Here is a 121,896-nt window from a genome sequence, read left to right on the forward strand (position 1 = left end):
TCACTTCACTGTTAAAAGTAAAGAAAGCAAACCCACTGCCAGTTGCAGTGTCTTATTTTGATTTGCAGACTTTGTTCATTTTGTGTCTCAATGATTGTCATTATTAGTACTTAAATTAATATGAATCACTGAATATAAAAACGATTAATCAAAATCAGTTCAATGTAAACGTTAATGCTTTTTATTCAGAAAACCCACAGTTTTAACATCTACTTGTATTTGTTTACAGGGCAGACCTGCCACATCTAGTAGTGCAGTGATGTCGACATATGATCCAGTGAGTCAATGCAGCATCCATGTATGTCTCTGGGTCGAAGTGTGTATAAGTGCCCAAATCACGCCCCTTCAGGTGAGTCCCCATGGGACCTTATTTCGGAAAAACTATGCATGGTAGTGAATGGAGAAAGACAAATATTTTTTTTAAACCGCTTGAATTTTACCATGAATAACAAATATGATGTGTGTCAATCTAAAAGATAATTTTTCAAGTCAAGAAAGTTGCAGTTTGTGGTAAATAAAGCAAAATATCATCTAGCTTTGTGTTGAACCGCTCAGTGATCTACAGCACATTGTCTCGCTGAACACTCGTCACCATCACCAAAATGGCCACTGCCTTGGCACAGAAAAGATACTAAAAAAGATGAAAATCATAATAAAACTGGCCATATTGACAACTGTCATGTAAAACAGTAGTTTGTCAGTTCTGCGAGCTGCTAATATACAGGACCAGCTCTACAAAGTTATGGGTTTCATTGACCGTTCAACAAAACAACATGTTTGACTGTTGGCTGCAGTTTTTATGATTACGTATTTTCACAGTCTTATATTTCATTAGTTTTATGACTAACTGCGACTTTCTCAAGTTGAAAAATGATCCTTTAAATTGACAAATACATGACATAATTCAAACAAGATCAAAAAATATTTTTTCTGAAATAAGTCCCATGGGGCAAACTGGTGGTTTATGGTAGTGAATGGAGAGAGACAATAATTGTTTGATCCTGCTTTAGTTGTGCCATGAATTACACATATGATGTTTGTCAATTTAAAAGATAATTTTCAAAGCTAAGAAAGTCACAGCTTGTCATTAAATTAATGAAATATAAGACTGTGAAAATATGTAATTTTAAAGACTACACAACCAACAGTCGTGTTAGTGACATCATCTTCTTGAACAGTCACCAAATCCCATAACTTAAATATTGTAGAGTTGGTTCTGTATATTAGCTTGCTCTCATAACTGATGAACGACCCTTTTACATAACTGCAGTTGTCAGTATGGACAGATTTATTGTGATGTGCATCTTTTTCTGTGCCGAGGCGGCAGCCATGTTAGCGTAAGTGATGTATGTTGGGCGAGACAATGGTTTGGTAGATTATTTCTTTGTTGTAACAATGCTTCTAAGCAATAAATCTTATACCGTTGGAAAGCCTGTTTATTTCCCTTTTAAGTGGTGCCACATTTGTAAGGAACATGCATTTGTGGGATGAGCAGGAGAGCTGAATATGTGGATTGCGCCCATGAACAATTTGCCAAATCTTCTCTGCCAAACAGCATATTCTGCTGTTGACTCTTGTTGGGTGTTGCTTGGTGGATTGGATGATTGAAGTCTGAAGAAACAAGACATATTGCCAATTTAACAATTTATCAATTAACTTTTTGGTGGTTTTTTTGTTGACTATTGACCATCCTGACCAATTTTCCCAGCAGCAGGCAATAGTTGGCATTGTCTTCTTGATTTTGGTAGTGACACAACTGTGCCATGCACTTTATACTTACAAACAGTTGTTTGCACAGTTGATCTTGGGACCTGTAACATCTTTGAAATGACTCCAAGTGACTTTTGCTGACTTGTTCAAATCAATAATGTGCTCTTTCAGATCAATGCTGAGCTACTTAGACTTCCCCATTGTATGGGCCCAGAACAGTCACCAGCTGTTATCAATCATAATCACTCAGAGGAAGTTAAGAGGCCATGCTACAAAGAAAATTTGTTTATGACACAACTTCCTACATCACCACAATTGGTCATTCAATTTTTTTGTATGTTTATTTTTGGCCCAGCAGATTTGGTTTCAGACAAGCCATAATAAATGATTTGATTGACTGAACTACACTTCATCAATGTTTTTTGTGACAAAGAAGTATGTGTTCCACTCTTCCATCACATAAGAATTTAAATTGTAGAAATTATTTGAACACATGACTTCCATGATATACAGTATATGTTCTTTACAAGTGTAAGTACATTTTTGACCGGGACTGTATATAGAAGAACAAGATAGTAGACGCAAAGATGGTGCCCAATCAATCTAGTGAGAATTGCTCACCTATAGTGTATACTTCAAGGTTTACTCTAAGTTTACTTCTTGGTTATGCGGCCCACTGAATATGTTTCTCCCACTGGCCCCTGACCACGAGTTCCCTCCCGGCCCCTAGACTTTACATTTTGATGACGTCAAAAGCCTTTCTCAGCCTGAGGACAGTTTTACAGAGATAAAACCTCCGTCTATCAAAAATTCATAATAGAAAGATTCATAATTGACCTTTTTGGCAATTTGAGGTGTCCTGTCAATAGTTTTACAGACAGCAGCCCACAGCAGTCCACTGCATCTCACTCCTATAACACTGTTGGACTTAATCATTATGGATCATTTAAAAACAAATGATGAAAATCGATGCAGCAGAACCAGCAATATCACCTTTTTTAATTCCATACATTCTTTGTCCTTTTTCAAACCTGGTGCCTACATTACCCACAATGAGACTTAGCCACTGAGTAACACTACTGAGGGCAATTTATCAGGTTGCATGCAGCTCCCTCAGGAGCTACAAAAAGCTTTATACTACATTTTTTCATGTATGCAGTACTATTCCAGTACCTGTAAACAGACTTTAATGTGTAAAATTGGTGTAGTTACCCTTTAAAGGGTTATGCATGTTGATAAAAATTCAAAACCATGAGTAATCTCTGCTTAATGTTTTTTTATATTTGAGATATTGATGTTTAAATGAAAAAATAACTGAATATTTATGTTATTTAATATACCAAATAATCTCTTAAATGGTCACATAGTGACCATTTAGGAGATGCAAAATATATACAAAACTGACCACATGGTGGCACAATTGTTTGACTCAATTGTTTCAATCCACTGGCCAGGGGGAATGCAAGCAAGGTTGACTTAATATGGGAAGTCGGAGGGAGTCAATGAACGCGTCGTAACGCTGGTCAAACTGGCCCAACACGGCCAGGTGAGTTTCACCACGGCACCTGGCATACCACCGGAATCTGAGATCAGTTTTCTCTCCCGATAATTCAGCCAGGTAACCCGGAGTTCATCTTAATGTCTGACCTGAGATCGGCGTGAGTGCGTCGGAGAACAAAAGGAGGGTGACGCACAGGATGTTGCTACCTGTTTGACTGAGAAAAACAGACGTAGTTATCAGCAGGTAAGTCAGCCTCCAAATATCGAATTCGATGTGCCATTTTCGCTTTGAATGAATTAGATTTTAACTTGTAAGACAGACGAAAGAGGTAGGCCTAGGTTGCCTTAGTTGTGATCCTCAAAATTAAATAAGTGGCTACATGCAGACACCTGTTTTGTACCAGTCATCTAACATCAGTAAATGGGTAGACATGATTTTTAAGTGAGCCAACTTGGGCGATGGGCAAGCCTACCGGTGTAACATAATTATTTTTTCTTTCTTTCTTATCCCTTGAATAATCTTGTCATTAAATCGCTCATAAATCGTAGAGTACCTTTACAATTAGGGGGTCCAAAACTGAGTAGGCTACTAACTACAAAATTCTATACAGCAAAATCTCCATTTTAATCACTCATTTAGCAGTAGTAGTAGTAGTAGTAGTAATATCCTTATTCAGTCATCCCACATAATAGGCTGCAATTAATATAAACAGTGTAGACAGCATTACCAAAGTCAACAGTCTATGTATTTGGTAGAGACTGAACAGACGTAGGCAGAAACAAAATGCTTATACACCTATCCTACATTCTTATCAGCAACAACAGCAAAAGTCATTCACACTTGTAATCTTAAAAATAAGCTTTGTGAGAAATTATTTTAAAAACAAAAAACAAATTACACATGTTTACATTTATATTTGCACTGGTCCATAATTTAACCCCAACAATATAAGTATTTCCTTTTTATACCTTTTTAAGCTTTTTGTACAGATCATATTTGCTCTCCTGTATTGAGAAAAACGTTTGAACAGTCTGGGAGTAACACTGATTTTTGTTTTAACATTATTTGCATTATTTTATTTTAAAGCAAGTCATTAACTTGACTATTTGATTTATATTGAATATTGTAGAGGTAAAATTGTATATCTCAACTGTTCAAACTGAGGCTACATGAAATTATAAATTGTATGAGGTTAACCATTTCACCAATATTTTCAGTCATTGTCATATTGTCAAGAAAAGATGTATTTGGGACCTTAGGAAGTTAACGACCTCTTGTATATAATTGACATGACTTCGATTTTCCTCCATGCTCTGATGAATGCCGCAAGGCCGAAACGTTAAGATGTTGTTTGACATGGCCAGAATAATTGGTGAACTTTGTCCTTTAGATTTATGTGTGTGTTCTACCTTTGTACCATTTAGATAATTGATGATTGCAGCCCAAGTACTGTACGTATTGTAAGTAAGTCCATTTGTTACAATTCTTCACAGTTTAAAATAAAAACACAATTGGCCTATCACTAAACTACTCTAATAAATCCAAAAACTGGAGAGGAAACAGGTGAGCAAAGCCATCCAGAGTGGGCAGTCACAACACTTAAGTGTCTGAAGGAGCAATGTGTTGAAGTATTCTGAGGTCAGACATCTGCCACCAGGCTAGTCAAAGACAGGCAAGACAGGCAGGTTCACCCAGATCGTTTAAAGGTCTGTAATAGAGGTGAATGGGATTTTATCTGTGGGGCTAAAAGCAGAGGAGACATCAGCAGAGACTGGAGAGGGACTCCAAAACACCAACAGCACTAAAGACATGTCACAGGCTACATGCACACTACTAAACCAGTCATTATCTGTTTTATGGAGTTGCCAGATTATTCAAGTGGTCATGTAAACAGCAAAATGCGATATGCTTTATCAGATAAACTGAGTTTCTTTCATTCTTTTACATCTGCGCATGTGTAAAAACATAAAAGAAACATGAGCGGATGCGTTTTCTGCTCATATGCATAATGCGAAGAAGGAGGCGTTATTTTGCACGTTTTGCAAACCTAACAAATCCCACATAAGGACAGCCCTGACCAGCTGAGATGCCATGATAAGCGACGTCATGTTGACAGGATGTTTTGAAAAAAAAAAAAAAAGTTTTACGTCATGTACTTGGAAAGAAATCTTACTAACTGACTAATTGAATCATGTGAACTGTTTTTACATGATTCAACCTGCATGTAACCACGTCAAATCAGATTATTTTCATAACCTGATTATTCACAGTTTTTGGATTATCTTGCTCAGTGTTCCTTTACCTAAAAAGTCTGCTGTGTCTAGTCTTAATGACTACCGCTCTGTGGCACCTCCATCCTGATGAAGTGCTTTGAGAAACTGGTTCTCCAGCACATCAAAGACAACATCCCGGCCAGCCTGTACCCTCACCAGAATGCTTTCAGAACCAACAGATCCACAGAGGATGCTGCCCATATCTACTGCCCTTCACTCAGTCTTCACACACCTGGTGAATAAGTACAGCTACATCAGGATGCTGTTTGTTGACTTCAGCTCGGCATACAACACAATCTCACCCATGAAGCTGACAGGAAGACTCTAGAGTAAAACACTCTGCAACTGGATATTGGACTTCCTTACAAGCAGACCCAGTAGAGTACAGATTGGCAGTCATACCTCCTCTACGTTACTGCGCAACACCAGAGCCCCCCAGGAGTGTGTGCTCAGCTCATTGGCTGTATTATAAACAACGATGAGAGCTAATTTTGGGAGGAAATCAACAATCTTCCTGAGTGGTGCACAGAGAACAATCTACTGCTCACTATAAGCAAAATCAAGGTACTGATTGTTGATTTTAGAAAAAAGTAATCAAAAGACACAGACCCCTGTCTACATCAGTGGAGCTGAGGTGTAGCAGGTGAACAGTTATAGGTTCTTTGGAATTACCATCACTGAAAACATATCTTGTTCATCACACATCACCATCCTGGTTAAAAAAGCGCAGAAAACTTCTTCCTACGGAAACATAGGATATTCCGGAGCAAAATTCCGGTCAGATTTTACAGAAGAGCATTAAAGCATCCTGACTGGAAACATCACAAACTAGAATGGTTTGTGCACGGCCCAGGACGGGTGATTAAAACCATCCAGAACATCACTGGTACCCATCTACAGAGCATCAGCGACATCTGTGAAGTGAGATGTCTGCACAGAGCCCAAAGGATACTAAACGACGACACCCACCGCAGCCACAGTCTGTTCACCCTGCTGCAAACTGGCAAAAGACACAGAAGACTGTAAGACTCGCCCTCATCTCATCCTCAACACTCCATTATCTAAAATAGATGTAGCAGGTCTCAAGGACTCAATCATTATTTAATTTTTTAAACCCTTGTTTAAAAAATTACGATAAATTTACCTTGTACCTTGTATACAAAAATTCCGTGTCAATTACTCTAAAGTTTACATCTCCATTATTTCTCTTGCATCATTAGTCCTACTAAGAAAGGTCAAAAATGAAGACATGACAAATTTTTCTGAAGCAAGAACTCCTTCTGTCCTCTCCAGAGTCGGACTTCCATCTACACAACAAGAATATTTCATTTTTACTTTGTCTGAACTGAACAGTGCACTTAGTGAATGTCACTGTGGCTAAGAGTCAGTCCTTCAACATTCCAACTGACTCATGCTAGCCATACTAAAAATGATTCAACTCTACTGTGAAGCCAGGGCTTCTATGTGTCTGCTGAATGACAGAGATTGTTTACTGGTTCTAGTTTACCAATTCTTTGTGTTGAGAGTTTTGCAGGTTGATGGGCAGGATGTCTTGACTTTTGTGGTGGTCTGTTCATCTTTTTTGATTCAATATTGACCCATTTCTTTCTGAAATCCTGAACCACAGAAATTTAATCTGGATGTTAATGCTGCATCTTGTTACATCAATTAAAGAAAACATATTTATTCACCAACCTCACTGTTCATGGCATGGGACAATATGAAAGTTTGGTGTCGTAATTATCCTGACCAAAATAATTGCGATTCACGATATTATCCCTTTATTCATCAAAATATGCTTAACACTCTTAAAATAGCACTAAAATCAATGTGTGTTTGTTAGGACACAAATATTTTTATTAAAGAAAAGGATAAATAAATGGTGGTAACCTTATCTCCTGATTTAACTTTTTTTTTTTTTTTGTGGGGATCAAATGAGCAAGCCATGCCTTACCATTGTGACAGGCTTAGACAATTCAAAATAAATCAGAAAACCAATAAAGGACAGTGTCAGTGAGCTAGACAGCTTTTTCAAGTCAGTCATGTGAGGATATTCATGATTATCTCAATTTACATTCATCCTAAGAATGAAAATTCAGCACAATCATCTTATTGTTAGTGATAGTGTTCTGCCTAGTTCATGCAGATAATTTTTGTTTTCTTTTATCATTTATTTAATATTGTTTTGTTTCTGACACTAGAAGCTATACCAGGCTGATATTGTGTCATCTGATCATGAAAAGCTTTGTGATTGTCTGACTGCTTGTGTTTGTTGGTCCATTGGACTTTGTTGTAGTGATGTAGCCTTGTTCCTAGATCTCAGCAATTGCTTTGGCGAGTATAATGTTATCATAAGAGAAATTATGTCCAAAGCTTTTTAAAAAACACACATTTTATTAAACCAGAATGATCCTTTAAAGCCACTGTAGCTCTACACTTATACTATTTTCCCTTTCTCTCTGTAGCGAGCAAAGAGTCCAGGTCCCGATGTCTTCAGGAGGAGTTGGGTCTGTCACCAGGTTTGACCGGGTACGGGAGATCCCACACTATGACCAGGTCCCTGTGGGCTCCTTAGGGTGGGACCCAAATTTCCCTCCGCCCCCAGCATCTTCACAAGGAACAGTGCCGGCTATCAGCTTAGACCCCCTCCCCCCTCCTCCTCTACCTGAACAGCCAGCTGTGGGGCCTGAATCCTTCTACCCCCCCAACGATGTTAAGCCAATGGAGGACGACTGTGATGCCATGGACATTAAGCCGGTGCACCGCTTCATCCCCAACTCTGTCAAGAACTTCTTCCGTGGCAACAGCGGTAAGCGAATGAGCAAGGGTTGGTCCTCCCCCAGTCCTTTACCTTCCCCTCACTCCCCTGCCCCCTCATCCACGAAAAGTGCCAACTGCAACACCACAGCGGGAGTCCCCTGCTCACCTCCCCACTCTGCCCCTCCATCCCCATCCCTTCCAGGCTCCTATCGTGACCCCTATGGCAGCTACACTACTGAGAAGGAGCAAGACATGCTGCTGCTGGGTGCTGAAGCCTTCGACTCTGCATCTGCAGTGCCCACTAATCTCTCAGCCCAGACCTACCAGGAGCGGGTGGAGGAGTACCACCTACGCTATGCCTACATGAAATCATGGGCTGGCCTGCTGAGGATCTTGGGCTGCGTGCAGCTGCTGCTGGGGGCTGCTGTGTTCGCCTGTGTCTGCGCTTATGTTCATAAGGACAATGAGTGGTTCAACATGTATGGCTACTCTCAGCCACAGCTGTTTGGGGGACTTGGTGGAGGTGCCAGTGCGTATGGATCTGGGGGCGGTTACTACACAGGCCCCAAGACACCTTTTGTTCTGGTGGTAGCTGGTCTTGTGTGGATTGTGACAGTTATTCTGGTCGTTCTTGGGATGACCCTATACTACAGAGCCATCCTTCTAGACTCTTCTTGGTGGCCGCTTACAGAGTGTTCCATCAACCTGGTCTTGGCAGTGCTCTACATGGCAGCAGGGATTGTGTATGTGAGGGACACCACTCGAGGAGGGCTGTGTAACATCCCGGTCTTCAACAATGGAATAAACGGAGCATTCTGTCGCACCGAGGCCGGCCAGACAGCAGCCATCATCTTCCTCTTCATCACCATGGTGCTCTACTTCATCAGTGCAGGAGTGTGTCTGAAACTGTGGAGGCATGAAGCAGCCAGGATGAGGGAGGAGGCGCTGTCACAGGAGGTCTGGCACGCACACACACACACACACACACACACACGCATTTCGGACCCTTATTGACATAATGCATTCCCTAGCCCCTAACTCTAACCTGATCCATCACAACTAAATGTTTAACTCCAACCTTTACTCTACTCTACTTTACTCTTGACCAATCACTTTTGCTTCGGTTGGATGCAGGAAAAAATTCCATGTAGAGAGCAAAAGAGGCGTAATGCATTAGTCAAAATGCAATCTCGTGTATCAAGTTACTAATCCAACTGTAAACAATTACCAGCACACAGAAGAGGAGGTCCTGGCCTGGATATCCACTGACTAAACTGGAAGCCCTTAAACATTTGCTGTTGTTCTGGATTTTTTTCCCAGTTTCTACTAGTCCTGCACTACTATGCTGTGATTAGCTAGAACTACTATTCTGTGATTCACTAGTACTTGTTGCCTCTACATGAGCATCGTGAAAGACTCTGTTTTCACCCAGAGCTCTTCTCTATGATTGCACCCAAACCATGATCTTTTCCTAAACCCGTAGTTTTGTTGCAACCAAACTTTGACTGAAAACTGAAAGTTTTAGAATAAAAGAGTAATAATGAGTAAATAATAAGTAAACTACCATCTGGCCCCATTTCTTTTTATGTACATTTTGGTTTTCCACTAGTCTTAAATGAAAGTGCAAGGCAGTTTTATTAATATAGTACTTTTCATTACAAGGAGGTTCAAAGTGCTTTAAATAAAAAGTACATGTAGCCACAAGTTATATATAGCAAATACATGTAATTAAACTACCAGAAGCCACCCAGCTCAGGACAGAATCCACATGTACCTCATAGACATAAAAATGCTAAATGTGTTTTTCTACCTTCCACTCAGCTATTACTTTCTGTTAACTTCAGTATGATCATTAAATTGCAGAAAGTTGAAAAGCATAATAATGACTTGCAGTAAATGGTCTTTAACATTCAAAAGCACTTGAATAGTTGATTAAAATAAGCCATTGAATAATGAATCACTCCCCACCTCTTTTACCCATCACAATCAACCTAGATGAAGACTATTGGATCATCGGTCCCTTTGTCTATAGTAAGTATCTATCAAGGATAACTTTTAAAATGATTATTGCACACAGTGTACATGAACTGAACATATGGCTATCTACTGTAGCTGGGTCCATCCTCCAGGGCCTCGGAGCAGACCCCTCTCCCCACCATTCAGCCAGACATCATGGACGCTTCAAACCATTATGCAGCTGCTGTTCCGGTGGTGCTGGAGCCAGAGATCCTCCGAGGTCACATACCAGCTGGACACATCCCCAAACCTGTTGTTATAGCCGACTATGTGGCGTGAGTATTACCTTGCTAGTCACAACTTTTTTTTTTAATGAAAAGTGATGATTATCAGGTCTGCTATAGGCTTCAATGTTTGTGACAGAAATAAAGAAGTGATAGTCCAATAGCCCCCGTAGTTTCAGCTGGGAGATGTAAATGCGTTAACTACTTAGTCTAAGTCTAAGTTACAAAATGAACTCACTAAATGTAAAGAAAGGAAATATTTTTACGCCCCAGAGGGTCCAAGGTCACCCCACCATAGTCTCAGTGGAAGAAAATTGGAATATAGTAAATAACGTGAGTTGTATGTCAGTCTCACGTTTTTAGGCACAAAGTCACAGAACTGCGCTGGAAGTCGCTGGTAAACAAAACACAGAAAGAGAGATGTAGGATATGTACTGCCCTCCTAGGTTAACAAGACAGACAAACGAGAGAGATTGACTACAAGCTAGCATATCAACTTAACATTACTGTTATTAGAGACCACAAGTTTACCTTACAGCTGTTCCTGTAAGTTTCTTGTTATATATTTTTTTCTTTTCATGACCAGAAGATATAGCTAGTTCCACCTCACTGAAGTTGTAAACACGGGCACCGCTTCGATATGAGGGGAGGCGGCGTACTTTGCAGGGCCTCAGACCTGAGCTGTGTGTGTGGGTGTGTGTATATGTAAGAGAGAGCACATGTGCACGTACAGAAGGGGACATTAACGATCTTCAGCGCTATTCTGAGAGGTGAAAAACTTTTTTCGATCAATATTAAACTATGGCACCAATTTCACATCTTCAGACATGGCCCAGAGTTCACAAATGAGTGTGAACTGATCCCATAGAACCACAAGACCTCGGTCCACAGGGTACCGTGGCCTGTGTAAATGTTGTAAAGTTATGTTCTGTCACTGAACGAATTCAACGCATTTAATTACAATTAATTATTTCCCCTAAATTAATGTGTTTGTTAGTAGGCCTATTCTTGACACAACAAGAGTAGTTTATATATCAATACTAATGATTTTGAGCTATGATATAATCTTAAATCAGGTTTACGTCAGGCTTCAACAGTATGAGTTAGTCTAATCAAGCGGATATGTCTAAAATTAGAACCTTTTTGGTACCAAGTTCCCTATTTGATTTACTGTTCTTTCATTGCAGCTCTTGTTTACACAAAACAGGAATTTAGTACTAAAAAGATGTTCTTTCCTTTACATTGTAAGCACATCATGAAGGAATTTCTCAATGTCCAGTATGAACAGGGCAACTGGTTACAGTAAATAGTGGAAAAGGTACTCAGATCTTAAAGTAAAAGTAGTCATACCACAGTGAAGAAACACTGTTACAAGTAAAAGTCCTGCTTTCAAATCTTCACTTAAGTAAAAGTATTTGCATCAAAATATACTTAAAATACCAAAGGTAAAAGTATTTATTGTACAGAATGGCACATTTCAGAATGATATACTGTATATTATTCTAATAATAATTATAATTATTAATTATTATTGATCACTAAGCATCACTAATGTTGCAGCTGGTGGTGCTAATTTTAACTTCCTCATGGAGGCTTCGTCTATAATAGTACATCATAATTTGGTAGTTGATTATATTTTGCATTAATAATCAGAATCTGTAAAGTAACAAGTAATTTAAGCTATCAGTCAAATGCAGGTGGAGTAAAACGTACAGTATTTCCATTTAAAATGTAGTGGAGTGTGCTTTGAGTGTACTTGTTTATATTGCACCACTGATTACAGCAAGCAAAAACCATTTCAATATGTTTGAAAGGCACCCAACAATTGTTTTAGGAGACTTGAAAACAAGTGAAGATTTCTGATAATCTTTATTCAGGAAACTCAGTGAAACACAATTATCCACAGCAGATTTGGTGGTGATCTATCCCAAAGTAGTGTTGGACAGATGGATTGATATCGTCATTCAGACCCATTTTGCAGTTTCACATTCACTGTAGTCTGAATGTAGCCTGTAGGCCAAGAAAATGTGTCACCTCCTGTCCTGTTTCCACAGGAAGTACCCAAGCATTCGCTCAGAGGAGGAGAGGGACCAGTACAAGGCTGTGTTCAATGACCAGTACGCTGAGTACAAGGAACTACATGCTGAGGTTCAGGCAATGGCAAAGAAGTTTGAAGAAATGGATGAGATGATGCAGAACCTTCCCTCCCGGCCCTCTAGCCAAATGGTAGACACACACGCACACATACACATACACACTCACACACAGGAACACAGATGGATACACACTCTATAACTATGTCCAATAACATGCTAATTTTTTTTCAGGAGAAGGAGCGGATTGGTAGCATTTTAATGGAATATCAGAGAAAGAAAGCTGTAAGTATGATCCATTCAAGGTCACTCACTGTAGCTGTACAGTCCATGCCCTGGTTAAAGTCTGCTTATATTAACCCTAATTACCCCGGTGTAACTAAAGAATCTATGAAAGATATTCCCCCTGTACATTTCGCATACTAAGAGCTTGCTTTTAAATTTACTTGTACACTAAAGGGGTGCTGCAGTGATTTTGTATTTCATTTCCATACATTTCAGGAAACAGGAATGGACAAAGAAAGGATCTGAATCAAAGTAGCAGAGGCCAGGATATTCTACTTTTTAGTTCCTAGCACAGGTTAACTCATTAACATCTGTTGAAAACCTGTTAAACACCAACATAGTAACCTCCATTTACAAAAATGACAAAGCAATTATGATGGCAATTTTCTGTCTGTCTCTCTCTAGACCAACTTTTATTTGGCTTAATTTTACATACTTCTTTTAGTTTTTTGGAGGTATTCTTTATTATGTGATTAATTTAGGTACTTGATTAAAATATTTATATTTTGTATGTTGAGTGAGCTGTTAACTCATACATATATGGTATGAAGAGTCTAAATGGAGTATTAAAAGACAGTCCAACACAGAATATTAAGCAGTCTAGACCAGTGGCTCTCAAAGTTTGGTCCAGGGACCCCTAGGGACCCTTGAGGGTCTGCAAATGCCATCCATAAGTATCACAATAGCAGAATTTATTATATTGTACTATTTTAGTGATGGTTTTCACACACTCCCAGTGATAAAACCCCCTACCCTATAGCAAAATCTGATCAAATTGGGTCCAGTTTTACTACATCGATGGTTTGCTTCGATACCACTTGGTCACATCCAGAATGCTGTTTAATATTGAAGTTCTTTGGCTGGTCAAGTCCCATATTTTTGACTGTAACCTTTTTGATAAAGTCTTCCAATTGAATGATTTTTGAGCAATGAATCAATACTTCACACCTCTGGTGGTTGAACAGCCTGGTACACTTCTAGTTAGGCCTTCTTGTGTTGCCAGGTTCATTCAAAATGTCATCATTAGCCAGAAAAGAATATAGACATTTAAAAAAGTAAGAAAAACCGGTGCACTATGACGAGCACAGCCAAAATTTTGTCAACCCATGTCGCCAATTTTTACCAACTTAATCCATCCTAAAGATGCCCCACTTGGCAGAAAATGGAGCAATCTGGCAACATTTGGGTGGAACATTTTCTGCCCTGGATGCTGTTACTTTTGGTGTGCTGTATCAACCACAGGTACCACCAGGGAAAGCCAGATTTGATACACACATACCACCAGCGCACAGGAAAAGTATGCCCTTCAGCACACAGACAATGAATGGCAGCAATTTTTCTTCAATCATTGCAGGTTGTAATGATGTATATACACCGATCAGGCATAACATTATGACCACCTGCCTAATATTGTTGAAGGATCCCCTTGTGCAGCCAAAACAGCTCTGACCCGTCAAGAGATGGACTTAAGACCTCTGAGGGTGTCCTGTGGTGTCTGGCACCAGGGCGTTTTATAGTGGATCCTCTGGGTCCTGTATGTTGGGGGTGGGGCCTCCATGGATCAGAGCTGCTCCAGCACATCTTACAGACAGTCCTGCTAGGGGGCCACTGCCATCGGGTAGTGTTGTTGTGATGAGGGGGTGTACTTGGTCCACAACAGTGTTTGGATGGGTGGTGCGTGTCAAGTGGCATTCACATGAATGCCAGCACCCAAGGTTTCCCAGCAGAACATCGCATTGTGATGAGATGATCAATGTTATTGTGGTCACCTGTCAGTGGTTTTAATGTTGTGGCTGATCGGTGTATGTTGCAGCTGAAATGTATACGCATACAAAGCACAAAAATAACGAAATAGTTTTTCACTAAATGTGTATTTCACAATTGGAATTGCCCAGGAGGGGCCCAGTCCCAGCGTCCTTAGTGGGCCACATGCTATTGGCACATGTAATATGCGTCAGTTTAGGGGTCCTTGACGTGAATAAGTTTGATGGGCACCAATTACTGGTGTATATATCCAAAAACAGATATTCTTGTTAAACATGTACAGATATAGCTTTGCGTAACCACATATAGTATAAACTGTAATTTTGGGTGCACACACCAGGCTTTGTAAGGAACTCTTGCATGATGGCAGGACGGTGTCAGGGCACAGTAAGAAATGGCACTCATAAGAAATGTGGCCTTCATTTTTTTTTTAAAAAGTAGAACTTGTACTACTAATTACATGAGATTGACAGGAACAACACCGTTGCATTTGTATATTTATATCAAGGTATAACATGTTTTTTTTTGTTTAAACAAGTCATTATGATATGTAAGATGTTTGCATGATGTAGTAACCACTTTGTCATCCTACCAAAACTTCAGGTCATTCTGTCCCAGTTGCATCAACCAAAACCCGGTTACACTACTTTAGTCTTAAGACAGGAATTCTCCATGTTGTTATCATAACCAGTGAGTCACACCAGGGGAATGTGACCATGGTCACCTGTTTCAACCTGCTGAAACTATTATGAGGCATTTTAGTTGTTCATTCATTGTGTGTTATGAGAAAGGGAAATGGAATGTAACACCTCACTAGCTTTATGTAATACTCCCTATAACGAATAATTTAGAGGCACAAGTGAATACAATAAGCTCAAGAAAATTATGCTAAACCTTGTTTAAAAGAGCAAATTTGGAAACTTTAGAAAGTTAGAAATAATAACCCTAGTGAGGTCATCATTGGTATTTCATTTATGGTTTGAAGACCCAAACCCATTGTAGCAAAAGTAGCAAACAAAAGCCAAAACAAAGAACCAACTAAGAAGAGTAAAGTACAACAAAAACACGAGGAATAAAGCAGAAAACATAAAGCCAGGAACAAAAACCAGCTCAGGGGAATGACACAGGTGAATGACACAGGACGAACTGACAAGACATCAGGGAGCACACAGACTATATACACAACAGGGCTAAGTACAAACAAGAAACAGATGAACACAGAAAAATGCAGGAAATTACACAAAAGGAAGAACTGAAAAGCCATACGTGACACATGAGGGCAAAACTTCAAAATAAAACAGGAAATAACAAAAATACAAACAGAATCATGACAGGGGTATAAAGAGATGCAATCAGTTTGCATTATTGGAATTGTAGGAGCCAGTCTTTTTGGTTCTTGACTCGTACTTTAATTACATTTTTTTTTTAATTTGTCCCAACTTCATGGGAGCACACTAAATCAATGGAATGTGCCTTTTAATTACATTTTTATTTACATAATTACTCGGCTTTCTGTAATTAAATTTGAGTGCCCGATCTGCACTGGCTGCCCGTTCCATTCTGCACAATGTGCCCTGTCATTTAATGATGATTTTGATGTTCAAAATTACTTTCTTATTAAGATAACAAAATGTTTTTTAGTCACTGTGAATATAATAGTTATCTGTTTGGGGGACACTACTGGACATGTGTAGTTTAACTGCAGGAGTATTGAAAATTGCTTAAAAACAAAACATATAATTCCCCATACAATAACCCACCAGTGAAATTCCTTATTATTCTCTGACTACCACAGAGACTGTCCCTGGCATACTGTATGAATTCTATAACTGGGAAAGAAAGCACCACATTTAATGTTTTTCCTATTTTTCTTGTATTCAGGACCCAACATATCTGGAAAAAAGGGAGAGGTGTGAGTACCTGAAGAGCAAGCTCTCTCATATCAAACAGAAGATTCAAGAGTACAACAACACCACAAACTGAAACAAAAGCAACTAAACACTGCAGCTTAACACTGCCATCAACTCACCTGGAATTAATATGCAGTCCATGCCAGCATCATATTAAAACAGGAAGACATGCCATCACTGTTGTTTGTAATGTGACATGACAGACAGAAAAAATCATTGTCACAGGTAGAAACTTCATCAGTAGGGAGAAATGTCATAGAGAGTATTAAAAAGGAAGGGGGAAGCATGGTTTACCAAAAATAGGTTGGGGTGCAAACAGCTTGAGTGGATCACACATAACCTGAATAAATTGCTTAAAATTGTGTTCATTTTATGTACATGCAGCATGCCCAATCACATTTTAATGGAATCTTTAGGGAGGTTTTTTTTTTTTTGTTGTTGTTGTTTGTAACCATTTGAGATAAATAGCTGATGAGAGTTGAACAGTTTTTATTTGTGTTCAGTCTGGTGTTTAGCCTGACTGGAAGCAGAGACAAACTATAAGAGTACTGTAGCTACATCACAAGAGACAGAAGCCCCCACACTCAAAAAAAAAATATGCCAGAAACGTTGACTTGAAGTATTTTATTTACATGTAAATTTTCCATCTAATTTGATTACATTAGTTCACTGTAAAGTTGTTTTTTTTATCATGTTGAGACAGTATTAAAAAATCAAATAAAGTCCAATTTAAAGGGTAACCCAATTTTACACAATAAAGTGTGTTTATAGGTCTTGTGGAGTACTACTGCGTACATGGAAAAAGTAGTATAAAGCCTTTTGTGGCTCCAGAGGAAGCCGCATGTAATCTGATAAATTGCATCCAGTGATGTCAATCAATGTCAAGTGACTAAGTTGCATTGTGGGTATAAGCCGCAGGTTGTCTTTGGTTCTGTATAGATTTCGATCATTTGTTTTTAAACTATCCATAATGACACCAACTGATTTACAGTAGTGCAATGCTAGACCAATGGACTGCTTTTCAAAAACTGCTACTTCACCACTGAGCGATATCACTGGAGGCAATTTATCAGATCACATGCAGCTTCCTCTGGAGCCACAAAGGGCTAAATACTAGTTTTTCACATATGCTGTAGTACTCTCCAAGACCCTGTAAACACATTTTAATGTGTAAATTGGTGGAGTTAACCTTCAAATTAAATGTCTACATACGTAAACCTTGTATTTTATTTCAGCTATCACAAATAAAGTTCACATCAACGGAATTTGTTTTTCAAGAGAGTTTATTATTAAAGTGTTATACATAAAAGTAGTGCAATTCAAATTGGTTATTCTGTCTCCTGTAATAAATCATACATATTTTATTTATACACATTGGCTGATGGTAGAAACTCTTTGAACTAAATGTGCCCTGTTTACATTGAACTTATGTAATACCTAGAATCAGATGAAAAATGTACATGTAATTAAGAAACTAAATCAATGTTTTATGTGCTTCATTTCATATTCACTTTGCTGTGATTATGAAATACACAATGACCAATCAGACAACAAATGAACAGATCTTTTCATCTGAGTGTGAGTAAGATCAAGAACATATAATGAAGAACATTTCTGAAAATGTGTGAAAGGAACTGTAGCAGACAGAAAGTGGAGGTTTGGTGCTTGTCAGAATGCTCACTGTTATTACTGGCTTTTACATTTAATTTCTTCTGTCCTGAACTGTGACACACAATGTGAACTTGTGAATTTACTCAAAGTTTTATATAGCAGAATGTATGAATTGTCTCAGATGATGTTACAGAAATCAAAATGTTAAATATGACAGATGGGTGATCTTAATTTAGTTTTAGTCTCTCCTTTCATTAACTCTTTTTACATTCATATGTTTGATATGAGTATGTTATTTTTTTAATCACATCTATATGTCCTGCTTTATGCTAATGAAGCACCTTTTTTTATAGAAGTATTTTTCCTTTTTTAAGACTTTTATCACAAAATAAATGCACCTTTCAACTGCCTCCTGTTGAAGTGTGTTTACAGGTATTGGGAAGTACAACTGCATTAGTGAAAAACATTGTATAAAGCCTTTCGTGGCTCCATGCTGCATGTAATCTAATAAATTGCCTCCACTGATGTCACTCAGTGGGTAAGTTGCATTGTGGGTAATGTAGGCTTCAGGTTTTGAAAGGAAGACGAATGTTTGGAATTAAATGGTGATGTCTCTGGTTCTGCAGTATCAATTTTGATCCTTTGTTTTCAAACTGTCCATCAGTGTTATAGGAAAGCAATGCAGACCACTGGACCTGCATTACCCACAATGCAACTTAGCCACAGAATGACATCACTATTCGTAGGCCTCATGAAATCTTGTATGTCTATGGCCAAGACTTTCAGTGCTTCTTGTCACTTAATTGGAATCAAAGTTTTCCATGGTAATAAGACAGCGATCTAGAGTGATTGTTCCGCCAAGCACTGGAATTATCTCCTATAATTGTTTCCCCGCTAGCCTCCTCAGTGACCTCCCCAGGAAACTCGTGGATACTCCTTTTTTCATATATGCAGTTCCAGTAGTACTCCCAAGACCTTTAAACACGCTTTAAATAATAATACAGCTGTGGTCAAAAGTTCACATACACTTTTAAAGAACATGGCAGCCTTGAGTTCCAATAATTTCTATAGCTCGAATAAGTGGAACACATACTACTTTGTCACAAAAACATTCATGAAGTTTGGTTCAGTAATGAATTTATTATAGGTCCTCTGAAAATGTGACCAAATCTGCTGGATCAAAAATATACATACAGTAATCCTAATAGTTGGTTAAATGTCCCTTGGCCATTTTCACTTCAATTAAGTGCTTTTGATAGCATCCACACACTTCTGGTAGTCCTCTGGCTGAATTTTTACCACTTGAACAGAATCAGTGAAGTTCAACTTAATTTGTTGGCTTCCTGGCATGGACTTGTTTCTTCAGCACAGTCCACATGTTCTTGTTTGGGTTCAAGTCAGGACTTTGGGAAGACCATTCCAAAACCACAATTCTAGCCTGATTTAGCCATTCTTTACCACTTTTGTTGTTTGTTTGGGATCATTGTCCTATTGGAACACCCAACTGCACCCAAAACCCAATCTTCTGGCTGATGATTTTAAGTTTTCCTGAAGAAAAAATTTGGAGATAATCCTCCTTCTTCATTGTTCCATTTACTTTCTTTACAGCACCAGATCCACTGGCAGCAAAACAGCCCCAATGCATAAGACTACCAGCACCATGCTTGACCATAGGTATGATGTTCTTGGGGTTAAAGGCCTCACCTTCTAATCTCCAAACATATTGCTGCTCATAGATAGATAGATAGATAGATAGATAGATAGATAGATAGAGATAGAATAAAATACAAGGGCAAATATAGGAACGATTAGAAACAATAAAATGATTTAGTAGTTATAAAATAAAATGCTGAGGTAAATAAAATAAAATGCTGAGGTATCAAGGAGTAAAGGTAAGTGGAACATAAGGTGCAAAGGATAAGGTGCAGTTTATTGACCGTAATAATAATTTAAAGCGCAAAACATTTTTTGGGGCCAAACAACTCAATTTTTATTTCATCTGACCACAGAGTTTTCCTTCAGAGGTTTTTTCTTTGTCCATGTGATCCGCAGCAAACTTCCTTCGAGCTTTAAGGCAAGGGCTTCTTTCTTGCATGGCAGCCTCTCAGCCCATAGCAATGCAAAACAGGCTTGACTGGGGACACCTGTTACTTACAGTTGTTTGCACAGTTGATCTTGGGACCTGTAACTGCTTTGAAATGGTTCCAAATGACTTTCCTGACTTGTTCAAATCAATAATGGACTCTTTGAGATCAATGCTGAGCTCTTTAGATTTTTTGATTGCAGTATTTGTGGCTGTTTCTAGTGGGTGTATCAAACAAGCCCTATTAAAATGGGCCCAGACAAGTCATCAGCTGTTATCAATTATAATCACTCAGAGGATGTTAAAAGGCCATGCTACAAAGAAAATTTGATTCACACATCTTTATGTAATTACCAAAATGTATCATTCAATTTGCTGTATGTATATTTTTGATCCAGCAGATTTGGTCACATTTTCAGAGGACCTATAACAAATTCATTATCGAACCAAACTTCATGAATGTTTTTGTCACAAAGTAGTTTGTGTTCCACTTATTCCATCACAGAAAAATGAGAGCTATAGAAATCATTTGAACTGAAAACTGCCATGATATACATTTTCTTTACAAGTGTATGTAAACTTTGCACCATGACTGTATATGATATTTTAAAATGGCTTTAAATGTATAACTTCTGTCTCTTTTTTTGTTTTTAGTGTGTTGTTTTTATTATTCTGTTTTTTAACATGTTAAGTGTCTTTGAGTATACCTTAAAAAAGGCTATATAAAATAAATGTATTATTATTGTTATAAAAATAATTCAAATAATTTAAATTAAATTGAAAGTAAAAGTTTGATCTATACTAAGTATATAAGGATGATATACAGTACGTGAGTATGATAGAACAACCTGATTCTTACAGACCATGGTTTCTCAAGGAAATGAATACAGCAAAATCTTTCTGTAAAGCTAATGTTTTGTGTCTTGCTTATTTAAAAAAAATGTGGTCCAAATGTTCCTCTGTAAATATTGAGACAAAATTGTTAAAATAATTATTCTAATGAGAAAAACAAGTGTAAAACTGTCAAACTAAGGGACACTGAATCCATTCGATGAAGAACGACCTGGGAGAACTTAACTACAAGTACAGTACATGTCAATGGCATCTCGTAAAATGGCTGCGGTTGTGGCTCCTTAGGTAAACAGCTAGGAGGACAGGTTGTTCTGAGCTGAGGTGTCAGGTTTTGTAACACTGGAGGCATTTTACTCAGCAGGAAGGCTGAATCAGCATGTCAGCCTGCCATGCCTCAGGTTACATTATCATGACAAAAGCAACATTTGTTTTTACTCTACTTCTACTCTACTCTTTTTTTTTTTTTCAAATAAGTTGTGAGGATTTCTTACACTGATTGTAAAACAAAGTTGGTGATACAGAAAAATATTATATGTATAGCCTATAAAATTGTTTAGGATTTAATAATAACACGAAAAACATTGTCATGTGCTGTAAGCTCTGTTTTCAATCATATTAATGAATGACAACACTTAAATTCATTCCAAATCTGCCCCACAACTGAAACTGGAACGTAAGTCTTGGCCTCTGGAAACAAGGGACAGTAACCTGTGCGGCTGCCTCGTGTCGAGCAGACAGGTTAGTCCTGTATGACCTGGGGAGGAGCCCACCTGATGAGCACACACCTGTGGGCGCGTCTCTTTGTCCTCTGTGAACGCGCGCTGTGCACCTCGCGGGGATGCGGCCGTGTGTGTTTTGTTGTGTTCATCAACTGAGCGTTTCTGCTGTCTTCACTTCGATCAGTCGTTTCGTCAGACTAGGTGAGTCAATTTAAACATGATAACCGAAGTTTGAGGGCAAAATGTAATCAGAGTTCAATTGACTACCCACTGTGGAGAGAATTTTAACGTTAAAGCAGGTTTAATTGTGCTGTTTTAAAAGATAGTTTGTCAGGAATAAGCTCTTAATTGTTGCTGCGTTTGTTGAGTTAGCCTTTATTTAGTTTTGGCTTAACCTACAGCCTAAGATGGTTATTTTCAAAGACTTCCTTTCATTTCGAATAATTTCTATTTGTTTGGCTTTATTTTATTTTTTCTTTTGCTGTTGTGTAGCATTCCTCTCATATTTTAAACTTGCCAGTCTCAGCTGGTGTGCCAGCATATCTACACCCACTTACTGCTGCTTTGTTTCACAACAAACAATGTCCAAGCAGAAGACTTGCCTCCTGTTCGGGAGCTGAACAGCAGCTCATTGATGGATATTTGAATTAAGAGAGCTAGCCATCATGCTCTATTTGAAAAGTATATGACATACTATGCTAGTTTACTGCCAACTGTAACATCAACTAAATATTACCAGATTAACACAAGCACATTGGTTTACATGTTTAATGTTTTCCTATAACACCCAGGCAGCCGCTGGTTTCCATTCAGATTGGTAGGGCTGGGTATGGAACCTCAGCACTGGTTTTGGTAACATGTCCATAGCACGAAAACTGTCAAGCACTGAGGTTCTGTTTTCACCGATTTCTGTTTGTTGGTTGGTTAGTTGGTTGGTTGGTTGGTTTGTTTGTAGCAGGATTACACAAAAACTACTGCTTCTACAAAACTTGGATGGAGGATTGGTCTTGGCCCAGAGTAGACCCCATTAACTATTGGTGCAGATCTACATCAAGGGATGGATCCAGGAATTTTTTAGCGGCTTCCTTAACATTACAAGATTTTGACATTTTCATTCATTTGAATGGGTCGAAAAAAATCCATGCAGATCCCCCCCCCCCCCCCCCCCCCCCCCCCAAAAAAAAAATCTGGCACTCCAATCAGTCCCATTCTTCTTCTTTAATAAGATATTCACATTTTTTGACAATTGAATTAAAATGATTGTGTATTGAGTTTGGAGGGAAATCTGATGGCTAACACTGCTGCTAAGATGGTTGATTGAACAATGACACTGACATTTCCCATTAGATAAAAATCTCATTTTTTATGTACTTCTAAAATCAGTTGCTGTATTTATTTTTTTAATTAATCTTTTTTTTTCTTTTTTTTTAGCAGGGTAATTTCCAGTTGCAGTTCAATATGCCGAGGGACAAACACAGCCCCCCTCCCTACCAGCCAGGTAGCAAACAGTAAGTTGACTTATATTAATCCCTTATTACTACACTGTCATCATCATGTTTCTGTTACACACACAGGTATATAGATTAAGTCCTAACATCTGCAGACATACTTTTTCCTCCTGTTTTAATCAGTGATTTATTGATTTGTTCACCTTTGCTGGAGTATTTACTTTCTGTATACACCCCTCTGTAACAGCGGAATGGTTCTAACATTAGCAGCATAATTGTTCAAAAGAACAGTTGAATTTTTGGGAAATATGCCTCTTTTCTTGCAAGGAGCTGCAAGGATTAGTGGATTAGTTGATGACAGAAAACTGATCTGCGACTGTTTTGCATTACATTTTTTTTTTTACATTTCCAGTCTAAGCTAGGGAAAACGTGCCTGTACACACAAACATGAAAACAGATATCAATCTAAAGTTGGACTGGATTCTTACTGGTCATTGTGTGTGTCTTTTCTGTACACCAGATTTAATTACTATAATTACTACAGTGGCAGTATAACTTCTGTTTTTGTTTAAAACAGGTTAGGGGTTGGTTGTTTTTTTGTTTGTTTGTTTTAAATGTATTTTCTGTTCAGACAACTGAACAAGTCAGAAACTTGAACATGTCTTGTAAAAAGTTTACCAGCACTCAACAGCTATGCTGTGAGATTGTCAAGATTGATGTTTAAAGTGATGACAGAGAAGGTTAGAAGCAACATATGGTTGTCATATTTACTTGATCTAAATATTCTGGCTGTAAATGAGTATTTATGCTTATAAAACATGCAGTTAGTGGGTAAAATCACTTTATATTAATAATGTGTCTGCTGATCAACAGACACTCCACATCTGAAATGTTGATGTTTGTTATGAGCCTTGACATCATATTCAGGAGATCATGTCAATTTGAATAAAATTTAGATTTCCCATATCAACTGCAAATACGCTACATGAAACACAGATGTGAGGGTAATTTCTAAATAACATTAGGTCCCCTGCTAATACTAGTCCTGTGCAAAATAGAGCATAAGACAACAAGAGGATTTCACAAAATGTTGAACTGCTCCTTTTTAATGAACAATCAACCAAAAATAGACTGCCCTAAAATGAAAAGTTGTGTTTGTGTAATTGTGTCAGCTTCATGTTATTTTTGTCCAGTATCACTGGCATATCTGAGTTATGTCTATATCAGTGTGGTTTAGTGTGTGTTTACCGTGCCATACGTGAAATGCAGCCTCAGTCAGGAGCTTGCAGATCACTCCACAGTCTGTTCTGTTCCAGCATACTTTGACAAAGCCCCTTTGTCCTCTTATGTTGCAGCCATAGCAGCAGACACAAGCACAGTGAGCCCATGTCCAATCCAGCCTTTTCATACTACCCAGGAGACTCGATGCTTCACTTCTACCGCTGGACTTCACCACCGGGTGTGATGAAGATACTGTCTATCATCATCATTGTCATGTGTGTGGCTGTGTTTGCCTGTGTGGCCTCCACGCTAGCCTGGGACTATGATATGAGCCTCATGGGTTTGGGTGGTGGAGCTGGCTTGCTGCCAGGTGTTGGTTATGGAGGTTCATACGGCAGCACATATGGTGGCTCCTTTGGCGGCAGTTATGGCGGCTCATATGGAGGAGGCATTGGAGGAGGCATTGGAAGTGGCAGCAGCAGCTATGGCTACGGAGGGACACAAATGAATCCCAAAGCTGGCAAGGGCTTCATCATCGCCATTGCCGCCATTACCTTCATAGCTGTGCTCATCATATTTGTGTTGGTTATTTCGAGGCAAAATGCTGCCAAATCAGCAAAGTTCTACCTCACAACCATCATCGTCTGTGCCATCTTGGCATTTCTGATGATCATCGCCACCATTGTGTATCTGGTAGCAGTGAACCCAACAGCCCAGTCCACAGGGTCTGTGTACTACAGCCAGGTCCGCCAGCTGTGTGCTCAGTATCAGAACCAGAACCAGGCTCAGGGTATCTTCCTCAACCAGTACCTGTACCATTACTGTGTGGTGGAGCCCCAAGAGGTGTGATATGTTATTTCTTTTTTTCCCTATGGAGCACAATGAGTGTACTGTCTCCTTTACTAACAGGAATCCAGTGATGAGTCCAGTCATTTTTATACAAAGATATCACAGATATATGATTCAGTTTTAGCCATATGATTTTCACTAATTTTTCACTAATTTTCCACCGGCAACTAAAAACGACTCCAATAACAATGTTGCTTCACAACATTTTGACACAACAGTCATTGGTTCCATTGTGTTCATTCTTGGCAATCAATAAAAGTATCCACAATATGCTTCACAACATTTAGAGAAAACAATTTAGGGAGTTTGTGTAGTGCCAAAATCTTAATTGTAGTTTTCTGTGTATGAATTTAAAGTATGAATTTATTTTATTAAATCACAAGCACATATATATATATATATATTAATATAATATGATTTTATTAGATTGAAAACAAGGGAAATAGCCTTTTTGTAGTTTTGAGAGGAATAATTATTAAGACTGAAATTGACATTATATGATAACCTATTGATCAAAAACAATTACAGTTTCACAGAGGTGTAGTCAGCCTTTTGATTTCTATCTGGTGCAGATTCACAGACAAACAAGTTAAGTGCATTTCCATTGTAACAGAGTTACTATTTAAAACTCTAATTACATATAATTCAGGTCCTTAATTCCAGAAAAAAATCCATACCATAGCATACCAGTGTTTTACATACTGCTGTTTGAATGTTACTATGGTACTATCCAAAAGTGTCTTTGTAATTTTTTTAAATTTATTTTGGAACTGAACCTTTGTCATAGTGCAGTAATGGCTCGGGGCTATTCTGTTTGCTTTGTAGACTCAGACCAAATATTGATCAGTCGGAGGCTTGTGTCGTGCCCACGTTCAAGCCTCCCTCTTACTTATGATCCATGTTAGTGGATGTAATTTCAGCCCACTGATGTTGAGTCCTGTGCTTCCTGCAGGCCATCGCTATTGTCCTGGGATTCCTGGTGTTTGTTGCCCTCATCATCCTGCTGGTGTTTGCATTCAAGTCTCGCTCCCAGATCAGGCGCTGGGGCCGGGACCGCATTCTCTGGGAGGAAGTGAAGGTCCTTAATGATGTTCACCACAACAGCATTGGGGAGTGGGTGAGTATGTGTGTGTATGTGTTTGTGTGGCAAAATCTGTGTAGCATAGATCAACTAAGTATTTATTCGTTAGCACATCAGGTAATTTCAACATTTTACAGGACTATAGTATAGTAGTTTAAAAAATTGTACACAAAATCAAACACAGTTGTGTCTGTACACAAGTGTCTGTACGTATTTTTTAAGTGGGAAGGGTACATGCTCAGTTAGACGATAAGCATTCAATCCACTGAAGTCCAGTTCTTAAACCCCCATCAACCACCATCAGTCATTGTAAACAGTTGCTGCTAAGCTAAGCACTGTTCAAAACCCTGCAACATTATTCATTTTCTAGTCTAGAGATGACAAAAAAATGTCCCAAGATACCAAATAGATAAGTCTATTTCCAGGAATTTTTTCTCACTGTCTTTAACATGAGAGATAGGGTACTTTTCAAATTTGGTTAATTTCTCAAGGAATATTGCATGGATCTTGTTGAAAAAACAGGTGTATATAGGTGGCTGGTATCTATGAGTGAGTACATTTCGATGCAGATTAATGATCCGGTGATCTTAAATTACGGTTAAGCAGTTATGGTTGGTTTAAAATTTAGAGTGATACAGGGCTATCCAGTTTGCATATTGAATTATGCTTAAAATCGTTGGGCCATGTTGGAGTTACGTGCTCTACTGAGTGCCTAAGTAGTTCTGTTTTTAAAGTTTGGTGAATACTGGAGTACAAACTTGTGTTTGATCAGTGTCTTACTTTTTTGCTGCTGTTTTTGTTTTTTGCAAAGATGTTCATACAGTGGAGGAAATAATTATTTGATCCCTCACTGATTTTGTAAGTTTGCCCACTGACAAAGAAATTAACGGTCTATACTTTTAATGGTAGATTTATTATTATAACAGTGAGAGACAGAATATCAAAAAGAAAATCCAGAAAATCACATTAAAAAAAAGATAAAAATTGATTTGCATTTCATTGAGTGAAATAAGTATTTGATCCCCTACCAACCATAAAGAATTAGTCCTCTCGCTTTAAGAAAGTACTCCTAATCTCAACTCGCTACCTGTATAAAAGACACCTGTCCACAGAATCAATCAATCAGACACCAACCTCTCCATCATAGGCAAGACCGAAGAGCTGTCTAAGGACATCAGGGACAAGACTGTAGACCTGCACAAGGCTGAAAACCATTGGTAACACACTACGCCATAATAGATAAAAATCTTGCAGACTATGACTATGACCCCAAGAACACCATCCCCACCATCAAGCATGGAGGTGGAAGCATTATGCTTTGGGATGTTTCTCTGCTAAGGGGACAGGTCAGCTTCACTGCATCGAGGGAAAGATGGATGGGGCCTTAACACTTGAAATCCTGGGTGACAACCTCCTTCTCTCAGCCAGGACACTTAAAATGGGTCGTGGATGGGTCTTCCAGCACGACAATGACCCAAAACATACAGCCAAGGTAACAAAGGAGTGGCTCAAAAAGAAGCACATTAAGGTCATGGAGTGGCCTAGCCAGTCTCCGGACATTAATCCTATAGAAAATCTGTGGAGGGAGCTGAAGCTTTGAGTTGCCAAGCGACAGCCTCGGAACCTTAAGGATTTGGAGAGGATCTGCAAAGAGGAGTTGTCCAAAATTCCTCCTGAGATGTGTGCAAACCTGGTTATCAACTACAAGAAACGTCTGACCTCTGTACTTGCCAACAAGGGTTTCTCCACCAAGTACTAACTAATGTTTTGATAGGGGATCAAATACTTATTTCACTCAATGAATTGCGAAATGATTTATATCTTTTATTTAATGTGATTTTCTGGATTTTCTTTTTGATATTCTGTCTCTCACTGTTAAAATAAACCTACCATTAAAATTATAGACTGTTCATTTCTTTGTCAGTGGGCGGACTTACAAAATCAGTGAGGGATCAAATAATTATTTCCTCCACTGTATAAGCTGTTAACATACTTAAGCAACTTCCACAAGAGTCTTTTAAGTCTAGGGAACTTGGAGATCCTGAAACCATGACATAATTCTACTTAATGTTCAACTGTCATTTTTTAGAACGGAAATGGCTACATAGGAAAATACTTAATGTTAAGGAACCAAGCATAGAGTCTAAACTGTTCTTCTGTGAGACATTCTTAAAGAAAATGCAGCTAAGACGTATTTAGGCTATATGTATATATAGGTCCACACAGAATCTGCTGTTTGGTAAACAAAATATAATATTGACTGCTGAGGAACTAAGTAATAACTATTTATTTCAACCTGCTTGAGATATATTAAGGTTGTTTTAATGAATTGTGTTTGCTCAAAAACAGTCTTGATGAAAACAGTTAATCTCTTTAAGAAACATTCCTCTGAATTCTGCTAATTTTCATTCTGGATCACTACTGAAGAGTCTGAAAAAAATCTGCTGATTCCGTTTGGGTCTGTATTAGTTAAGACAGTTGAGAACTGATAAAGGTGTGTGCGTGCGTGCGTGCGTGCGTGCGTGCGTGCGTGCGTGCGTGCGTGCGTGCGTGTGTGAGAGAGAGAGAGAGAGAGACAGACAAGGATCGGTTTCATTTGCAGTTTCTGGGTGTGGTCTGTTAAACCACTCTTAGTTGCAGCTTGATGTGCTCTGTTGGGAGGAGGATGTGCTCTAAAAATAAAAACCTATCCAACAACTAATAGCACATACAACATCTGAATAACACTGAAATCCTGAGGAGTGGGTGTACAAAAGAACATAGTTACAAATCCAAGGGTTCCTTCATGACCTTCAAAGTAATAACCTGAAAATTACTTTCATGCCGTGTGTGACATTTCCCAGAAATGCCTACAGACCTGATAATTCAGCCATTGTCCTGGCTGAAAAAATTGTCTCAAGCTTCCTGTTGATGGCAGTGATGGTTTCGGTGGTATTCAGGCATGGAGGGAGAAGTAGAGGAACCGGTTAGTCCTGGTCAATGCTATGTACAACCAGAATGTTTATCATATGAAGAGAACAGGTTGGTGTAAACTAGGGCAAGTATGAGAGGAGCCTCAGAAGACCTGACTGAAACCCCATGCAAGCAAACCTTTCCAGGAGAAGAATGGATAAAAAATAAATGGCTACAGAAGCCATAATAGCTATTGTAAATGGTTAATACTTTAATAAAGGTGTGCACGTGCAGATTTTTTACTTATGTAGCAAGCACCAATATGTCAGGTTTACCCTGGTTTAAAAAAATAAATAAATAAAAAAAAGTTTATCACATGACAGAGGGGGACTTACGGGGTAATCTAGTTCTAACATTGCACTTTCATAGGGTTGAGGGTCTTGTGAGAGACAATATAAAATAAAATATAGTCAATATTCAAGTAAGATATCTTGACGTTTAGTTATTAGTTTTGCCAAAGTTCCAAACTACTACACTTCCCACACTAACAAAAAGTTAGACCATCTTCTTTAGGCTCTTCATGGTCTGTCTCAGAGGATGTAGACTGGTGGTATACACCTGCCTTTGGCCGACTATTTCAGGCAGCATTCTCCTTGCTTCTGCTATCTGCATGTTACTGTTTTTAAAATCCTCATTGCAGCAACCTCCGAGTGTCAATCTACATGATGAAAATGTTGCCAATAACCTGTGGCATCATTTATAAAACTCTGCGTAGAATCCACACTAAATGTTTGTGTACGTACGAATGAGGAAATGTATGTACTCAAAAAAATATTCTGATTCATAAAACATGTCATATGCCTGCCGGTGCACAATTTCCTTTTACAAATCTCAGATCAACTTGGAAATGTGTGCACATATCAGCCCCATATCCCACCCTCTCCACACCCAATGGTAGGCATTGATAGTCAATGCAAAGTTTCTTATGAATGTTGATGCATGCAATGAGCCTGCTGATGGGATGGATTTTCTTTTGGGAAACAGAATACACGGTATTTGTGGTTTAGTTGGAGGTTATAAAACAATGATGGATGCATAGACCGTGCTACAGTTGTTAAAGCTGACTGACAGCTGATCCAGCTGTGATCAGCTGCAGCCATCATCAGAGACGGACGTCACTTCACGTGACGCTGCAGAGGACAGGACGTCTCATTTGTCTTAAAACATATTTTCTCGGTCCTCTCTCCTACCTTGGTTTCCTTGTGTCTCTCCCCGAATCCTCGGTGGGCAGGACTAGGACAAAAGGAAAGGACGCAAATGAGGGTGTTGGAAACAATTTAGGTGAAATAACAAGCACCTTTAGTGCTAAACTCTGCTGAACCCTTGTCTCTTGTTCCAGGTGAATAATGTGTCTGGTGCCCCAGAGGTGTTGTTGAATGACCCCAATCCCCATGTTGGGGGATCCAGAGACTATCTGGACCAGCTGGACCACAAGAAGCCTCTTTATCTGCCAGGGTGAGATATGAATCATACAGTACACCATACTAACCCTAACCCTAACCTCAGAAGAGCCTGTTGTTCATTCAAAGATTTCCCTCAGTTTGAATGATGAGTTTACTGTAGGCCTGTGTTAGCTCAATCTTTGGGCGCTGCTCTGGGGTCCCATTTATAAAACTAATGGAGAATCCACACATTTTTGCGTATGTACAAATGAGGAAATGTATATACACCAAAAAATGTTCTTCTTTATAAAACCTGCGGTATGCCAAACTGCACAGTTTTCTTTTTAAATCCAAAATCAACTTGGAAATGAGTGCACATGGATCAGAAGCCTCATTTATAAATCTGTGCATAGGTTTCACGTCAAAAGGTGGCGTACGCACAAAACGCTTTCTTGAAGACAACGTCAAAGTCCAGTTGCCAACGTTACAGCACTGAGAATGACCTTGATGACTGAGAACCTACATCAACACCCCTAATTAATATTCACTCATACTGACGGCATGAAGATGATCACAGAAAACGCAGAGAAAAGAGGTAAAAAAGGAATTTTTCACACACTTAAATCAAAGGTCGTGCTTTGGAGGTTGAGACGAGATAAAAAGTAGGCCACTTTTACCAAATTCTTCCACCTTACACATCCTGCATTTCAACAGCTGTGGGGCTCCACAACTGTCCAATAGCGTCAGCACAGTCTGGCCAGTACTAGTCAGTAACTGAACCTCCATAGTTATGGTATCGGTTCAGATAATATACTTAATTCCAGAGCTATTACAATAAAGACACAAAAAATTGTTGCTGTCTGTATACTTCCACACTGCGCTGATGTTTTATGGAATATAACATTTGAAAAATAGCAAGTTAGTGGCCTCATATATTGTCTGACAGCACAGAGAATCCATGTATAAAAGAAAAAAGAAAAAAACAAGGCTGGTCTATAGAGACACTTGTAGCCCCATGAGGCTTGGATAACTTGTTATATACCAGGAAGCCAAATTGTTGGAGTGAAAGAAAAAGGGCAGTTTACCATCGAGCTTATAGTTACTTAGAACTTTTATTTACAGTATTGGTTAATTTGCCTGAACCCACACTATAGCTATCTTTTGGTATCTGTCTTTTTGGTTGTTTTATATTACCACACTATTTTTAACACTGATTGTCCTCCAGTGAGCTAGCTTTGCTGTCAGCAAAGATTCACTAGATAAATATCAGAATCAGAAAACAGATATTTTGCCATGTAAGTTTTGACATAAAAGGAGTTTAGTAAAAAAAAAGCTGTGCAGTGCTTAACATGATGAGAAAGGAAGGTAGAGAATAATGACGTAGGAATGTGCAAATGTTTATTATATAAGGAATATATGCAAGGTTCAAATTATAATGCATAAATTAGCATTACCGTAACGTAAAAGTAAATGTGGAAGCTTTAACCTTGGTCTGGATGGATCATAGCCTACCACTGGAGGGGAGTGTTTTAAAGAATTTATGACCAGGTTGGGAGGAGTGCAGCTTTATGAAATTCACAACAATCTGTCTGTAGCAATGTCTGTAGACTACTGAGTGTTTAGTTTGCACAGTCACAAGGTGGTCCCCCCACCTCCACCCCTCTGCTCCGATCGCCAACACCTGTCTGCTCTTAGCAAAGCCACTGTCACCCTCTCTCTCACCCAAACACACACTCTATGCACTCCCCTTTACTTTAGAGGAGCAACTCTACTCTTGTAACCCATATAAACTAAGCTTGAAAGGCAATGTATGACTCCCAGACTCCACTATAGTCCTACGTCATTGTTCCATTTTAGCTACGGCTTAATTCAGTTGACAAAAAATATGTGACAAACAGTGTGGCTCATCAACAATAGTCTGAAAATGACACAGAAAAATTAGAAATATAAAAATGCCAAAATATACTGGAGTGGGCCTGGACTGCTGACTAGAGGTGCAGCTGTTTGTGTACAGAGAGATGTTTTCCCAGCTTCCATGATCTGCTACAGAGGATGCCACAAAAATGTATAGAAATGTGTATATCGGTATTTGCAGAGACTCGGACATCAGCAGCTCTGTGGGAGGCCTGAAGCCCAGGCTGAAGGACAATGACACTGATGTGTATTCTGGAGATGACCTGGACGAGGAGGACTTCAGCGTGTGAGTGGATGTTAAGGCGACTATAACATTATGTACTATATCATATACATCATATACATATAACATATACTATAACTATATATCTCGTCTGCAGTATGTTTCCTTCAATTGTGGATGAGCAAGAGCGTCTGAACTACAAACGGGAATTTGACCGAGATCACCAGGAGTACAAGAGCCTGCAGGCTGAGCTGGATGGCATAAACCAGGACCTGGCTGACCTGGACAGAGAACTGGACCGACACCCTGAGGGCAGTCCACAGTTCCTTGTGAGTGTAGCAGTGCCAGTTTGAGTTGTGGCTCATTCTACCCTTTTTCAAAGGAATAAGGAGATCTAAAATCTGTGGTTATGATAACAAATAGAATTCTGTTTGGATAAAAATGAGAACGTGGCCAAGTGTTGAGAAAGTAGAGAGGAAAATTTAATTGGAATAAAATTATGGTGAGAATGTAATTGGGTCAGAAAAGACATTGTTTTAGCATAGAACTAATCTGTGTGTGACTCTGGGATGTTGCTTTCTTATGAGTGGTCACTTCAGGTCATTGACTATTATGTTTCTATCCTTAGCATGCCATGGATGAATTCACCCGACTGAAGAACCTCAAGAAGGTAAGGCATATACAGTAATTTCCACCAATGTTGTTCTTTACAGTGAAATGCAGTTATTTTGTGAATAAAATGCAATAGTTTGAATTATTTTCTATCATTTGCAGTCTCCAAACTATGAAATTAAGAAGAAAAGGTGTAAATATCTCCGGTCCAAACTGTCACACATCAAGAGGAAGATCAGTGAATATGACCGCCGACCTTGAGCCTTCACCTCTCTCCCCCCCCCACTGTATTTGAGTTTGTCACAAACCAATGTGGGAATACTACTATATAATGAGCCTGTTGCTTTTATATTACATATATATCAAGCCAATCAAATGAGCTGTTCTCCAGAAGAGCGGGTGTGAAGGAAATGTGCATTTTTTTTTGCTGTTGTCTTTGATTAATTCTTCGACCTCAGTGAGCTTTATTGAAGAACTATCTTGGTGTATTAAATGTATTCTGTCTGTTTCTCCCTGAACTTATAAAGTGAGAAATGTGATATGACATGTTTTTGTTTCACCATTACAAACTTTTTCAGGGATTTATTGTAATTCATTTATAGGCTTTTTAAAGAAACATGTTATATGTTCTATGAAGGCAAAGCTAAGATGAGACATACATTTGCTTGGCACAGAGCATCCCTTGTAAATAAAGTTTATTTTTACTCTTTAAAAAACATTGAATTGTTCTATATCAATCTTCGTTGTACCTTCTTGTGTTATCTGCAAATGATAAAAACCTCTCTGTCTCTATAACTGTAACCTTTTTGATAACGGATATTAAAAGGGGAGAGTTGAATAATGCTAATAATTTTGTTTCTCATTTCAACGTTATTCAAAAGCAAATTAACAATTCCTCCAGCATGGCAGTAGGCCTATATATATTTATTCTGCAGATTTTCCATTGATGGAAAAATGGTCTGTTTCTCTCAACTGATGTATCCAACGTGTGTAATTTGGTGTGCAATCACAAAGTTATATCCGTTTGCATACGGCCCGGAGAAAGCAGGGATGTAAGCTTTCAATGATAATAATAATAAAGTTATGTCATTAATGAGATCGTTTTACCGTGTATCCAAGCATCTAACATTGATTCCACAGACAGGTGAAAATAAAACCTGCCTTGGTAACTGTGCTGCTCTTAATTTTAGTAGCAGTAGAAGCAGTAGTATTATTATTAGTAGTGAATGTAAGTTTATGCGCAGTTACTGAGTGGATACTTTTCTCTGAAGCGCATGTTTCCTACCGGACATAATACTGCGTGGCACCAGCTGGCGTTGCACGACACGGTATTGTAGATACGACTTGTGGTTAAAACTAACATACATTATTTGTATCAGACATAATAATAATTTAAAAAATAATATGATGTGAACTAGATGATACGAATCATAACTTGGTTCACGTTAGTACCTTGAATTAGCCTACTTTACCCCAAATAGCGCTCGTTAACAGAGGTGTTAGCTAGCAAGCATCATTAAAAGTTGTTGACTTCGTTTTAATAACTTACAATTATTTAATCCAACTGCGAGGTTTAATTTGCTATAACGAGATGTGCATAATGCTGTTGAAAAACTGTAAGGTCAACAAATAATTTGCCTCAAACAATCAGCGTCAGCTCTTGTTTATAATATAATCGTCTGTTTCGCCACAGGGACATGCCAAACTGTCTTATAGTTTCTTCTGAAATTCAATTATCGGCACAAATAATGATGTATACATAAAGTTAATGATCAAGTCTAAGCTCAGCAAATAATTCGGCTTAGTTTTTGGTAACGTAACGCTAGTATCTCCGATAATATGCGTTTCACACAGCGTCATCCCATTCAGAATACTTGCTACTGAACAATGCGTTCTTTAGTTGTCTTTACTGTGTACTTTGTAGAGTACAGCCCTTAAAGGTGCACTATGTAGTTTTGGGGAAGAAGGTTTAATCAGAAGAGAAAGATTTTCATTGCCTTTTAGTTTTTAATGCCTAAACAAACCAAATAAACTCTGTTCGTTTTCATCTCTGAATAAACTGAATAAACAAACTGACCTTAAAGGACAACACAGTTTCATACTGTTATACTTTGTTTATATCTGCTGGGCCCTGCCAACTTTGTAGCTTCAAACTGTCTTCTGGGGACCTTATTTTCCTCTGAGAACAGCTTGTTTATTCAGTTAAAGAAAAAATAAATATTTCTTAGTTTGTATATTTACCTCATTAATATTGTAAATATTAAAATGCTGAGTTTGAATTTCTCCTCCAAAACTACATAGCGCCCTTTTAAGGATTCATTAGTACCTTCTGATGTACAGCATTTGGCACATTTTCAAACCAGTTTGAGATATAATGTTGTGGTAAAATCAGCATGATTTTGCTCATTAATGCAGTTTTGACACCATGTGCAGAAGACTAATGTGAAGCTGATATTTACTATTTCTTTGACTGTTGCGTGATTAGTTTAATTTCTGCCTGTTAGATATAATGGATGAAGAACCAGAGAGAGCCAAGCGGTGGGAAGGGGGATATGAGAGGACATGGTAAGACTGTGAAACTATGGAGATTTCAAACTTGAGATGTGTGTTGTCATTTGATGCAACATTGTGGGGTGTATGCATTTTCCTACAGGGAGGTGTTGAAGGAGGATGAATCTGGCTCACTCAAAGCCACAGTGGAGGAGATCCTGTTCCAGTCCAAAAGGAAAAGGTGCGTGTGGTCAGTCCCAAGAAGAAATCTGTTAATTCTCATAAAAGTTATTACTGTTGTTGATACAAACTTAACTGCCACATTGTTTATCTCGTAGGGTGATAGAGAGCCATGGACAAGTGAGGCTTGGAATGGTGAGTGAGTTCTGTCTCCTTCCTACACGGTTCTAAACCCCAAGGTCACTAAGATTTCATGGCAACATTATGTCAATTGCTACACAGCATTACTTTTCAATATAAGGACATGTTGTGGAAAAATAAAAAAAAAGTCTCATGCAGAAATTTCCCGCACAGAGCAACTTTATACTACAACTCATACTTTTAATTATTATATATACATATTGTGTGCATAACTGTTATGATGGATTTGAGATCATGTCATCATCATCAGGCGCACAATTCATTTTTATCTCTTGTTCTATAACATACTGTAACGTAATATAGCATAGATAGCACAGCAGCAAGTAGCTTGTAATGACTCTTCTTATGAATATGGCAAACACAGCCCAGTTTGACTGCCTGATTACAATAAATAGGTTACTCATTATATCTTTCATTAGCTTACAGCTTCAGCTGATCAGTGTTGAACTGTTACGTTTGAAGCAGTGCACAGGAATGATCTACAAACTACTTTGGACACCCAGCATTAATATTACATTAAATGCTGTGTAGGGATTAGTGTATTTTGCTATTAGGGAAATAAAATCTTCTGTTTAGAATGTATCATTACAAAACACCTCAAGAAACTATGGGATGTCTTGTGCTCTAGATGCGTCACCTCTATGTGGTGATTGACTGTTCGAGGAGTATGGAAGACCAGGACTTGAAACCAAACCGCCTCACCTCCACTCTAAAGGTAGATTCAGTGGCAGACCCGTTACACTGTGCACCAGCAGCCATATGGTATGATTAGCTGTAAAGCACTGTCTCCTTTCTCCTTTCCTGTTCAGCTAATGGAAGCTTTTGTTGATGAATATTTCGACCAAAACCCCATCAGTCAGGTATGTCTATACAGTACAATCATGAGTTTTACACTGAGCTGTATGGAGACTTTTAAGGAATAGTTCACTCTAAAACAAAATTCAGTCATTATCGACTCACCCACATGCTGATGAGAAGTCTGGTGTAGTTTTTTATTCCTCGAAGTGCAGCTGGAGACCCGCGGTGCTTCCCTCCGGCAGGAATAATCCATATAATGAGCATAAGTGTCGACCCAGGGGAAAAGGTCCATAAAACTACACAAAAACTTTGTAATATTCCTCCATACTGCTCGTCCACTGCAATCCAAGTGTCCTGAAGTGGCGACATCCAGAGTTTACTCGAAACGACGTCGTTTAGTAAATTTTTCTAGCCTAAACAGTCACTATGCTATATCTGCCTGGAGGCACGCTCCGCGTTCACGTGAGTCTCCCTCACAGCCGATTGCACTACTGAAGCCGCGCCAGACAAGATGAACGAGACTCGCGATAGATACACACTGGTATTTACATCCTGCTGTGAGTGTCAATGTTTCAAATCACTAGTGCAGGCAGATCCCTCTTGTGTTTGTGTGTCGCGTGGTCACTCAAAGCAGGAAGTAAATACCGGTGTGTATCTATCGCGAGTAGGGTTGGGCGGTAATACGGTAATAAGGTATACCGCAGGGTCTTAAAAATAGCAACGGTATCAGTTTCAATACCGTCATTAAAAAAAAAATACGATGTACTTATATAGGAGATAAAGATTTAATATTGAATATAATTTATTTAGTGGCAGTATTTCGGGTTCCGAGCTAACGAGAAGGGAGAGGCGGTAAATACTGATATTTGTAAATGTAAATTGTGCAATAAGGACGCATCTCCGAAACAACAACGCACCCCCTTTTCACACATAGATGCCACATTATCGCTACAGCGGCGGTTCTCCAATTCTCCGCCGTTGGTTGTTCACACAGAGCCGAGCAGCTCCGGAGTAAAAGATGAACCAGAGTATAATTCACACAGCAAGCCGGCGCTGCGGCTCCAAAAGAGGCGTGACGGTACACGAATGGTGATGACGTGTGTTTTTTTCAAGGTGTTTCCCCGGTGTCCACCTGTTAATCTAAACATGTACCTGCTGACTGTTTATAATCATTTGGATGCTGTTATAATGTGTTGTGATGAGATCCTGACCCATCAAACATCCTGGAAAGTGACAAAGTTACGTTCTTCTCTAAATTACATAATTACATAATCGCCATCAGTCAACAGGACACTGTCTGACTCTGTCACTCGGGGAGAGAGGCTGTTTTCTGGGGGAAAGTTCACTGAAAAATCACCGCGACAAACAGTTGGTGAGTTAAAGTTTTTTGCGGGGGACAGACGCTGTTTTTCGGGCAGAAATGTGACGAAGAGTCGGTCGGACCGACAGGCTGACAGACACTTCTCCACGTATAACTGCGGTATTTTTTTCCTCATATAAATCAAATCAAATCAAATCAAATCAAATTTTATTTGTATAGCCCAAATTCACAAATCACAGTTTGCCTCAGAGGGCTTTACAATCTGTACAGAGACGACACCCTCTGTCCTTCGACCCTCGATTCGAGTGAGGAAAAACTTTCCCCAAAAAAAAGCCCTTTTAACAGGGGAAAAAAAATGCGGAAGAAACCTCAGGGAGAGCCACAGAGGAGGGATCCCTCTCCCAGGACGGACAGACGTGCAATAGATGTCGCATGTACAGAGCAGATCAACGAGATCACAATGTATACAATTATAATGGATGGTTGACAGGAATGAAAGCACATAAAGAGGCATCACAGCAACAACGATGAAATGCACATGGAAATGTGATTACGAGTGATAACAGTAGTAGTGGTTAACGGTAAGGATAGTATGTAGTAGTGCATTACAATAATAGTAGTGGAACGTATGTAACAGAGATATGACTAATATTAGCGACAGTAGTGGTGGGTGTCAGGCAGGGCCATGGCAGTAGGCGCATCCATGATCAGGCAGGGCCATGGCAGTAGGCGCATCCACGATCCACGACCTGGGCGCGGCCAGGATCCATGGGAGCCTGTAGGACTAGAAAGCACAAGGACTCCGGGGAAGAAGTGAAGTCAGTGACATGCAGAGATGGGGCATGTATACAGGCATAATGTATACAGATGGAGAGGAGAGGAGGAGAGAGAAGCTCAGTGTGTCATTTGTCCCCCGGACTGGGCCTATAGCAGCATAACTAAGAGCTGGTCCAAGACAGGCCTGGGCCAGCCCTAACTATAAGCTCTATCGAAGAGGAAGGTCTTAAGTCTACTCTTAAAGGTAGAGAGGGTGTCCGCCTCCCGGACCAAAACAGGAAGATGGTTCCACAGAAGAGGAGCTTGATAGCTGAAGGCTCTGGCTCCCATTCTGCTTTTGGAGACTTTAGGAACTACAAGTAATCCTGCGTTCTGGGAGCGTAATGCTCTAGTTGGGTGATAGGGTAGTATGAGCTCCTGGAGATATGATGGTGCCTGACCATTAACAGCTTTGTAAGTGAAGAGAAGGATTTTAAACTCTATTCTTGATTTCACAGGGAGCCAGTGCAGAGAGGCCAATACAGGAGTAATATGATCTCTTTTCTTAGTTCCTGTCAGTACACGTGCTGCAGCATTCTGGACCAGCTGGAGACTCTTTAGAGACTTGTTAGGGCAGCCTGATAATAGAGAATTACAATAGTCCAGCCTGGAAGTAACAAATGCATGGACTAGCTTTTCTGTGTCTTTTTGAGACAGGATGGGCCTGATTTTTGCAATGCTACGTAGATGAAAAAATGCAGACCTTGAAATTTGTTTTATGTGGGAGTTGAAGGACATATCTTGATCAAAGATAACTCCCAGATTCCTGACGGTGGTGCTGGAGGCCAAGTTAATGCCATCCAAACTAGCTATATCATTAGATAATGCATCTCTAAGGTGTTTAGGACCAAGTACTATAACTTCGGTTTTATCTGAATTTAACAGCAGAAAATTGCAGGTCATCCAGGTCTTAATGTCCTTGAGACATGCATGGAGTTTAGTAAGCTGATAAGTTTCATCTGGCTTTATTGATAGGTATAACTGGGTATCATCTGCGTAACAATGAAAGTTTATGGAGTGTTTCCGAATTATATTTCCTAGAGGGAGCATATATAAGGTGAATAGTATGGGTCCAAGCACGGAGCCTTGAGGAACACCATGACTAACCTTGGTATACAGGGATGACTCATCATTAACATGTACAAACTGAAATCGATCCGATAAATAGGACTTAAACCAGTTTAATGCGGGTCCTTTAATGCCAATTAAGTGTTCCAGTCTCTGTAGTAGAATGTGATGATCAATGGTATCAAATGCAGCACTAAGATCTAGTTAGACCAGGACAGAGATACGTCCTTTGTCAGAAGCGATTAGGAGGTCATTTGTAACTTTCACCAGTGCCGTCTCTGTGCTATGATGTGTTCTAAAACCTGATTGAAAATCCTCATATAAACTATTGTTATGAAGAAAGTCACATAGCTGGTTGGCGACTGCTTTCTCAAGGATCTTGGAGAGGAAAGGGAGGTTGGATATAGGTCTATAGTTGGCTAAAGCTTCTGGATCAAGATTAGGCTTTTTAAGGAGCGGTCTAATTACAGCTAGTTTAAAGGACTGTGGTACGTATCCTGTTAATAGAGACACGTTGATCATTTCTAGTAGAGATGTGCTAATTAAAGGTAAAGTTTCTTTCAGCAACCTAGTTGGGATGGGGTCTAGGAGACAAGTTGTTGGTCTAGATGAAGAAACCATCGAAGTTAGTTGGTGGAGGTCAATGGGAGAGAAGCAGTCTAAATATAAGTCAGAATTTACAACTGTTTCTGAGGTTCCTTTGTTTAAAGATACAATAGTGCCAGTTGAGGGCAAGCGATGATGGATTTTGTCTCTAATAGTTAAAATTTTATCATTAAAGAAGCTCATGAAGTCATTACTACTGAGCGTTGTAGGAATACATGGTTCAGTAGAGTTGTGACTTTCTGTCAGCCTGGCTACAGTGCTGAAAAGAAACCTGGTGTTGTTTTTGTTTTCCTCTATTAATGACGAGTAATAGCTTGCTCTGGCATTGCGGAGGGCCTTCCTATATATTTTAAGGCTATCTTTCCAGGCTAAGCGGGACTCTTCCAAATTAGTGGAACGCCATTTCCTTTCAAATTTCCGTGATGTTTGCTTCAATTTGCGGGTATCCGAGTTATACCAGGGTGCTAACCTCCTGTGCTTTATAGGTTTCTTTTTCAGAGGGGCAATAGAGTCCAGTGTTGTTCGCAATGAGCCTGCAGTGCTATCAACAAGATGATCAATTTGTGAGGAACTGAGGTTAGCGGAGGAGTCCTCTATTATATTAAGACATGGCATTGAATTTAGTGCCAGCGGTATAATTTCCTTAAATTTAGCTACAGCACTATCAGATAGACATCTAGTGAAGGAGTTTTTGCCTAATGGTGTGTAGTCCAGTAATAGAACTTCAAAAGTTATTAAGTGATGGTCTGATAAAAGAGGATTCTGTGGAGAAACTGTTAGATTTTCAATCTCGATACCATAAGCTAGAACAAGGTCAAGGGTGTGGTCAAAACAGTGAGTTGGTTTATGTACACACTGAGAGAAGTCAATAGAGTCTAATAATGTGATAAATGCACTACTAAGGCTATCATTAACGACATCCACATGAATATTAAAATCACCTACAATAATTACTTTATCTGATTTGAGGACTAGACTTGATAAAAACTCAGAGAATTCAGATAAAAATTCTGAGTAAGGACCAGGTTCTCGATACACTACAACAAATAGAACTGGCTGTAAAGTTTCCCACGTTGGATGTGAAAGACTAAGAACAAGGCTTTCAAATGAGTTATAATTTAATTTAGGTTTAGGATTGATTGACAGACTTAAGTCATAAATAGCTGCAACACCACCTCCTCGGCCGGAGCCTCGAGGAATGTACGTTGCCAAAGACACGACCAGTTACTACGTTACTGTTGTTTGGTCCTGTAACGTTGCTTTGTGGGACATTTCTCTATATTTTGTTGAGTGAAGGACCTGTACAGTTATCAGACAGTGAACACCATCAGACCGACACATCCTCGCTCCGCGCCGCCGGCATATCCGTTCACACTGGTTCGGTTCGCCAATACTGCGCACCATCGGAGTGGGTTTTCAGCACCGCAGGTAAAGTTGTCAGTCCACAACGTGCCCTGTTAAAGCCGGAAAAAGTGCTGCTCTTTGTTGTTATTAAAAGTTGTTTGGGCTGTGATTTAATTTAAATGATTTGTGTACGTGAAAACTGTTCTGGATGTTAATGTTGATTTATACTGTTTGACTGTTGTATTTGCACTTTTTTATAAGCTGCTATTTGTTGCTAATAAAAGTTGTTAATATTGTGCATGTTATGTTGTTATTGTTTCAGTATCAGTGTTTGGTATTCAGTTTCTGAACGGTGTAGGCACAAGCCAAAAGTTTGGTGACGCCGTCTGAGCCTTACGTCATAATTTTTAATTAGTCACGGTAATAACTTATACCCTGGTAAAATAGGGAGGAGGTTTGACGGTATCAAAATTTGGATACTGCCCAACTCTAATCGCGAGTCTCATTCATCTTGTCCGGCGCGGCTTCCGTACTGCAATCGGCTGTGAGGGAGACTCCCGTGAGCGCAGAGCATGCCTCCAGGCAGATGTAGCATAGTGACTGTTCAGGCTGTAAAAATTTACTAAATGACGTCATTTCGAGTAAACTCTGGATGTCGCCACTTCAGGACACTTGGATTGCAGTGGACGAGCAGTATGGAGGAATATTACAAAGTTTTTGTGTAGTTTTATGGACCTTTTCCCCTGGGTCGCCACTTACGCTTGTTATATGGATTGTTCCTGCCGGAGGGAAGCACCGTGGGTCTCCAGCTGCACTTTGAGGAATAAAAAATTACACCAGACTTTTCATCAGCATGTGGGTGAGTCGATAATGACTGAATTTTGTTTTAGAGTGAACTATTCCTTTAAGTTTAATCCTTTTCAGCTCTTGTTTTAACATGGCAGGTTCAGAAGAGGTTATTGAAGAAAAAGTTACATCCTTGTATAGGATAGTAGGTAGCAGGTGTAGCTCTGCACTATCATGTTGTAAGTACACAGCAATTATAGATTTCACACCCCTGTCTATGCACTGGCCACCACAGAGAAATTATTGTGATGGGGAAGCTGTAAGTTTAAACATAGCTCTGTGCTGGACCTTCAACATATTGCCAGTGGGTGTTATGTGACATTCCAACATATGTTATGTGTCTTCAGGTGGGTATTATCACCACAAAGAATAAAAGGGCTGAGAAGCTGACTGACCTGGCAGGTGAGGATCAAATGAATTGCTGATGTTATACTCTACCCCTCAGTGGAATGCTTAAAGGTCCAGTTAATAATATTTTTTTATATAATTTATGAATATTTATAGAAAGATTCTTTTTGGATACAGGTTTCAAATTCTGAAAAGAAAAAATGTAAAGTTTTAAGAAATCTAATCTAAGTTAGATGTTGATAGAACAAGGTCTCAGCAATCGTGCAATATTATTGGGCAACCTCCCAAGTTTTAGCTTTTTCCGATATGCTTTTATCCTATTTAGTTTTTGTCAACACCGTCAGACAACATATAAAGCTAATTAGCCTTAATTTCCCAGCTTGGGATCAATAACGTATATCTATTCTATTCTATCTATTCTATTCTATTCTATTCTATTATTCCTATTTATTTAGTCTTACATGGATTCAGTGGTTATAAAGTATTATGCCTACACCATAAGTACACATATATTCTGTTAAATATTAAATATTCACTTTTGTTAACTTTTTATACTACTTTATATGTACTTTGTCATCATGCAACTTTTATAATTAACATAAAATATGCAAAATAAAAACTTTTGGACGTATAAACAACATTTTTAATTTTTAAAGCGATAATTACTTTAATAAATCAGATGCACTGGAGGAACAGACTGTAAACAAATTCATTTTAAAACCAAAAAAATGTCGGTATTGACTCAGACCTGACATTGTTGACATGGAGCTGATGGTGGTGACTAAAGCTTGATTTATGCTTCTGCGTCGCGGCGACGGCGTAGCTACGTCGTCGACGCAGACCCCTACGCAGACCCTGCGCCGTAGCCTGACGTGCGCCTCCAAAAAATCCTGACTACGCGTCACGTCGACGCGTCGAGACGCGAACGGCAAGGACTGGGATTGGTCCGCTCAGACCGTCATTCCGGCAGTTGCTTTTCCGGTCAACAGTATAACAACACCGCCAGTTACTTCTGCTGCTTGCATGCTTGTCTCCTATTGCTTGTGAACTCCATGCTTTGTGAGATCCCAGCAGGGCAGGAGGAGTATTGGTGTTGTGTAGCATGTAGCTTGTAGCCCCACACTGTGACCAGAATGCTACACAGCATATCCGCTCTGACCGCAACTGCAGTGCAAGAGAGCAAGAACCCCCCGAAACCAATCCCCCCCCCCGGCTTGGCAGTGAATTGAACGCGTTCCCTCGACGCAGAACTTCGAATGCTCAATGACGGCGTAGGGTCGACGACGTAGCTCCGCCGTCGCCGCGACGCAGAAGCATAAACTAGGCTTAAGGCCTGATTACAACAAACAATTCCAACAATTTCACCACTAAAGTCAAAGTTGGATTGATTAACAACTTTATATAACAATCTGGTCATACAAATAACAATTTTCATGCACATTTTATCCTTCTGTAAATATTAAAAACATTTGTTGTATCAGGATGCCCTGAATCCATTAATGCCCTTCATCAGGGCACTGATGGCATTGTGGCTGATGTGAGCCCATCGTAAGATGGTCTCGAGTTTTATTTCTAGTTTTCAAGCCACAAGAAGGCTGGTTGGGTCAACAACCCACAAGTGGCCCTAATGACTGTGAAACTCAGAGCTCACACATGTGCTTAACGACTCTGTAAGGACACGCCCACACAGAGTTTAAAAGCCTGCAACTCCCCTCCAGTTAGTTAGAACTGAGGAAGCCTCTGGGATGGGAGGTGAAATGTCTTCAAGAAACTGAAACAAGTCCAGTTGCCTACGATACAGCACTTAGTATTACCATCACCTGGATGACTGAGAACCTTCATCACCATGTTTCTAGTTTGCTCTTTTTGCCAATGTTTTTTTCAGTTTGTTTCTCTCTTATTATTAAGTTTCTTTTTCAAAACTTTGATCTTTTCAATCTTTGAGCATCTTGCTTTTTTTGTGGTATTCTCCTTCATTTACATCACCCATCTACAGACAGCAGCCATCTTGTTTTCTTTCTGTTGCTTGCTGCCTCTGGCTTCTCCTTAAAATGCATACATTTATATCATAATTTGAAATAATTATTTCTATACAAAAGAGTGTTGAAATGTTATGGTTGTGACAGTATAGACACATACATACATAAATATGGGGGGCTTGCTTTTTCATAAATATCTGATGATGTTGACAAAAACTTGAGACACATTTTGACTAACCACAAAATGAGAATACATTTTGTTGAAAATTAAAAGATTGTTTTACATTTTACTCTTTCATCTGAAATATGTGGTATACATTATTATATATTTTTAAGTTTTTTTCAGTTTTCACATTCCATCAAATTTAAATTTTATTCTCTTGTTTTGGGACAACTGGTTTTGTGGATATTGGGCTGACATAAAAATTATATAAATTATAAAATTATAAACAAACATGTAAAAATGTTACTCTTGTGCAAAGGACCCACAAATGTCAATCATGATTGATGATGATCAATTTTCACTGGAATTAGACATGTTTTTAGACAAGTCTCAAGAATCAGTTAGCAATGTTACTGTTGTGACTTAGATGAAGATCAGAACACATTTTATGATCAATTTATGCAGAAATCCAGGTAATTCCAAAGAGTTCACATACTTTTTCTTGCAACTGTACATGTTCTTCATGTATGTAAACTTTTGACCGCGACTGTACATATAATGAAATATACAGACCCTTTCCAAAAAATTAGAATATCATGGAAAAGTTTATTTATTTCCATAATTCCATTCAAAAAGTTAAACTTTCTTAGATTATAGATTCAGGGCCCGCAATTTAAACAATTTCAAGTATTTATTTGTTTATTTGTACACAATTTGGGCTTCCAGCTCATAAAACCCACGAAAACAGGAATTCAAAAAATTAGAATACTGTGAAGAAATCAGCCCAAATTTTGCAGTGCATGAATGTTTTAAACTGAGTGTCACACACTAATCATCTACTAAACTCAAAGCACCGGCACAGGTTTCCCCAGGTGTCATTAAAGGATAACTACCGTTTTTTAACACCCTGGACCTTATTTCTAGCAAAATATATTATCATTTACTCACCCAGATAACTTTGGCGTCATTTGGCGTCGTTCGGACAAAATTAGATCCAGTGGAGTGCCGCTATATCCATATAATGCGAGTGACGGGGCACCGAAGCGCAGCCTCTATATAACGCATTATCTGCCACGAAACTAGTTCATTTCACCAATATTTTGTTACGATACGCTAGTGCTATTCCCCTCTGAGTCCGGGCTCGTCTGTTGTCAACATCCGGGGTCAAACTAGCAGCAGCAGCTACAGGTAAACAAGCTGGCTGTCGTGGGTGCGCGCGCAGCTCAGAGATGACATCTTCCAAGTCAGAAGTAGTAGGTCAACCTACAGACCCCAGATGTTGACAACAGACGAGCCCGGACTCAGAGGGGAATAGCACTAGCGTATCGTAACAAAATATTGGTGAAATGAACTAGTTTCGTGCCAGATAATGCGTTATATAGAGGCTGCGCTTCGGTGCCCCGTCACTCGCATTATATGGATATAGCGGCACTCCACTGGATCTAATTTTGTCCGAACGACGCCAAATGACGGGGGCCTGAGAGAGAAACGGGCGGACTCTGGCTATATTCTTAAGATGGTAAAAACCTATCTTTGTTATGTTTTTGATGTGTGGAATAAAAGTGAGCTCAGAGTCAAAAATCACGCCGAGATTTTTTACTGATTTTGAGGGTTTAAAATCCTGTAACTTTGGTAAAAGTTTCTCTCTCTGGCCTTCAGGACCAATGACTAAAACCTCTGTTTTGTCCTGGTTGAGCTGTAGGAAGTTTGCTGCCATCCATGACTTAATGTCTAAAATACAGTTAAAAAGGACATCAATTGGCCCTGTGTCATCAGGCGACACGGCGATGTACAGTTGCGTATCATCAGCGTAACTATGGAAGCTGATGCCGTGCCTCCTGATGACGTCCCCAAGGGGCAGCATGTAAAGATTAAAAAGAGTTGGACCTAAAATTGACCCTTGGGGAACCCCACACTTTATCTTATGGGTTCCTGAGGAACATGTATCCATACTTACAAAGAAACTTCGATCAGTGAGGTAGGATGTGAACCAGTTAAAAACAGTACCAGAGAGGCCGACCAGGTTCCTCAGTCTATTTAATAAAATGTGATGGTCTACTGTATCGAAGGCGGCGGTTAGATCCAGTAGTACCAAGACGGTGAGTGGCTCCCAGTGGCCCCCAGCATGCCAAGACACATGAAAGCTGTGATTGACAATCAGGGTTATTCCACCAAATATTGATTTCTGAACTCTTCCTAAGTTAAAACATTAATATTGTGTTGTTTATAAATGAATATGAACTTGTTTTTTTTGTTTCATTTGAGGTCTGAAAACACTGCATCTTTTCTGTTATTTTGACATTTGTCATTTTCTGCAAATAAATGCTCTAAATGACAATATATTTATTTGGAATTTGGGAGAAATGTTTTCAGTAGTTGATAGAATAAAACAAAACTGTTCATTTTACTCAAACACATACCTATAAATAGCAACATCAGAGAAACTGATAATTTTGCAGTGGTCTCTTAATTTTTTCCAGAGCTGTATATTTAAAAATATAAATGGTCGGCTGGAGTTTATGAACACATCCATCCACATAATATTTATGAATATATTCATTTAAAGATTTCCAGCTTTTTTTGTTAAAGTTGCATCTGTTCAGTTCTTCCCTCACAAATAAACCCTATTTTCAAAGAAAACAATAAAGGGACTGAAACATCTCTGAAGATGATCAGCTGAGACATCTGATCATCTTCGTACACACAGGACAGCTGTGTCGTCTTTTAACTGTTTTTGAAGTGTTCTTTTGTTCTCTCTGAACAGGCGCCGGATGCATGCAAGTTAGCATTGGTATCGCAAATCAAAATTGACAGCTCATTTTGATTGATTTTAGATTAAGAATCAAAATCATGACACCCATTGTGGCTGAAAAGGTTAAACGCAATTAGGTTTAGGCAACAGCAAATAATCAGTTAGAAAAAGATAGTTTGGGTTAAAATAAACCCTTTCACATTTTAACTATGTGTTAGAAAGGATAACTTCTCCAATGTGCAATTTCCTGTACTAGGACCACTTCTGTTTTCACTATACACTAGATCACTAGGCTCTGCAATCACATCACATGGATTCTCTTACCACTGTTATGCTGACGCGACAGCACCCAACTTTTCCTCTCCTTTCCCCCATCCTCCAATACTGACGTTGCAACGCACATCTCGGAATGTCTGGCAGACATCTCCGCTTGGACAACTGCGCATCACCTCAAGCTCAACCTTAGTAAAACTGAACCCCTCTTTATCCCGGGGAAAGACTGCCCTCACATGGACCTGTCAGTCACTGTCAAGGACGTCACAGTATTGCCTTCATCGACTGCAAGGAACCTGGGCGTAATCCTCGACGACGGACTATCCTGCACTTTCCTCACAAAGGACGCTACGCAACTCCTGGTCCAAACGCTGGTCATCTCCCGCCTGGACTACTGCAACTCGCTCTTGGCTGGACTCCCAGCCTCTGCGACTGAACCGTTGCAATGTATCCAGAACGCTGCAGCGTGCCTCGTTTTCAATCTACCCAAATTCTCCCATGTGACCCCCCTCCTCCGTGACCTCCACTGGCTTCCTGTTGCGGCCCGCATCCGATTCAAGACGATGGTGCTGGCCTTCGGCCGTCAACGGGACTGCACCCATCTACCTCCAAACACTGATCAGACCACACGCCCCAGCGCGAGCACTTCGCTCTACTACATCCGCTGGCCGGCTGGTACCGCCATCGCTGAGAGCAAACAAAGGTCGCTCAGCGAAGTCGCGACTCTTCTCCGTTCTTTTGCCTCAGTGGTGGAACGAACTCCCGACCAATGTCAGGACAGCAGAGTCACCTGCCATCTTCTGCAAAAGACTCAAGACTTACTTGTTCAGACTTCACCTCGACCCCGCGTATCATAACACCCCCCCACCCCAAAAAAAAACACATATATGCACTTGTATGTTCACTTATGTACTTAAGGTATCCTTGATAAATAGCAGCTACCATGCTCAGATGAGGGCTTGAAAATTGTTTCTATTTTTTCTTTTCTACTTTATCGACGATGAAATGTTGTTTTCTTTCTTGTGACAAAATGTACTTTTTGTAAGTCGTTTTGGACAAAAGCGTCTGCTAAATGCCCTAAATATAAATGTCAGTGTTGTTGCTGAGTCGCAAAGCTATGACATTACAAAAACAGTTTGATTAGTTGCAAAGATGGTCCTGAAACAACATTAATTATGATGTTCAGCTCAATGATTTCAGATCATGTGTCTCGATCTTTTCAAATAGCAGCAAGCATCACGCTGTCCAGAGAAATCTACGCCCTCAGTGTTAGATATTTTGCCTCTGTTAGCTACTGCCTCCTGTATGTGCAGCTTTAATGTATTGTGATGTGTCGTTTTGTTTCACCACTAGGAAATCCAAAGAAGCACATTGCTGCTCTGAAGAAAGCAGTGGACACTGTGTGTGTAGGAGAGCCGTCCCTGTACAACTCTCTCAACCTGGCCATACAGACCCTTAAGTAGGTTCTGCATGGTTTATGATTCAAATTGGTTTCTATTATATTACTGAATGTCACTCAGTTGTTGCCTTTCTTTGTATGAAGGCACATGCCTGGGCATACGAGCCGGGAGATCCTGATAATCCTCAGCAGCCTCACCACATGTGACCCAGCCAATATCTATGAGCTGATCAAGGTGAAGTCATGTTAAACTCTGCAAGGCTAACTGTATATCTGGCATTTAATTTCAACTTAATGTAAATATAACTCTCTGTAACCGTGTTCATCCTTTGTCAGACCCTGAAGTCTCTGAAGGTGCGGGTGTCAGTAATTGGTCTGTCCGCAGAGGTTCGGGTATGTACGGTTTTGACAAGGGAGACAGGAGGATCATACCACGTTATCCTCGATGAGAGCCACTTCAGAGAGCTGTTGATGCTGCATGTCAAACCTCCTCCAGCCAGCTCTTCATCTGAATGCTCTTTAATACGCATGGGTCAGTATACATATGCTGTCTCCATCTTTGGTTAAGAATCAGCTCCTTTTCTTTTTCCAACCTAACCAGAACCACACACATCAGAACTACCAGGTACCAAGTAATGAAAAAGAGCCAATGCAAAGCATTTATGAACTGGCTGGAAGGTTTGCCTAACAAAGTGGCATTGTGCTGCCTTCACAGACCAAGGTCTGTGTCTTTAAACATAACATAAACAATACCCTGAAAAAACGACACTTAAAAAATAAGTTAATGATAATGAAGAAGATGATAAATGAGGTGTTTTCTTGTAGTAAGTAAACTGAAGTATTGAAGTAAGAAAACTGCCAATGGAACAATTGAAAATAGTCTAAAAACAAGTCTATATCTCACTCAAATGATACTTTCTAGGTCACCCATTCCCAACCTTAACAATGACACACCACAATTTGAAACTGGAAAATTGTCTGAGACACACCCAAACTTTTAATCACAACTCTGACCAACACATAAGACTAAGATGAAGTATTCCTATGGAGAGAATGTTGTTCCTTTCTTATTCAATCAAATAGAATAGATTTGAAACCAAAAAAAGACATTTGAGAGCAAAAGAGAGTAAGTGGCAATCAATTCTTTTTTTTTTTGAGATCGAAACAGAACAGGTTGCAATTGAAAAAAAAAAATGAGAGCATATTTCTTCAACTTCAATCAAAACTAATGTTTGTAAGTAAAAACATACGACCATTTTGCTTATAAATCAGTCCTCTTTGCTTTCAAGTTAAAAACCTTTGCTTGCAAATCAGTCCTCTTTGGTTGCAAGTTCTAAAGTTTTGCTTGCGAATTCAACTGCACTTGATGGGCGGGTCCTACGCTGGTGGATGAGAGAAGAGTTTCTATTGGCTGGTTTGACCTGGCTCCAGCGCCAGCTACGCCTTCCGCATTACACCCACTTCTTCCTTGTGCTGTGCTGCTTTGAGGTAAGTTGATAGCCTGTGGCTCTTGAAACGTTTCCCATAAGTAATGAATTGCGCTATATATCATTGGCTACAGCCTGCTGTACATTCACAACAACAACAACAACAACAACAACAACAACAAGTAATGAATTATAATGCCCTGCTGCTGCAAGCACACTGATTAGCAGCATCATGGTTGTCTCTGCTAGTCACGGCCTGAGCAGAGTAGCCTAATGAGTGAGTGAATTACAGGGAGGCGTAAACAACGTATGGCTGTGACTTAAACATTTAGTGTTGCATGGTACTCGCGGTGCCAAAACGTCACGGCTCCTACACAACAGTACTAACGTGGATTACCAATTTCCACTGTGTAGCGGGCTGCTGCTACTCCTCCCGGCTCCGTTCTCACTACAGCTGTTCTAATGTCAACAAACACACGTGGAGAATAATTTAACAAATTCACGCACATATTTCTAACCAGCCAGCATTACTGGTCTATACAGGAGCAGCTGCGTCAGACGGTCCGACTTAAATGACACTGAATGATGCTTTTGACCTCCGAGATGTAGAATGTGTAGGCTATAGAAGAGAAACGCACATTTCAGCACCACTGACCTGTTTGTTGACATTAGAACAGCTGTAGTGAGAACGGAGCCGGGAGGAGTAGCAGCAGACTGCTACACAGTGGAAATTGGCACCGCGTTCAGCGGTAGTTTAGTAATCCACGGTAGTGCTGTTGTGTAGGAACCGTGACGTGTTGGCACCGCGAGTACCATGCAACACTAAATGTTTAAGTCACAGCCCTACGTTGTTTACGCCTCCCTGTAATTCACTCACTCATTAGGCTACTCTGCTCAGGCCGTGACTAGCAGAGACAACCATGATGCTGCTAATCAGTGTGCTTGCAGCAGCAGGGCATTATAATTCATTACTTGTGTTGTTGTTGTTGTGAATGTACGGCAGGCTGTAGCCAACGATATATAGCGCAAGTCATTACTTATGGTAAACGTTTCAAGAGCAACAGGCTATCAACTTACCTCCAAGTAGAGCTTAGATCAGGCCAAAAAATCAAGCCCGACCCTACCCGAGCCTGTGTACGTTGTGTCCGAGCCCGGCCCAGCCCGACACATTAACTATAATTATGAGCCCGAGCCCGATTTAAACCCGACAATTTTTGAATACGTGGTGTAACAGTCAGAGTTATTCAATGTAGCGCCACTAGGTGGCGCCTCCTTTTGTTTAGTGGGTAATGTAACCTGCAGGATGAAGAAGAGCAGGTGTACTTCCGCTCCCCGTGAGAAAGGATACTGCCGACAGAGCGAAGACTCCGCATGTTTTTAGTCTTTATCATGTAAAGTGTTGGTGCAAGAACCTCGGCCTGGATCATTTGCGTATGCCTGTAACATCTAGTGCCGTAGAGACCTGGGGTCCGTTTCACAAAGCAGGTTTAGTGAAAACTCTGAGTCTGTTAACCCTGAAATGAGGGAAACTCTGAGTTTTCCGTTTCACAAAGGGAGGTAACTCAAACCAGAGAAAGAGGGGTACAGTAACTCTAGCCTGTTTCACAGAGAGAGGTAACTTAAGCTCTCGGTCAGTTACCATGGTAACATACTCTATGAACCTAACCTGGTCGGGACCAGGTTTTTCCTCACCAAACCTCGAGTTTCTCTCTGTCTCCGCCCTCTTTCAGCCACACACGGTATTTGATTTCCTCATTCATTCAGTCAGCAGGCGAGTTTTGGCGTAATATAGTTCTGCCGTCTGTTTTTTGAGAAAATCATTGCAAAAATCAGTCAGTCGGCGACATTAGAAGTTATATTAGGTGGCGACTATTTTCACTACCATGGCATGTCCTTTTGATAATGATCCGTGGATGAAGGTGCAGCATTACTGCGCAGAGAATTAAATATTCGTCGGGAGATGATTATCAGACCGCGCATAGATGTTCTTGCATTTCCAGACAATTATCTTTTTGAGCGGTACCGTTTCACGTCACAGTCCATCATTTACATACACAACCTAATCCGTCCTTACATTTCCAACATTACCAACCGAAGTCATGCTCTCACATCCCAGCAGGTATTGTGTGTTGCGCTGCGTTTTTTTGCAAATGGGAGTTTTTTATACAACGTCGGAGATGCAGAGCACTTTACAAAAGTAAAAAAAAGTCATGAAAGGGAAATAAATATTTTTATGAATAGGCTTAAAATATATAGATAGTTCTAGGCATATTACATTTTATAAAAGCGCTTGTGTCTTGGGGGGTGAGCTCAGAGGATGAGCTCCCTCCTGGCTTAGGGCCAGCTCCTCTGCCTCTGTTAGAGGTGCGGTGCTGGGCCACCACCCGTTTTACGGGCATCTGCTTTCTTTCTGTTGGCTGAGTAGAAGTCTGTGTTAGTTTAAATAGGCTTAATTCTTTAACAGAACATGATATAGATGAGAAGACATGTTTGTGTGTGAAAACAGCATTATGTTGGGGATAAAACAACTGTACAGTCAAACAGCCACTTAATATTTACTTTACAATGTAAAACATGATCAAAATGAGGTACCCCGTGAGATTATGCCGAGGTCTTACCTGTTTGAACAATGTTTTTATGTTTCATCTTAAGCTGCTTACACTTCCTTCTAAAAACGTGCTCAAACTCACCGTATGAGCGCATTAATAAAAAAAAACGTGGCCCTCCTCTTCCCCGTTGCCATGGTGACTCGTCGAATCGGGGCTCCATTGACGCTGTCTTTTTATACTTGTGGTGCACGCGCTTAACTCCAGGTGAAACTACTCCGAGCTGATCAAACTAACTCAAATCAGCTGTTCTGGAACCGAAAACTCAGTTTCCTATCTCAGAGTAGATCAACTCAGAGTTCAAGGTTAGACTCAGAGTTTGTTGAACCTGCTTTGTGAAACGGACCCCAGGCATGGTGTGGTCAGTATTATGAATAAAAGTGCCGTGCGAAAACCCCTACATGTTGCCTGCCATCTCTTGAGTAACTGGAGCTACCCGCACTAAGTGGACTATCACCTTCCCCTTCACCAGCCCACGTTACAGTGGGCTGTTATAACTGACGCTCTCAACTACAACTCCGAGTTGTTTGAACTACAGAAGTCTGTTTACAATTATCTTAATGAATAATGCAACAAGGACGAAGCATGTACACTGCATTGTTTGTTTATTCAGAACGGAATGGATCGCAAATGAATAAAGTAATGATTAAAAAAAAAAAAACATACACAAATGCTTGATCAAGGGCCCGGCCCGGCCCGAGGATAGTGGTGGGAAATAAGTCCGGGCTCGGGCTCGGGCTTTGGCAGAGAATCTAAACTCCAAGCAGCACAGCACAAGGGAGAAGTGGGTGTAATGCAGGAGGCGTAGCTGGGGCTGGAGCCAGGTCAAAACAGCCAATAGAAACTCTTCTCTCATCCACCAGCGTAGGCCCCGCCCATCAAGTGCAGTTGAATTCGCAAGCAAAACTTTAGAACTTGCAACCAAAGAGGACTGATTTGCAAGCAAAGGTTTTTAACTTTTGATTGAGGTTGAAGAAATATGCTCTCTCATATATTTTTTTCAATTGCAACCTGTTCTGTTTCGATCTCAAAAAAAATTTTTGACTGCCACTTACTCTCTTTTGCTCTCAAATCTCTTTTTTGGTTTCAAATCTATTCTATTTGATTGAATAATAAAGGAACAAAATTCTCTTCATATATTCCCTATTTGCCTTTATTTGTTCAAAACAGAACAATTATTTGTGAAGGTGGGCTTAATGCAATGCAGTGCTAGTTGATAATCAATCACATGCAAACACGTGGAGTTACAATTCACCGTCATTTATACATTATAAGATACATTCCAATGTTGTATTGAAGACTGTTCCCCAGTCAAATAAAGTTCCCCTCCTGTTAGAATTGTGTTTCCTGTAGTGCCACCCAGCAGTGCAAGTTTAGGTCTAGATTAAATATGTACATTTAAAAAAAAGTAATCAAGAATATTTTATGGTAATTAAAAAAAAAAACCTCTTGATTTATTTATTGTAAATGACCTCTCATAGCCCAACTGCAGTACCTGCACAGTGTCAAGTGTCATTTTCACGCCCAGTGCCCATGTTGTGTAACAATGAAGGATGCACATGTACTTGCGCCAACCTGCGCAACCTTCGACGTGTTGGTCTTAGAATGAGGTATATTCAGGTGCACTGATGGCGGATTGCTATCTTGAGGCAGCAGAAAGCGACAGCACCATGGACCAACAACGTTTGAGAGCTCCTATCTTCTCGTTCAGTTGAGTTCTCCACTCTGGCAGTCAACATGCTGTCCCATACATACCAATGTGAAAGTCTGAAAATGGCTGAAAAATTATGAATTTTTTAACTGAGATTGTGGAGGACTTGGGAAAGTTTGAAAATGAGTAGGTTTGAAGTGATCTCTAATTGACTTCAAAGAAAGTTGAATATTTGGAAAAGTTTTAATGGGATTAGAAAGATGAATTATACCTTGAATGTAGACAAATTGTGGAATATTTCAAAGTTTGATTGGAGTTTCTATCTGGAAGCGTGAATGAGAAAATGAGAAATGGGAGGAAATGGGAGGTAACTGTGGTAGTAGTAGAAGTAGTAGTAGTAGTAGTATAAGTGGCAGTAGTAGTACAAGTAGTATTAGTATGTTCATGAAGGTTCAGGGTCATCCAGGTCATGGTAATTCTAAGTATTGTATCGAAGGCAACTGGACATGTTTCAGTTTCTTGAAGAAATATTAATACTGTAGTAGTAGTAGTATTAGTAGTAGTAGTAGTATAACGTGGAGGAGTTTGTTAAGAGAAGAGAAGATTTTGTTTTTGTAGAGTCAAAAATTAGGAAATTACAACAGTTTAGAAAATGGGAACCATATGCTTTCAACCAGAAATTTTAGCTCGAAAGCTTGTACAGTCAAAAGTGTAAGTCTGGTTGCTTCCAAAATTATATTACTGCATCCAGCACAAGATTTCCTTCATTTCTGATGGATAGATGATGAGCGTGGAGTGAAAATTGTTGGACTTTAACCAACATTTAGAGAAAAGTCAAGTTAAAACCATAAAACTAAAACTGATATTTCAAAAACTGTAAAAGATTTTAAAAAGCTAAATACAAGTATAATAGTTGAAAGTCTTGTGACTTGTTGAACGTTTAAATGGAGTCTGTAGCTCAATCTATAGAGGAGCAGAAGAGTTTCAAACTAATAAATAACTCTTTTGAAATGTACTGAGGTTAAACCAAAGCACTTCTGAAGACTTGGAACAATCCCTCCTCATTGTACCCATTGTAACACCACTAAAAATAACCAAAATTTGACAGCGAATACCTCAATAAAATGCAACTATTTGCTTCCATAAACCAGATTCATGAAGACCATTCTCACCTGATCAGAATAAGACCATAGGCTTCTAAGGACTGTTTGTCTTAGAACCCATTCTTTGTCATCCTGTGTTTGCTCAGGTTTCCCGCAGCACACCATCGCCTCCCTTACTGACCAGGATGCCAAGCCTTCATTCAGCATGTCGTAAGTAGAAAACAATATGATTTAAACCCTGTAGACAGGACTGCGTGCAGCCACTGTGCACTTGAGTGAATTTTTTTTGTCTGGTGTGTTTCCTAGTCATCTGGACAACAGCAGTGGTCCAGGTCTCTCTCTGGAAGGATACTTCTGTCCACAGTGCCATGCCAAGTATACAGAGCTTCCCGTGGAGTGTAAAGTCTGTGGTATGTCTGATGGGAGGATTCAGAATCAGTGTAGGATTAGATGAAACTTGGACACATTACATTTCTGTGGCATTCAATAAGTACTGTTCTGTTAAATGTACGGTGTGTTCAAACCAACAGTGGTGGACTGGTGTGTGTGTGTGATGTGTTGTCTCCAAAGGTTTGACTCTGGTGTTGGCCCCCCATCTTGCCAGATCCTTCCACCACCTCTTCCCTCTCGAAGCCTTTACAGAGAGTCCTTTGGAGGAGCTTCAAGAAGACAGGTGGCTCTGATAAACTCTCTCTCTCTCTCTCTCTCTCTCTCTCTCTCTCACTCTCACACACACACACACACACACACACACACATGCACACATAGATACTGTGCCTCTGTGTATCTAAACCATTTGTGATTTGGTTTCAGGTTCTGTCAAGCCTGTCAAGGGGAGTTGAAAGATAAAATTGTAAGTAGCTGAGTGTATGTCTGGCTCTGTGGAGGCCTTTCAGATGGTACAACATACTTTTTGAAGTTTGAAGTTTAGTTTACCAGTCACAGGATTATTTGTGAATGATGTCTTGTAACTCTGAAAGAGATTTGTCAAGTCTGAGAAATTAACCATGGTGATGTACTAGTGTACAGGTGAGAGCACTAGTTACTTCCTCAGGTCTCAGGGCAGATGTGAACCTTGGATGTTGCTTTTCGTGATCTGTGAAGGGACAGTTCACCCCCAAATCAAAAATGCATGTATTCCCTCTTACCTGTAGTGCTGTTTATTTATCTAGATTGGTCTTGTTTGACTTGCCAAGTTCTGGAGATATCAGCCGTAGAGATGTCTGCCTTGATTTTCTTTCTGTATCACTGTGCAGAGGAAGCGTATCTACTCATAGACAAGAGGTTAGATAACTAAGCTAGCTAATGTTACAGCTCAGCTGAGGACATCATTAAAGGTCCATTAATGGAGCCTCCGTGAGTAGATGCATGCTTGCTTCTGTGTGGTGTTATGGCGGGTGTAGTTTGGCAGTAAGAAAATAGATCCTACATGAAACTGCTCACAACAAGGTCTGTGGATTATCTTGAGTAATTGGGTAATGATTTCTGTTGCTACGTTGCTGTGGAGTTTTTCAAATGTATTCAAAGCAGACATTTCTACAGCTGATGTCTACAAAATTCATCATCACACACCAAAACAATCGAGCTGGATAAGACTACAGTTAAGAAAAATATGTATTTTTGACTTTTGGGTTAACTGTCCTTTTAACTCCTTAGCCACCAAAACAGAATTTTACCATATTGTATGGTATCAATTACCAGTATCCTCCCAGATATCATAGGTCTGCGTTACAAAAAAGATGTGTGGAGCTGTGGATATTTACTATGCAGGTAAGAATTATAGAGAGACACTTGAGTTGTATATAGGAATTGTAGGATTAAGCGCCTTTGGAGCCTCACCTATACTCTATGAATCACGTTATCTTGGCTTCTGCTGCTTCAATTTTTTAGCATGCCTTTTTAAAAAATGTCTTTAATGTCTTTTTAATGCTCTAACTATATGGCACTTCAGTAATAAATCAGTGGTTGATTAATAAAAAAATAATTATAGCAATTTCAAGTGTAAATTGTCCACTTACATTCATTTATTCATTGCAACTTCCGTCCCTCTACCCATGATCACTCTCTGTGTTTCTAGATATTCACCTGTCCATCATGTCAGAGTGTGTTCTGTGTGGAGTGTGATCTCTTCATCCATGACTCGCTGCACTGCTGCCCATGCTGTATTCACAGTCAGAGCACCTCCTGAAGCTGAGAGGCTTACCAATAAGGGCTCAATGCTACTACTACTCTGAGACGCTTTGTATGAGAAATTGTGTCAGAAATGGTTTGTGTGCTCTGCTTATACACATTTTTGTACTGCAGTTCTGTTAGTGACATGGAAGTTACAATAAAACTGATTTTTGTTTTTTGTACTCGTGATAAATGTGTTCTGTATGTAGTTTAAAACCAGATCTTTATCAAATTAACCATTTTTTTCCACTTTCAAATCCCAAGTCTTGCATTTGCTGTGCTAAACTTTTAGGATACAGTCAAACTACATCCAATGATGTATGTCAAGCATGTAAGTAAATAAAATTCAAAACAGCTAGGGCTGCAACTAAGAATTATTTTCATTGTCTATTAATCTGGGAATTATTAATTATATTCTCAATCGAGTAGTTGTTGGTCTATAAATGTCAGAAATTAGTGAAAAGTGTTTCCCAAAGCCCAAGATGATGCCCTCAAATGTCTTGTTTGTTCCACAACACAGAGATATTCAGCCTACTGAAGGAAAAAAAAACAGAAAATATTCACATTCAAGGGGCTGGAATCAGAGACTGTTTTACCTCCACCAAGAAGGTTATGTTTTCACCCGTGTCTGTTTTTGCCGGCTGGTTGTTTTGGTTGACTTGTCAGCAGGATTACACAAAAACCACTGAACGGATTTCCACAACCCGCTTTGTGCTAAAATGGTAGAGGAGGGAGTTATTATTTCTCCAGAAGGTGGCAGTGATGAGCTGTGCCGCTGTCAGCCGCCGTAAAACGTGACGAAGAAGAAGAATGTCATTTCCGGTGCCTCAATTGCAGGCGGGGGTTTGGAGCATAGACGCCTCATTGACTGACGCTGCCTATTGGAGCGGACCATGGATCTATAATATAATATCCCACAGTGTATTGCAATACACAATACATCACTAATTCCTAAGCACGCAGAAAGAACTAACGGTAAAAAAACAAACAAACAACCACTTTTGTTTTACATATGATTCATAGACATCTCTGTTAGCATGTAGAGTAAAATACACCTACTCTGAGAAGATGAGATGGGGTCGCACCATCTCTAAGCCTGACAATCTGACCCGTCCTGTCAAAATCATCAGGCTTGAAGTGCTCACTACAGAGCTTTGACGACTCGGTCGCAACAAAATCCTCCCGTTTTATAGCAACTTCCCATTGCCTCCTCCAGCCTGTATCACTGGGAAACCCTCAAAATGTGAAGAAACAACAAAACAAAACAGCAAGAGACAATGAGAGAGAGTACCATTTCCTGCTGTAATAACGTTACACGTCAGTGACAAAATGTTATAAATGGTAAAATAACCAAAATTATTGTTCAATCTTACTTGTGAAGGTAATCCCACGTGATCTGGTGTCAATACTACGCCAGTTATTGCAACCGTAAGCTGCACAAAATACCGGCATAGTTGCTCGCTCTCCGTTGACTCCAATTGACTCTGGTGCTAGCCGAGAGTGAGGAGACCCATCCAATATGGCGGCGACGCTGGTTACGTTCCAGCACGTCATGCGGCGTCTATGTATATATGTCTATGGTTTGGAGCACGTGATCGCGAGAGAGAAGTGAATAAGAGTATTGGCGGATTGCACGAACTGAACCGTCTGTGACAGTACAGATGGAGATCGTGGAGATCCGGCAAGATGGCGAACTGAGCGGTCACACGTCACGAGCTCTCACACAAAACTCCTCCAAACTTGTCTTACTGAAGTTATATCCTCCCTGAATGTACCTTTTAAAGTCTGTAAGTAGTCTGAGTCGTTTTTCCGTAAAAACGACCGTAAAATGTCTCAGCAAAAGCCTAAAAAGAACTTTTCACCACGCTCCCAAATGAGGGACCACGAGTATGCCTCACAGGCTTTGATGGACACCGACAACAGCGGGGACAAACGTTTGTTAGAGGAAGACGGTGAGTCCTATCCTTCTACCCCGTCCAAAGGAGCTCATACTCGGAAAATGTCAAAACCAAAAGAAGACGAAGTATCAAACTCCGCAATACTTGCAGCAATTAACAAACTGGTGGCGAGATTTGACACACAAGAACAAAGGTTTGAAGAATTCGGCGTGCAGCTAAAACAGAATTGTGCGATGATCGCTAGCTTGACCAGAGCTTCTAACTTCAATGCCGCGGAGGTCAAAGATTGCAAGACAAGAGTCTTGGTGCTGGAAAAAGAAGTGGAGCACCTGAGGGCGGTAAATGCTGAAATAAAAGAAAAAGCAAGTGAGCAAGACAGATATAAACGGAGATGGAACCTGCGAATCAGAGGAATGAAAGAAAAGATGAACGAAGACACCAGGAAAGACGTGATTCAACTACTGAGCAAGATAGCCCCTCAATGGGAGAAAGATATGGAGGACATTGTGGACACAGTTCATCGGATCGGCAGGAAGACGGAAAACAAAACACAACAAATCATCATCCAGTTTACAAGACGACAACACAGAGACGCGTTTTGGAAACTGACGAAGGAATCCAGGGTCTGTACTGAAGCAGGAATCAGGTTTATGGAGGACCTCACGAAGGAGGACAGAATGGCGAGAGAAGCTCTCTGGCCTCTCATCGACCAGGCGAGGAAGAATGAAAAAGCCTACTTCCGCGGTCCTTTGGGATTTATAAACGGTCGCCGCATCCAAGCTGAAGATAAACGCTAAACTTCTGGCACATCTACAATGAACAGGTATACGGGGGAATTTATCTGAGGAGGAGACACTAACTAGTTTACAACACCAGAGCAACCTTTTGTTAAATTGTTAATTGATGTTTACACTGCTGTGACGTTCTCCAGTAGATGGTCTGTTTAAACACTAATTTATCTTTTGTTTCATTGAACACGAGGGGACTCAAAGACAATGTGAAGCGAAAAGCTATATTTCTGCTTTGTAAAGGGCGAAAAGCACATTGCACTTTTCTTCAAGAAACTCACTCAAGTGCTGCAGACTGCTCCTTCTGGTCGAACCAGTGGGGAGATAAGATACTGTTCAGTCATAGTTCGAACAAATCCGCAGGTGTTGCTATTTGCTTTAATAAATGTCCCGGAAATGTGATAATGCACAAAGCTGACGAGAAAGGCCATTGGTTGGCAGCTGTTCTAAATATTGAAGGTTGTTGTATTATTATAATGAATGTTTATGGATATAATAACACTAGTCAGAATAGACTTTTACTTTTAGAGGTCTCTGAGGCTATAAATCAATACAAAATCTGTTACAACACAAATTTAATTTTGCTCGGTGGTGATCTCAATATTGCACCTGATGATTGGCTGGACAGATGTCCCTCAAAATTTACAGATCATCATTTCAACACATTATTTCTCGAATTTTGCGATACACATTCTCTAATTGACGTACGGAGAAGCAAAAATGTAATGGTTAAGCAGTTCTCATGGTTAAAACCCAATGGAGGTTGTATGTCAAGAATTGGTTTATGGTTATCTACACTGGATGTTGCTGAATATGTTTCAGAGGTCTCTATGTCAAGTGCACCACTAACAGATCACTGCTCATTATATCTGAAACTGAAACCAAAATCAAGTCCTGATAAAAGAAATATTAATTGGAAATTTAATGCAGATTTACTAAAGTCTGAACACTATTGTAAAAAAATCAAAGAATTATTACTAGAGATTAAATTTGACACAACTATTGGGATTTATAGTAATAGATGGGAATTTTTCAAATATAAAGTTAGGCAATTATCTATCAAATTTGGTAAACAAAGAAGCAAAGATGTACAAGAACAAGAACTTTACTTAGTTCTTGTTCTCGAGAAATCGATAAATGCTGTAAAAGGTCACCAATGTCAGATGCAGATATGTCTAACTTTATGATTCTCCAATCAAAATTGGATGATTTATATCTAAGAAGAGCCCATGGCGCTTTCATAAGATCCAGGGCAAAATGGACGGAAGAGGGGGAAAAAAATACTGCTTATTTCTTTGCGCTAGAAAAAAGAAGACAAGAGAGGAATGCTATTAATGTTCTTATGTTTAATAACTCAGAGTGTGCAGATCATAAACTGATATCTGAAGAAGTACACAGATTCTATTCAGTTTTATATACCTCTTCATATTCCAGAGAAAGTGCCATTGCTCTTTTTGAGAATATAAAAACCCACCTTCCTCCTCTTAATATTGACTTTGTTGAGATGTGTGATTCTGAAATTGAAATGTGGGAGCTGGAAAAAGTAGTTAAAGATATTTCAATTGGAAAATCTCCAGGACAGGATGGACTAACCACAAATTTTTACAAATTTTTCTGACAAGATATCAAAGAACTGTTACTTTACGCCATTCGGGAATGTTTTATGAATAAGGTCATGATGCCTACAATGAAACAAGGATTAATAACACTCATCCCTAAACCTGGAAAGGACAAAAAAAGTATAGATAATCTAAGACCAATAACATTACTTAATGTCGATTATAAACTATTCGCCCATATCTTTGCCAACAGGTTAAAAGAATGTTTGCCTCATGTAGTGAATCCCAATCTGGTTTCCTTAGAGAACGTTCAATTCACAACAACATTAGATTAGTACTAGACTTATTAGACTATGCAGATAAGATTGAAGATGATGGTTTATTTCTGTTTTTGGACTTCTGTAAAGCATTTGATACAGCTGAACATGGTTTCATGATGGATACATTGAAATATTTTGGTTTTGGTGAATGCTTCCGAGAAGTAATTAAGATGTTCTATAAAGACATAAATAGCGCTGTAATACTACCAACTGGAACAAGTAAAAGATTTACAGTGAATAGGGGAATCCGTCAAGGGTGTCCGGCCTCACCTTTACTTTTTATTTTAGTTGCAGAAGTGTTGGCAGTTATGATTAAACATTCAGAAAATATACAGCAGTTAAATGTTATGGGAAGACCTCTAATCATAAGCCACCTGGCGGACGATACGACTCTCTTCCTAAAAAATGCAACACAGATACCAGAGGCTTTAAAGGTTATATCTGTTTTCTCTAAGGCTTCAGGGCTCCATCTGAATCTCAGTAAATGTGAATTAATGGCAATTCATGATCAACCCCTGGTGTCTATTCAAGGTATTGCAATCAAAAAGGAGGTTAAATATCTTGGCGTTATTATCTCTAAGGACTCACATTATAGAGAGAAAACCAATATTGACAATATAATATTGAAGAGTAAAACAATTCTAAATTCATGGTTGCAAAGAGATTTGTCTATATTTGGGAGGATTTTATTATCTAAAATGGAAGCTCTGTCACGTTTTATTTATCCAGCATACTCCTTAGCTATCCCTACTAACACGATTAAAAAAATCAACCAAATGATTTGTAACTTCATTTGGAAGAATAGACATCATTATATTAGAAAGGGTGACATAGTTAAATCAATAGAAGAAGGGGGGCTAAATGCTATCGACTTTGACCCCATGAATGGAGCCCTGAAGCTAAAATGGTTGAAAAGTTTTATGACCCAATATGAACACTTTTGGTTTTACTTGCCCTCAAAAATATTTATTATATTTATTAAAAGAATACTCCACCTTGGATGCCAAGAGAATTAGATGTAAATTCCTTAGCTTTCCTATCTCCCCCAAAGCGAAAGAGGTACACTTCAAAACAATAAATGACATTTATCCTTGCGGTGAATTCCTAAGACTTAAATTTAATTTGGAATGTAATGAATGTGCTTTCTGTAAAACAGAAGTAGAAACACTTGAACATTTAATGTTCTCTTGCAATCTATCTAATTTGTTTTGGAAGGACTTCAAAAATCCGATAACCTATAATAATATAGATGTGCCACCCCTAACTTATAATAATGTGAGATTTGGTTTCATAATGGAGGACAGAAAATTAGAATATAACATAAATAACCTGGTTATACTCGCTAAATACTTTCTACACAAATGTAAATTTTCAAAAACTACCCCACGTTTCTAAATTTTTTTAAAAGAACTGCAGCTCTACTTTGATTCATTAAAACTTATGAAATCAAAGAAAGCCCTACTGCTGTATGACAGTTTGTCAACTTTTACTTTTGATTGATCCCCTTTAAGAATTTTTTTATTTTTATTTCTTTTCTATTGCTTTACTTCTATTATTGTTGTGTTTATATCCTATTCTTTTTTGAATGTAAGAAATGTTACGCTCAGTTCTGAAAGCAACGACTTTTGTAATTGCATTTGAATATGCTTATTTGTATTGTATTTTGCACCTTGCAATAAAGGAATAAAAAAAAGAAAAAAAGAAAAAGATGGAGATCGTGATGTTAGGCTCATTCGAGATGAGCCAGGCCTGCGCAGAATCGATCAACGGCAACCACCGCACAATAGGCTCGTTCGAGATGAACTGCGCCTCGCCTGGAAGGTGGACGAGACCAGGCGGCAGCAGCAGGGGGCAGTGGCAAAAGCTGCAGTCAAGTCGGACAGTTTCCAGCCGCCGTCAAAGAATATACAGGAAGTCACAGAAATATTTACATCCTGTTAGAGCCATCTGTAGGCTATCTGTAGTTTGCACAACACGTTCGGACAGCTATGGCTGAAGAAACTGCGCATGCGTTCTTGATCGCTGATGAAACTGAAGCAGAAGAGATCCCCCTACTTTTCCACTCTGCACATAAATTCCCCTGTGTTTATCCTCTTAATGGGCAGATGGGATGTGGTGTGATTTTTAATATTTAATCTCACAAATGTAACAAATAGAAATACAAACTTTGAGGTCTTACAAAGTGGATTTTTCTAAAATGATAACTACTTTTCACTGTGGTCTAAATTTGTCAATCATAACTTTTTATTTGTTTAACGATGCCACTGTTATGACTGAGGTGAGAGTCAGAACGACTGGGCAGATTTCAGCCCTTGGAAGTAATTTATTTAACAAGAATTCCTACAAAGTAGATTTATATAAAGGCACTGTCATTTATAAATCATACAATCCCTAAATTTAAGAAATTGAACTACTGAATTAACAGTCCAAACGTTCTCACAGCTACTGTACATATATAGGCTACACATGGACAAGCAGCAAAGGTTTCTTATAATCTTTATTCATTGATGTATTTATATTTGTAATTATATACAGTATATCAACCACACAAAAAATATGTCTGACACAAATCTAACCGGCATGCATTGTACGGTGGTCGTCGTTGATCGATTCTGCGCAGGCCTGGCTCATCTCGAACGAGCCTAATGAATGCCGGTTAGATTTGTGTCCGACTTGATCCCGACTTGCTTTGACGTCATGCACGCGCCTGCGATAACCTCACGAGATCAAGGCGGCCGCAGTTTTTAGAGCCAGGCGCCGCAGTTGCTCTCCACCGACTGCAAGACCTCAGGGCATGATGGGAAACGCCTGGCTGTCGCCTGATCAAAGAGCTAATTGGCTCTTAGTATGGACTACAAACACTACGTTTTATCGAAAATCCTGTGTAATTGTTATATTTAATGCTAGATTATATGCATCTCATGTTGTGCAATAAAGGTTTAATCTGTTAACAAACATATTTTGTGTGGTTGATAATAATAATAATAATAATAATAATAATAATAATAAAGGTTATTTATATAACACTTATCAAAACGAGCAATCAGTGCTTTACAAGGCAGACAAAAAGAATAAAGGATAGAATACAATGCCAGATACACACATATTCCCACATATATACTGTATATAATTACAAATATAAATACATCAATAAATAGAGATTATAAGAAAGATTATAAGAAACCCTTGCTGCTTGTCCTCCCCATGTGTAGCCTATATAGCTGTGAGAACGTCTGGGACTGTTAATTCAGTAGTTCAATTTCTTAAATTTATGGATTGTATGATTTATAAATGACAGTGCATACGCAATTTCTTCAGCCATAGCTAGCCGAACGTGTTCTGAAAACTACAGGTAGCCTACAGATGGATCTAACAGGATGTAAATATTTCTGTGACTTCCTGTATATTCTTTGACGGCGGCTGGAAACTATGGAGGACTAAACATGACGAAGTAGATGAAGAGATGAAGTAAGATGAAGTATAAATAAATAAATAAATGCATAAATAAATGTATAAATAAATGCATAAATAAATGTATAAATAAATAAAGGAATAAATAAATAAATGCATAAATAAATAAATGTATAAATAAATACAAGAATAAATAAATAAATGCATAAATAAATAAATACATGTATAAATAAATAAATGCATAAATGAATAAATGCTGAAATAAATGTATAAATAAATAAATAAAATAATAAATAAAAGAATAAATAAATATATAAATGCTTTATATTTATTTCTACATTTCTGTTCACCTACATTCATTTATTTCTGTATTTCTGTGTCCATATGTTAATGAAGTAGGAGGTCCTAACCTCAGTCAACAGCATGATTGGTTACAGGAGTGTGCTCGATTCAGGTCGACTACTTCTGCCTTACTAGTGGCGCTGATGTTGTTAGCTACCAGCCCGCCCGCTCAGCTAACCCTTAGCTGCAGTTCTGGTTTAGTAATGGCAGTTTTTGTACGAGCGATTGCAAATGAATTACGATCATTAGCGAATGATTTAGAGAACCATGCAACCAACGTCTATGTTCAGTTTCGTCTGGATAGATTGATGGATGACTTGGCTCAGCTCAACACCGATATGGATGTGCAAACTGAGCTAGCAGTGTTAGACGGTCTGGAAGAAGTCGCCCGCCAACTTTACATCCTGTCAGAGACAGAAGAAGGGACCCTTGGACGTCCTCTATCCCACCGTGATAGCATAGACTACGAGCTACAAGGACCAAAACCCTGATTTTTACAAAAATAAGCCGTCCTCCGAGCTGGACGGACAACATTGATCGCTATGCACAGCCGGCAGCCGGCCGAGTGCGCAGGGACCGTCTGCAAATTGCAATACAAGAGCAAGACGCTGCAAACAAAAATCAATAACTCCACTGTTATACAGTATTGAGACTCCAAAATCACTACACACACCAAGAGTCTCCTCATGGTCATACTACAACAGCTGTTTTGGATAAATGTGCCTTTTGCATAATTTTGGTGATTTTTTTATTGGTATTAATCATTAATATCTACCAATATTAATCAATAGCTTCACTGTTATACAGTATTGAGACTCCAAAATCACTACACACATCAAGGGTCTCCTCATGGTCATACTACAACAGCTGTTTTGGATAAATATATATCTCCATGGTCCAAATCGGATAACATATGTTTTTATTATTATTGTTGTTGTTGTTGTTGTTGTTATTATTATTAGAAGCGAATGTTAGAAAGAGAAAGATTAGAGAGAAATGAAGAGAGAAAGACAGAAATGAAAATAACAAAACCAATAGGCTACATGTCCAAGACACATCATAACGTCCTCTTGAGGGTCAGGTGGTCTGGTTATATAAGTTTTTTTTTTTTTTTTTTTTTTGTTTATTTATAATATATTAATTGATTATTAATTGTGGTAATTCGATTAGAATCGAGCGGGAGTTCTCATGCACCTACGAAGTGATCACGAGCAGAGCATGACCTGAGCAACTGATTAATACCAATAAAAAAATCACCAAAAATATGCAAAAGCCCATCCATCCAAAACAGCTGTTGTAGTATGATCATGAGGAGACATTTGGTGTGTGTAGTGATGTTGGAGTCTCAATACTGTATAACAGTGAAGCTATTGATTAATATTGGTAGATATTAATGATTAATACCAATAAAAAAATCACCAAAAATATGCAAAAGGCACATTTATCCAAAACAGCTGTTGTAGTATGACCATGAGGAGACTCTTGGTGTGTGTAGTGATTTTGGAGTCTCAATACTGTATAACAGTGGAGTTATTGATTTTTGTTTGCAACGTCTTGCTCTTGTATTGCAATTTGCAGATGGTCCCTGCACACTCGGCCGGCTGCCGGCTGTGCATAGCGATCAATGTTGATCCAGCTCGGACGACGGCTTATTTTTGTAAAAATCAGGGTTTTGGTCCTTGTAGCTCGTAGTCTATGCTATCACGGTGGGATAGAGGACGTCCAAGGGTCCCTTCTTCTGTCTCTGACAGGATGTAAAGTTGGCGGCCGACTTCTTCCAGACCGTCTAACACTGCTAGCTCAGTTTGCACATCCATATCGGTGTTGAGCTGAGCCAAGTCATCCATCAATCTATCCAGACGAAACTGAACATAGTAGTTGGTTGCATGGTTCTCTAAATCATTCGCTAATGATCGTAATTCATTCGCAATCACTCGTACAAAAACTGCCATTACTAAACCAGAACTGCAGCTAAGGGTTAGCTGAGCGGGCGGGCTGGTAGCTAACAACATCAGCGCCACTAGTAAGGCAGAAGTAGTCGACCTGAATCGAACACACTCCTGTAACCAATCATGCTGTTGACTGAGGTTAGGACCTCCTACTTCATTAACATATGGACACAGAAATACAGAAATAAATGAATGTAGGTGAACAGAAATGTAGAAATAAATATAAAGCATTTATATATTTATTTATTCTTTTATTTATTTATTTATACATTTATTTCAGCATTTATTTATTTATTCATTTATTTATGCATTTATTTATTTATACATTTATTTATTTATTTATTTATACATTTATTTATACATTTATGCATTTATACATTTATTCCTGTATTTATTTATACATTTATTTATTTATGTATTTATTTATTTATTTCAGCATTTATTTATACATTTATTTATACATTTATTTATGCATTTATTTATTTATTTATTTATTTATTTATTTATACTTAAGTCATGTTTAGTCCTCCACAGAAAACTGTCCGACTTGATTGCAGCTTTTTGTCACCGCCCCCTGCTGCTGCCGCCTGGTCTCGTCCACCTTCCAGGCGAGGCGCAGTTCATCTCGAACGAGCCATGACATGACAGGATGTCAGTAGAAAGAGTAGAGAAAGGAGTGACAGCTCTGGCAGTGCAGCTTCTGGCTTGGAGGCTGGCGACATGGCTGAAAAAAGGTGGAAAAACATGAGGAGGGAGAGTGAACAACCGGAATGGAAAGTAATGATAGTGTTCAAAAAAGAAGGGGGACATTTTCACCCACTGAAACTGACAAAAGCAATTGAAAAAGAAATGGGGAAGATCAAGTTTGCTAAATACTTGAGTAACTGGAGGCTATTGATCTTTGCAAAAGATCAGATGCAAAGAGATAAGTTCCTGTGCAGGTGATGAATAGCGCAAGGGTGTCTGAGAACCAACAAAAAGAGCTTCCGCTTCCTACACCAAATCCATACATAGAGGAGATTAACGCAGACACACTGATTGTGCACAAAATTAGCTTTGTTGCTTTCATCTGCAAGACTGAATGTTGCAATGCAGCAAAAGAGAAAAAGTGATAGAATCAAGACACTTGTTGAGGCAGCTGTAGAGATCCTCGGGTTTAAAGAAATTACAGCTAAACTGATACATGAAATGTTGAACCTGACTAACAATGATGGACTGTCTCAAGGTAATTAGTATCATCCTTATGGTAATCCATATCCTGAAGACAGTTCAAGAAAGAAATATGGTTAAGACCACACTTGGACTTTGTCATGCCAGGATATAGCTCTGTATGATATAGAATTGGAAGGCAAGGTGGAGGATGTGTAACATTTATAAAGGATACTTGGATACGTGGACATTATAAGAAATAGAGTCTCGTGTCTAGATCTTACCCAAGTGTCTGGAAACATGAGTGACCTACAGTGGCTTGCAAAAGTATTCATACCCCTTGAACTTTTTTACATTTTGTCATTTAGTGTCAGTTTAATTTCTCTGCCTATAGAGGAGCAGAATTTTCTTCATGCATTATTTTTGGATGACTTAATTATTTTCTGTGCCATAGCTCTCTTTCTTTGGTAATCAATCAGATTATCTTGACTGAAATTATTTCTCAAAACTCTGAATGCACGGTTTCTTTCTTTTATAGCTGCCACAGCTGCTGCACACCTATCTAAGTTACCCTACATTGTAATTCCCTCATTAGACTCAGTGCAGCATGCTCTAAATTCTCCCCAGTCAGCTTTAGTAAAACACCATCTTTCTATTGTGTATCCTACCTGTGCAGTGTGCACGCATAACAAAATGAATAGAGCACAAAATCGGAAAATGATCACTCTCTATATTAGTATCAGCAATTCCATTCCATTCAAATACAGTGGCTTGCAAAAGTACTCATACCCCTTGAACTTTTCCACATTTTTTCACGTTACAACCACAAATGTAAATGTATTTTATTGGGATTTTATGTGATAGACCAACACAAAGTGGCACATAACTGTGAAATGGAAGGAAAATGATACATGGTTTTCAAATTTTTTTACAAATAAAAAACAGAAAAGTGTGGCATGCAAAAGTATTCAGCCCCCCTGAGTCAATACTTTGTAGAACACCTTTCGCTGCAATGACAGCTGCAAGTCTTTTGGGGTATGTCTCTACCAGCTTTACACATACAGAAATAAATAAATGTAGGTGACTGAAATTTTTTATCAGCAATGTTCAAGTCTTGCCAGAGATTCATTCATTCATTTAGGTCTGGACTTTGACTGGGCCATTCTAACACATGAATATGCTTTGATCTAAACTATTCCATTGTAGCTCTGGCTGTATGTTTAGGGTCGGTGTCCTGCTGGAAGGTGATCCTCCGCCCCAGCCTCAAGTCTTTTGCAGACTAATAGGTTTTCTTCCAAGATTGCCCTGTATTCGGCTCCGTCCATCTTCCCATCAACTCTGACCAGCTTCCCTGTCCCTGCTGAAGAAAAGCATCCCCACAGCATGATGCTGCCACCACCATGTTTCACGGTGGGGATGGTGTGTTTGGGGTGACATGCAGTGTTAGTTTTCCGCCACACATGGCGTTTTGTATTTAGGCCAAAAACTTAAACTTTGGTCTCATCTGACCAGTGCACCTTCCTCCACGTTTGCCGTCCCCTCCACATGGCTTGTGGCAAACTGCAAACGGGACTTCTTATGGCTTTGTTTCAACAATGGCTTTCTTCTTGCCACTCTCTCCATAAAGGCCCAATTTGTGGAGTGCACAACTAAAAGTTGTCCTGTGGACAGATTTTCCCACCTGAGCTGTGGATCTCTGCAGCTCCTCCAGGGTTACCATGGGCCTCTTGGCTGCTTCTCTGATCAATGCTCTCCTTGCCCGGCCTGTCAGTTTAGGTGGACTGCCATGTCTTGGTAGGTTTGCAGTTGTGCCATACTCTTTCCATTTTCCGATGATGGATTCAGCAGTGCTGAGATGTTCAAAGCTTGGGATATTTTTTCACAACCTAACCCTGCTTTAAACTTCTCCACAACTTTATCCCTGACCTGTCTGGTGTGTTCCTTGGGCTTCATGATGCTGTTTGTTCACTAATGTTCTCTAACAAACCTCTGAGGCCTTCACAGAACAGCTGTAGCTATACTGAGATTAGATTACACACAGGTGGACTCCATTTACTATTTAGGTGACCTCTGAAGGCAATTGGTTGCACTGGATTTTATTTAGGGGTATCAGAGTAAAGGGGGCTGAATACTTTTGCATGCCACACTTTTCAGTTTTTTATTTGTAAAAATTTTTTAAAACCATGTATCATTTTCCTTCCATTTCACAATTATGCGCCACTTTGTGTTGGTCTATCACATAAAAACCCAATAAAATACATTTACGTTTGTGGTTGTAACGTGACAAAATGTGGAAAAGTTCAAGGGGTATGAGTACTTTTGCAAGCCACTGTATTTGAATGGAATGTAATTGCTGATACTAATATAGAGAGTGATCATTTTCCGATTTTGTGCTCTATTCATTTTGTTATGCGTGCACAGGGAGGATACACAATAGAAAGATGGTGTTTTACTAAAGCTGACTGGGGAGAATTTAGAGCATGCTGCACTGAGTCTAATGAGGGAATTACAATGTAGGGTAACTTAGATAGGTGTGCAGCAGCTGTGGCAGCTATAAAAGAAAGAAACCGTGCATTCAGAGTTTTGAGAAATAATTTCAGTCAAGATAATCTGATTGATTACCAAAGAAAGAGAGCTATGGCACAGAAAATAATTAAGTCATCCAAAAATAATGCATGAAGAAAATTCTGCTCCTCTATAGGCAGAGAAATTAAACTTAATGACATTTTGGCAATGGTTAAAAAGATGAGTGGAATAAGGATATCTGTTCAAATTCCATAGCTGGTAAATGGAGAATATCTGGCAATTACAAACAGGCAAAAAGCTGATTTATTGGGTAGGAAGTTTGTAAGTGTACATAATGGAAGCCAGTTAGATGAGATCCATAAACAACAAAAAGATGACATTTAGAGAAACATTCAAAGAAAATAATGATTTAACAAAGAAGAAGGATGGTAATGGTTCATCTCTTGATATGGATATTACATTACATAAGTCTAAAATGGTATTAGAGGGAAGTGGATATACAGCTCCAGGACACGATTAACTATTCTATGCTATGTTCAGTATCTGGTTATGAGTGAGGAGCAGATAAGCAATCACTGTTGGATATTTATAGAGCTTTATTACGGGCATGTATGGACTATGGATGTATGGTATATGGAGCAGCAACAAAGAGCATCTTTGAAAAACTAGACTGAATTCAGTTTAGAGCTCTAAGACTCAGTATTGGTGCAGTTAAAAATACTTTTACGAATGCACTACTGGTGGCAGCTAATGAACTACCATTACATCTAAGACGCACAAAGTTGGCATTGGCTTATTAGGTTAAGTTAAAGGGATCTGGAGAGGAACAACCTGCAACTAAGGTAATAAGTGATTGCTGGGAATACTCACAGCAGCGAAAAGGTAAAGGATTTGAATGGCATATTAGTTCAGTGGCAGAAGAATATGGTATAAATAAATTAGAGTATGGGCCAAATGTTGTTTGGGGTAATGTTCCTCCATGTACATTTCCAGTACCAAATGTGGACCAGAATGGATGAAAATAAATGAGGGTAATATTGGACTCTTGGTTAAAAATTATTTGCAAAATTACCAATAATTTACTTGGAGAATGTAACCTGACCCGCAGATTCCACTGGATACGGTACAGCTACGGTACGGCTGCGTTACGGCCCCGGTACGATTGTGCTCCGTCGTCTTCGACCGGCAACCCCCACCAGTTGCGTTTTGAGTCCGCCACGGCGCAGCTCCGCCGATCAGCTGGAGAAACGAAACCGAGGAATTCCCGCGATAATTACATAATCACACACGAACGCAGTTATATGTATGTGCTATAAACACAACAACACGAAGTGTTCCCGACCGACGGATTAGAAGAAGAGCTTGTATTTGTCTCTTTTTTGAGGTTTTTGTGTTTGTATCAACACGGAGTGTTTTATTTTGAAAATCAACCGGATTTGTTGTTGTTGTTTCGTGTCTGACTTCCTGTCTGCTCTGTGCTAAATTCGGCTGAATTGCTGCGTTGTGTTGCGGCGTCCGCCAGAATAGAAGTCCTGCGTATCTGCTCCGCAGGGCTGCGGACTGCCGGAGCTGGCACGCAGCAGACACGCAGCGCAGCGGACCTGGTGGAAGTTAACACATAGACTAAAGTGCTACGGATCAGCTCCGCCGCCGTGGCGGAGCCGTAACGCAGCCGTATCGTATCCAGTGGAATCTGCCGGTGAGGCTACACACTCCGGTACAGTAGGTGGCGGTATGCACCTTTACACGTTGGTTTGCGATCCGCCATTAAATTAGAGAAGAAGAAGAAGTTGCAGGCGGGAATCTGTGGCGATAGACAACAAAAACAGCACATTTGTCCACTGTGTCCTCTCTTACAATGTCCCGCATTGTGAATGGTATCGTGGCAGTGTGTCCTAACCTGGGTATCGGGAACAATGGAAACCTGCCCTGGCATCCTGTCAGACTCAAGTAAGTCACGTTGAAAGAAGGTTAGTTGACTTTCTTAATGTGGAAACAATAAAACCCTCAGTAAGCTTCATTTAGCTGTTTGGAGCTCGAGGTCAGCATTAGTGTTTACACGATAAAGAGACATTAACGAGACATTGTAGGTCGCGTGGTAGCACTACAAATGTTTTAACGTTGTCAACAATTTAATGTTTTCTCTTTTTTTAGTAATGAATTCAAACACTTCAGAACGATGACAGCGACTCCATCTGTGAAAGGTAAAAGTTCACCTTGTTTGGGGCTTAAGTAAAGTGAACCAGGTCCGTGCATGAAGTATAATAAAAAATGCCAGTTTAGAGGGTATTTGCTGATTTTATTGTCCTGCATTGTGTCAGCATACATATCAATCAATATGGACCGCTCCAAACTGTAGGCAGGTCAAAACCATTTCTACTTCTAGAGGGAAGGGTTGCCTGAGCCACTGGCATGATATCCGCTTACTATGATGTTTAAAAATAGGCTCAAGCACATTTACACAAAGCAGTTGAACTTATAATATATATTACAATATATAAACATTATACACTACTAGTCAAAAGTTTGGACACACCTCTACCTTGTAGATCAATACTGAAGACATCCAGACTATGAAGGAACATATATGGAATTATGCAGTAAACAATGTGTGTGTATATTTGTATATGTGTGTATATATATATTTATATATATATATATTTATATATATACACACACACACACACACACACACACACACACACACATATATATATATATATATATATATATATATATATATATATATATATATATATATATATGTATATATACACACACACATACAATGCAAAACATAAATTTGCTTGTTGTTTATTCTGAACTTTTGTAAACCAACAACTTATTGTAACATTATACAAAATATGAAAAAAAAAAAAAAAAAATAGAATACTGTTATAAAGTGCTGCCTGGTAATAAGTTAAATAAAGTATTTTCACTGTCTCTTTAAGTCCCTCTGCCAGGTTTGCACTGGTGTGTTCATACGGGCTGAGTTGTAGGGAGAGGCTGCTTGATTGCCAAAGTCAGCTGCGTTTGCACTAAGGTCATTTTTTTTTCTTGTGATATTCACACTTGGGTGGTGCCGTTTTAAGTGCCGCGGCACAACACAGAAATTCAGCTGAATTTAGCACAGAGCAGACAGGAAGTCTGACACGAAACAACAACAATACAGCTGGTTGATTTTCAAAATAAAACACTCCGCGTTGATACAAGCACAAAAACCTCAAAAAAGAGACAAATAGGCGCTCTTCTTCTAATCCTTCAGTCGGGAACACTTCGTGTTGTTATGTTTATAACACGTATAACTGTAGTCGTGTGTGATTATGTAATTATCACGGGAATTCCTCGGTTTCGTTTCTCCAGCTGTTCGGCGGAACTGCGCCGTGCCGGACTTGTCTTTCTCCGTTGCAATATTTAACCAGGAAGCCGAAGTGTTCCCAAGCAGGAGACTTAAGCGACAAGGGAGGGTCTTCAAGCTCTGGTTTCGCGCTAGCGTTAGCCATGATGTAAACGGGCTGCACGTGTAGCTGCAGGCAGAAAATAAACACACGCAACTTCTGTTCTGGAAACTCACCCGTGCACAGCCCTGTACCGAACCGAACGTCCTGTACCAAAACAATTCAATACAAATACATGTATTGTTACACCCCAAATAAATAAATAAATGAATGAATATATATACTGCTCAAGATAGTAGAGTCTGTCCTGATTATTTGTAGTCTTCAATCAAGTGTTCAAATGCATGGATAAAAGACTGCTATGCCAATGGGTTACCATCAAACAGAAATCTCTCTTGCAGATAACAGAGACAGGTTTTGCTGTGAGACAATGAGTTCTGCTGTGTCATTTTGTCTTCGAATAACCACATCCAAGTTATCATGAGCAGCATTAACAAGCACATCTAAGTCATCTTTTACAGCATGAGTTATGGTGTGATTATGATTTGCAGTTTCGGTTTTGTGTTTTTCAGTTAGATTCTTGTTTTGCGGTTTATTTTCTGGTGTGTTGGTACCCCTCGGTGGAGGTCTGTGTAGACTTAAAGGGGAACTACTGTTTTTTACAACCTGGACCTTATTTCTAGCATAAAATACGATCATTTACTCACCCAGATAACTTTGGTGTCATTTGGAGTCGTTCGGACGAAATTAGATCCAGTGGAGCGCCGTGTATATCCATATAATGCGAGTGATTGGGGCACTGAAGCGCAGCCTCTATATAACGCAGTATCTGCCGCGAAACTAGTTCATTTCACCAATATTTTGTTATGATACGCTAGTGCTATTCCCCTCTGAGTTGCCTGTTATCAACATCTGGGGTCTGTAGGTTGACCTAGCCGTTTAGCCTAGCCGCAGCCGTTTGTTGTTCTTTGGCCAGCTGTTCCTCTCTCTGCCTCCGCATCCTCCTTTCAACAAGCTCCTCATCCGTGTACTCTGGCTCAAAACGGTAAGGACGTCCATCATAAACAAAGTCATTGTCTGCCACCTCAGAATCGGAAAAATATTCAGCCATGTTGCAAAAAACTAGCAGTAGCAAACTACAGGTAAACAAGCCGGCTGTCGCGGGTGCGCGCGGCTTTCAGAGATGACATCATCCAGGTCAGAGGTTAGTAGGTCAACCTACAGACCCCGGATGTTGATAACGGGCAACCCCGGACTCAGAGGGGAATAGCACTAGCGTATCATAACAAAATATTGGTGAAATGAACTAGTTTCGCGGCAGATAATGCGTTATATAGAGGCTGCGCTTCGGTGCCCCAATCACTCGCATTATATGGAAAAACGCCTCCAAATGACACCAAACTTATCTGGGTGAGTAAATGATCGTATTTTATGCTAGAAATAAGGTCCAGGTTGTAAAAAACGATAGTTCCCCTTTAAGATGGTTAGGTGAAGTGGAGTTTTGGGTATTGCACCTATGTGCACAAATTCCACATTGCTCTCCATTGTTTCTGGTTCATGGTGAGAGTCATAATACTCCTTCATGCCATCACCCGGAGCTTCCTGATCCACCTCATCACTTTGAAGGATTTTTATTTTAGCGGTTGATGCTGCAAGGTCTGCTTCCAACTCCATTTGCTCCATCTTTGATTTCAGTTTTTTTTTCCTCCAGTTGCAAAGTGTGTTTTTCTTTCAATGCAGCAGCTCGAGCCATCACAGCAGCTTGTTCCGCTTTGGCCTTTTTTAACTCTGAGGAGACTGAGGAAGATCTGGAGGTTGATGATCCAGTTGAAGTGGAAGACTTTGATTTGTGTGACACATTTGACATGCTGTCCAGTGGTCCAACTTTTGATTGTGCAATTTCTCTATTCCATGTTTCAACATCTTTTATGAAATAATTCAGGTTAGTTATTCTGGGTTCACACCAGTCATAGTATCATTTTCCTTTTCCTCCTCTGATAAGAGCTCTTGCACAGATTTGTGAGCATTTAAAATTCATCCACAGCTCCTTTAAACGCTTCAAATGTGTCATTGACTTTATCAACATTTCCAACATCAGTCATCAAAGCCTTTATTTTGTTTGTCCTCCTTGTGCATGCTCCCAATCTGCCTCTGCCCGAAGCAATGCACGATTTCAGCATGTCCTCAGACTCGGTTGCGGTCTCAGGTGTGTCAGACATCATTACAAATAACCACACAAATTCCTTTCATTTCCGTTTAGTTCATCCTTAGACATCCTTCCAACGTCCCCGTTTTATTGCAATCCGCAATCCACAACTTTGCCTGCCATAGTGTTCGATTGTTTCTTTGTAGCCCAACGGCACATTCATTCATAAAGTTGATCAGCTGATTTTACTCACAGCCCGCCGGCTGCTTTCTTCATCTGTCGGCGAGTGATTGACTTGATCTGCCGACTCTCCACTTTCCTTCGAGTCTTCAGTGGAGTTTATCAACTTGTTATGGCTACTCTTGGATTCAAAAAATATCAGAGTAGTTCCTGAGGAGGAGGTCTACGACTCGCTAAATAATAAGCACTCCCGGAGATGTTTCAAGTTTCAACAAAAAGGTTTTGAATTTAGATAAACAGAAATATTCTCCGGGTTGACTTCAAACAATGAGCAAATAAAAAACGTAATTTAGTGGTTGATAAACTGTTTCACTCCTCACTCCTTCAACACAAAAAGCAGACAAAGGAAAAAACAGCTGTCCTCTCTCCCTAATCACAGGAGGAGGATGGCCTGACTAGGAGGAGGGACCTGAGCAGCAAAACGATCATAATAAATAATAATTCATGTACAATATATATCCTGAATAGTCCTCCTTATCATTAGCATTATTTTATACCATTACCATATACCATTTTCCAAATAATTAATACAAAGAATCAATAGGCTCCAACAATATGTGTATATATGTATATATATATGTGTGTGTGTGTGTGTGTGTGTGTGTTAGGGCTGTCAAAATTGCTCCAAAATGACTTTCGAATATTTGATCTAAAAAAACCACATGAGTTCGAACCATTCGAATATCTAGATTTGCGCATTATGTCAATAACAGGAGGACAAACTAATACAACGAGACATAACTACTTGTATAGGTATTTGTTTTTTAGTTTTAACAAGTCTTTGAAAACATACCTGCACATTACAAAATAAGTAAATGAACTAATGGCCTATACCGTAAAACTTTTAGGACCGTAGACCTCTCTCTCGCTCGCCCCCCTCTCTCTCTATGCGCAAACTCCCCTCATGTTGCTAGTGGTGGAATGGTAAGCTAACTGTAGCTTACACAGCTAGCATACCAAAGTATTTCCAAATGGGGCTTTTTAGGTTGCTTGGAGTCCAAACCACTCTCTCTGCTGCTGAGTTGGGCTCTGAACTTTCTGCCGATTAGTTTTTCTCTCTGCCATCTGCATCTGCCACGGCTTTTGTCGCGTCTCACTTTCAGCAGTGAGTGACGCTGTACAAGTGACCTGTCCCTGACCCGTCATGCAGTGCACCCACTCGCAAAGCAGCCGTCGATGTGTTTTTTTTTTCCACAGTCGAATATCCGTTTTTTTAAATATTCGAATATATATTTCAATTTAGAATATTCGGTGTGTGTGTGTGTGTGTGTGTGTGTGTGTGTGTGTGTGGCGGTAGAATCGTGTCATAATGCGTGCGCACCTATCAACTGAACGTGTCACACGTGCGTGCTTTGACGCCTGTGCAGCGAGCAGCGCCTGACGTGTAATGTAGTTTCCTCATTGACTTATAATGGTCCCCCGTTCACGCGCACATTCACGCGTGATGACTGCTGCACGCCGGTAGTCACACGACGCGCAGTGACTACGCGTAACATTCATGCGTTTTTTGCGAACGCTTGCATGAAGATAATTGAACATTTTTGTCACACGCTCACATGTAGGCGGAAATGACAAAGCTGCGTACGTATGAAGCAGCGTGCGCACGTCTGTCTGTCACTGTTTGACAAATGTTGTTACGCGTTCACACACACGTGCGGTCGCAGTTTCTGATGTGCGACCGGAAGTTGATCTGCACCGTGCGCAACACTCCGCGTACTTTGACGCCTCGCGTAGTTGTTGTGTGTTCCACTTTCATCCAGTAGATGGAGCAATCGATCCAATACGAGATACAGACATACAGGCTTCTGGACACGCACTTTTATTAATGATTAAGGATTTGATTTGAAGTTATTTTATAATGCAGTTATAAGAGAGCTAGAATGGATGAACACGGCATCTTTATTGTTAAGAAAATGAAACTTTGATAACTAATTCAGGCCATTTAAGGAACATAACAGCATTGGCCGCGTTTCCCAGATTCGATCGTTCTTAAGGACTTAAGAAGGCTCTTAAGAAGGGTTCGGCTAAGAAGGAGCGCTAAGATACGGGTGTTTCCCAGATGCGTTCTTAACTGCCTTCTTAGGAGAACCTTAAGATCAGAAGCTTCTTAACCCCTTCAGACCTGCATTTTTTCTGCTGGGCAAAAAATTTTTTAAAACTGGTTCTGACTCCTCTCCAACATAAAAAGTGAAAAAAAAACATTTTTGCTAACTCATGTTTTTAATAGTATTTTTTCATGTCCATTCCAATGGACGTCAGGACAAGATGGGCATAAAATGACATAAAAACTTAAGAAAAATAAGGCTGAGTTTTTCCACATAGTATTCAATCAGGTATGACCTAAACATCTGGAACTGGATGTTTTTGAGTCTGTGTACAGTTCTGAACATGCACATGAACTTGATAGGTGTATCACAGCGTGGGTAGGTAACAGCAGTGAGGTCATCAACAGGAAAACACAGAGCCTGCAAGAAGAGAGGGAAATGCCATGAGGCAATCTGAACATGCACATGGACACAATAGATGTATGATTGTAGATAAGATTACCTGAAAAAACTATCCTTCATGGAACTGTCATGGAGCTTCCAACACATAGCTGTACTTTTTATAGTAGGCTTATGAACTGATAACATGTTTACTTGGAATGGAACTGGAATGATGAGGGATGAACTTGAACTTCAGAAAACATCAGCTTGTGGATGTTTTCATGTAATCTCATTTTCGATGAGCAGCCTTGAAGCAGTTTCGGTGTGGCACAAAGCACAGGTGGATCTTGCACTTGTCACAAAAGACGTGTGTCTTTCCTGTACAGTATGGCATCTTGCATCTGGTAGCGTCTTTCTTCTCATCATAATTTGGCATGTTGTCAACCATGTCATACTGCACTTCAGGTAGAGGCCTTACATCCTGGACTGGTCTGTGAGCTGGTCTTTGGGGGACACGCTGTGGTTCTGGAGACATACTGGGTCTTCCACGTTTTGCTGCCACTGTTTTATGGACTCTCACCAGACACTGGGCCACATTCATCTTGAAATGGAGGAGATCCTGGATGTCTTTGGTCTGGATATTGGCCCTCTTGGCATCCAGCCTGTACTCCAACCAACTGTTGACCACAGCCATGTCAAAAGCATGTGTGATCATTCTCAGGGTCCACTTTTTTGACCGAATTTCTGTACGGTACAGACTGACAAGTTGATCAAGCAGGTCAACGCCGCCCATTGCTTCATTGTACAGCTTAACCACCTCTGGACGCGACACCATCACAAATTGGGCCTTCTTTTGTCCCACCGCTGCACATCATTCATTCTGCCAACACCAACGAAGTTGGAGGCCATGACAACTGGTCTGTTGTCATGCCATTTGACCATTGCCACCTTACCATCACGGCTTACAACTTCATCACAGCTTCCTCGTGGCTTTTTGGCCATCTCTTTGTCAGACTGTAGAGGAGGCCTGGCAAAGCGAGAGACCCTTGCTGTCCCAGCGGCATGAATTTTCCTCTCAGTCAGCAGCTCCAGAATTTTGTACGTTGTGAAATAATTGTCAAAGTACAACTTGTGGTTGGCCTCTGTGATTCGCTGGCTAAGATGGTACACCACTCCAGCTCCAAGTCCCAGCTGCTTCCTGTGCTGTTGTGATAGCTCCATTGTAGTGCCTTGGTGCAGCAGGAAGTCATAGGCCATGCCACTTTTCCCACACAGGAAGTAAATTTTCACCCCCCATGGGTGTGGCTTGCCTTTGATATATTGCTTGACGGACAGAGTTCCGCGAAATGGCACCATTTGTTCATCCACGCAAAGGTTCTCCTCTAGTGGAAGCTCCAAGCATCTACTGCGTATGGCATCATAGAGAGGACGCACCTTGAAAAACACATCATTGTTCTCAGCCGGCTTCTCCAAATTGTTCACCAAATGCAAATGTGACCGGAGCTGGAAGAATCTGTCACGGGGCATGGTGTTTTGAAAAATACCAATGTCCATCCCAGCTTCCCAGTACATGGAGACTCTTGGCATCTTCATCACTCCCATAGCAAGGTGGAGACCGATTAGGGTTCTGATCTCTCCTGGACTTGTCGGTTTGAATCTTAGTGTACCACTTTGCATGGCATAAACATTTGTGTTGTCGGCCATCAAATTAAAGATCTCATCTGGTATATACTGTTTGAAGTATTCATAGGGTCTCATGGGATATTTTTCATCAATTGGAGGATTCTCAAAGGAAGTGTCCATGATTGTAGTGAACGGCCTGTGACGCCACTTGATTACTTCCTTCCTGGTTACTGTCATCTCCTCCTGTCCTCCTCTGTCCTGCTCCTGTCCTGCTCTGTCACTACACTGTTTGTCTCCTCTATCTCAATCTCATCTGCCATATCAAGTTCTTCTGGCATGCAAGTAACCTCTCCACTGTCCCTCTCTGAATCTAATAACAAAACAATCACATTTTAACTGATTTTATGTATTCTCACTCTTGAACTCTTATGAATTCCATTTAGATCTTAGATATAAGACATTAAATTGATGAAAACCACATACTAAGAATCAAAAACACTCTTAATTTCTAAACTTACCGTCTATCTCACTATCCTCACCATCCTCCTCATTTTCTGAATTCAAGGAGTCAAGTTCGGATAACTCTCCATCTACGAGACGTTCAAGGAAGTCTTCGACTTTATACTCTACAAGAACATTATGTACAAAAATATATATATTTAAAATGTTATACTCATGAATACATAAACTGTGACACCATACTTTACCTACGGAAAGCTTACAGGTATTTTGTTTCTTTATAAACTGACACTAATGGTGCGTTCACACCAAACGCGAATTAAAATTATTATTATAATTATTATTATAAAATCATTCACCAGTAGTGTGCTCACCATGTTTAGTTACATGAGTCAATGGGAGCTGAGCTCCACACACACACACACACACACACACACACACAAACTCTAATATAAGAATGACATTCACACCGACGTCATGACGTTAACGTCGCTATCTGTCCGGACATTCATGAACAACACTAGCATTATAACAGCTCTAGTTAGCACTAGCATTAGCAATTAGCAATAGCCGTCGTTCCCGGCATGTTTTAAAGTTCGTCTTCATGTGTGTTTCTTGTCAGAGGAGGAGGTATGTTTGAGGGCGAGGAGGAAAGAGTCCGAGCAGGGAAGAAGTGGAAGTATTCTGCGGTCCGGTCTGCGGTCCGGTCCTTCCTCGACCGGACTCTTTCCTCCTCTCCCTCAAAGAGAGGGGGGGTGGCTCACTTGAGCAGAGTGACAGTGACATAGAAAGTTGGTTCCTAAGTGAAGGCACACACACACTCAGCAGCAGCATAAGAAAGTGTGTGATCATGTCTTCCTGTACAATTTATTTGCGCGACTCGCGTAAAAATAGTTGAGCCTAATACAAGTGACCACAAGGCAATGGCGAAAAAATGCTTCACATGCAAAGGTGACAGATTCAGCGCCGGACAGCGCCGATGCAACAATACATCCAAAATGCGAGGTCACGTGATCTTTGTCCCCCTGGGAGACTGGGTCTTGGTCTAGATATTCTACCTGCACTCTTTTTATTGATCACAAAACGATCCATTGCAATGGACTGTAGGCTAGCTAGCCTTAGCCTAACGCGGGAAAATAAACAAAAGACTTCCCCCCGGTCCATTGCAATGGACATCAGACTTTGAAAAAATCCTATGAATTAATGATATGATATATGTTCAAAATAACTTCAAATATTATCACTTGTAACAGTTAAAATTATACTGAGAGCAAATTTGTTTGGCCAGCATGAACATAAATTTATATTTTTTATTGAAAATGGGCACTTACTCTTCCCTCTCTTGAGTCGCTCCGCCATACTTGTCTTGTCTGATGTCTGTCACTCTCTCAGAGCTTACTCAAAGTCATGAAATCATTGGGATTGGATAATCAGGATCCAATCAGTAACCACCATTGCTGACATCGTTCAATTACAGAGTATTTATTGGTTTAGAGACAGAAATATGACATGTCCATTCCAATGGACGCTGGGTCTGAAGGGGTTAAGAAGCTCTTAGTGGGAGCTGTCCACCGCGCTGCTGCTGTGCTGAATCAATCGATGCCAGGCAGATCGATCACCCGTGTGTGTGTGTGTGTGTGTGTGTGTGTGTGTGTGTGTGTGTGTGTGTGTGTGTGTGTGTGTGTGTGTGTGTGTGTGTGTGTGTGTGTGTGTGTGTGTGTGTGTGTGTGTGTGTGTGTGTGTGTGTGTGTGTGTGTGTGTGTGTGTCTCACGTGAAAGAGTCTCCCATAGAACAAGCATCTACAGCAACACTCTGTGCTGCTGGGATGGCAAGACAGTGTGACAGCGGACAGCCTGCTTGAGATGGCGTACCGATGTGATGTGTGTGGCAACAGAACAGCCCCGTGGAGCACAGCAAAGGCACTTACTACACCCCAGCCCCTTGTTACCTAAATATGCCAAATAATAGCCAATATACACATCCTCTCATTTGCCTGAGTCACTTGACATGGTCTACAATAGGGTAACTTTATTCCTTCCTTCTGTGTGTCCTTTGGTCTAACATGCTGTTGCTGAACTGACGACTAGTGGTGCTCAGTTTGGCAGTAGGCGCTTTAAGCACTAACTAATGAATTAATTCAATTCACCTTGCTGTCCTACAGGCAAGCAGAATGTGGTGATCATGGGCAGGAAGACGTGGTTTTCCATCCCAGACAAGAACAGACCTCTGAACAACAGGATCAACATCGTCCTCAGCAGGGAATGCAAGTATGTGTCTGTGAATACTGCTACACAACATTTCAAATTAAATGTTCTACTGTAGATACATGGCTGAAAAGTGACACATTCACATATATTTGTGAACTGGGTAAGCTTTGGATGAAAACAAACATCTCCACTGTGCTTCCCAACTACAGTCATGAAGCCGAACAGGAAAGGCCAACACATGCAGACAACGTTAAAAATAAAGCTCATTCATTTTTATTTTGAGTGAGAAAGAGGTGGATTTGAATCAACAGAGCACATCTTCCTCACACACCCTCCTCTCCCCCTTTAATTAAATCTCTCCTACCATTCTATTGTTTTTTGGACTTGTCATCAGTTTGTCACTGCCTTTCTTACTGAAGCTTCAGTCAACCGAAAATTGTACAAAAGACGGGATAATAAAGCTTACAAGAACAGTAGTGTGAATGCTTACCAAAATTGTCTGCATGGATAGATTATGATGATTATTATTAGAATATGTTCTTAAGTAATTTGGGTGAACTGACCCTTTAAGTCAATAAGTAACATAATGGCCAGTTAGTAGGTTGTTTCATTGCCCAAACCTTGATGTAAAGCTTTAATGTGCTTAAGTTAAATGTTGCTTAGCATCAAGTTTTGCACAGTTACAGTGAACTGACATCAGTGCCAATTCCTCCTCCAGAGTGCCCCCTGCAGGAGCACACCACCTGGCGGCAGACTTCAGCTCAGCTCTTAGTCTGGTCGACACAGAGCTGGCAGATCAGGCTGATCAGATCTGGGTTATAGGGGGCAGCTCTCTGTATAAGGTACTGCACAGTCAGGGTGCTCACTGTGAATAAGTTTCAGAAAGTTTTGTTGGCTAATTTGATGTAATGTTCACAGATGCTCTAATTGTGCAGTTTTGAATTTTTGTCATTATTTTGAAGTCTTGGTGGAAAACCCTTTTCAAATAACCATTGAAGATAATAAATTAGAATATTGTGGAAAAGTGAATTTATTTCAATAATTCAATTTAAAAAGTGAAACTCATATAGATTCATTACACACAAAGTGAAATATTTCAGCCTTTATTTGTTTTAATTTTGATTATTATGGCGTACAGCTCATGAAAACCCAAAATTCAGTATCCCAGAAAATTTGAATATTGTGAAAAAGTTCAATATTGTAGACTCAAGGTGTCACACTCTAATCAGCTAGTTAACCCAAAGCACCTGCAAAGGTTTCCTGAGCCTTTAAATGGTCTCTGTCTGATTCAGTAGGCTTCACAATCATGGGGAAGACTGCTGACTTGACAGTTGTGTAGAAGACAGTCATTGACACCCTCCACAAGGAGGGTAATCCTCAAAAGGTCATTGCTAAAGAAGCTGGCTGTTCAGAGTGCTGTATCCAAGCATATTCATAGAAAGTTGAGTGGAAGAAAAAAGTGTTGTAGGAAAAGGTGCACAAGCAACAGGGATAACTGCAGCCTCGAGAGGATTGTGAAGCAAAGGCCATTCAAAAATTTGGGGGAGCTTCACAAAGGAGTTGACTGAGGCAGGAGTCAGTGCATCAAGTCAAAAGGGCCTTTTTTGGGGGGCAAGTTTTTCCTCACTCGAATCAAGGGTCGAAGGACAGAGGGTGTCGTCTCTGTACAGATTGTAAAGCCCTCTGAGGCAAACTGATTTGTGAATTTGGGCTATACAAATAAAATTTGATTTGATTTGATCAAGAGCCACCACGCACAGACGTATCCAGGACATTGGCTACAACTGTCGCATTCCTCGTGTCGAGCCACTCCTGAACCAGAGACAATGTCAGAAGCGTCTTACCTGGGCTAAGGAGAAAAAGAACTGGTCTGTCGCTCAGTGGTCCAAAGTCCTCTTTTCAGATGAAAGTAAATTTTGGATTTCATTTGGACATCAAGGTCCCAGAGTCTGGAGGAAGAGTGGAGAGGCACAGAATCCAGGTTGCTTGAAGTCCAGTGTGAAGTTTCCACAGTCAGTGATGATTTGGGGAGCCATGTCATCTTCTGGTGTTGGTCCACTGTGTTTTATCAAGTCCAAAGTCAACGCAGCCGTCTACCAGGAAAGGAGCACTTCATGCTTCCTTCTGCTGACAAGCTGATTTCATTTTCCAGCAGGACTTGGCACCTTCCCACACTGCCAAAAGTACCAATACCTGGTTTAATGACCATGAGATTACTGTGCTTGATTGGCCAGCAAACTCGCCTGACCTGAACTCCATAGAAAATGTATGGGGTATTGTCAAGAGGAAGATGAGACACGAGACCCAGCAATGCAGACGAGCTGAAGGCCGCTATTGAAGCAACCTGGGCTTCCATAACACCTCAGCAGTGCCACAGGCTGATCGACTCCATGCAACGCCGCATTGATGCAGTAATTATTGCAAAAGGAGCCCCAACCAAGTACTGAGTGCATATACAAGAACTTACTTTTCAGAAGGCCGACATTTCTGTCTTAAAAAATCTTTTTTTACTGGTCTTATGTAATATTCAAATTTTCTGAGACACTGAATTTTGGGTTTTCATGAGCTGTAAGCCATAATCATCAAGATTAAAACAAATAAAGGCTGTAATATTTCACTTTGTGTGAAATTAATCACAATATATATACAAGTTTCACTTTTTAAATTGAATTACTGAAATAAATTAACTTTTCCACAGTCTTCTAATTTATGGTGATGCACCTGTAGATTATCTGACTACAAATTAACAATGAAGTAATGTTTTAAATTGATACTGGTTGCAGCTATTGATTATGCTCATGGTGAACAACTTCAGCATGAGCTAAAATTACACACACTTTTGCAGACACACAGATGTCATCTTTCTCTAATTATGCTTTGGTTTTTCTGGGCCACCCAGGAGTTGATGGAGAGCACGAGGACCAGTAGACTGTTCGTCACACAAATCCTGAAGCAGTTTGAGTGTGACACGTTCCTTCCTGAGATCAGTCCAGACAAATATTGCCTGCTGCCAGCGTAAGATCAGCACACATGTTTAGAGCACTTTTGTGGGAAATTTAGGTTTATTACAACTTGAGTCTTTATTTATTGGTTTTGGCATCAGATGGGCCAATTACAGTGTTTCCCACAGAAACAGACTTTAATTGTGGTGGTGGCTGTCCAGCTGGGGTGCCATAGAGCATGCGCACTCAAGACTTCCGCCGACCAAGTCGGCTAACTTCCAGTTTAGCACCGAGCTAACTTGGATGGGTGATAAAATGTAATCGGGCGGCTCTTCTAGACTCTCCAAATTTTATTGGACCAAATTGCCCAAATTCTGACAGTAAAATGAGTCATTTCGTGGGGGTTGTGAGGCTTTTATTACCATTTTACAGACGCATCTTTCAATTTTAGCTTATGACGATGTAATTACACAGCTTGGCCACGACAAAAACTGGCTTCAAGGCCTGGGGCTCTTTGTCGGGGCTTGATCTCGACAGTGAGGCCAGCCGTCTTCCTTGCAGAGGAAGTTACGGTCAAGCCAACCACATTAAGTAGTCCTCCTCCTCTTGTTAGTTTGTTTTATCGGCGGACCAAAAACCACACCGCTGTCAACTGTATCTGAGTATATAACATCATGCTATTCACTGACGGGTGCGCTGTCTTGAGTGAGTGAGATGCGCGGCTCCAAAAATAGAAAATCAATATGTGGCAGCCAATGTTGATATTGTGGCGGACCACCACAAATAAATTAATGTATTGGAAACACTGAAGAAACTCTCAGTCAGGCAGGTTTGAAACAAACCATCAATTTAAAAGGGGTATCCAAACAAGTTTCTTTTGAGGTTAAATTTAAAGTGAATACATTGATGTTGATGCAGGAAGTGATTCTGTAAACTGTAATGGATGTTGGGTCATAATTCCTCTGTTTTTGTCAGCCAAATAAGTTTAACTAACCTGAGGAAAATGAGACCCAAGTTGTAATAAACTTGAATTGTCTTTTTAAATTACTCCAGTTGATATGCACCATAACTGAAGTGAGATTTGCGAAACTATGTATTTATGTCTGTCTGTCTCTGTCAAAAGTTTACTTGTAAAGAACATGTATATCATGGCAGTCTTGAGTTTCAATGATTCCTACAACTCTTTTCTTTGATGGAATGAGTGGAACACATACTACATTGTCGGAAAAAACATTAATGAAGTTTGGTTCAAAAAATTAATTTATTAAAGGTCTCCTGAAAATGTGACCATTTTGTGGGAACATAACGTTGCTAAACCTAGACCTGACCAATTGAAGCAACCCCAGATCATAACACTGCCCCCACAGGCTTGTACCGTAGGAACACTAGGCATGATGGATGCATCACTTCATCCACCTCTCTTCTTACCCTGATGCGCCAATCACTCTGGAACAGATTAAATCTCGACTCATCATAGCACATGACCTTTTTCCATTGCTCCAGAGTCCAATCTTTGTGCTCTCACATATTGACACCTTTCTTTCCGAATCGCTTCATTGATAAGTGGTTTTCTTAAGGCTACACGGATGTTTAGTCCAAATCCCTTGAGTCCTCTTCGCATTGTGCTCTTACTTTTACTTTTACTACTATTAAACATAGCCGTGAGTTCTACTGGTGATTTTTTTTTTTTTTTTATGATTTGATTTCACCAAACTTTTAAGTGATCTCCAATCACGATCATTCAAGATTTTTTCAGACCACATTTCTTCCTTGAAGATCCTGGTTCACCGCTATCCTTCCAGGTTTTAATAATGTGTTGGACAGTTCTTAGCCAAATTGTAGTAGTTTCAGCAATCTCCTTAGTTGTTTTCTTTGTTTCAGAAGGATCAAATTATTGGCCTGCATCAAGCAGAGTATCATTTTATCCAGGACCACAGGATATGTCTTCCGACGTGGTTGTTTAACAAATGAACAGCTACTCACTGCATCAGTTAGGGTTAAATAACTTGAAACAAAAAAAATATGAAACATAATCACTGCAGCGATTATCCAATGGGGGCCTCTTACCTCTTTGCTTAGTTAAATCCAGGTGGTGACTTTTTTTTTTGCAGTATACATGTTCTTTACAAGTGTATGTAAACTTTTGACCATGACTGTATATGTGCGGCGTACCAGGTGGAACATGGATTAAGGCTTGTTTCTCCAACAGGTTTCCAGGAGTGCCACAGGAGCTGCAGGAGGAGAATGGTATCCAGTACAAATTTGAAGTATATGAAAGCATCAAGCATTGATGAGGAAATACTGTGATTTTGTAAATGGGCACCAGAATGATGAAAATACTGTTGATCTGTACAATTCTAGGATGTCATACCGAGTTGTATTTTATTTTTTCTAATTATTATTTTTTTTTTCCCTCAGAGTTGAACTGACACTGATTTCGGTCACAAAGATTCCTACTGCGGAGTTATTTACAGGTCGGAAACCTCTGTATTTGTGAAAATAGGATTTATTGTTCACATGATCATAAGTATATATATAAAGTATAAACTTTGGCATTTTACAGAAAGGCCAGCTGAATAGATTAGTCTCTGTTTGAAAACTGCAGTGGTTCCTTTCTGATGTGAACACAAAAAAAGCTACGATTTTTCTTCTGATCGTGATCAGATCGTTATTCTCATCATGTTTCCCACTTGAAGCTTTGTTCCAGTCCATCTGCCAGTTATTTCTAATTGACAAACACTGTTCCAATTGATGCAGTTAAATAAAACTTTAATAGAGCTTGGTGTCAGACATTAATATTTTGGATTCCCTGTGATCTCAAGTAATGGTAATGGATATTTCTTTTCAAAATCAATACAGTAGTACCAGTGATATCACCTTTTTTATTTCACGCCTATTTCCAGCCTTTTGTGGCTCCAGATGGAGGTGTATTTGATCTTGTAAATTGCCTCCAGTGATGTCAATCAGTTCCTGAATTGCGTTGTGGGTAATGCAGGTTTTGAAAAGGAAGAATGCGTGAAATAATAAAAGTGATATCTCTGGTTCTGCTGTATTGATTTTGATAATTTGTTTTTAAACTGTCAACTGGTAGACTGTTTTTCACAGACTGCTTCTGCTATCCACCCACTAATCTCCTTATGCAACTAAATAAAGCAGAATGTAGCTTAAAATAGAGGAAATAAGTAGCAATATGACATGATTAATAGAGCAAGTTTTACATTTGAACATCATAAACAGCCTTCACTGTTTGAAAGCACATATAGATGTGTTGGAACAGCATGTTGCACACATCAGTGTTTGTGGCAAACTGGGGCCTTCACTCCAGAGCTGAGTGTGATGTGAATAGACCTATAATGTAGGTCTGGGGCATAAATGAAATATGATATTTAGGACAATGTTTTAATTTGTGTATAATCGCCCAAAACTAAGAATAGCTGTGTTGTTGTTTGAGCCATTTGTGTTTACAGAGAGAGCAATGTCCTTTTCCACTAAGTCCACCATTTTTCTACAGTAGCCCAGAAAGGACAATCCAAACGCTGGCCCTAGGGAGGACATTTCGTGTTCTTGATGGCAACCATAGGAAATGGAGAGACGAGGGGTGTTTAGTTTATTGCAATCTGCGACCATACCGCTAGATGCCACCAATCCTGCACACTGGACCTTTAAAACCCCATTGTCTATTGAAACAGCAAACAGGAAATCACTACTTGTAATAGATGAATGAGTATGAGGTAAAGAATAATACACCAGAAGAGTAAATTTGAGCATCTTACTCACTCTTATAGGACAGACAGTCATCAGTTTTTAGGGTTAGGGTTTTCACACCATGTAGAAGGACATCTGGTTGGATATGCCCTTTAAAAGACTATTGCTATATGTCTAGATTCAACTTCTCAATTTGGTAAAAATGTATTGCGCAATCTCCACCAAAAGAAAATCTGTCCACAGCCTTGAACTTTCTGGTAACGTTGGCGGCACTATTGTCGGTCCACACACCAACAGGCTGAATTTGAGTGTTACCTGCACAAATACTTTACCAAAGACCAATGTCTGCGCTGTGGCTGCTCACAATAGGATGTGCTATCATTGGCTGTGCGCTTCCTGCTTCTCAGCTGTCATAGGTTGCCTTATCTGATGTGTATTAGTCTTCACTCCATCCTCTTATCAGTCACACCTCTGCATGGATGTCTGCTCAGCCTGTACATTGACCAAGACCTATCAACTGGAGTGGACCTGCACTTTGAACAGCTTTAAAGAATGAGACACATTCAGGTCAGTTTGTGCCAACATTAACTTGTTGTGTATAAATTAGGACTTGTTTCTACACTACAAGTTATAATTGTGCTTTTAAAAATAATTTGTTACAGTTTGTAGCTGCAGTATGTGAGCATACATTTTTGCCAATATTCCCTACATTCTTAAGACATGTTATTTGATAATGACAGTCAAGTGGGGACAATACAAATCATTCAAAACTATGATGTGTTATTTGTTACAGTTTATCTTCTGTATCATACTACATTTAAGGTATTTATGCCATGAAACAGGATTTCTCAGTGGTTGTTTTTGTGTGAATGTTTAAGAAATGAAAAAAATGATCTGTTATATCTATAATAATAAGTAGACATCATTTGAAAAGTCATGTTTGGAACTCTGTGTGTGATGAATTTACAACATATTCTACCTGTGACCAAATGGGTTGATGCATACAGCCTTCCCACGACTAAATCTATAAGTAGCTCTACTTATACACATACATTTACATACATATAAAGCACCATTTTGATTGTCATCCTCATCATGATATCTCAGTATCTACTTGGAAGTCTTTACTATGGCATGTGGAATGATGAAATGTTATGGAATGACATTTTCTCTGCTGCCTGTCTCATTAGCTATTCTGTCTGTGTTGGTTGAAGGCCAGGCCTGAAGCACAGATGGGGGTTGAATGTCAACCTGCAGAAAAGGCTGTTAAGGTTAAAACGGCCCTGTTCCTCACACAGACATTACAGTCTACCCAAATGAAGTGATCTGAAGAGTACTCTGGCTGAGGTATTTTTAGCTGCTAGTATTGGCCAAGCTCCAAAAATGCTTAATTCCTAAAATTCCCATAATGCAATGAACATTATCCTATTGTCAAACAGTCCCTGTCTGATAAATACCAATGTCTTCAAACCCCAAGCGCACATAAAACAGACTTTCTGTTATAAATTAGCACTTTCCAAGCTCCAGTGGTGGAAAATAAGTACACTCCACTACATTTCAGAAGGAAATATTTTACTTTTTCTCCACCATAGTATAGTTATTGGTAGAGCCCAAAAGACACTGGAGATTTTGGGGACAATACCGATATTAAGGAGTAACAAAAATGAAATTGATAGATTAGCCTATATAGTTATATACACAAAATATATAGTGAAACACATTTTTTATAATCACCCAAATGTGGTTATCAAACACTCATGACTAAGATATGTACACAATAGAGGCAGGATATGTTACAGTTCAGTATAAACTTTATTGTCCAATATAATGACAAAAATTGAAAATTAAAGACTGAAGAATTAAAGCATGCAGACAAGACATAAGTAGCGCCCAATCGATACTGATATTTTTGGGGCGTATGTTGATGCCGATATTAAGGAGAAAAGGATACTGATAATGATGTGTATCAGCCGATAGGCTCACATTTTTTGCAACGATTCCTAAGATGTGGTTATCAAACACATGTAATGAGACCAGGGGCCTCATGTATCAATGTTGCGTACACACAAAAAAGTGGCGTACGTCATTTTCCACGCCAACGTTCAGGGCCCAGTATTTCAAAACTTGTAATCTGGATCAGAGTAATCCGGATAATGAAATCCTCCTTTTCTCAGTCATGGATCACGGTGATCCTGCTGACTTTATCTGAGTATTTCAAAACACTGGCAGGGTGGATCACCGTGATCCCGACCTGGCCGGATACGGATTTCCAGATCTCAAGTCTCCGCCTCCGCGATCTGAAAACATGGCGGACTACTCCGCAAAAGGAGCAGCTGAGAGCGCGACTTTCACGTCAAAAGTCTGAGTTTACCGTCGTCTAATGTGCAGCGGTTAAAAGACCATACGGACGCCAACCAACATATCATGCAAGCCAACTATTTGAATCGTCACCTTATTAAAACCAGGCCGTAGCGATCTCTAATTGAGCCGCGGCCGTGCTAACGGGAGCTAGCAGGAGCTAGCCCGGCTCCATTGACTTGTGTGTTAAGCAGCTAGCGGGCTGTCGTTAGCGTGACGTCATTGGCAACACAGCAGACTTATAAATAGGCTCCATGTGCACAGACCTGCTGCAGTACTTAGAAAACATGACGCTACACAGTATGAGTATTAACTACACGGTTTGCTCAGAAGTGTCAGAGTGCTACAGTAATGCTGGTGATGATATCATGTTGTTGTGTACATAAACACAATGTGGGATTGTGGATTAAGATACTCACACACCTTCTACTTTCAGAGTCCACTCACAGCCATGGACACTCGGCTACAACAGGGCGAGTGCTGGAAATCCTTGGAAATGCTTTAATTGCATTGATACATTTAAGGTTTTCAAGTAATTGGAGTTTGAATAAAGTGCTTGAAACTGCTCAAAATTGTAATAGCATTGCTTTCATAGTATATACCTTGGTCAGTGATTTAAATGAAATTAAAATATTTTACTATGTTTTAAATTTCTTACAATTACTTTAATTATTTGTTAAAAGTACAACACTGACACTTAGATTAAGTGTAATGAACATCTTGAGTAACAATATCTGGGAGAAGTGGAGCTGAAACTTTGTCAATCCAAGTCAAATCCACCTCTGAGGTGGGATTCAAGTGATCCTGAAATTTTGGTATCAAGTTGATCCAGATATCTGCCTTGTGTTTTGAAATACCCAAATCCAGCCTTTTATCTGGGTTCAAGGGAGGATTGGATTACCAGAGCTGGATCCTGATCTTCAGGATCAGGATTTTCTGGATCTGTGTTGAAATACCCAGTTTTCAGATCAGATCTAGATTTAATCCAATCCGACCAGGATAATCCTGTCAGATCACTTTTGAAATACTGGGCCCAGATGTATCAAAAGTGAAATGACCGTGGAAATGTGCGGTGCCCCACGGCAGCTTCATGGCTGGCGTACGCACGTTTCTACAGCTATTGTTCCTTTGGCGACACTCTGAGGTGATGCTGTGAAACTGTTAATTATGTCTAAACAATTTGTCCTCAGAGTGTGCACATTACATCAGAGAGACGGACAATTAACACACGCGTTTTCAATCATATGGATCATAAATGACAAAAGCATGCGCAAAGTGATGAAATAATGCCATTAACAATGGCAGCCTTGGCCTTGTTAGAAGACATCGCAAATGGTAATATCAGACATGAGAGGGTGTTTAGAGAACGGGAAGATCTGTTGGCAAATGACGACAACTGGCTCATGAGTCGTTTTAGGTTGCCGAGGCCAGTGTTACTGGAGCTGTGCGCAGAGCTGCGGCCAGCCCTAGAACGAAACACAGCCAGGAGCCAGGGGTTGTCCGTGCCCACACAGGTGTGGGATCATAAGAATGTCATCCCGGTACATCAAATTCCCATACAATGCTGTTGAACAGGCCAACATTAAAGCGCAATGTGCAGCAAAAGCCGGTTTCCCTGCACACATGTTGCTGTAAAAGCGCCATCAAAGGAATAATTTGTTTTTGTCAACAGGAAACATTTTCATTCAATTAATGTTCAAATATGTGATGCGCAAATGCAGCTCACCAACATCGTGGCAAGGTGGCCTGGTTCAACATGACTCGTTCATTCTTACCAATAGCATGGTTGGTAACAGGCTGGAGGCTGGCACGGTGCGCGATGGGTGGCTTCTCAGTGACTAAATCCGTTTAATTGCGCCCCGAATGTAAACCAGCACAATGCCTTTGGGCACGTGCATTCAAATATGTGCATTTGTTTTTCCCTGGTGAAAATAGAGCGGCAGAGCTATCTAACAAGCCCTTTATTGTCTCCTTGTGTTCAGTATTTGTGTCATTAAACGTGTGCGTAAAGTTGGAAATGTCACACTGCAGTAGCCACGACGCACTTCTGCAGTCATTAATATAAGTGTGATCCGTCTCGTCAATCCTTGTAATGAAGTTGTTTTGTCCTTCTGTTTGTTTCCCACTAACGGTGGCACTTATATTATAAAATAAATATATAAATATATATTATTCCTTTTGAAAAAAGTAATAGTGATTCAATCAAGCGGTGCATGAACAAAGGAAACGAAATCTATTTCACATGCTATTGGGCAGAAATCCTCCGCTTCACCTCCACCGCCACGTCGGACCATTTTTTATTTTTAATTTCAGTGAGTGTGCGCTGCTCCGACCCCACAGCGTTCATTGCCTCACACACACGCTCCCACTCACATTTCTTTTTTTTTTTTCTTTCTTTTTTGGTATTTATCCCTGGCGAGAGGCGACCAAATAATACAGATCTTCGCATCTCGACTTTTTTTAATAGCGTTTCGAGCTCAGACTCGGTGAAGTTGCGCTTCTTCCCTTTACTCATGGTGTAAATCTGATGGTGCAGAGAGGGGAATCCCCGCCTATTTAAATTGATTTGCATATTTAAATGAGGGCGTGGACAGGGAGGAGTTTCTTACGTCTACATGTGCGCTCAATTCCACGTTGATTGGGATGTACAAAGGAAAAGTGCTTGGATCGACGCGTACGCACACTTTGATACATCCGATTTTTTTTGTGCGTACGACAGTTTCTGGATTCTAGCGTACGCCATGTTTCAGTAGGAAATCCACGCAAGTCTTAGTACATGAGGCCCCAGGACATTTTGCAGTTCAACTATTAACCTTATCGTCCTAAATGACATCAGTGCATTGAAACAGTAAAATTTAATAATTATAATGACCTTAGCATTTTTGTTGCATTATGTAAGGTAACAAAAATGGCTTCAGAGGTGTTGGCAGACAACATGCTAATACTGATGTATCTGTGATAGGCCAATATGGTCAATAATATCGGCCAACCAATATACCAGTTGGGCTCTAGAAATTGGGTGCTTGGCAGATTAACAGTAATGATTATCCACTGCCTAAGTATGATGCAATTTTATAAGTTAAACCTCCAAACATTATGTACAGCAATTAAAATGACCTCCATTGAATAAAATGCTGCTTACATACTACTGCATAAATAACAATCCAATAATAAAATATGTATAACATTCTAAAACATTTAGTTTTTTTTTTTTTTTACTTTTGATACTTTAAAGCTCCTTCTCACCATAGCTTCAGCTGAAGTCATTGCCTGTGTGGTAGTGTAATACCTACACATTAGGCAACATTTCGACACAATATTTGGAGAGACATTGCAGGCTGCATGTTGGACCCTAACCAATCATAACATGCTATCTTTCAGGACTTGTATCACGACATTTCAGGACAGCATAGACGATATGTATTCTGGAACCCATTCACATCACATCTGTGTGCAGAGGGTGATGCCACAGCCTGAGAGTGATAGATAGTTATAGGTTCACTGAAATTCCACTTTCTCTTCTCCATGTTAACAGTTGAAGAGAGCTCTGTGCTCTATTGTTCACATCACCATTTTGTCTGTCTGCCACATCATGAGGTGTCCAGATGCTGCGTCCGTTAGCTTCCATGAAGAAACTCTATTCAGGATAATTGTTTTCATCACTCGGCCATCATTGGGCTGATCTTGTGTTGTCTGAAATTGGGATGGGACCCACAGCCTCTGTAATGTAGCAGCACATAGGACCTGACAGATGTGGAAGGATTAGACATGATCTGTTTGGCTAAATAAGTTGATTTCAGTCAAATGACGTGAAGCACAGGTAGACTTCACAGTACATACACTTTAAGTACATTATGCTTTCACTTCTTTATAAAATTTGTCCTTAGCTGTATTAACATGCTGTACACCCATCTGACACACTCACAAACACACCTATGCAGTCACGATAAGACATTGGTCACAGTTTCACAGAAAGATGAAACAAGGCCACACACACAATAGACTGCAGAACTGAATACAGGCAGTCCAGGAGAGAATGACGAACATACTGTGTTCTCACATCTGAGCTGGAAGGAAGAAACAGAAGTTATGTCCTAAAACTGTCTGACTTCAATCATTACATTATCTTCTCCACATAAAGCAGTTGGTGGGATGTTTGGGTTTTTTATGTTTGAGTTTGTTACTACTGTGTAACATCGTCTGCTGTAAATCATAGTAACAGTGGCAACAATGCAAGCGATCTTATAAGTACTGCGCAAATGCAGATGTGTCATCCTCATGAGAAATCTGACAATCACTGTGAGAATTCAAGGCAAATTACATTCAGAGGCAACAAGAGGCTAGATAGCTGCTGATTCACAAACACAGCAAAATGATGTGACATTCGCATAGAAATGTCATGACAACATATGCCAGAGCTGTGATTGTAGAGGTAAACAGTGGCAATAAGTAGACTCTCACCAACACTGAATGACACTCATCAAAATGTTAGCTCCAAGGACCACTTGTGCTTTTGTATGTTGCATGTTTTGTATATTTTACATTACTGCAGCCCATTTTGCTGTCATTGATTTTCACGTTTCTCCTTCATCCCAGGCAGCCATCTGTTTGCATTCATTTTGATTTTTGGCAATCAAATGTTGTTGCTATGGATACCATCCATATATTTTCTAATCTGCTAACCCTGTTCAGGGTCAAGAGTGGGCTTGAGCCTATCCCAGAATGTACCAGATGAGAGGCGAGGTGCAACCAGGACAGGTTGCCAGGACTCACCAATACTGGCTCTTTATACTGTAGGTATACCTTTCATTTGTTTATTTTGTTTATTTGTTTATTAGATGGATCCCCATTAGCTGCCGCCTTGGCGACCACTAATCTTCCTGGGGTCCATAGGGTACATTAAAAGGCCAATTCACAGTCTTCCCTACAGGAACTTAGCAACCTGTAGCTTTTTATTACCTCAACTTATGTCCTGTGTTGTTAGTAGTTGCAACTCTGAGGAAAATTAAAACAATCCAGTTGTCTTTGCAACAGAGGGGGGTGGAAGTGGTCCATTTCCACTTTTAGTTACATGTTGTTAAGCTCCTGTAATGGAAAATGCCTATTAATTTGAATTGTTACAGTTATTTGTTTTGGTTTTTTTTTGCATCAGGCTAGATTGCATTGTCTGATAGAATTGCACCACTAGGGTCAATTGTGTAATCCGTCCTCATATCTGAATACAGTGCCTATAAAAATGATTCACCCCCTTAATTGTTTTCCCCTTTTATTGCTTTAATAAATGGAATAATGGTTGTGCAAACTTCCCCGCTCTGCTGTGTACGGGAAGCGCCGAGCGTCACCGGAAGGACCCGAGTAGCCCCGATGAATCGACAGAACAGCCCCAACAGCAGCTGAGTTGCCTGTTGAGTGCTGCGCACATCCGCTGCTGGTGTGACACTGTTGAGCCGAACCGGATCGTGGCTGTCCACGTAGTCAACCTGTGTATGTTGTGCGTGAGTACAAAGTAAGTTTGCATCGGTTGTTTGAGGTTTATGCTGCCCATGATGTTCTAACGTACGTGGTGTGGATCCGGACCGGCCGCCATGTTGTGTATCATTTATGAGAGTTAATATGCCACGGGCTGTTTAATGTTTGTCTTCTTTCATATAGCCTACGTGGTCTAAACATGTAGTGTTGTTCTGGTTGAGAGTTCGGTGCGGCGGACGTGTTTTCCATATTACTATATTTACATTTATTACAGTTGTGTGTTGGATTGTAATGATGTGGTCTGAGGCGCCCCCGTGCGGCCATTTGAGAATATTGTTTGACATCGATTGTGATCACTGCATTCATTGAGTATTTGTCTGTTTATTTCATAGTCATATCACTTTAATTGTATATCATACTAATATATATTTATTGTTGTTTATTTTACATTTCAAGGAAACCACAACAACGCACATCCTGTAGGCCTACGCTGTTCATTTGGGAATCAATAAAGAAGGATTATAACTGAACCCTCCGTAGTAGCTGCAGTTTTTCTAACCGAAAACTAAGGCCAGACTGTGTACGCCAGCATCCAAATACAAGATATACTACAATGGTCAATATACAAAAAATATACACAACAAAAAAAACTCTTTAATGTAAGAGTGAAAAGAGATTTCTACAAAGTAATGTCAAATAATGTTATGTAAAATAAGTGATTGCACAAGTATTCACCACCTTTGAGGTGACTGACCTAATTCAACAGAGGTCAAGTCAATTGGTGCTAGTAGTCTCACAATAAGTGAAATGGAGATCACCTGAGTGCAGTGAATGTGTCTCAAGTGATTGTAGTATAAGGACACCTGTGTCTGAAAGTCCAGTCACTGGTTAATCAGTATTCCTGGCTACAATTACACCATAGAGGCACAATAACATTCCAAGCAACTCTGTGAAAAGGTTATTGAAAAGTATAAGTAAGGGGATGGATACAAAAACAGTTCCAAGTAACTGAACATCCCCCGGAGTTCAATTAAATCCATCATTAAGAAATGGAAGGAATATGGCACGTGTAAATCTGCCTAGAGCAGGCCGTCCTCACAAATTGAGTAACAGTGCAAGAAGGAGACCAGTGAGGGAGGCCACCAAGACACCTATGACTACTCTGAAGGAGTTAAAAGCTTCAGCAGCTGAGATGAGAGAGTGGCAAAGAGAAAGCCACTGTTGAAGAAAGCTCATTAAATGTCCACTACAATTCGCAAAAGGCATGTGGGAGACTCCAAGGTCAACCGAAAGAAGGCTCTTTGGTCTGATGAGACCAAAATGGAGCTTTTTGGCCATCAGACTAAAAGCTATGTTTGGCAAACACAAACTGCAAATCACCACAAACACACCATCCCCACTGTGAAGCATGGTGGTAGCAGCATCATGCTGTAGGGATGTTTCTCAGCAGCAGGCCCGGGATAGCTTGTAAAGGTTGAGAGTAAAATGAATGCAGCAACCTGATTCAGTCTGCAAGAGAACTATGACTTGGCAGAAGATTTATTTTCCAGCAAGACAATGACCTGAAGCGTACAGGGAAAGCTACACAGAAATAGTTTAAAGACAACAAGCTCAATTTTTGGAGTGGACGAGTCCCAGACCTCAATCCAATAGAGAATTTGTGGCTGGACTTAAAAAGGGCTGTTCACACCCGATCCCTGTGCAACCTGACAGAGCTTGAGCAGTTGTTTTTTTTGTAATTTTTTCGTTTTGTATATTGACCATGATTCCATTTATTAAAGCAATAAAAGATGAAAACATTTAAGGGGGTGAATACTTTTTAGAGGCACTGTAGGTATGAATCGATTGTCAGCGTCTCCCACAATAACATATACCACAGTTACCAAAACAAAATGACCATTGTAGCAACAGCAACACGTACTGGTCCTTCATCTTACAGTAGCATTTTGGTTAGGTTTAGGTTTAACACTGCACACTGGTCTCCTGAATGAAAGTCTTGTGCTTAACCTGACCATCCATTTCCAACCAAATTTTTTATGCTGCTTCTCCTCACTTTCTCCTGTGAAGCTGTAATAACTACTAGAGATGCTAGAGGTTGCCACCCAACAACAAATGTAAATATGGGTAGTAATAAGCCACTTTCATTTTCAACCTATGGTCATCTTCCTAATGAGGACTGGCTGTCCTTGGGGTTATGTGTGACCATACTTTGACATATTACATACAGTACGTATTATGCGCAAAAGCAAGTACAAAGAGATGATAGAAACCTCAGGAAGAGCCACAGAGGAGGGATCCCTCTTACTGGACGGACAGACATGCAATAGATGTTGCATGTACAGAACAGAACAACAAAATCACAGTTTACAAATTTAATTGACAGAAAGTCTAATACAAGTAAATTATATAAAATATATGTGAAGAGCGTGGACCCGGCAGGATGACTGAGCAGACCAGGTAACACGGACGGACTGGGACAGAACAGCCACAGCCTCCAAGTAGACAGAGAGCAGTTTAATGATGAAAATAAAGTACCAAGGTGGTTTTCTTGCCAGGTTTGGCTCCGAATAACCCTGGGCTGAGTCAGCACGGACCACTTACCAAGCTAACAGCAGTTAACTATGTTTAGCACCAGCTGGCATTAATTAAGCAAAAAAGCCACCAGTATCTGTCTACCAGGAAACTCCAAAAATCACCTCAGTACTGTAACTGGCCTCTTTTCTTTATCTGAGGCCCCGGTCCAGAGGTGTTCATTGAGAATCTAATGATTATCAGTACGATTGTTGGCAGCTACTGCAGAAACAAGTAAAGCTATCTGTCCAGAGTTGCTCCAGGCAGAGCAGCCGAGGGCAGTAGAGGAAAAATATTTTTTCCTTAAAATGTGTTATTGTACAAATAATAAAGTTATATTTTTGGACAGTATTCTGTGAGGTCTGGTCACAAGCAACACACTCCTCTGGCGGCATTCTTTTTATACATCCTTGGCAGTGTCATAAAATAAAGAAAGTGTTGATTGGACAAATAATTAATGTCATCAACATTTTTAATGTGTTTCGAGGAAGTTACAATCTTTAAAATACCATTTAAAAAAATACCTACAAAACGTTTTTTTTTTGCCACTGTTGGGCCTGGCATATAGGTGAGATATGGAGCAAGCCCTGTGTGAAATAAACACTTGAACAGCAATTTTGACTTCATTGGATATTTAAAGACAACAGCTGCCCATCTGATGGGCTACTGTACATCTCAGAATTTAGTGTTCCTCCTCTTCTACTGCAGGCAGTGGACTGTACACCTTTGGACAAACAAGAGGCTGCCAAGATCCTTATAATGGAGGAGTCAACGGAGGTTTGAAAAGATGGCAATTCTCTGCTGAAGGCTGTCTATTTGAGTCGTCTTCGTCTAACTCGGCTGCTTCTGGAGGGAGGGTCCTACATAAATGAGGGTAATCAACAAGGCGAGACACCACTTACGGTTGCCTGCAAGACACGCCATACAGATTCACAGAGTGTACCCAAACACAAGATGGTTCAGTATGTTCTAAAAGGATATATATATGCTACTACTTCTAGAAAGCATGTGTTTTTGTTCAGAATTATTAGCTTCAACTTGAGGAGTTTCCTGGTGTAATAAATGTGATCTTTCTCCAAATAGGTATCTTCTGGATACAATGGTGCTGATCCAAATATCCAAGACAAGACTGGGAAAACAGCTCTGATGCATGCATGCCTGAAACAAGCTGGAGCTGAAATTCCATCACTCTTGCTTAGCAGAGGAGCTGATCCACCTCTGGCAGATCATGCAGGCTTATCAGCATTGATTTATGCTGTCAAATCAGGCAACAGGGATGTTCTCAGGGTTCTCCTGGATTCCTGTAAAGCGAAGGGAAAGGAAGTTGTCATTGTCACCACCAGCAAACTGCCATCCAGCCATCAGATGACAAAGCAGTACCTCAATGTCCCTCCACCTCCTGACCTTGATGAGTGTTTGCATTACACTCTAAAATCTTGCTGCATTTCTCCATTTGAGGTCCAGCTACGAACCCCTCTACAGGACTCCTCAGCAAGTGCTTCCCCTCAACCTGGTAGCCCCCTTCTTGGCCTCAGGGACCCCCTGTGTTTAGAAGCAGGACCTGGTCTAGTCACATTGCAGCCAGGTTCTCCAATCCAACATCCTAGTCCTTTACATGTTCCTGGTGTGGATAAGAGCAGCGCCGCCCCTCCCTAGACGCAGAACACGCGTTGTGGGTAGGGCCCCACGATCCGTGGGGGGCCCCATTTTGCGCAAGGGGACGCATTCTCTGCAAATGCGCAAAGGATGCGCATCGCTGCCGTGAGGCGCGCTTAGAGCACCGAGTCAGCCCGAGGCAGGAGAGAAAAAAAAAGAGACGAGTAATCTGACACTGCACACGTTGCCGCAATGATTGACAGCACGCAGCATCTGACCAATCAGCGGTCAGATGCGCCGACAGGCAGTTGGATGCAGGTGGAGAGATGGCCTCCAAACGGCAATATGATCGGGAGCAAGCAAAAGAAAGACAAAGTCAAAACAAGAGGAGGCTCGTGCTTTACTTGAAGGTGGGCATGTTGTGGCATGAACAGCCCAGCTGCTAGCCTGCTAATCATGAGACAGAAGAGAGGATAATTCTGTCTAGATGTGGACTGGAGATTAAATTTTCCAGCGGCCCTGATTATCATTTATTGAATGTCTTGTTTACTGCATCTACATTCACCTCTGTTGAAAAAGGAGTGGTTAATTGACCAGTTGGTGGTCGTATGTTGGCTCAGGTTTATAGCCTATCAATCTATGCTATCAGTAGAAGTTTTGGGCTATTTTTATGGAGGTAAAATGTCGCCATCTTTTGGTGAATTTAATTCATAAGTCATATAAGATTAGATAAGAAAAATTAAGATAATCCTTTATTTGACCCACAATGGAGAAATGTAAAGCATTGCAGCAGCAAACAGCAGTGTAGGAATATAGAACCTAAGTACTAAATGTAAAAATAAGTATATAAAAATATTTAGATATAGAAATATCATCAAATCAAATCAAATCATAATGAATATTATTATTAGTTGTAGTCGTATTTGCATTAATTGCATTTTAATCTTTGTGAGGCTAGTATTTACATTAATTTCATTGTGTAATTTACCATTAAGACCAAAACAAATCTTAATAATCTGCTTGTATGGTGGATTTCTTGTCATAACAGGGTCAATGCTGAAGTTTGTTACTAAGGGTGACACGGAGCCAGCGCCCAGTACGTCACAAGGGCCATCAAGCGCCATGTCTACTGAAGCAGCCTGCATCTGTAAAAGGCTTGTTCCATTGTTGAAAGAGGCTGTTCATTAGGGTCCGGGCAGCTAAGCTGCCAGGACACTATTGTATTCCTAGGAATTCTTTCTTTCTTTAGGGTCCAGGCAGCTAAGCTGCCAGGAACCTATTGTATTCCTAGGAATTCTTTCTTTCTTTCTTTCTTTCTTCTTCTTCTTCCGAGGAAGTCATACTTCCCATGGGCGAAAACTCACCAAACTTTACAGAAATGTCCGGCCCCATGCCAGATTTACTTAATTCCAAGGACATGTCAATATTCCTCCTGGGGGGGGGCACAATAAGCGTTTAAATTTAAAAACTTTAAAAATACCTACAAAATCAACAGTACATGCTACAGTTTTGAAACTTTCACCAAACTGTAGCCCCAATACTGCTGAAACTTTAGTCCCCTTAAACTCATGACAAATTATGAAGTCCATCACTCAGTTTTTTTCAAAACCTGTAAAACTTATAAAACCTATCTCCTCCCACAATTTTTGCCCAATTGTCACCAAACTTGCTAGAGAGCATCTTCAGACCGTCCTCCACAAAACTTGTTTCTCGGATTTTTGATTTATCAAAAATTAAGTCTACAGTGCATCAAAATGTTTGACTGTAAACAGTACTGTAAACATATACTATCAAATTCTTGCTAAATACATTTTCAATCTTCCTGAAAAAAAATTGAGAATATTTTGCAGTCATGGTTGATGGAGTTTGGCAAATATCAGAATTTTATCTCAAAAACTGAATTTTTGAGAACATTTTGAATTCTGCTCTCATGGGAACCACTGGAGTCAATGGAAGAGTGGCATTTTTAAACATCAGATTTTCTCTTATGAAGCAAAACACTTTAAGTTAAAAACAAATCACCAACATTTCCATGCTGTCAAGATGCAATTTGTGTATTATCAGATTTTTGTTCAGGTAACAGAATTTCTGACATTTTGACCATTTTTGAAATCTGCCTTGACAACAGCTGCCCGGACAGTGACTCCCTGAGTCGACAAATGAAGCCACACAGCAGGTATTACTTCCAGCCAATTAGCTCAGTGAGTTAGGAGCTGGTGCTTGGTGTCAGGGGTTGTGGGTTCAAGACTCAGCAAGGATTATGATCATGACCGATCAAAATATCAGATGTCCTCAACATGAAACACAAGACAATTGTCCTGACGGTGGCATCACACCAAGCCTCTAAATTAAATAAAAACAAATAGCTTGGACTGGACCATGGACGAAAGCTAACCAAATTTTGCACAAAGGTCCAGTCTCATGCCAGATTACCTCAGCTGTAAACCCAAGCCAATAGTCCTGATGGTGGTGCTACAGCAAGCGTCTAAAGTTTAAAACTTTGAAAAATCATAACAAATCAACCATACTTGCTGCAGCTTCAGAACTCAATATTGAAGAAACTTTTGTACATTTAAACCTATTAAAAATCATGAAGTACATCACTCAGTTTTTTTTCAAAAACTGTAAAACTTCTTAAACCTATTTCCTCTCTCCTCCTTTGATTTATGAAAAATTGAGCCTCAAAAACTGAATTTTTCACAGCATTTTAAATTTTTCTTTCATGTGAACAATTGGAGTCAATGCAGTAATGACATAGCTAAACATCAGTTATTCACTTATGGAGCAAATCAATCACTTTTAAAAACAAATTACCAACATCTCCATGCTGTCTAGATGCAATATGTGTATTTTCAGATTTTTTTCCTAATAACTGAATTTTTTATTACTTTGTTTGTTTTGTGGTGATGTAATTCCAGTCCAAACATAGGTGGCGGTAATGTGCTTTAATGCTGATTGACACCCTCCATTTAAACTGAAGAAGGAGAATCACTTAAAGTTGATCCAGCTGAGAGTAGGAGACAGGATCAGTGATCTAGTTCAGTGAGTGGGAAACATATATGTAAAAAAATCACAGCAAAACAAAGATTAAATCAAGAGAGCAGTATTTCAAACCAATCTTTTTGGGGGGCATTTTTGCCTATATGGATAATACAGTGAGAGACAGGAAATGTGGAGGCAGATTTTTTTTTATTTTTACAGTGGTTACAAATATGCCTGCATGACAGTGTATAGCTTACTCACTTTGTGAAGCCTCACATGATCTGTCACTAGCCAGTTAACTAAGTGAGATAGAAGATGGACTTAGGTGTCAAAGGTTGTAAGTTCAAGCCTCAACTAATGCAAAATGAACATTATGATGTCAACTGTCTGTCTTCCTGTTCTACACTTTGTTGCTCAGCCTCAGAGTTGCCTAAATTTGCCAAAAATAGCCCGGACCCGACCCATCGCTGCGCAGCAGCTATAATTTGATTTGTTCCTACTAATAAAAGGTTTTAAACCTAAATGGCATTTTGTGATACAGTCATTTTGTAAAGGGGGGGGGCCTCAAAATAAAATTCTGCTTAGGGCCCCAATTTTGCCAGGGGCGGCCCTGAATAAGAGACTTAATCTCCAGAGGCTACACTCTGAGCAGCAGAGCCAAGCCTCATCTCTGACAGAGGAGCTGGTGTAAATTACACCTGAGGAGGAGTGGTCCTTCATAGTCAGCAGCCACAGAACCCCTCCAGCTGTTTTATGCCACCACAGTATCAATGTCAAAGACACAACAGGGCTTCTGAGAGCACTAGAGAAAATGTCAGGAAGTGAGAAAAGGGGAGGAGGTGGAAGAAGAGGCTTTGGTAGAAAGATGTCATATAAGTACTGCAAGTTCACCGCATTCTGCTTCACACCCAAACTTGCATCAAGACAGTCTCCCATTTCCCCATGAACCCTGTCCTCTGGACGAAGACTCCTCCGACTCTGTCATGTTTCCAGTCTACAAAATGTGGTTCGTCTGCGGAACATTGGTATTGACCACTTCAGTTCTGACTCTCAGTTACCACAGTTTGGCAGGCAAGACAATAGCTCCAACAATGGTGGCAGAGCTGGAATTGGAGCAGAAAGGCACAAGCTGGTCAACATCAAATTCTCCACTCTGTCAGGATCCAGGGAATCCTTGGAGAGCTCTGTCATAAGACAAGGTGCTGCCATGCTGGAGCGGAGAGGCTCAGGGGCCCTTCTTCTGGATCTCATCGCCCACGCCCGGCCAGGATACCTCCCTCCTCTGAATCCCCATGCTCCTATACCAGATATTGGGGTCAGGTCAAGCTCTTCCTACCCTTTGAGTGGAGGTAGCAAAACACTGAATAGTGTTCTTACAGGGTCAAAGCCAATTTTACCCTGTGCACCTATTTTCCTTAGGAATGTGAAGGCAGAGAAAATGCTGTGGAGATGCCACTCAATGCAGAGTGAGCAGATAAATCATCTGGTCAACTTCAAAGAAAGGTTTTGGCCACTAAAATAAAATTTGTATTATTCAATTTATTTTATAGGGCTAATGCAGTTTAACATAGTTCCAATGCACAGAACCAAGTAACTAATCTACTGCACACTTAATGGCTATTGCTAATTTTCAACTCTTGTCCCTAGTTGGGCTTTTACATATTACAATGTAACCCAGCCCGAGTGAGATTGCGCCTCTCTATACCAGGAGACTCTGCATTGTGTTGATGTTGGTATTGTTGGGTGCAATGTGAGGGACAAGTCGGACACACGGATGGTCAAGATAGTGGCTGAGACCGCACGGTTTATTGAGTGTCGATGCTGGCGGCTCCACCTTACAAACCATCGGTTAAGATAAGTCATATAAAAGTAATTGTACTGTTTTCAAAATAAAGCGCTATACCTTCACAGCTACTAAACCCCTTAAAACAAGGTTTCAGCTCAAAACACAGAGCATAAGAGAAAACCCACAGGTAGATCAATAGCAGACAGTATCCGCAGAGCTAGCACACATACAACTAAGAAGCTAGCCATTATCACGGCCGACATACTCATAAAACCAGGTTACAAATCCTAAAACTTCATCAGATGGTAAACAAACATCTCAATAAACACATCATTTAAATAGAACAGCGTATTAACTGTTTATGGTCAAGGTATTTGACTATGATGTGGAGAACTATCTATAGCGCTTACTAGGGCATTAGTGACTTCAGATTTTTTCAAGTCGACTTATCCGTCAATAAAGTCGAAGTCGAGTTGACACGTCGTTTGATGACGTCATCACATTGACACAGCGGAGGAACACAGCTGTCCAACAATGAGCAACTTTTATTAGTTCTCTGTTACATTAACAATCAACATGTACAGTAAAGTGCACTTTTGAAAAACAAGAATCATCATGCATTCTCAAAGACATTTGAACAAAACAAAACATATGCTACTACCTTGAATTTTCTGGTAAATTTAAGTGCACAACAGAAAGTGGGAAGCCCGCGGCAGCCAAGGCACGCAGAATGCCAGTCAACAATAGACATTATAGTAACAAAAGAGCGCCTTTTCATTATACAATACATATAACAAATTAACAGAAGAATGAAAACACAAGCCTTTACAATAACAAAACATCACTAAGAACAACTTGAGCCTGCAATAAAAAATAATATAAAATTCGAAACTCACCAGCAGGTAGCTCCTAAAAATAAAGGGTAAATCAAGTAATAAATATTTATTTATTTAGGCCTATTTATTTATTTAGTTTTGCTGTAATGTTAGTATTTCCCAGCAAAGTAACCCTATTCTGAGTCGTCGTCCTCTTCCTTTTTAGTTTTGGTGCTCTTGCGCTGCAGGTTTCATGTAAAAAGATTAGTGTGTCCACATGCGCTGGATGCAGACTTGCGCGCTGCCGCGTGATTGTGTTCCCGGCCAGAGAGAACACCCTTTCACTGGGGGTACTGGTGGCTGGAACAGCCAAGTAGCCGTAAGCCAGCTTGGCTAATCGAGGAAAGTCGGCCTGGTTGCGGGTCCACCACTGCAGTGGATTCCCCATCGTTGGGAGTTGAGGTGTTGCGCAATACGCACAGAGTTCGGCAGCTGGAGTTGAGTGAGCCTCTTTGCGCCCGCTCTCAAAGTGAGCTCCAAAAAGCTGCTCAAAATCATTTTCCAGTCTTGATTTCTTCATCATCGGCTCAGCTTCATCAGCAGCAGCTTGGACGTCATCTTCATCATTTTCAACTGCATGGAAAATCAATAACGCTCAGTTTCACACAGCCAGATATGATTTCAATATCAGCTCAAGCTGTAACCTAATGAAATAAGCTATCACAACAAAATAACAATATTTTCACGGGACAAATGATTTAATAGTCTGTTGTGGCCTTGACCTAACGTTACCTGTAGCAGTAGCTGTAGCAGGCGTCTGAGGTCAGAGTCTGGGGACTGGTCTCTCATCCTGCAGCAGCTGATGCAGGTGGTTGCGAGCGTGATCTCTTATGCGTTCTGGAAGGAACTGGAGATGTTTGAAGTGGGGGTCTAACAGACAGGTGACTACTGGGATTGACTCAGCGAGGCCATCAGACTCCAGTTTGAAGCGAGTGACCAGCTGTTCTCGCACAGTCTTCTTGAAGGAGCAGGTCGCGCCCATGTCTGATTCTTGGACACAGAGGGTGGTGTTGATCACGTTGCACATCACTGGATAGATGAAAGACAGACCGATGTGCAACTCCCCACATATCACCTTCGTAGCTTTTGCCAGGGGAGATAACACAGCAATCAGCTGTTCTATCAGCTCCCAGTGTGACGCGCGCATCTCAAGTGACTTTTTTACACTCAGCTTTGTGACTGTTTCATCTGCCAGGACAGATTGGACAGGGATCCTCTGCTCATGCAGCCGCTCCAGCATGATGAAAGTGGAATTCCACCGGACCTCACAATCATTTTGGAGTTTCTTTGGTTTAATGCGCAACTGAGACTGCTTGTCCTTCAGAGCGCAAGATGCCACAGATGAGTGACGGAAGTGACCAACCACACGTCTTGCTGCATCGATGGCCTTGGTGATTTCACGTAGGATTAAACCTGTCTTGATTGCCAGCTGTAGAGTGTGCCCAGTACATCCTATGTCTTTTGGAGACTGCTCGCACAGCTCCAAAGCTAGGTTCATGGCTGCGGCGTTATCGTGCACCGTACAAAACACCTCTAGGCCCAAGTTTTAATGACGGCAGACAAACGATCGGCAATGTTGACAGCTGTGTGTTGCTCTGTCATGGCAGAGGTAGTCAGGACTCTGGCTTTCAGCTCCCACTCCTTTGTGATGTAATGAGCCGTTACTGTGATGTACGGTTCCATGGTTGGAGATGTCCACAGGTCAGTTGTGGCACTCCTGCCTCACATCTCCTCCTCTATGCTCTCTCGCAGGGCGTCACATTGCCGGTCGATCATAGAACAGAGTGTGGTGTGGCTCGGGACTGTGTAGTCTGGTTCAAAAAAATGTAGGATTTCTTTGAAGCCTTCGCCTTGTACTGCAGCCAAAGGTCTCACATCTTTAACAATAAATATAACAAGCAGATTTGTGATCAGCTGTTTTTTCTTTTCTGTCAGAGGATTTTTTGTGAAGCTGCTTATCTTCCTCTGGACCGGATGACTCCCCGCAGCGCTAGCATCACTCAGGTTAGCTAGTGGATGCCGATTCAGATGGCCGTGCATAACGCTCGTACTTTTATTGTACTTTAAGACCGATTTACAGATTGTGCAGGTCACCGTGCTGTTTGTGTGGTCTAGAGTGAAGTACCTCCATACATGGGATGTGTGTCTGTCACCTACTGCTTTTGATGCCATGTCTCTCCTATTGTTGTCGTCTGGTTTTTAATTTCCCCTCCACGCAACAACGTTCCGCCCTTTTTATGAAGTGACTATGATGATTGGTTAAGTCAAGGACTATGTGTCAGCTAAGCCAATCAGAGGCAGAGATTGCATTGTGTACACAAGTGCACAGTACACAGAGGAGGACAAAAGAAAAAAGAAAAAAACCCGACTTGTCGACCACTCTCAGGGGTCGTCGACTTGCGCCACTGACGTCGACGCGTCGACAAATCGGCTCTTCTGTTAATGCCCTAGCGCTTACCTTGCAAACCATAAACAAACACTGAGCCAAAATGGCGGCCATGCAGAGCAAATAACTGAGAACACGGCGTCTGGCAACGATTGCGTAACACCTGAGGGCATAAATAATATAACAGCGCCATCTATTGACCAAAATAGGCAACTGCCTTACAACAATATTGGATATATCAGGTGAAAATGCATGTGCTATTACAGTATCAAACATCGCTGTACTAAACACTATGATACCAACACCGTTGCAACTCGTGCGCTTTTGAGACTAAGAACAAGTTTATTACTGTACTGTATTTCAATTTGTCATGACAGAATTTCGTATCGTCATACCAGTGCTTTAGAAGTATCACAGCCAGCAGAGCGATCTTTTGCCTGATTCGAAGCGCAATTGAAGTCTCCTCCAATAATTTAAAAGCCTTTAATAAAGTGAGGAAGAGCTCATTTGGGCCGTATATACTGACCAGATTTAATGTGTAAAAAAAGGAGGTTACCTTGGGTAATAACATATCTTCTGGCTGGGTCTTGGATTGTTTTAACAGCTTGGAATGATATTGTTCTGTGTTTTCACCGTCCCCATCTAAAAAGGAGATAAGGCGTTCTCCAGGAATTAGCTGAGTTTAGAGCGGCAAGGTGTATGGTGTGTGTCCCCGTTAAAAGACACGGATACAGATGTCCAGTTTAGTGGTGGATTTATTTGACTGTGGTTCTATAATAAAGATACAAAGCAACAATCAGTACAGAACACACCATACATAACACACATATAATAACACAACTCTGGATATAAAGGACTGTATTCAGCAATCAATCATATGATATTAATCATATATTGTAAACAAATCGCCTCCCAAGAGACACACAGCACCCACGGTGAGAATTAGCGTATTAGCTGAACATCACAGCACATCAATAACATTACCCGGTCAGCCTATTACCATCTACGCAACATCAACAGCCTCCGTCCATCCCTTACTCCCAACTCCACTGCCATCCTGGTCTACACTCTGGTCACATCCCGCCTGGACTATTGCAACTCCCTTCTCTTTGGTCTCCCCCACAAGTTCATCCATAAACTCCAATTGGTTCAGAACTCTGCCGCCCACATCATCACCAGGATCCCATCCATCAATCACATCACACCTGTTCTGCAACAGCTTCACTGGCTTCCGGTCAAATTCCACATGGACTTCAAAATTGTGCTCCACACCTTCAAAGCCATCCATAACCTCTCTCCTCCATACCTCTCTGACCTCCTCCACATCAACACCCCTTCCCGGACACTCAGATCCGCCTCATCTATCAGCCCCCCCCGCATCTCTCATTATTGAAGATTGCAGTTATAAGGATTGTAGTTGTTGTTTGTTGCATACATAACTTGACCAGGCCATCTATTCTGAACTTTTTAATAGGCTATCCCAGGCTGTCAGGTGAGTTTCTTGGATGAAAATTATTTTTGACTTAAGTTGTTTAATCCTTCTAATAACCTGTTTCAGTTGGGTTAACTTCTATAGTCCCCTAACGTTCCTGTGTGTGATTTTTATATCAAAGGTATTTTGCATATTTGTTTGTTCGATATATAGTTTGTATCAAGAATACAAGGAGAAGGAGTGACGGGCAGTTCTGCTGTGCTGAGCTCACGACAAACATGAATAAAAAAGAAAAATATGTAAAGACATTTACACACAAAAACATTCAACACTTCAGTTCCCACTCCCTTACTCAAAACAATGAACTGGTAGGGCTTGTGCCGATCCTCTTTATGGAGGGACCATTAACTATACAAACCTGACTTCGCAGGCAACTGGTGGTGTCCATCAACCATGTACCTTATTGTATATTTAGACCTTATATACTAAACCCACTCAAAATGAAGAAAAAATATCAAACTGACCGCTAAATTGTCCCATCTCAGTATGAATATAGTTTCAAAAAATGAGAGTTAAAGTAATAAAGCTCTTAAACACTATTTTTCAAACTTACGAAGAGATTAACGTGGCTGTTCTTTGAAAGAAATTGGTGGTATTCCTTAATCACATATCTTATGATGGCTTGAAACATTGTGAATCAATAATGTTCATTCAGATCATTGAAGTCAATCCTCAATGGAAACAAAGTTTAAAAAAAATAGATAAAGATTGAAGCGATTGTAGCAGGAGGTCACTGGGATTCAAGGAGTAGAGGCTGGAAACCAATCAAGCCACAGGAATTGGAGGAGGGGCTGATTGGCAGCAGGTGTGACTGCAGCAGTCAGTCTCTTCAAATCCCTTTGTGTGTACGCCAGGGCTGCTTGATTCCCTGTGGCTCTGGTAGGATGGACTTTTAACATTTTTATTGTTAGGTATGGTAGGGGTGCTTGCACCCCGAGGTATTTGTAGTTGAATGATTTTAATTGTGGGTCTGCTAAATTTGCTTTTAGGACTGACATGACTGCTCGAGTCCTTGTGGCTCTGGCAAAGCACTGACTGCCGTTTATTTTAGTTTAGTATTATCTTTATTTTAGCTTTATTGATTTTATTGTTTTTATTGTTTAGTATAGGATTTGATTGTTTTAGAGTTTTAACACTCTGTCTCCTTCTGTTTCTAGTGCTGCGGCTGGCGAGGTCCTCCATTCACCGGTGTGGTTGATGCTGGGAGTTCACTTTAGATGGTGTTATGGTTTGTGGTTGCACATTGTTATTAATATTGTGTTTTATTTGAAGTGTGTTGGGTTTATGTTTCTTTTTAATACTTAGTATACTCCCAGTGTCCTAGCAGTGAGTGGTTGGTGTTCCCGCCGTAGTATGACTGTCTGTCCTCTTGTCTCTTCTTGCCTGTGTTTTTAGAGTTTTATTTATAAATAAATGGCATGCATGACCCACACTGGCTGTTGTGGCCTCTTCATTGAAGCCCCTGTTTACTCTAAACCTTCCTAAAGGTTACACTATGTAGCCATATAAGAGTCCTCTTAAATGCAGTACCTTTTCAAAAATTAAAAACTGGCTATGATGACAGCTTTGATGAAAGAAAAATAAGGAGGAATTGTCTGGGACTGGGATGTTACCTGTTGAGCCATCAGTGTGAGCTGATTTCTTCTTACCCAAGTCTGCAATTGAAATCCTCCACCTCTTTTGGTAATGAAACAAGGTGAATCTTCCCATTGTGGAGGACTCTCATCTTACATTGACTATACTGAAATCAGCAGAATGTTTCTTTTTCCACGAACACTGTCCTGACAGCGTTGAACTTGTACCACTGCCTCAGGGTCTCAGCCGAGAGGTCCTGGGCGAAGAAAAATTAGTTTTCCTTGTGAGTGATGTTCAACTGTTCTCCTCTGACATATTGCTTCCCAAAGCTGCAACTGAGCTGGCCATTTTGCTGAGGCGGTCATCTATGCTGTCCAGTTTGGATCCAAATCCTACAAACTCAGACCGAAATGACTCAGCTCGGTTAGCATAGCTGCTAGGTCCGCCATGCTGTAAGCGTTAGTTTGGGTTTTTTTTTGCTCTGTCGATTAAGTGTTGACTTTCAGCTTTTGGGGGGCATGTCTCCTGGTGAAAATGTCACAGTTTTTGATTGTAGTCATTTTGACATAGTCTGTGTTTAGCTGGCAATGATAACTTTGGGGTTTTGAGGATATTGGCACAAGGCTGTACAGAGCCTCCACACTAAGCTGCCATCTTGGTCCGTGGCTCCATAGCCCCCCCCCCCAGTTTGTTTTTAATAGTTTTTGTACAGCAATGGAGCTCTATGGCACAGAGAAAAAATTATATATCAGGCTGTGACACACACACACAATACTTAATTAGTTGGATACATTTATTTGTTGTTAGGATCTGTACATGGGATGTGTTGACAACAAGTAGAATATAAAAGTATATTTAGGTAGATATAAGTCAGTACAACTTGATGGAGTGGTTATGGGTGGTTTTAGAGTGATACAGGGCTGTGGAGTTTGATATTGGATCAGGGTCAATTGAATAATAGGGGACTGTTGGGTCTTGGTGGATGTGTGCACTCTACAGACTGCCATTCCAGTTTCTCTTGAATTAAATGGAAGAAAAAATAAATAAATTCAAAGATCACTTGGGTGAAGCAGAACAAGGTGTAAACAAATAACCATCTTTTAGCAATCATTTGCATATTTACAAATCCAGCTGACACAGAACAACATGAACATTTATTTGAAGTCACACTTGTGTTCACTTGATGAATGGAAGACCTCTTGATCTCTAGATGTGTCTGTCTTGAGTGCTGCTGAGCAGGTCGTGTACAGTGGGTTTATCAAACTGAAAACAGCTGCCTCTTGCTGCTGGGAACAAGGCTGATGTCAGCAAGTGACAACTTGCTGAGCCAACACAGGAAACTTGCAGGTGGTTTAACCTCTGTTCTTTGTGGGTTCATCACTGTGAGTAACACCTTTCACATTTCATACAGTCTAATTTTCCATTTTTAATTGTAAAATATTTCTGAGAACAGTTTTAAGTTGTACTATTATGTACAAACTATGTTTTATAACTATACTATAACTAAGTTTTTGCATTATGCCAAATCCTTAGTATGAGCACCAAATCATCTTCACAGATGAACAATATTATCTTTTGTCAAATTATTATTGTAATTGCATTGAATTACATCGTAAAAGTTGTGCTGGTATTCTTCCAGGAGGTCACTCTATATCTATCATATTGTGTAATGCTGAGAGTGTAGCAGGTTGTGTTTTCGAAAATGTTTTATGGGAGGGCTTTTACCAAACTGATACGAGCTCTGCTGGCCTTTAAAAACAGGCAACAGCAGATGGAGAGCTGAGAAGAAAGATATCAAGACTACAGGTAAGATTTTCACATTTAATCTTCTAGCTCTGCTCAACTGTGTTTTTTTGTCTTCCCTTTTCATTTCTTCAAACTGATCCATGTTCTTAGGTTACTACAGTCCTGACTGCTCCCATTTATAACTAATAACAGTCAACATTGATCTGCTGCTGCTTTTAACACAGTTAACTTAATGCAGACTGCAGCTCCTTATACCTTTACTCCCAATATTATTGATACTACCATCATTATTTTCTGAAAACCAATACTAATACTAATGCTGGTAAGTAACTATTTCTACAAGCAATGCCGTAGTTGCCCTCAAGGATTATAATAATAATTATAATAATACATTTTATTTGTTGGCGCCTTTCAAACACCCAAGGTCACCTTACATTTAAGAAACAGAAAACAACAAAGAACAGATATGAAATACAATAGCACATAATATAAATATAAACAAAGAAAATACAATGTGGTTAGAAAAATAGATAAAGTGGATAAAACGGTTGGGGGACAGGGTATTATAGGGAATAGGACAACTGGTGTCAATGGAGTGCAGAGTGCGTATGTGTAGTGGGAGTGAGTTCCAGAGTCTGGGTGCAGAACAGCTAAAAGCCCGAGCGCCCAGTGAGGTGAGTAAGAAAGAAGGGTTGGAAATGTTATGTTGTAGCCATTGCTGGTTGAGGCGATCTACTGGATCAATTCCAAAACCTTTTGTACCTATAAGTCATTTAAATATCATTATATGTATAAAACATAGGGCCCAGGTTTAAGACCACTGTAATTGCTCTTTAAATAGTTATAATAAAATAAAATAAAACATTTACATGACACCCTTGATCCCCCATAACCTGAAGACTATATAGAAGGATAAATATAAGACCCAACAAATAAAGTCAGGTCATGAATCAATCAATCAAATCAATCAAATTGAAAAAATTGAAAATAAAGTAACTTTATAAAATAATGAAATGATAGTATAAAAATACATCCACACCTATATAAAAGAGGTGAGAAGTTGAGGTGAAGGAAAGCTTTTGTAGAGGACACGTGCATCTGTTACCTTGTAAGGCAGCTGGATTAGCAAGATCAAACCAGCTGGTGTGTCAGGGTAATGTATCTGCAGTCTGTTTGCTCATCTTTTAGACCAGACAATCAAGATACTGTATGATTAATGATAACCATCTTGAAAGAGGTTGTGCACATGATCACACATAGCCAACAAGTGGAGGTTATAATCAGGAAGAGCTTTTGTTTATTCAAAATTGATTTATCATAGTTTCACCTCAACCATTCTCAGAGGTGGAAGAAGTACTCAGACCTTATACTTAAGTAAAAGTAGCAATGCCACGGTGTAGAAATAGTCATTTACAAGTAAAAAATAATGCATTCACTATTTACTTAAGTCCAAGTAAAAACAGTATTAGCATCAAAATATACTTAAAGTACCTACAGTAAAGGTACTCATGCAGAAAAGCAAAATAATAAATTATTGAATTGTGATAACTGATTCACTAATGTGGACATCACTTTATATTGGAACTGGTAAAGATGGTTTAAATGTGTCAAATAGTTTATCTGCTGGGTAGCTTGCGAATTTCTCCTCAGGGATCATTAAGTCAATCAATCTACACTTTAATCTGCAGTAATACATCATAATTTATTTGTTGATTATTTTTGCATAATTGGACTAAACTTACAAAGTAACTAATAACTAAAGTTGTCAAATAAATGTAGTGGAGTAAAAAGTAAAATATTTGCAACTGAATTATTGTTCTGCATATTGCCTGTTATACATTTAAAACAGTAATATTCCATATTGTTCCAGATTTTTTGTTTAGATATTTGGCTCATACTATATACTATGCTAAGTGTAAAAATATATATATATTTCATTCATTTGCAGAAAGTAACAGTTAAGAAATCAAATGTTGAAGACACTCTGCATGTCTCAATTTCCTGTGACACATTGTGCATGTAGGTAGAATGGTGAAAGAACAGTTCAAACAAATCCAGCTGTTGCAGAACAAAATTTTCACTCTCCTTCTGTGAGGATGTCTCACTCAACAGGTTGTGTGTTATCTTGAAGAGGAGGAGCTGTTATATTTTTTTTAGGTAAAAGCAGCTGGTGCCACATGGCTATTTCACAGTTGCCCTCTTGTTTGTTGTGTCAATAAATACACTCATTTACTCTTCAAATTTTAAATTTAGAACTACACGTTTTCAGTACCAGCACACCTTATTGGCAATTTTAAACTTAAAATGTCAGTCCTTTAAAAAAAGCAAGGTCAGGCATAGAACAAAGGAATGCAGAACATGCTAACCAAGAATAAGATACGATCTTGAATTTTAATTTGATTCACTGTAGTGTAGCCACAAAAATCATTTTACTGTTGTCTGTATTTTGATGTTTTATCCAAAATTCTGACCCCAAATTGTCATTATGTTTTGATCACTCATGGCTTCATCTGAAAGACTTAATTTGTATATCAGAATGATGATTTTATACTTTCATACTACTTCAATCCCACATCACCGTGATGCTGACTGAAAAACTCACTAGAATAACACATGAGGATTACTCCACAGCTGAAAATAGTCCAAAACAAATGCACTGTTTCCTCCTGTTTAAATAATGCTCCATAAAAATAGATTTTCGAAAATTACAGAGCATTTTTTTCCTTCTGATTTTCTGATATTAGCACTGTGTGCAATCCACAAATTTAATCGTGTTGCAGTTCCTCAAAGTGACCACTTGATGGCATTGAATTCTGAATATCAACTGTACCTAGGTAGGCAAACACAATACTCAACTAAGACTTCTGATGAAAGCTTTCAAAATAAAATAATCCAAACAGACAGCTGTGTTTCTGTTTATTCAGTTCTACCTTAACCACTTTGGCCACTTTAGTTTGAAAGTAGAAACTGGAAATGAGAAAGAGAAATGTATCTTTACAGCAGCCTTATCCTTGTAAAGATTTCTTATTCACTTCCTCAGTAATTCAGATACCAACCAATAAAAAATTAAGACAAAGAGAAGTAAACAGAAATGTGTACGTGTAGATTCTACCATTCAAGGTGTGATGACTGAGTAGAGCTTTTGTCTAAAAGAATACGCCTTCTGCCCACTTGTGGTTTGTCTGCAGAAATGTTTATGATTTTATATTAAATAGGACCCAAGTGAACTTAAAAAAAAACCCTCTATGTTAGCACTAATGATATGTGAAACTATTTCAGAATGCTACAATCTGGATGTGTTGTATCAATCCACAGCCATGGCCTCCAGTCTACCTCTCCTCTTCCTAGTCCTGTGCAGTCTGAGTGTGGCTCAGTCCCAGTTCAGGCTGTTTAACCTGCGGGCCACTGGTCTTCCCTCTGACTTGTTGGGGACCACAGATGGCTATGTCAAGGTGTTCTGTGGCTCAGCCACTCTGGGTACAACATCCACCCGTGACGACGAAGCCAACCCCTGGTGGGAGGAGGAGTTTTCCTATTTTAGTGCTCAGGAAAATGACATACTGAGGCTTGAGGTTCATGACAGTGACCTCATCTTTGATGACCTGCTGGGAGTCTGCCAGCGTCAGATCAAGCCGGGAACCCATGATCATGACTGCTATCTGGAAGAAGGCGGAACCCTTCACTACTCCTATACCCTCGGCTGAGACAGCCATCTAACCTTTATTCTTTACATGCAGTCTGTAAATCTCTCAGACTGGCTCTGAGGAATGTTTTCATGCTGATGATTGAGTTCTAAGAGATTGGTTGTGAGGGTCTCTGTCCCAAAATCTTCATCATTTAAGATAAGACCAGACAAATATTCACTCAGACTCATTAAATTAATCAATACACCTTATTCTGCTGCCTTTGTCACACTATATCATTGGCTGTTTTACCCTGTTTCCAAGCTTGTCAATAAGTAATAAATTTTGCTGCAACAACAAAAACTTTATATTGTTTGTTCAGTCATTTTGCATAATATTGTGGCAGTGAAACACAAATAATCAGTTTACTTATTCTATTTGAAAAGAGCTAACTACTTTCTAAAGCCAACACAGAGCTCAGTTTAATAGACTCCTCATGGACATCACACAAGTTCTGGCAAACACATAGAAGTTCATGATAATAGAGTGCAGCTAAGTTACATTTCTTTGCTTTGCTTATACACATTTCCCATTCCCCTTAGTATTTAATCACACACATTTCACTATCATACCTCTCCAGCTTTTGTATTACCAATATAACTCCAAAAGACAGAGGAAACTCTTCACATCAACAGGTGAAACAGCCCGGCATTCTTTGGAGTTATGTTCATATCTGTCTCTTCCCCACCTCATTATTTCCAGTTTACACCAACATTTCTAATCCAAGAAATAGTGGACCATATGTAGCTAGGCAGAGCATTAGTTTTGGGGTTGAGTGATGTCAGGGTGGTGGACTTCCATATACTAAAGCTAACATTTTTAGTGGTATGTTGACACCTACTTCATCAATATTCATCGTGTAGGTAACTGGCTTTGAAAAAAATGTGTCATTCAAAAGATCTATTACTTAGGAGTCAAACTCCAGTGATATGTCTGAATAATTTATTCACTTATGTGTAGCCAACATCTGTGTTTACAAGGTTCAGAGCTCAAAAGTCTTGACTGGAAATATATGTAATGTCTTTTATTTATAATATCTCAGAATTTATGGAAACAGGTTTTGGAAAATGTCACAAATTTATCACAAAAAATCAATCAATTATATTCTTACTGCTCTCAGATTATTGGTGCAGAGTCTGTGCTCAATATGAGCATATGGACCATTTTGGGATGAATGTTTAGATAGGTGAAAAAATATTTAAAAAGTGGCTAATAGGCCTCTGACTCCACAGTTTAATTTTCTGCCACATATACAGATGGCA

At 39.9% G+C, this 121,896-nt stretch overlaps 5 protein-coding genes, 1 long non-coding RNA gene and 1 pseudogene across 11 annotated transcripts; all 7 read left to right on the forward strand.

The window, feature by feature from the left end:
* The first annotated feature begins 3,181 nt into the window (after positions 1-3,181).
* Positions 3,182-17,322, forward strand: marveld2b (MARVEL domain containing 2b). Of its 2 annotated transcripts, none has more exons than XM_084360464.1 (7): positions 3,182-3,454; positions 7,950-9,201; positions 10,240-10,275; positions 10,357-10,535; positions 12,539-12,710; positions 12,812-12,862; positions 16,508-17,322. In XM_084360464.1, the coding sequence occupies exons 2-7, from the start codon at positions 7,972-7,974 to the stop codon at positions 16,607-16,609; spliced, it is 1,770 nt and encodes a 589-aa protein (XP_084216590.1). In that variant the 5' UTR covers positions 3,182-3,454; positions 7,950-7,971; the 3' UTR covers positions 16,610-17,322. The 2 variants fall into 2 exon arrangements, with proteins under 2 accessions (XP_084216590.1, XP_084216591.1); XM_084360465.1 differs by lacking the exon at positions 16,508-17,322 and adding an exon at positions 13,079-13,264.
* A 4,593-nt stretch (positions 17,323-21,915) lies between these two features.
* On the forward strand, positions 21,916-34,511 carry oclnb (occludin b). Of its 2 annotated transcripts, none has more exons than XM_084360467.1 (9): positions 21,916-22,002; positions 23,236-23,309; positions 24,605-25,313; positions 26,272-26,436; positions 30,692-30,807; positions 32,830-32,934; positions 33,029-33,200; positions 33,500-33,541; positions 33,646-34,511. In XM_084360467.1, exons 2-9 carry the CDS (start codon positions 23,260-23,262, stop codon positions 33,742-33,744), a joined length of 1,458 nt encoding a protein of 485 aa, XP_084216593.1. In that variant the 5' UTR covers positions 21,916-22,002; positions 23,236-23,259; the 3' UTR covers positions 33,745-34,511. The 2 variants fall into 2 exon arrangements, with proteins under 2 accessions (XP_084216593.1, XP_084216592.1); XM_084360466.1 differs by having other exon boundaries at positions 21,923-22,002; positions 23,233-23,309.
* Positions 34,512-34,755: 244 nt separating this feature from the next.
* On the forward strand, positions 34,756-59,208 carry gtf2h2 (general transcription factor IIH, polypeptide 2). 2 transcript variants are annotated; one of them, XM_084360469.1, is made up of 15 exons: positions 34,756-34,811; positions 35,988-36,048; positions 36,137-36,214; positions 36,312-36,348; positions 36,983-37,069; positions 37,164-37,214; positions 43,501-43,555; positions 50,022-50,127; positions 50,212-50,302; positions 50,404-50,599; positions 57,001-57,064; positions 57,161-57,264; positions 57,425-57,527; positions 57,668-57,707; positions 58,567-58,925. In XM_084360469.1, the coding sequence occupies exons 2-15, from the start codon at positions 35,993-35,995 to the stop codon at positions 58,573-58,575; spliced, it is 1,077 nt and encodes a 358-aa protein (XP_084216595.1). In that variant the 5' UTR covers positions 34,756-34,811; positions 35,988-35,992; the 3' UTR covers positions 58,576-58,925. The 2 variants fall into 2 exon arrangements, with proteins under 2 accessions (XP_084216595.1, XP_084216594.1); XM_084360468.1 differs by lacking the exon at positions 58,567-58,925 and adding an exon at positions 58,932-59,208 and having other exon boundaries at positions 34,757-34,811.
* A 15,259-nt stretch (positions 59,209-74,467) lies between these two features.
* On the forward strand, positions 74,468-91,188 carry dhfr (dihydrofolate reductase). Of its 2 annotated transcripts, XM_084360471.1 has the most exons (7): positions 74,468-74,918; positions 75,123-75,172; positions 85,423-85,528; positions 86,187-86,310; positions 88,368-88,483; positions 90,620-90,657; positions 90,829-91,188. In XM_084360471.1, the coding sequence occupies exons 1-7, from the start codon at positions 74,827-74,829 to the stop codon at positions 90,837-90,839; spliced, it is 537 nt and encodes a 178-aa protein (XP_084216597.1). In that variant the 5' UTR covers positions 74,468-74,826; the 3' UTR covers positions 90,840-91,188. The 2 variants fall into 2 exon arrangements, with proteins under 2 accessions (XP_084216597.1, XP_084216596.1); XM_084360470.1 differs by having other exon boundaries at positions 74,471-74,918; positions 90,620-91,188.
* An 8,589-nt stretch (positions 91,189-99,777) lies between these two features.
* LOC311260700 lies at positions 99,778-100,472 on the forward strand. The gene is made up of 2 exons (XR_014623047.1): positions 99,778-99,979; positions 100,399-100,472. It is a non-coding gene; the product is annotated as an uncharacterized lncRNA (long non-coding RNA).
* A 2,800-nt stretch (positions 100,473-103,272) lies between these two features.
* Positions 103,273-115,062, forward strand: LOC311260699 (ankyrin repeat domain-containing protein 34B-like; the record flags this gene model as incomplete). Its single annotated transcript, XM_084358858.1, is given in 5 exon segments — positions 103,273-103,293; positions 103,297-103,475; positions 103,597-103,609; positions 103,612-104,519; positions 114,788-115,062. Coding segments are annotated over 4 exon segments (771 nt in total). The 3' UTR covers positions 104,170-104,519; positions 114,788-115,062.
* Positions 107,407-115,062, forward strand: LOC311261926 (ankyrin repeat domain-containing protein 34B-like; annotated as a pseudogene). Its single transcript has 2 exons — positions 107,407-107,428; positions 107,694-115,062. The product of its transcript is annotated as an ankyrin repeat domain-containing protein 34B-like (transcript).
* Positions 115,063-121,896: the final 6,834 nt, after the last annotated feature.

The sequence above is a fragment of the Pagrus pagrus genome (assembly GCF_965226575.1).
Source record: "Pagrus pagrus genome assembly, chromosome: 8".
In the NCBI taxonomy this organism is placed as follows: domain Eukaryota; kingdom Metazoa; phylum Chordata; class Actinopteri; order Spariformes; family Sparidae; genus Pagrus; species Pagrus pagrus.

What these genes read in the sequence shown, in the direction of transcription:
- marveld2b (XM_084360464.1), top strand. Translation starts at nt 7,972, where the DNA reads ATGTCTTCAGGAGGAGTTGGGTCTGTCACCAGGTTTGACCGGGTACGG. An exon ending in GTTATAGCCGACTATGTGGC is followed by an intron (nt 10,536 to 12,538) that starts GTGAGTATTACC and finishes CTGTTTCCACAG; the next exon opens with GAAGTACCCAAGCATTCGCT. An exon ending in CCCGGCCCTCTAGCCAAATG is followed by an intron (nt 12,711 to 12,811) that starts GTAGACACACAC and finishes ATTTTTTTTCAG; the next exon opens with GAGAAGGAGCGGATTGGTAG.
- oclnb (XM_084360467.1), top strand. Translation starts at nt 23,260, where the DNA reads ATGCCGAGGGACAAACACAGCCCCCCTCCCTACCAGCCAGGTAGCAAA. An exon ending in AAGCCTCTTTATCTGCCAGG is followed by an intron (nt 30,808 to 32,829) that starts GTGAGATATGAA and finishes CGGTATTTGCAG; the next exon opens with AGACTCGGACATCAGCAGCT. An exon ending in GACGAGGAGGACTTCAGCGT is followed by an intron (nt 32,935 to 33,028) that starts GTGAGTGGATGT and finishes TCTCGTCTGCAG; the next exon opens with TATGTTTCCTTCAATTGTGG.
- gtf2h2 (XM_084360468.1), top strand. Translation starts at nt 35,993, where the DNA reads ATGGATGAAGAACCAGAGAGAGCCAAGCGGTGGGAAGGGGGATATGAG. An exon ending in TTCCAGTCCAAAAGGAAAAG is followed by an intron (nt 36,215 to 36,311) that starts GTGCGTGTGGTC and finishes TTTATCTCGTAG; the next exon opens with GGTGATAGAGAGCCATGGAC. An exon ending in CGTGGAGTGTAAAGTCTGTG is followed by an intron (nt 57,265 to 57,424) that starts GTATGTCTGATG and finishes TTGTCTCCAAAG; the next exon opens with GTTTGACTCTGGTGTTGGCC.
- dhfr (XM_084360470.1), top strand. Translation starts at nt 74,827, where the DNA reads ATGTCCCGCATTGTGAATGGTATCGTGGCAGTGTGTCCTAACCTGGGT. An exon ending in GTCCTCAGCAGGGAATGCAA is followed by an intron (nt 85,529 to 86,186) that starts GTATGTGTCTGT and finishes TTCCTCCTCCAG; the next exon opens with AGTGCCCCCTGCAGGAGCAC. An exon ending in AAATATTGCCTGCTGCCAGC is followed by an intron (nt 88,484 to 90,619) that starts GTAAGATCAGCA and finishes TTTCTCCAACAG; the next exon opens with GTTTCCAGGAGTGCCACAGG.